Consider the following 142,328-nt stretch of genomic DNA (forward strand, 5'->3'; position numbering starts at 1 on the left):
ATTATCTTTTAAAAAGGTGATGTCACTACAATCAAATTAAAATAGCAATTTCCATTATGAAAAATGACCATCCAATTGCCTGAAAAACTAACCATCTGACATGTAATTGATCTCATCATGTGTACATCGAGTTAGTAGCAAATACAAAAAAAAAACATACATCTAATACCAATGCAACAACATAGATGCAAGTACTAATTAATTAAGGAAAAAGAAATAAAATAAAATCCCCTCGTTTCTAACACTCAACTCTCATTCTACCCTCAATTTCAGCAACAATCCAAGATGCTCTCAAAATCAATTCCAGGAGCATTTAAGAATAAAAAATGATCTCATAATATATATAGTGGCATAAAAAATTCAAAAACGATCACTCAATTATTTTATGGACTAATTGATCTTAAACATTCAACCTGTTTTATAAAAAAAAGGTCAACAATTGATAGAAATTCATTAGAAAAAATTATAACAAAGTCGTCATGTAATAAGATCACACATGAATGTTCATCCAAAGTGAGTTAGAAGGTGAGCCACATTAATTTTAATTTAATGTCAATGGTGTAAGAAAACTAAAATTTTGTAAATGGCATTCCCAATTGCTAAAACCAAGCCAACATAAAAAATGAATAAAAAAAATCTGCATCAAACACTCTTATCCCTTTTCAGTTTCTATGCTGAAGATGAAAAATAATGCAAAGGCTTTGGTGAACCTGCAAAAAGATCTAATACATAATTCTCTATATCATTCACAGTTGTACTTTTTTCACTTCTCATCAATGCTTGATCAATTTTCCCAAGTGAATTGTCGGTAAACATGAACAACTTTTTGAAAAACTGAATTTTAACACTATCACACTAATTCTAAAAGTAATAAGTTAGGAATTTACTTATACTCTAATATGAAATTAATAAAAATTTCACACATTAACATTCATTTATATAGCCAATGACATAAGCAATACCATTTAATCAGTAGAAACAATTTGTATCATTCATTACAAATTTTTTTTCTCTAAATGAAACTCTGCGGTCCGGGTTTAAAAATCCTAACGGTCCAGGCCAGAGATGAAAATTATTTTAAATTTATTACAAACCAATAACAACAACCTAAACTAACTACAAAAATGGCTCCTGCTGCTATTTTACCATGGTTAATCACGTATTTCATCAACAAAATCTATCTACAATCAAACATGCAACAGCGATTACCGATCAAAAAATGAACAACTTCACCCACTTACCTTGGATGGTTAGGATTCTTCCGGTGATGATGTTCGTTGTGTTTCCGGTGAACCGTTGACTAGCAGGCGGCTATTTATTCAAGGTCGACTGCTCCGCTGCTCGGAGACAACGGGCCCGCGCGCCAAGTACTCTACAGATGCTCGGTTCAGTGTTGAGATCTCCTTGGCGGCAGTTATGGTCGGCGGCGTCTCGCCCAGCGGCTCGGTTGCAGCGACGGCCAGATGTTCAGCGACGGCGCCGTACTTGCGGGCAAAGAAGAAGTTGCTTGCTTTTAGCTGTGACCTTCTTCGGTTGCAGGTTGCAGGGGTTCAGGGTTCTATCGCCGTCACAGGTCTCTGCAACGAATTGGGAGGGTTTTAGTGGGGGAGGAGAAACGGCGAAACAACAGAGATTGGGAATTTGGGGAAAAAGTGGAAATAGCAGAAATTTGGTGGTGTGTTAAAGTAAACAGCTATAATAGGATTAGGGTTAATTTTATCCTTTAATTTCAATTGGGCCTAATAAAGAGCCCATTGTAGGCATTATATACATATTTCATTGTCTCCCTAGCGGAACTCTTCTAAAATTTATTCTCAACAAATCAATGCTACTGATTTATGTTTACAAACCCCAATAACATTGATGAATATATTATATTCCTGAAAATTGTTGGCGGGCAAGCGCCTATGTTTGCTTAGTCATGCCTCCACCGTCCAACTCTGCTTGTAGGTTTCATTCAATTCTTTGAAGTTTGAACATCCATGTAGAAGAAGTACATCAAACCACCAATCATGAAACTCAGATTTAAGGGAGTGCACGCATGTTTCAATCTAGGCTTCCTCCTCACCGTCAATAACTCTAGCCGTCAACTTCTTTTTTGCCGTCAGCTTCTTTTATGCAATCAGAAGCTGGTTTTGAATTGGTGAGTTCCAACAAATTATCTCGTTCTTTGTTTTTCTATTTATTGTTGTCTTTGATTTTGGTATTGAAAATATCATTAAACTAGTCTTTTGATTGTTGAAAATAATCGCCTACGTGAATTTGTTATTGATTATCACTGAAAATAATTTGTTGAAAATATATACAATGCTAAATTTTTTGTTGCTGAAAATTTGTTCTATGCCAATGAATATAGTACTGATTATAGAATTTTTATAGGATAATTTTTTCACTTTTCCATATATAGAATTAAAAAGAGAAAGAAAACAAGTCTGCCCGTGAATACATTATTGATATTGAATCTTATTTTCCAAAGCTCCATCCTATGTATACAAATAAGAAGACAAATGGCGTTATACTGGGGGTTTTAAAATGGAAAAATTGGGATTTCACCTGGTCTTTTTTCTCTGGTGTTGATAGATTAGAAAATGTGTAATAGGATTTGTAATGAATTTGTATAATAGGGGAGAAAGTATATTGAATTAGTGTTGTATTACTAGTGAATAGCATGAATGAAAAGAAGTACGAACACAAACGTTTTCCTGCTTCGAGTGAGGGTTATACTCCAGAGCCAATTTTCTAATGGCCAAATGATAATTCTCTACTCTCTCCTGATGCTACTTTTACCTTATATCAATCATTCTCATACTCAAAACGTAACTAACTTTGCCACGTAGGCATTCTAGAAGCAATTTGTTACATCACATAATCTTGGTGCCAAGTTGGGTGTTTCTTTCTTCTAGGACCCAACATCTCTGGCCCATGACTCTCTTCTTTTTCATCTTCAATTAGTTCCTCTTCAGCTGGGCCTTGTTGATTTGGATTTGGGTTTGCATCAATTATCCCCCTCTCCACTATGACCTTGTCCTCAAGGTCCACATCTAGAAACTCCCTGCTAAGTTCAACCATATCTACCCATGTGGTCTCATGGCGAGGAACTCCTTCCCAATCAACAAGGTGTTCAGTTCGAGGTCCTGTCGGAGTGGAGACAACATGACTTGCTATGATGGCGGCTGGGTGTGGCTGCAGGGAAGACGGTAATTTAGCTGCAGATGGCACTGACACTGGCGGAGGACCGTGGAAGGGTTTCAGCACTGAAACATGGAAGACCAGATGAAGGGCACACGACTTCGGCAGCTCCAACCGGTAAGCCACCTTCCTTATCTTCTGAATGACTTTGTAGGGACAATAATATCTCTTCCGCAGTTTATTATGTGGCTCCAAGGATAGGGAGCGCTGCCTATATGGTTTAATCTTGAGTAAAACCCAATCCCCAATGTTAAATTTCATGTCCCTTCCATGTGAATAAGCTTGCTACTTCATTTTATTTTGAGCCCTTTGAATAAAGTAAGTCAGTTCCTTATTCAAAACTTCCCTCACCTTTAACATCTCATCCACCTCTATAACACTCGTAGTACCTGATGAGTACCCAGGGAGTACATTCATGGGAAATCCAAATAAAGCTTCGTGTGGAGTCATGTTAATAGTAGAATGGTAGGAGCCATTGTAACAGAACTCTGCCCATGTTAAATAGGAGGTCCACTGTTTCGGATAGGTGTGTGTGAATACGCGTAGGTACTGCTCAAGTGTTTTGATTAACCACCTCTGTTTGGCCATCACTCTGAGGGTGATATGCAGAGCTATAAAGTAACTTAGTCCCACTTAATTCAAACAAACTCTTCCAAAACCGACTTAAGAAAATCGGATCTCGATCCGAAACAATAGTAACAGGAAAGCCATGTAACCATACTACTAAATTAATGAATACCTGTGCCACATCCTTGGCTGTAAACCCAGGTTTCAGAGCACTGAAATGGCCCACTTTGCTGAAACGGTCCACCACCACTAAGATCCCTGTAAACCCAGCCGACTTAGGAAGTTGCACAATAAAATTCATAGAAATATCGGTCCATGGTCTAACCGGAATTGACAAGGGCTGTAGCAAACCTTGGGACTTGGCAGGAATGTACTTAGTAACTTGGCACTCTTGACAGTGCTCAACAAACCTGTGAACTTGGCCTCGCATTCCAGGCCAAAAAATGACTCCCCAAGGGCCTTGTAAGTCTATAGAATTCCCCCATGACCGCCCCTAAGTGATGAGTGAAACTCTTGCAACAATAATTCCCTTAACCCTTTGAAATCGGGAACCCAAACTCGCCCTTGATACATCAAAAGACCCTCCTTGACTGTATAATCTGGGCCCAATTCCCCTGTTTTCAACTTATCATGGAGGCGCAGCATGGCTGGATTAGTCTGATTCTCTTCCAATAAATCCTCCATCAGTGTGAGATGGATTGAGGTGAAGGCCCTGAATTCATGAGCTATAGTTGTCTCTGGATGCCTGGACAGTGCGTCTGCCACCTGGTTTTGTTTTCCCGGTCGGTATTCTATGTCAAAATCATATCCCAGTAATTTATGCAAATAAAATTGTTGTTCAAGGGTCAACACCACCTGTGTCAGTAGCTCTTTTAAACCCTGATGATCAGTTTTTACGGTGAATTTTCTGCCTAGTAGATGATGACGCCATTTGACAACCGCCTGAGTAATGGCATACAACTCTCGAATATAGGCAGAAGACATAGCCAACTTCGGGTTTAGTTTCTTGCTAAAGTAGGCTAAAGGGTGCCCATTCTGGGATAGGACAGCACCTATCCCGGTGTTAGATGCATCGGTCTCAACAGTAAACCTCTAAGAAAAATCCGAAAGGGATAGCACAGGTGTGTAAGTCATGGCTGTCTTCAATTTGTCAAATGCCATGTCCGCTTCAACACCCCAATGAAAATTGTTTTTCTTCAGCAATTCAGTGAGTGAATGAGCTAGTTGGGCATACCCCAAAACAAATTTTTAATAATAGCCTGTTAACCTAAGGAAACCCCTCAATTGCTTAAGGGAAGTTGGCTTCGGCCAAGCTTGTATTGCCTCAATTTTAGAAGGGTCAACCTTGATTCCCATAGAGCACACAACATGTCCCAAATAATCAACCTGATTTTGACCAAAAGAACATTTATAAGCTTTAGCATATAGATCATGAGTACGTAGGACAGCAAGAGTAGTTTTGAGATGCTCCAAATGATCCGCCCATGTGCGGCTGTAAATGAGAATGTCATCAAAGAAAACTGCGATGAATTTTCGTAGGTAAAGTTGAAAAATCCGATTCATGGTAGCTTGGAATGTAGAAGGGGCATTAGTAAGGCCGAATGGCATTACCACAAACTCATAGTGACCCAAATGAGTTCGAAAGGCTGTCATGTGCACTGAATTTTCATTCATTCTGATTTGGTGGTAGCCCGACCGCAGATCAATCTTAGAAAAATATTCAGCACCAAAGAGTTCATCAAGTATCTCTTCTATAGTTGGTATAGAAAATTTGTCCTTAACTGTAATTGCATTGAGAGCCCTATAATCAACGCAAAAGCGCCAACCACCATCCTTCTTTCTTACCAAAAGCACCGGGCTAGAGAATGCACTATGGCTTTCTCTAATCACACCGGTTTCAAGCATCTCCGCGATCAAACGCTCCATTCCTTTTTCTGAAATTGAGGATATTTGTAGGGTCGTACCTTAACCGGCTGGGCACCCGGTATGAGCTCAATTTTATGGTCAATCACCCTAGTGGGAGGAAGCCGTGTAGGTTCCTCAAAAACCTGTTAGAATTCTTTCAAAAGCTGCTGAATATCTACAGGGGCTGTTGGTTTGCTGTTGGTCTCTCCCTCAATCATTCTCAGGTGATAGAATGTAGTAATGACCTCATTTGTCACCAATTTCTGCAGCATTCTATTACTGAGCCCTTCTGATTGCAATAGCCTTTCTCCTTGTAACTTCACCTTCAAATCATACACTACAAACTCCATAGTCAACAACCCATAATGAGTAGTGACATAACCAAGACCCATAAGCCATTGGACACCTAGAACCAAATCTGCACCTTGTAAGTCCAACACATACATGTTGATGTTAAAGTTGTAGTCTTGGAGAATCAAGACAATTTCCTCACACTGTGTCTGACAGCCAATACTATCTCCATTTTCCACTATACACCGCCAATATAAAAATTTATTTTATGCACTTAAAGGTAACTATTTTAAGTTATGAATTTAAAAATCAACCATATTATATATGTAAAAAAACTTAATCACCAATCAATGATATATATAATTAGTTTTTGCTACATATACGCAATTACGCATAAAAACTAAATCTTGAAAGGTTAAATAAAATCTCATATTTTTAAAATTCTTAGCTTATTATCTTTGTATATTAAGATAATACTATTGGATTACTGATTTTTCTATATCCAAACTTTGAGTTGAAAATCAATTTAAGAAAAAAATACAAGTAAAATTATAAATTGATATCTGACCATTTTGTATTAGATGAATTAAAAAATTTTGATAAATTAGTCTTTATTTCATAAAGAAATTGCACAAAATAATTTCTAACAATGAATAGATTAGTTATTATTTTTTAAAATTTAAACAATTTAATACTTCAACCATACTATCTTTTAGAAAAAAAAAAATTGAAGATTGAAGGAGTAATTTGTCTAAAAAAAACAGATAAATTTATTAATTTTTTGTTAAAAAAATGAATTTTCTAATAAGAAAAATATTATAGACCAATTTAAATTATCAATCTGCAACTTTAACAGACTATATATTAATTTTTGAAATCTTATTTTATATTAAACAACTGTTTATTTTTAAGAAACATTTTTAATTGCTGCCCTCCTAAACTCAAGTCAATTACGCCAATAGAATAGTCAACTTCACACGAACTTGGAAATAAATGGTTTTCAACAAGAATAAAATGAAAATTTACGTACAGCTTTACATAAAACTAATAATTAAAAATTTTTAAACGATAATTTAATTAAATATATTAAATTATTTAATCATTTTCAATTATCAATATTACTATTATTACATGAAATTAATTGTATCGAATTTTTTTTGTTTACGGTATCTTTCAATCTAACCAGTCAAGAACTAAGATTTAGTTTGGTAAACAGTTTAATTAAGTTCTTTTAAAAAAAAGATTAATTTCTACGTACAAGTATTTTGCGCTTACAAGCTTTACAAGTCTGAAGAGAACGAAACCCCATAAACGTGCTGCTTATGTTATGGGCCTCTTTAACAGACTTTTAAATCAATCCAAATTAATTAACACGTGAATATATAACTTTCATTTTTCAAAAGATTCCGTTTCCTTTTTCGAGTTTCTTGCTAAATTTGTTCGATCTTCTTCGTGCGCTCTCTCTTTGCCTTCGATCTCTTTCTGTTTTTTTCGATTTTCATGGTTTTTGAAATCAAGTTTTGAAATTGTTTTGAAGATAATGGAACTTCAGAAATACACCCAAACGATTACAGAAATATACCCAAAAGATTATAAAAATACATCCAAACGGTTACGGAAATAAACCAAATGATTACAGAAATACACCCAAAGGATTTAAGAAATACACCCAATATCAGGAGGAGACAATATATTTCTTCTTGAAATCTTTTAATATTTTGTTGGTTAAGGATGAGGCATATGACAGAGACAATCTAGAAAAAAAAACTTAGAAGAACAGTAAAACAGTACCTTGAATAATGTTTTTTCGTTTTTTCTGGTGATTTTTTATGAAGATTTGTATCTTTTCTTCTTGATTTCTTCTACTATTCGCAGAATCGTAGTTTGTTTTGAATGTCGCTTGAATCTTGACGGTTTGCGTTTTGATTAAGGAAGAAGAGAAAATGAGAGAGCGAGAGAGGGAGAGAGCGCGTTGGGAAACCACCGGACGGGGAGGGTCGAGGCAACAATTTTTAGGTAAAGATCCGAGGGTTTGGAACCGAGATGAGTATCTTCGATTGGAACAGGACTCGTTCACTGTGTTTGTAGACAGACTACCGGTAGACATATCGAAACAAGAATTGTTTGGTTTGTTTTCATGGACAGGGAGGATTAATGATATTTACCTCTCCAGGAAGATGAGGAGTGGCATGGTGTATCTCTTTGCATTCATCCGATATACCACAAAGGGTGGAGCTTTAAAAGCAATTTCAGAGATGAATCGCTTGTGCTTAAGGGGGAAGGAGATCTTTGTAGGGGAGGCAAAGTATAGAAGGGATGTTTCTAAGGGAAAGCGGACTCTGGAAAATGCAGATACAAGGAGAGAACCAGACAAAAAGAAGATTGAAGGGGGGAAATCTCAGATCGAGCTTGATTATTCTCTGGTAGATAGTGTGGCTGCCAGAGGGATAAGAATAGATCCGACTGATAGCCAACCGGGGGGAAGCAAAGCATTGGAAAATACAAATGATCCGCACGCAAGTAACTTGCTGAAGGACGGAGAGGGCTTGGGGGTAAGGACAATCAAGGCCTCAGTGGAGGAGAATAATTGGAATTGGTTGAAGCGGAGCATTGTTGGAAGTACTGTGCAGGCTATTGATTTCCGGTTATTAAGCGTCGTAGCTCGAACGGAATGGCCTAAAGTCGTAAAGGTTTATGCATTGGGAGCATACAAAGCCTTGTTAGTCTTTGATAGCACAAACAGTGCGGATGAGGCGCTCACTATCCACATGACTGATTTCTTGAAGTTTTTTTATCGAGTAGGACGCTGGAGCGAGTATGATCGTTGTGACAGTAGACGAGTATGGATTGAGTGTATCGGAGTTCCGCTACACACGTGGTCTGAAGCTACATTTCGTGCGATTGGTGAACAATGGGGAGAGGTCGTGGTGTGCGAGAACGCAACAGTGTCATGCTTGTCGTTTAGCGCTGGTCGGGTGTTAATTGATACGCCAAGGTTTGATGTTATTCACGAAAAGATATGCATGCACGTTGGCAAAAATAGGTTTGATGTTTTTGTATCGGAAGTGAGGAGTGGAACTTGTGACTCATTGAGCGGTGCAGAGGGGGGCGCTGTCGCACGGAACCAGGGGTGGTCTCTTGGCGAAGGCTCCGCTGGCATGGGCATTACAAGAGTTTATGAGGCTAACTGTCATGGGAGTCAGGCCACAGGGGACATATCGGCAGATGTGATACTGCCGACGGTGAGGGAGGAAGATCAGGTGAAGGGTAAAGTAGTAATCTCATCAGAAGATCTGAATGAGTGGAATAACGAATTTTTTGTTTCCAAAACAGTAACGCCTACATTTAAGGGATTTGATCTCAATTTATCACAAGAGGATATTGGGGGATTACGCACTAATTATGGGGAAACAGTTTCAGATAGAACTAAGTCATGGGACGTTCCTGGTGGGCAAATATGTGCTGAGGTAGAGGCTGCTATTAGTGCTAAGGGGATTGGTTTGAGGCCCACTGAAGATGGAACCCAAAACTGTTCCTCCAATGTTAAGGGACTTACTTTGGGCTTCCAACACACAGGCCCAAAAATTGGAATTGAAGGGAAAACTGGGCTGACTGGCGCTGGTTGCTTGCTGGATCGGGTGTCACATATGACCCGGACCGAAACCTGTGCTGGTGAGGACTCGGGGCGTGCCTTCGATGGAGTTTACGAGGGCGGTGCGGCGGTCTTCGGCGGGGGACGGACCCAGTCTTCTTGTGCCGATCCTTTGTCGAAAGAAGGGGAAGCTCATGAAGGCGAGGTAGTGCGCCGGGGGCAGGGATGGCTGGAAACTCAAGCCGAACCGGGAAGCCCGAGCCTTGACCATGACAGGACTGGGGAGCTGAGGTCACCGGCGATGAATGCGGTGATCCTTGAGGGGCGACCGGATTTGTGGGTAGGGACGGATCGAAGGAGCGGTGGGGATCGAGAAATGGGTTTTGCTGGAACAGACCGAGTTGGGGGAAAGGCGGGGAATGGTGGGACTGACGACTTGGGGGTGGCGGACTTGCAGCCCGATGGCAGTGGTCTGGGACTGGTAAAGTCACTGGTGGTGGAAGGCACGAAGGCTGGTGAATCAATGGATGCAGTGGGTGATGAAGTACGGGCTGCAGCTATGAATGGTGGTGAGTCAGAGACATCTGAAACTACACGACTAGAAGAGATGGAAGAAAATCGGAAGGCGTGGAACTTAGCTCTGGAGTGTGGAGCTGTGCAATATGACGAGGAAGACGATATTATGCTGATACTCCAGGAGCAGAATGAGGCACTAGCACTGAAGAAAAAGCAGGCCAAACAGAAAGAAAAGGCTAGAAGAAGTCGTCCAAAAAATCGGAATAAGGTGTGTAAAACTATTTTAAAATGAATTTTTCATCCTGGAATGTTAGGGGGTTGGCGGGAATTGGTAAACTGAGTATGGTGAAGAATTTTAGGAGGAGATTTAATTTGCATATGTTAGGCTTGATAGAGACAAAAAAAGAGGTTTTGACTAAATTTGATGTAGTACAACTGTGGGGTAATGATGTAGTAGGATGGGAGTTTGTGGGATCGGAAGGTGCCTCTGGTGGTCTACTGTTGATGTGGGATGAAACGGTTTTTAATATGAGAAATTGTCATAAAGGAGCTAGATGGTTATGTGTGGATGGAGTGCTGGTTAAAAATAATTTTCGGTGTGCCTTCTGTCTAGTGTATGGTGAGCATATTAGGGAGGAAAAACTTATTGTGTGGGAGGAGCTGAGTTTCATATCAGGCTTATGTCAATTACCTTTCTGCTTTATGGGAGATTTTAATGAGATTACTCAAGTAGAGGAGAGAAAGGGGGCTACTTCTATGCTGGTATCCGCAGTTGAGTTTAAAGATTGGATTCAAGATATGGAGCTTGTGGATCTCGTTTTGTCTGATTGTAGGTTCACATGGTTCAGGGGCCAGTCATGTAGTCGTATTGATAGGGTACTGGTTAGCTTGGAGTGGCTGGAAGAGTTTCCTGAAACAAGATTACGAGGAGGGCCACGAGGGTTGTCAGACCATTGTCCGTTGGTCATGGATGTCACACGGATGGGAGGGGGACCTAAGCCTTTTCGAAGTCTGGATTCTTGGTTTACTCATGATGGGTTTTTGAGGATGGTGAAGGAGGAGTGGAGGAGCATAGGGGAGAGACAATTCTTGGACAAGCTCAAGGCTATGACGACCCCACTGCGCAGATGGCATAGAGAAAATTTTGGAGATATGGATAGGAGGATTGATAGGTTTGAAGAGGAGATCAGGAAGGTTGATGAAATGGTGAGCAATGGAGTGCATGATGGAACAGCGGAATCAAGGAGGAAGGCACTGGTGAGCTCATGTAAAAAATGGTATATCAGGAAGGAGATCCATTGGAAGCAGATGTCTCGATCCAGACATGCTAAGGAGATGGACAGAAACACTAGATACTTCCACAACATAGCATCGGCAAGGAGGAGAAACAATCGAATTGATGCCTTGAGAATCCATGGAAGACTAGTTAGGAATCAACCCCGAATTAAAGTTGCTATAAGAGAGTTCTACAAGGATTTGTACCATCAGGAGACCTCACCTAATATAGGGTTTCGGGATGGGCTGGTAAGGCAGATATCTGAGGAAGAAGCAACAGGGCTGGAGTTGTTGCCAACTGCTGAAGAAATAAAGAATGCCGTGTGGGATTGTGAGTCAACAAAGGCACCAGGGTGTGACGGGTATAACATGAATTTTATTAAGAAGTGCTGGGATGAAATAGGGAAGGAATTCATTGAAGCAGTCATGGGGTTCTTTCGGTCGGCTAGGCTGCCTAGGGATTCGAATGTCACTTGGGTGGCTTTGGCACCAAAGTTTGTTGGAGCTACAGAAATCAAAGACCTTAGGCCAATTAGTATGGTGGGTTGTGTGTATAAGGTTATCTCTAAGGTGTTAGTGAGGCGAATGCGAAATGTGATGCCAGGCTTAGTAGGTGAGACCCAAAGTGCGTTTGTGCAAGGCAGAAAAATTCATGATGGGGCTTTGATAGCCTGTGAAACTGTACAGTGGATTAAGGCTAGAAGAAGAAGCTCAGCGATAATTAAACTGGACTTTCAGAAGGCATATGACAGGGTCAAATGGAGCTTTTTGGATATAGTTCTGCAGAAGATGGGTTTTGGCCAGAAGTGGCGGGGCTGGATTAAGGAATGTGTTTGCTCTGCGTCCATGTCGGTGCTTATAAATGGATCCCCTTCTAAGCCTTTCAAAATGGAAAGGGGTCTACGACAAGGAGATCCGTTATCGCCCTTTCTGTTTGTACTAGTTGTTGATGTCCTTCATCGGATGATCGGAGAGGCGGTAACAAATGGGCGCATTTCCCCACTGCTGGTTGGACGAGATCACATTGAGCTGTCGCACTTACAGTTTGCGGATGATACTATACTGTTCTGCCCTCCAGAGGAAGAGACTATAAGGAATTATAAGCGCTTACTGCGTTGCTTTGAACTGATGTCCGGGTTGAGTATCAATTTTGAGAAGTCCAGTTTCATTCCAGTTAATTGTGAACAGCATTGGACGGGCCAGATGTGTCAGCTATTGGGATGTAAGGAAGCCTCTCTACCAGTCCGATACCTTGGAATTTCTCTGGGAGCGAATCCAAGGTTAGTTAAGACCTGGAAACCGGTGATTGATAAGGTGGAAGAAAAGTTGAGCTTGTGGAAGGCGAAGACGCTCAATAAAGCGGGCAAACTAGTTCTCATCAAATCCGTCCTCAATAGTTTGCCTATATACTATCTCAGCCTATACAAGATGCCAAAGGCAGTTGCAGAAAAGTTGATCTCGTTGCAAAGACGGTTCTTATGGAGTAAGGAGGATGGGAAGATAGGGATGCCACTAGTGAGATGGGAGATAGTGATGGCTCCTAGAAAGGCAGGTGGTTTAGGAGTGGGAGACGCAGTAATTAGGAATACAGCCCTTTTGTTCAAGTGGTGGTGGAGATTTTCGAAAGAAGATTACCCTTTATGGAAGAGAGTAGTGTGCTCTTGTAACAACATGAACCCCTCTGCGATGCTGTGTGGTCAGCCTGTTCCTGCAAGAGGGGGCCCTTGGAGAGATATCTGTCAGCTCCAGATCAGAGAGCCACAAATCAGAGAAAAGATGATCAGAGGCTTATCTATGGATGTAGGGAATGGAAGAACAATCAAATTCTGGGAGGATGTCTGGCTACCTGGTGGGAGGTTGAAAGAGATGTTTCCTAGACTTTTCTCGGTTTCAAACCTCACAGGATCTGTTATAGGGGAATGCGGGTTTTGGGATGGGCTAGAATGGATCTGGAGTCTCCAGTGGAGGAGAGAATTATTTCAGTGGGAGCTGGAGCTTCTACACCAACTCCATGAGGTCTTGCAGTCAGTAAAGATAACAACTGAGAGGGAGGACAGGGTGGTCTGGAAATATGATAAAACTGGTATTTTTACTACTAACTCCTTTGTGCAGGTGATGCAGGAAGCAGCTCCCCTGGAGGATATTACTAGCTATAGCTTTACTAGTGCTATTTGGAAGGGATTCGCTCCGCCAAGGGTTGAGCTATTTTCGTGGTTTGTTTTGGTTGAGAGGGTGAACACTAAAGAAAGACTATGCAAACTAGGTGTCATTGACCAGCACGATAATTTATGTGTTCTATGTTGTAAGTCTGTTGAGTCTGCTGCTCATCTTTTTATTAGCTGTGAGATCACTTGGCAGGTGTGGTGTGCATGGCTATTCGCCCTTGGCAGGATATGGACTATGCCGGGTACACTAAAACAACACTTTGAGAGCTGGACGAATGCTTCGTCTAGGAAGAATGAGCGGAGGCGGTGGCTGATTGGGTTCTTTGCTGTTATCTGGGCAGTTTGGCTAGAAAGGAATGGTAGAGTCTTCAACAATAAAGGCTCAGGGGTGATGGAAATAATAAACAGATCCTTTATGCTCTCCGACGAGTGGCTTGGTGGTGAATCTCTTGGTTGTTGATGGCAATGCCGAAGATGACTAGAGGGTGTTTACTTCTTGAGTTATGACTAGAGAGTTGTACGTTGAGTAGCCTGTTACTTATGTTTCTTATTGCTCCATCTTGTTGTGTTGAGCACTTTTTATTTCAAAAAAAAAGAAGAGAAAGAGTGCGATATAATGAACGTGTTGTAAGGCGCGTGCGTTAGACGCTCAATTTAAAAAAAAAAATAGTTTAAATAATAAATGTTTATATTAAAAATAACTTGTATTTGTAACAACTCCATTTAAGGGTCTGCCGCTAGCCAATGAGTTGCTGCATGCACAAGGCATGGTTTGAACTCTCGACACTTGCTTAAGCGTGGTTTAGTTTTTTAGTTTTAAAAGTACTTATTTTAAGAGAAAAAAAAAACGTTTTTATTATGAGATAAATTATTTTTTTTTTTACTTTTTTATAGGTACTAAAATAATTTTTTAAAAAATTACAATTTAATTTTAAAAATTATATCAGATATTAAAAAATAAAAAAAAATGAACCTATCCACATGGATCCTAATTTCATACATATCTAAATTTCATTTAAAAATTTACTGTTCACCAATAAATTATGAAAAAGTTTATGGGCTAGTATTTTTATTAAAATTTGGCTAACACTTAACCATAAAAAAATATAATTAATCCTACATTATTAAATATCATATTACACCATTAAAAATATTAATAATGATTAATTGATGGCTAAACATCATAAATTTTACTGCCTCTAACACTACTCATAAATTATTATATACATAATACAAAATTAGAACCCAACACTTACACATAAACTCATTGCTCGACCAACCCATATTAGTTTACTGCATCGAGCTTAACTATAGAAGAGAAGAGAGAGAGAGACACAAAGGGTTTTAGGAGGTTTTAAGCAGAGCATCCAAAACGCAACCACCAATCTCCGCCACCCACAATGTCCGCCGCCGCGAAGCAAACCCTAGCCGACCACCCTGAACCCAAACCTGAGCAGCTCCTCCCTCCGGATCTTCCAGCTCCGGAGACTCTCCCGTTGGATCAGCCTCGTTCGGACCCTTCCGAACCCGAAGCAAAGCAAAATCTCGATCACCATGAAGAAAAGGAAGGGGAAGTAGAAGAAGAGGAGGAAGAAGAAGGAGAGTGCGGGTTCTGCTTGTTCATGAAAAGTGGCGGTTGCAGGGAATCGTTCATCGAGTGGGAGAAGTGCATCGATGAAGCAGAGAAGAACAAAGCGGACATCGTTGAGAAGTGCGTCAATGTCACGGCGGCGCTGAAGCAGTGTATGGAGGCCCATTCCGATTACTACGAACCCATCCTCCGCGCAGAGAAAGCCGCCGAGAAGCAAGCCCTCGCGGAATTGGAGAAAGAAGCCATGGAGAAAGAGTCCAAGGAGCAAGATAGGGCTTCTTCTGATTCTGATAAAAAGTGAGATCTCGCAATTCGAAATTTTTTTACTTTTACTTTTAGCAATTGTTTTGCTTGTATTTTATTGTGAAAAGAAGGATTTGATTACAGTTTAGAGGCTTAAGTTATTGGAGATGGAGAGGATGGCTGACTACAGAAAGAGGCATTTTTGAACTCACAATAAATTGGAATTTCTTATGAATACGTTCTTACTTGAATTCACATATATGATATTGATAGGTAATCTATCTCTGTTCAATAATTCAATTTGTATTAGAAATAACGTTATGATGAACTGATTACAATTTTTGAACAAGTTATACAAAATTCATGTCATGTTTTGCTCTAGTGGTTCCTCCTTATGTATGTGGTAGTTGAATGTGAAAAATCTCTAATATCTAAAGTGAAGATATGGATCATCATCCTCGGACTCTGTTTAGTACAATTGAATTCAGGTGTATGGCCCTATGAAATTTTTTGATGATCCATGTGTTTGCTTATAGTTTGTTTCCATGTGCTGATATGAGTTTATATTACCAAGTGTACTTGTCTTCATTCCACTCCTTTTATTATCTTGAGACTTGAGTTTTATGCTGACTGATTTACTAATCAGTTCCCTGCTAGCTAGATAATAACCTGAATGCAAGCAACTCATTAAGGAGCTTTCCGAATCTATATCTACTTTGTGTAGTTTATTGTGCCCTAGGAGAGAAAATATTATGTTTCTCAAATGCTTGTGGTGGAGAAGATTTGTTTCTTGATGATGAGTTTAAGTGCTTGATTTAGTAGTGAGGAAGAAATGCTTAGTTTCTTGACTTCCTAAAGCTTTGATTAGATTGATACATATTCAGCATCTGTAGACTCTGCAAGTTTAGGTATCCTTTTTAATTTCGTTATTTTGTTCTTTTGCTGTCATTCAGCATTACTTACTTCCATATAAGTTTGACTAAGTAACCATTTGATCTCATAACTGGGCCTTCTTATGATCTGTTAGTCAGGGAAGACACTGTTACTAGTTATTACTTATTAATATGATTTTGCAAGAACTTTTAAGTTTGAATTAAAAAAAAAAAAAAAACTTGTGGTACCAGCAAGAAGTGGATAAAATTTTAAGGTTGGAAGCTTAGCTATTTAAATAATGGATTTGGAAAATGATATAGTGACCTTTTGTCATCGTTCTGCTTTTCTTTGCAATGCTTAGATTTCTTTTATCGTAAATTCTCGAATTAGTGAGTACTGTAATTGTGAGAAGTTATGAAACAACAATATTGAAGCGTCAATGTTTAAAAACAAAGGATTTGCTTCTACTATAATGGCACATTCTCACCCCTAGTTATTTTTCTGTCGCCCAAGAAATGCACACTTATTTTGTTAGAAAAATATAATATACTCTCAAAATCTTAGCATACGGATCATGAAAGATTCAAGGACAACAATTTATTTCCTCTCTCATGTACAAATGTAAAATACAATCATGTTGGAGCTATTGTTGATTGAGCTTAAGAACAAATCAATCATCTTTATCTTCATCCTCATCGTAGTTGAAGGGTAGTGGCACTGACTTGAAAGCACGGTACTTGCCAACATTGTTTAAATGCTCATTCTCCAATCTGGAAAAAGAAACATAAAAAATAAAGAAAATCATAACCGCAGCAATTATAACATATAAATCGAAACGAACTATGGAAATGATGTAGTCTTTGAATGAGGGCATGGAAAATTTGCATATAAAGGGTTAAGGTGGACAAGAATGTTATGTGGTTTTAGGAGACACTGTAGCATTGGATTCAAGTCTTGATTAATCTCTTGTTTACCTGAAGAAGTTCCATATGCCACGACGAATGATCTCTAGGGAAGCAACAATGGAAATCATGGCTTGGTCATGCAGGGAGGGAAACTTGAAATTCAAAACTGTCTGCAGCCAAGCAAATCTCAGCAAAACATTCAAGGCCTGCAAAGTTCTAATTTGTAAGTGATTATCCACAAAAAACTTGAATAATACATAATTTTGTCTTCTATCTTTGTACATACCATGGCTACAAAGTATATAGTTTTATGAGGGATTAGGAGTTTGTCTCTGAGCCATCGATTCTTGGAATGCCTTTGCAGAAGACCCCAATCTATCACAAGGTCCCAATATGTAGAAACAACTGCTGCAGATATTGAGAAAATCCAGGCCAGCACCCCCCATCCCACTCCATCGTTGATGCTATATGCTGTTCTTAGGCATACAGCTACAATTGTGACTAAATATTTCAACCCATTATATCCTTGCATTGGATCTTTCTCCTCGAACAGGCGCCTAAGACACTGGCAAAAGATTGTATTTGAGAAAAACGTTATGCATGTTTATGATATGCAAAATATCGTACTGACTCACATCATTTACCATTGATGGGGATGGAACAAAATTTATTACCTGAAGGAAACGAGACCAGTATGGAATAGCAGCGACAATGAATTTGAAAGTTTTGAATATGCTGCTTGAGCTGCAGGTGTTTTCTCTCTGTCTGAAGTCTCCCCAACCGTAGTAGCAAATGTAGAACTCGAAACTTCTCAAGGCTTGCACCTGATCTCAGAGTACACATAACTGAAGGATCGGGAATGTTCTAAGACTAACTATAATTGGGCAATGAGAATCAAAGGAATGAAACAGTATGATCCCATTTTCTAGTCACAAACCTGGCTGGTAAATTGATCTGCCAATACGAAATCTGGGAGTGTGACCTGAGGTACGTGAACAAAAGAATTAGCATACCAGAGAAAATCTCAGGATTGCAAAGACCTCGTGCTTGCAAAATAAGTTTCTTTACCTTGTAAAGAGGAGCACATATGCAGTGAAACAGGCATGTAAGGAAGAAAACGCGGCTCGAGCGATAGATGATGTTGAAAGGACACAGCAAAATAGCAACTACACTCTGCAGATTAATAAACAACGTAAAATATCCATCATGTTATTATAGAAAGAAAATTTTAAAGACAAATCTTTCAACCATAATTGTTGTCTTACAAGAAGCAAGATCAGTGGAACAAGCTCGGTGAGGGCTGTATAGTCTTGTGTCTCTGGATCCATCTGCATGTCAAGGTTAACAATCACGCCGACCAGCGCCAACACTGCAAGGCCAAAACTAAGAAGAAGGACTCGATTGTGGCCCAACTCAGTTCCTTGCTTGAAGCCAAATATGAATGAGTAATTTACTCTGTATCGCTTCCAGAAGTATATATCAGCTGCATACACAACCATGTGTAGAACTACGAATCCAAACAAGCTGCAACAAAACAAGGTTCAATATGGTAAATTTACTAACAATTCTGTTGTTTTCCCTGTGTAGATATTATCACTATGAGAGATGGATTTTAGAAGAACTATTTTACCTTTGAAGAGGAAACAAGGTCTCCATGTACTTGGTGGTTTCTTCATGATCCATGATGTTGCGAGTACGGATTATTAGAATAAGCGCTAGAACTAGAGATGCTATGCATCCTGCTAAGAAACCTGAAACAACATATGCGCATAGGTGATGAGTGATCTTACAGAGCCCGGATTTTTTTGCTAGAATCTTGCCAGAAATTATTGTCAGTTTCTGTGGCAATTTTATAATGGTTAGGTTAAAATTATGGATCAAGATCCTCTAAAGTGAAGTTGATAAAGTGATAAAGTGAGGAATCACTCTTAAATAAAGATAGTAGAGCACACATTTCATGAGAGTTACAAATTCAATAGTGATTAACCCCTCATTTTATCATTACCAATTTCCTCACTTTAGAGGATCTAAATTCCAAAATTATGGACAGTTATAAATTTTGAAGTCTCTCTAATAATTTACCACAAAATTCTGCTAAATATTTTTCAGGCTGTCAAGTGTTTTCTTATGTAGATAGTATAAGTTAAGAACAAATAAAAAGTTCGTCCTCTCTTTTGATCTACAAAAACAAGTACATTATTTGGATTTTACATAAATATGTTGGTGCTTACCCATGGTAAATGTAACTCTATGTGTATCTCTCTTTGCTTTTGGTCTGAGGATACTCATTGCTTTACTGCGATTTGAGTTGGCAAAGTGCTTAGTGAATGTCTTTTCAACCCTATCCATAAGCTTTGTGACCTATGCCAGGTAAAGTGACTATATAGTAAGTTGCAACAAATAAACACCGAGAAGAAATTCAAAGTGAGTAAAGGGTATGTTTGCGAGTTTGGATTTTGGAATGGAATGGAAGATGTAAAACTTAATACATTTACACTTAACACCTTTGCTCTCTTCCCTTCCTCAACCTTCAGAATCAAAACTTGCAGAACACCACTTTAATGTTTCACTGACGATTTTTGCTGACGAGTGTTATTAATAATGATGAATTTCAATCTTGGAGCTTCATTGTAACATTCTTATCTTACCTCATCGGAGCCTCCAAGGTTGGAATCGTCTACCATTTTCATGTAAGATTTACCTGCACCTCTAGATGTAATCTGCATATAGTTACTATGAAGATTAGATAGCAGAAAAGAAGAGCTTGGAAACAAACAGAAAAGGGTTATTGATTCTTACAACATCACCTTATCATATTTCTTCATTATCTTTGAAAATGCCAACACATTCAGAAAGCTGTTTCCTTCAGGAAAACCGAAAAGTTTTACTTAGATCCTTGTTCAGTTTAGACAAACATGTTTGAAATAGTTGATGAGTGCAGCATATGATGTATGCCGTTGTCACCTATAGCTTTTTAGAAGGCGAAGCTTGCGGTAGAATTCAATGAATGAACGGTGAAGTTGATCCTCAACTTTCTTCAGAGTTTTCATGTTGAAACTTATCTCTGCATTCTCAGGGTGATTGAGAACTCCTTTTATAGTTGAGCGTGGAGTTTCGAAATTGTTATTCAGCTGCACATGATTAAGCACTTCCAAAGGTGTAGGTCTAGTTCCAAATAAGTTCTTTGGCTTGTTCTGTTTCTGTACTTCAACTTCTTGTTTCACTCTCTGTTTCTTGTCATCTTCTTCTTCATCTTCTGATTGATCATGATGTGTGTTTCCTTCTTCAATCTTTTCCATGACCATGGAAACATTTCCTGTTCATTAAGCAGAAGGGAATTCAACTTTAAAGTTTCAAAATTAGCAACAATACTACATGATGAGCAAACATGATCATTTTAAACCAGCATTTGACCAATAATAATTTGTACTCACATTTACAAGAATTTACACACATAAAAGACATAGTTTGTATCTATATTTATTAGAATTTCGACACATGAGTTTACACACATAAGTTATTAAAATTTATTTGTCGAAAACAATTTAGTATTTATGTTGGCCAAATACTGACTAAAATTACTAGAAACTTCTGGCCTCTAAAATTTTCTGCAAAAGTAATGTCCCAATTTTTTTCTCTGATCTAAGTATAAATATTTCCATGCCTATATTTGGGGAATGCCAAAGCCAACACTCTTAGTATAAAAGGAAGAGAATTTATAAGTATTGATTTAAATGTAAGGCACCACTTAAATAAAGATCCCCAAAACAACTTTTTCTAAAGACGTCTATGTGGCAAAACCTAAACCATACATTCTAAAGCCACACTTTTTACTACATAACACTTAAAACCATAGCATTTTATGAGAAAAGCGTCACCTAATGGAAAAAAGTAAATTAGAAGATTTAAGAGAAGAAATAATTAAATTATCAAAATTAATAGATCAAAAACTAATGATTTTAACTAATGTTAATTGTGATGACACCGAATTCTTAAAATCAATACAAAATGATTTTTCTCAAAATCTTTATTTTACTATAAGTTTTATTGAAGGACTTCAAAAACTTATATCTCACACGGAATTTCTAAAAAATGCTACCATGGAAATGATTCCTCACATCTCTATCATACTTTTAACCCACAATTAAATTCTATAGTAGATATGCTCGAAGAAATATTAGTATCCATAAAATTTCAAAGAAATAAGGAAAAAGAGAATCCTAAAGAAGAAAAACTTCAGAATATAGCCAACATAACAAAACTAAAAGTAAAATCACCATTAAAATTATGAATATTGAAGAAGATAAAGACCATTATCTTAGTATGTATATAACAAAACTTCCATATCCTGCTAATGAATTTATAATGGGAAGATTTATAAGAGAGATAAATAGAGGGACAATTGAAAATAATTTTGGTGGAGCAACTTCTGCAATAAGAGAGGAAATAAAAGAACGTTGTATGCAAGAAGCGACTCAAAAAAGATTTGCAAATATAATTAGAATTTGCTATCACGACAATGAAGAAATACCTCAAAAATATGGTCTTAATAAAAATTTTCAAAGAAAAAGAAAATATCAATTTAGAAAAAGAAAATACTATCCAAACTGGAGAAAAAAGAGGTATTTTAGAAAAAAAAAATAACAATAAAAACAAAAGGCAAAAAAATGACTATTACCCAAATAAAAAAGAAAATTGTAAGTGTTGGTATTGCCAAGAAGAATGACACTATGCAAATGAATGTCCAAAAAAGAAGGATAAAAAGGACCTTACCAAACAAATAGAAATTGCTAAGTCTTGTTTCATGGAACCGTTAGAAAAATCAGATGATAACTTAGACTATATTTTTGAATATGTCTCAGAAACAGACTCAGAGACTGAGCAATAATGCCACATTTATTACTATAAAAATAACAGAAAAGTTTATAAATGCTTTCATAGATACTGGAGCAACACAATGCTTTGCTAGTACAAATATAAAACTTTATTGGAAAAAATTAAAGAAACCATTAAGAGTTAGGATAGCTTACAAATCAATACATAAAATTGACCAAAAAGTAGAGGTGGCTGAAATATTTATTCTAAATTATAGGTTCATTATTCCATCTATATATATTAGAGTCTGGAATGGATTTTATCATAGGAAATAACTTTTTAAAGCTATATCATCCATTCATTCAAGAATTAACATATATAGTTTTAAAAGCTCCACACGATTCTTCAATAAATCAAAAATCAAAACGTATAAAAATACCAACTACTACTATAGATAAGATTTTAAAAGATAAAATATTTTCTATTTTAGAAACATGTTATTTAAATTTATATTTTCAGATAAATATTCCAAAAAATAATCTTAAAATAAAGATAGAAGAACTTTTGGATGAAATTTGTGCTGAAAATCCTTTAGATATTAAAAATACAAATAAAGAATTAGTAAGCATTAAATTAAAAGATCCTACAAAAGAAATAAATGTTCCAAATAAAATTCCTTATTCCGTAAGAGATAGAGAAGAGTTCTCATTAGAATGTAAAGATCTTTTGGAAAAAGGAATTATAAGATTAAGTAAAAGTCCTCATGCGGCTCCAACCTTTTATGTCGAAAACAATAATGAAATTAAAAGGGGAAAAGAAGAATGGTAATTAATTATAAGAAGATGAATGAAACAACTATTGGTGATGCTCATAAACTTCCAATAAAAGATTCTATTTTAGAAAAAATCAAAGGAACAACTTGGTTTTTATCTCTTGCTGCAAAATAAGGATGTTGGCAACTTCGTTTAGACGAAGAAACAAAGAAATTAACTGCTTTTACTTGCCCAACAAAAAAATCAACAAGTGTGTTGCTCTATGAATGAAATGTATTACCATTCGGATTAAAACAAGCCCCAGGTATTTATCAAAGATTTATGGAAGAAAATCTAAAAGAGTTAAATGAATTTGTTTTAGTTTACATTGATGATATATTAATTTTTACAAAACAGGATAAAGAAGATCATCTTCAAAAATTATTAATAGTTTTAGAAAGATGTAAAGAAAAAGGATTAGTTCTTAGCAAAAAGAAAGCAAGAATAGCAAAACAAGAAATAGAGTTTCTTGGATTAATTCTATCTACTCAAGGAAAGCTAAAACTTCAACCAAATATTTTAGAAAAGGTAAATTTATTTCCTAATAAAATAGAAGATAGAAAATAATTACAAAGATTTTTAGGGTGTATAAATTATATTTCTGATCAAAGATTTTTAAAGAATATAACAGAATACACTAAAAGCTTATTTCCAAAAATAAATACTAAAAAAGAATGAAAATGGGAAGAAAAAGATAGTATGCAAATTCAAAGAGTCAAAGAATTATGTGAAAAACTTCCAGAACTTTATATTCCAGAAGAAAACAACTACTTAATAGTAGAAACAGATGCTTCAGACATAACCTGGTCAGGATGTCTAAAAGCTAAGAAAGCTATAAAAAGTTTGGAACAAGAAAAAGAATCACTAGATTCTAAATATTCCCCAAAGGAATTACTTTGCAGGTATATTTCAGGGACTTTTACTCCAACAGAACAGAAATATACTACTCATGAAAAGGAAACTCTAGCAGCAATTAAATCTCTTAAAAAATGGAAAATTGATTTACTACCCAGAGAATTTACATTAAGGACAAATTCAAGTTACCTAACAGGTTTCATACGATATAATTTAAAAGTTGATTATAATCATGGACGATTGGTAAGATGGCAATTATTTTTGTTACAATATCCAATAAAGATTGAATATATTAAGGGTGACAAAAATGTTATTGCAGATACATTAACAAGAGAATGGAGTTCGTCTACAACGCATTAGATCAAGAAATTCAAAAATATGAGCAAGAACTCGAAGAATGCAAGCATTGTCATCAAATAAGAACACAGATCCAATCTCTCAAGAAGGCCATTGAAGCAATGAAATTAACACAACAAGCGAAACCATCAGAGTTCAGCCAGCTAAGCATGGTGGACAAATCAAGTGAAGAAAAAATTTCAGAAAATATAACAATTGCTGAAATTATTAAAAAATCCATCCAAGATAAAAAATATTATGTAATTTATAATGGCCCCATGAAAGGAGTATATGATGCCTGGGAAAAAGCAGCACCATTCACACATCAATCAAGGATAATTCATAAAGGAGGATTTTTAACACTAGAAGAGGCAAAGGAATCCTTTAGGGAATATGAAGCTCTTCATCCAGAGCAAACTCTAAAAAGAGCAGATAAAGCTCCAATTCAAACCCAAAGAACAGGAATAATAAGAAACATTCCTACAAGGGCTGAAATCAAGGAAAAGAAAAGGGTCTGTAGATCAAATCTCAGAGAAACCCTTAATATAGTCCTGAATTGGACTGAAGAAAAAAGTGCAATTTTGGGATATTATCCTATTGCCAAATAACAGCTAACAAAGCTGGTTATCTTTCCAGATGCTTCTCCATCTGATACTTATTAGTTTTTTCAGTATGGATTAATTGATACAATTTTAATTTTTAATGATCTAAAAATTATTAGCGAGTTTCCTGCAGGATTCGTTGATGCAGTAAAGAGATTTAAAAATATGATTGACAATGTAAATCCAAAGGATGTATCCCTAAAATTTACAAACAGTCAACCTATTTTTAATGAAGAAGAATGCTTGGTTCCAGCACACCAAGTAATATTCATGTCTGTCTTCCCAGAAAATTTTCAACCAATTGATCGAATTCAAGATTTAACAATTTATAGTCATGAAGGAAGACTAGACAGCACATTAGCAAGGGTCTTTGAAAGAACTCAAAAAATAACGAAGGAATCTCACACAAGGATTAATTATAAAAGTAGAAATACTCTGCTTGTGTCCAGTAAAAGAAATGAAATTGAAGAAAGAGAGATGAGACTCTTGGTGGAATTTGAATCAGCATTCTATAATTTATCTGGACTTTTAAAAAAGCTCCCTAAGGGGATAAAGATGAATCTCTGCTATTTGATAAAAGATAGAGAAGACCACAAGTGCCAGCTATGTGCCTCAGAAATATCTGAAGAAAGCAATAATGAAACGGAATCAACCCACATGATAAAAGAAGAGGACAGTGCATCTGAAGCCCACATGATAAAAGAAGAGGACAGTGCATCTGAAGCATCCCTCAACATTATTGCATAATGACGTAAGCGCTTAGGTCATAAAGCACCAATAATGTAGCTGGTGCAAGATAATAAACAATGACGTAAGCAATGACGTCATAAGAAGGGTAAGGATGGAAATTGTCCATCAGACCCAACTATTATAAATAGGTTGCTTAGGCAATTGTAGAGAGCATCAGAAAACAAAAAGCAGAAGGCTAAGAGTACTCATATGCTAGGAGAGCAAGGAGGAAGCTGCCGAGGCGATTCTGTAGTCTGACAAAGAATTCCCTTAGGAAAAAAATAGTTCTAAACTCCCCTCTGGAGTTAATATCTACAATCTCTCCTCTGGAGATAAAAACACCTTATGTAAAATATACTAAATAAATGAAGTTTTTCTGCAGAAAGGTACATCTTTATCCTAGTCTCTTAGTTATGAATTATTTAGAAAGCTTAGAATTAACAGAGGAATCTGATTATTATAGATTAACTGCTTTGTAAGATAATGAAAAATAGGCTATTCTAAAAATAGAATTAAATCTCAAATCAAATGAAAACTTTAATAAACAAAGTCTTTTAAAAGAAGTTTTTAATAGAAAAAATATAATATACTATGAAAAAATTCAACTTGAAACTCCTATAAAAATAAAATATGCTAATGGAGAACTTGAAATAGCTTTGATAAATGATGAAGAATTGAGTAAATAGATTGAGAAAATTAAGGATCAACAAAAAAGATCTAAAATTGGATGGATTCATATTAGTACCGTACAAGTCTTAATTAAATCTACATATATGAAAGGAATTAATTCACCAATAAGTTTAGCAATCTGTGACAAAAGAATTACTGATGACCCAATAGATCAAATAATTGGAATTGTTCATGGAAATTTGGCAAATATAAATGTTAAATTTAATGCCCATCTTGGATATGCTGTACCTTTATCAACTGAAAATCTTGGAAGATCTTTAAGTTTAGCTTATAAATTTCATAGAAATAGTTTAATGGAACAAGATGATGAACCATTTTCAATTACATATGCAATAAATTATGCTTTAACAAATAGCCATCGTAGTATAATATTTAAAAACAGAGAAAGAATTTATGTCGATGAATTATTTCAGAAAATTGTAAAAACAGAAATACCAAAATATAAAGCTATTGAAAACCCAGTTCTATTATTAAAAGAACCATCAAAGAGATCATCAAATTTTCAAATAAGAGAATCTAAAATTAATAGTCCTTTAAGTTTATATAAGTTAAAGATTAAAGAAGAAAACTCTGAAATAAAAGAATTAACAAAAAAGGTTGAAAAATTAAATGAAACCCTAAATACTAAATTATGACAATAAATAAAGAAGAAATATATGTAACTTATCAAGATAAGAAACAAGAGCTCTTTGAAAGGGAGAATCGTTTGAATTATTTGCAGTTTTCTGAAATAAATCAAAGAGCATTTAAAGCTCCAAAAATAATCTATAACAAGTTAAAAAGAGAAGTTGAAGAGCTAGAAAAATTAATAGAATCTCTAGAAAATAGTGATGAATCGATGATAGAGTTTGCAGAAATTCTAAAATAAATAATGCTAAACCAAACTATTTTTAGGAATTATTTATGAAGTATAAAATGATTGAAAAACTAGAAAATAAAATAAAAAGGAAAAGAGCAAGAAAATTAAAAAGTAAAATAGAGGAGTATAAAAAAGAATTAAATAATCTTCAGATCGAAATTGATGATCTTATAATAAAAAGGATAGAAATAAAAATAAATATAAACAAGTTGGAATTAAATTTAAGAAATTTATAAATGCCTGGAAAACCATATTATGATTTAAAAGAATTAAAGCTATTGAAAGAAAAAATGGAGAATGAAATTGAAAAATTAGAAAGATATTTAGAAACAAGAGAAAGTGTAGAAATAAAAGAAGTTATTGAAGATTTGAGAAATTATATTAAAGAAAAAGAAAAACAGATAAAAGATTTTATATATAATAATCCATGTAAAAAAGAATATTATAATTATGATAGAAATTAGAACAGAATTAAAAAACTATAAGTACGAAATCAGGATTATAAATATACATCAAGGACTAGTAATAAATAATTATATAACAAATACAAGAGAAATTGTAGAAATGGTTAATACTTTAGATTATGAAGTTGCAAATTATTTTTATCAAAATCCTTTGGATAAAGCACCACCAATTGAATCTATACAAATTATAAACTTATTCGAAGCAAAATATGAAGAGTTAGTAGAAATTTCGAAAAAGAGATTAAAAGAAAAGTCGAAATTGAAAAATTGGTATCAGAACCAAGTTAACGATTAAGGATAACAATTTCTCTTTAAGCAACACTTTTAGTGACACGTTTTTAAAACAATAACAACCACAAAATAAAAAACGTCTTTACAAAAAGATGAAAATGACAACTTTACCGAAGCATCCCTTAAATGTAAAGCAAACATTAAAAAATATTGATTATTTAAAATTTCTCATCCATTATTTATTCTTAAATTTTAGTTGGTTCACTTAAACACATAAACTCTTATTAATCTTTAGATCTTTTCTTGATAAGATAAATATACGATGTTCAAAGAATCATTCTAATTCTTATCACACATTATTTTAGTGAAACAAGCCTGAAGTTATGGGCTTATGGTTCTGTAATTTTTTTGGTATTTTAACACACACACACATATATATTCCTCATTACCTCTAATTGGTTAGCCACCTAAAGTTTTATTTGAGCATACTTTTTGTAGATAATAAATTTTGGTATCTAAAGAATTATGTATAAATAAGAAGTTGTTTCAGCTCATTATAATTGGTGAATTTATTTGTGTAAAATAATTATAAAATTTTGTTAATTATTGAAAGAAAAAATGATTCGGTTATCTTGTAAGGAAAATTTTGTCTGTTTTTTTTGTCTCTCTAGCATACCCTTACAAAAAATACTTTGTTCATTTCAAAATAAATATAAGAACTTTTGAAAAATAAATATATCATCATTCCATTCTGAACTATCTTTCATTCTGCTACTTTGATAAATTCCTAATTCAACATATTTAATTTTGATATAACTTGTATATTTAAATATATTGAATTATTAGTAATATACTAAGTTTTAAAAGGAAGGAATGGTACTGTTGTCTGATCAGGGTTCAAGCAATTATTGCCAACTGCCAAGTGGTAGCTTCTTGCCTTTACTATTAGTAGATGGTGCTTTGCAAGTTGCAACTTTGCATATTGAATGCCATTTGTGGACCACACAAACAATACACAATTATTCTTGTTGCATTGCAAGCTAATCATAGTCATAGTCATAATACTAGCATGAAGAACGTGTTAACATGTTAGCAGAATCTATTCTCAAGTCATTTATTTATTAAAAAAGAAATTATCATCTATTTTCTCCACTCTAAGGTTTGAAAATGTCTAAATAAATAGTAACTTTTGGTTTTAAAAGAAAAAATTAGAATAAAAGAGTAAACATAAATCAACGATAGTCCAGTTGATAAAAAATTGTTTAACTTGATCAGAAACTCTTACTTTCTAGCCCTAGTTGAGTAGCCGTAATAAAATTCCAAAAAAAAAAAAGCTTTGACAAGTAGTCAAGTCATGCTTAACTCGGCAAGATTGTTTCAGATAAAAAGATAACAAATAATTAATCGCTAAATTTATAAAATATATATTAAAACTTTATAAAACAACACAAATATATATATAAGTTTTAGTATATACATATATAACATATTTTTGAAAAGAGAAAATATAAAAAACCAACATACATCAATTATTTTTTTTAAAGTCAACTTACCCTTCTTTTTACGACTAAATTTTATAGTGGGTGTTGAGATTTACACTTTTTACTATTTTAGTCCTTCAAATTTAAAATTTATTATACTGGTTTTTGAGATCTAGTTGGTCCTTGGACTCTTTCAGGCATCAAGTCAAATAAATAGAATGTTGAACTAGTTTTGACTTATTACACTAGACACGAGGCTGAATGATATTTGTTTGTTTTGACGTTTAAACAAGACAAAAACAAGGTCGTTTTGCAGAATGAGATAAGATAAAACAGTTTGCATATCATATAGACTATTCTTTGTCTTCTCGTTTTGCCTTGTTTAAGTGTCAAAATGAAACGATGTTGTTTAGCCCTATATCTAGGATAGTAAATTAGAGCTAGTTTGACACTTCATTCGCTAACTCAATACTAAAAATAATCCAAAGACTAATATAGTGCTCCAAACTGATTCTTGCGAACAGTATAGTAAATTTTAGATTTGAGGGATTAAAATAATAAAAATAATAAATTTGGAGGACTACTTTAGAAATTTAGTTTCTTTTTATCTTCTTTTTATTTAAATATTTGTTGTCTATTATGTATTAAATTTCTCGTTGTAAATATTTTTAAATATTTTTTTATAATATAATGAAATTTTCATTTTAGATTTTGAATATTTTTAAGAATTTTGGTGTATATCAGGGTTAGAATTTTTTTTAATTTTGGAATTAAAGTTTAACATAAATAAATAATGTATGCGTGTGATTTTAGATGTTACCATGATGAGTTAAAAATAAAATTCCAAAAGTAGCAGCTGATATTAATCAATAAATAGTTGGTCCTGCTAGTTAATCTGTTCTGAAAAATAATTGAGTAAATAAAAATAGCCAGAACTTGTCTTATTTAGCATTAATTAATTATCGCAACAATTAATGAATGTCAAATAAGGCAAGTTATGACTGTTTTTTGACTGATTTTCTTTGGTTACCAAAGATTTCCGATAAAAATAAAGGTAAAGATGGAAATGGTTACTTTTGATCTTGGCTCCTCTTGGAGTAGAAGCAGACAAGAGAGAGGTGGAAGAAGCAACATGAGAAGCAAGAATAGCCATCTCCACAGATCTATCAAACTTCAAATCGGGATTCTCAACCTTCATTCTCAAAGCTATAAAAGCATCCATCTGCTTGTTCAGCATTGCAGCTTCCTTCATCACTTCCTCCATCTTCGTCCTGTAGAACTTCTCCACCTTGTTGAACTCATCATCCAGTCTCTTGAAAAACACAACCTCGTACTCACCTCCTTCTTCCGACGACATCAGGAACGTGGTCTGGTAGCAATCATCGCCGGCGGAGGAGGCACAGAGTTGGACGGCGATGGGTTCTTGTTGGGCCTCAATGTCAGGAGGGGTGAGAGGGTGGTAGTACCGTCTCTGTGTGAGGCCACTGAAGGCTCTGTAGAGTGTTAGCTTTCTCTTGAGCATGGCTGATGGTGATGATGATGATGATGATGGCTTCTTGTTCCTGCTCTGTTTGAATCTTTGGATTTCTTTGAGAAGGGCTTTTAGGTAATTGTAGTCTGTGTATGCTTCCTCCCATTCTGGCACCATTTGTGATTTGTATTCCTTTCCAAACTTCATCTTGCATGCGGTGGTTAATAATAATTATGGTTGGATCTGCCAGAATCAAAGGTCATGCTCCTATTTATATGGATATCAATAGTAAATAATTACAACATTGCAAAATTTTCTAGCGCAAAAAGAAACAATAAAGGGTAAAAAAAATAGGAAATACTCAGATCCTGCAATGTATACGCTAAAAATTGTTAGACGATAATTTAATTAAATTTATTAAATTATTTAATGATGTTTAAATATTAATTTTATATAAAAATAATTATATGTAGATTTTTACACAAAAAAATTGTAATAAATATTATTATTTTTACGTTAATTTTTTTGATTATATAAGACTAAATTTAGATGGCTATTTAAATATGTTTATTTGGGGATAATAATTGAAATATTAATACGTGTTATAACAATAAATTAAATTAAATAAGTAAAAATACTTAATTATTATTTTTACATAAAAATATATAAACCAAAATCAATTTAGAATCAATTTTTTTAATAAACAATAATCCATGATATTTTTTTGTAAATTTCTCTTGAGTAAATAGTCAAATTGGTCCCCAAAAGATAGCACATTATTCAAACGAGTCCCTGTAAGAAAAAGATAATAAAATTTGTCCCCGAAAAATTTAAAATTGGTAACGTTAGTCCTTCCGTCAGTTGGATGATGACATGTCACGTTAAGTGCCACGTGGCATATGATGACGTGGAGGGCTAATGCCACGTGTCACAATATGATTGGTTGACATGTTAGATCGGTGACACGTGACATGTCACGTGTCAGGTCAGTGACACGTGGCATGCCACGTGGCACTTGACATGTAAAAAAGTTATTTATAATCAAAATAGTCTTTGAAAGTTCAGACGTAAGTCATTTTCATTCCTAAAATTTTAAAAATTAATCAAATTAGTCCTTATATAATTTTTTTTATTTTTTCTTGATAATACTAAATTTAAAATATTTTTTAATACTACTAATTTTAATAGAAATGTAATTGACAATAAAAAAATTAGTAATTGTATCTTTTCTTCTTAAAAATTTGTTCAATAAAATTATCTCTCTCCTCTAATTCTTGTCAAAATCTCTCTTATTCTTTTCTATTCTAAAACCTTTTTCTTACATTATTACATTTTGCTGGAATATATATATATATACTCAAAATTGAAATGTATGTATTTGTTACCCTAAATAAAGTTATATGCTCAAAATAAAAATTTATGTATGTTAACCTAAACAAATTTAATAAAAATTTATACATCTTTTTTTTTTCATTACGTTATTACTTTCATTTAGATTAACATACATAAATTTTGATTTTGAGCATATAACTTTGTTTAGGTTATATATATATATATATATATATATATATATATATATATATATATATATATTCCAACAAAATGTAATAATGTAAGAAAAAGGTTTTATAATAGAAAAGAATAGAGAGATTTTGACAAGAATTAAAGGAGAGATATAATTTTATTGAACAAATTTTTAAGAAGAAAAGATACAATTATAATTACATTTCTATTAAAATTAGTAGTATCAAAAAATATTTTAAATTTAATATTATCAAGAAAAAATAAAAAAAATTATATAAGGACTAATTTGATTAATTTTTAAAATTTTAGGGATGAAAATGACTTACGTCTGAACTTTCAAGGACTATTTTGATTATAAATAACTTTTTTACATGTCAAGTGCCATGTGGCATGCACGTGTCACCGATCTGACATGTCAACCAATCATATTGTGACACGTGGCATTAGCCCTCCACGTCATCATCCAACTGACGGAAGGACTAACGTTACCAATTTTAAATTTTTCGGGGACAAATTTTATTATCTTTTTCTTACGGGAACTCGTTTGAAGAATGGACTATCTTTCGGGACCAATTTGGCTATTTACTCAATTTCTCTTTCTCTCCCGTAATAATTATTCATCCACTATTTTAAAAGCTAATTGTTAGTAAATAGAAAATTAATTCTCTATAAAAATCGATTTAAAAATTTTGAGTCGATCGACTACTATCTCATCAAATTGACATACAATACACACAGTCACAAAAAAAAAAAAAAAAAAAAATTGACAATACATACACTACAAACAAAAATATAAAATTTATAGCGTATTGTACATGCGGAAATATAATAATAAGAACATGCAATTTATTAGACTCTGTCGACAACCGTATCTTTTTTTTCTTAGGTTCTATTTTTGGTCAATACAACCGTACTCGTCAATTTGCATCGTAACATGCCTATCAATCTCTCTGTTATTATCAATATTCAGTGATGAGATGAATGATACATTATTCATAGTTAATGAATTATCTTACTCCAAAAACATTTGACAGATTAATTAAATTATCTTTCACACTATGACAGTCAATTCAATAATGGGGGCCTTGGATATCCTTACCCAAAACATGTTAATTGTACCTTGTCATGTTATAGTTCATATAGTTGGATTTAGAGGGATTTTACTTATTCGTTCTTTTCATACTTTTTTCTTTTTTTACACTTAGGAATAATATTGTTTGTATCAATTTTTTAGGTTGAAATAAGATTTCTGTATTTTTTTTTATTTCTACAAAAAAAAAAACTTTTAGTCAAATAAAATTAAAATGTAAACTATTTTAATTTCTATGTACATGATACGTTAAATGCTAATGTGATGTCTTGTCATATTGGAATAAACTAATAATATAATTAAAATAGTCGAGTTTAAATTTTAATGGAATAAAACCAAAGTAAAGCTTTTATAAAAATCAGAACTATAAATTTGATACTTTGCATATTAAAAACTTGGTGAGTTCTATGATACCTTTGTTATGGTGCTTAAATTGTCTAACTTTTTTTTAAAGTAAAAAATAAAATATTTAAAATAAAAAATAAATCAAGTAAAATTTATTAAATATTATTTATTTATCATTTTTAGTAACTTAGATACAAAGTAATAGACACTGTAGCATTCACCTAAAAACTTATTTAAGCCAATTTTTTATATTAATTTCAGAGGACGTACATTATAAGATATTTTATAAATACTGGTTAAATATAAACAAGTTTGATATTCATTTCTAATTAATATTTTTTTAGAATAATTTTATGATGTAATGTTTCTTTGATAGACATTTTTTTTAAATTGTCTTCGCTGCTGCTTCCAATATCGCATTCCAATGAGCTAAGCTAGTGCCTAGTGACATTATAAAGATTGATAGATTAATTTATTATTATTATTATTATAACATAAAAGATTAAATAATTGAAATTTTTTTAAGTGTATTAGTATATTGATGTGTAGTTTCAATAATTTTTAATTATTAATTTTCATTATAAAATATATATAATTAACGATTAACAATTAAATTTATTAAAAATATTGATATATCTATATACTCAAAAAAAATTTTTTGAATAATCAACTCCTCTAAATGATTGAATATACTTTGGGTTTGGGCAAAAAATTCTAGACAATGTTTTGAGTCGTGGATACATAGAGCAAATAGGAAGGGCGAAAAAGAAGATTGAATGACAATCTTTTTTACTGTAATTTAGTCTCTGTAAAAACATAAAAATGCTGTTGTCTTCGAGAAAGAAAAGGTGAATATCTCACTGTTAGAACAAAATGTATCGTGTTTGGTGCTGGTCAAGAGACAGAAGATTTCGAATAACAGATATTAAGAATTGAGATAACTAACATTATTGGTGTCTTGTCTTTTGCTGCATGTGTGGCTGAATTTTAATTCTTTATCTTCTTGTGGTGTAATGTCTGCTGTGAGTTTTTGTCATTTTCTAGTTTAGTGAGAGTTGACTAGCCTTGTTTAATTAGGCTTAATTATCTTGTTTGTATGTAACCTTTTCTTTTAAAGGTTGTGTAAGCTTAAAAACTATCAAAAAACAAATCAACTCCTCTAACAACTATATCTGTCATCACTCATGAGACACGGAAGTGACAATATTTTTCCTATATATTTCCCTATTTATGTCAACTTGTTTCTGCATTCATTTATCCGTTGATGATCATGAAACCTACCTTTGACTAATATATAGGAAACGTTTCAACTATCCCATTATATTTTCGTGGAAATTGGATATGTCAGGTACGTAATGTTTATTTATTGTGTAGCGAGAGATTGAAAGACAACTATAACTCTTAGCAAAAGTTTAAAAAGACGATATTAGGTAGCTTTAGAAATGAAATACTACAGTGTATGTGTTGTATAAAGTATATTTTTTTGGTCAAAATTAATAAAAAAAATAATGAATTCAACAATTAAAAATTGACTATATTTAATTATATTATTAAATATGATACAAGTAAATATCTTAGTTATTATTTTTAATAAAATATTTTTATTCGAACAATTACTTAACTACTTTTTATAATTTTTTTAAATATAAAAAATATCAAGATTAATATTTTTTAACTTATTTTGTATTTTAATTAACATTAATTAATTTATACTTTTAAAATATTAATATATATTTTGAACAAATATAAAAAAATAACATATTTTATTTTACTAAATAACTATTTTAATTATTTAAAATTATTTTAAAAGTAAAATTCTCTATTTTAATGCTAAATAAAATATATTATTTTTGTCATTATTTTAAATAAAATGGTAATCAATTTTTGTAGATTAATTAAGACAATAAGACTACAACACAAAATTCAATTAGATGCCCAAAAAAAAGTTTCACAAATACAATTATTGATTTATCAAAAAGTTATAATTAAGTGATTTTTTTATAAATAAAGATCAATATCTATATATATTATCACATTAATAATAATGATCTACTTGTGACTTATCAATCTATTATATAGTCAATTATCAATTTATGATAAAAAAAGTTAACACAACTAAATTTTTTTATATAAGAATATTTGAGAATGCGTAAAAAGTGAGTTAAGCTCCACTTTAATTTTTGGAATTAGTGAGTTGTACTGATTTAGTAGTCTTTGACTTTTTAATTGCTACACTTTAATCTTTCAAATTTAAAAAAGTGCACCAATAATGTAGTTTTTCATGCATCTTCTGTCATCGGAATTTGTAATATCCTACCACACAAAACCTTACGCTATAATCGTAAATCTGAGGTGGTGAGGTATTACAACACCTAAAAACAAAAACATATACATAGTATTCGAAGGACAATGATATAACTAGGAATATGTGAAGAAAAGATAAACTAAACAACCCATTAAAGTAAGAGAAAACATCGTATACAAGCGCATAATAAAAAATATTATTTGTATACCAAAATCAGCCACTAAAATTAGCCACCAATGTATTTATATATAAACATATGTGTTGGTTTAATTTATTTTCAATATGTATTTGTATTTCAACCTGTATTCTATATTGATGGTTGATTTTGATGGTTGATTTTGGTATACAACGTAGCATAATTGAGGGGAATGAATCCTCTCAAATTTTTTTAACAATTAAGGGAGTAAAATGTGATCTCCCACCATCAATTTTATAAGTAGGACCAAAAATAAATATAAGAAAATAATAAAGAGTTAAAAATCACACTTTATACTCTCAATTTTTTTTAACAATCGAGAAAATTCATTTCCCATAATTGTAACTTGCAAAAAAGATATATATATATATAGTTAAATACATAAGATGCTACGGCCCATTGCATTGGCTTCCGTACAGCTTGCCAAGCCAGTTACATGAGAATTGGAAAGCACCATTACTTCACACCAGCTTGGACATTAACGCCATCTCGAACAACTAAAAACTTCATATCCATAGATGCGATTAGAGTCTTATCGTATTTGGAAAACTTTCACATGTGCCAAGCAACTTTATTGACATATTGCTATGCCATAATGCAGAGCCGCTGAGATATATATTAAAAAATTATAAGGGTGGAGATAGATTGGTAGAGTTATGCGGTAGAGTAAGGAGACAGAGAGTGTTGGCTGGTCTTCTAACAGGTTAAAGCGGGAAACAAATTAGAGTTGGTGAAAATTACATGATGGGCAGTTGAATACATTTTTTTGTCTTTTTGTGAAGTCATTGTTTGGAACCAAGCCGCGGGAGTGTTATGGGAGCCGATGCAAAGATTGAGTCAATGAGTAACACTATATAACAGCAAGAATATGAGATGGACCATTAAATGTATGTGGCAACAATAATATAATGTGACTATTTTAACAAATAAAATTTATATTCCAGCCAAAAAACAAATAAAATTTATATTAGGATATTTTTTTATTGTAACAAATAAAATATAAAATAAATAAATTTTATATTAATTTGCGATATATGATAGATTATTTCATATAACTATTAAAAATATGTTAAATAACTATATTTGTTAAAAATATTATTAAAATATATTTTTATTTAAAATATTACATGTATAATTATATACGGAAATTGATCCCTTTTATGAAAAAAAAACAGTAAAACTTTTTAGTTGTTTCATTTATACCTAAGATTAGTAATAGAAATAAAAAATAAATAATATTATTATTTTTTTAAATATCTAAAAAAATTAGGTACGTCAAAATTATATGTATCTAACGGTATATACATATATATCTCATAATGAATTTATAATTATGTTATTTTTTATTTGTTTATAAGAGCAGATAAAAAAAATGAATTTGACTTCATCAGGATGAATACGAATTATTTTTAATATATATAAATAAAATAATTATTTTTTACTATTATTTTATATGTTACTTATTTATTTATATTTTAATATATTCTATTATTAAGAACTTGAATAATTTTAAAAAAAAAAATATTTATATTTATTAAAATTCAATGATTTATAAAATGTGCTACCTTCAATGTGTATAAGTTATTTTGGTTCATTTAGACATTCTTTGTTTATAATTTGTCTTAATCGAATCAATTGATTATCAACTTAATTTTTTTAAGTATTTGAATTTGGTAGAAATCATACACTCTAAGTTTAACTTATTCTAAAGAATTGTTCATAAGATTAAACGCTAAATCAATGCTAAAATGAATCGAATTTGAAAATCTTTATTTACGTTAACAAAGACTTGCAAAAACATATCTGCCACATGAAGTTAATATGCTTCGTGTTGCTCATAAGTGAGTATTCAAGTCGAAATAAATGTGGTGTTAATTGTATAATATTATTGTGAAATTCAATTTATTTGAATTTATAGAAGTTTATAATAATTTGATCAGAAACAACATTAGGATAGTTCTTGTTCATACCTTGACCTAAAACATAAGTCAAACCCAATAAAATTAAAAGGGCCAATTAAGAAGAGTGACCTTATCCACTTATCCGACCTCTTAGAAGAGGTCGGAATAGACTGAAGCAGGCAGCTCATACTTATCTAAGTGAGTAACTGCTTCCGTAAATCTCTCCCCCACTTCTAGAAAGGAGACCTCAACAACCCCTAGATAAAAGGGACGGTTATCCACTAATAGTGGATCCACTTCAACGGTAGTTATTGGCACATCACCTATAAATACACTGACACTACCCCTCAGGTATCTCTAAATTCCAATACTCTAAAAACATGATTACCCCCTTGCTAACTTAGATATCGGAGTATCTTTGCAGGTACCACCCCATTCTTTCACATACATAATTCGGACGGAGGCTTCAGATCTAAAACAAGTCGGAGGCCACCATTTTTTAGCGCTTAAGCCTTACAAACAAGCCCAACCACCATCCGATTCTAGGTAAGCTCCGGAACAGTTCTCCATCTGATGATAAACATACAGATTTTTATATATTCTTAATTAAAAAAATGTTATTTATACATTTACATGAGTTATTATGTATTTTTTTATATTTTTATACTTATAAAGATCGAATACAAATCAACATCTCGTATTTAGATTTTGATCCTCTAAATTTTGAATTTTACTTTAGAGTATAAAATATGATCTATCACTATTTATTTCATAGGTGAGACCAAGAAAAAAATAAGAGAAAAAATATTCAATAATAAAAGATCTCACTTTATTTTAGAGAATCCAAATTCTTCTTATTCGATCTCTCTCTTCATCAAACACCAGTGGCGAAACCTAGAAGCCCAACATGGATCATGGTCTCCCTTCAAAAAAAAACTTTTAATTACATATGTGTGTTAAATTATTAACTATTTACTTCTAAATTTTCTTAATTTAATAAACAGTTTTAGTACAAATGTATATAGAAATTTTATCGATTATACTAATTTTTTAATGAGTGATTGAATAATTATTATATAAAATATAGAGTAAAGTATCGGTTTTTTCTCAACGTTTGGGATAAGTTCTAAAGTTGTCCCTAACGTTTCAATCGTGTCCTATTTAAGTCTCTAAGGTAGCGTTTGTTTTGAGATACTGAGACAGAGATTGGGAGACTGAGATTCAGTATCATGTTTGTTAATTCAGAGATTGGTACTAAAATTTCTATCTCTGTCTCCAAAATTTCAATATTTTAGTACCTCCAAAAAGTAGGGACACAGGGGACTAAAATTTTTAAAGATAAAAACTGAAACTTTAATAACATTTTATACCTAAAATACCTTCATTTCAATTAATTAATTCTAATTTTACCCTTTGTACAAATTAAATTAGAATTTCATTCTTGTTTCAATTTCTGTCTCCCACTTTGCACTAAACAGAATACTGAAATTTATTCCAATCTCTGTTTTTTAGTCTCTGTCTCTCAGTCTCAGTCTTTCTGTCTCTGTCTCTCCACCAAACGCTACCTAACGTTTTAAAATTGACTCAATGTTGTTCTGCCGTTAGAAATCCGTTAACAGAATTGACGGCGGGACAAAATTGAGACGATTTTGAAACATTAGGGACTTAAATTGGACGAAAACGTTGAGGACAAAAACGATACATAAAAATAAATTTTAGTTTTATCCTTCAATAATATCAATTTTTCACTATACATAGTATTCAATTATTTTTTAATCACATCTAAGTAAATTATACTTAATCATATTACTTTCATTCTAAATAAATTTGTTTTTGTTATAATTTTACACTTAAAGTTATAAGTTAATATAAAAATATAAAAAAATTTATTTGAAATGAAAGTAGTGTGATTAAATGTAATTTACTTAAATGTGATTAAAAAATAATTAAATATTATATACAGTAAAAAATTAAAATTATTGAAGGATAAAATTAAAATTTATTTCTATCTATCGTTTTTGTCCCCAACATTTTTGTTCTATTTAAGTATCTAACATTTTAAAATCGTCTCAATTTTGTCCCGCCGTCAATTCTGTTAACGGATCTCTAACGGCAGGATAACATTGAGCCAATTTTGAAATGTTAGGAAATTAAATACGACGATTGAAAACAACTTTAGGACTTACCCTAAACGTTGGAAACAAAAACAATACTTTACTCTAAAATATATTATTTTATTTTTGTCAATTTTTAAAATAAGATTAAGTACTCTTCTTTGTTTTATGTATGCAAAAAACATTTTAATTAAAATTGGATAAAAAATATATTTCATTAAAAGTTATCGAAAATATAATTTATTTTGTATTTTTAATGTGTTAAATACATAAAAAAATTTAATATTTTTATTATTATACGAATATAAAGTGCTCTTAGAATAAGTTCATTATAATAAAAAATTAAAACTAAAAATATTGTAGATTTAATATTAATTATAAGTAATACCAAAGTTTTAACTTTTTGTCATTTACTGCACCCTGGCTCTATGAAGACGCAGTCTAATAGCTTCGATCCTCCTCACCTTAGCTACCTATCCAAGCGGCTACTATTTTTAAGTATTTTTGTCTTTTCATCCACCGTTTCAAGGGTTCTTTTGTAATTCTCATGCTTGCTACAAGACAAACTATAAACCTGCTACTTAGCCGTACATGGCATAGCAATGTAACAGTAAAGTTGCCTGGCACTGTGGCACATGTGAAAGTCTTCCTATCGTATATCTTATTAAATCAGTCATCACAGTATCTATGTATCTATTTATTTGAGCCATTTAAATATTTTATAATATATTTCAATGGTGTGAATAACTGATGTACTAAACTTCCAGTACAGGAACCTGCCTCACTTAAAACGCTTCCTAATATATATTAGGGTGGTGTACCTTTTGGATAATGCAAAATGTTGCTAACAATATTAAAGAGTGGGAAGAAGTAGTCAAGCACGCACCCATTGGAAGTTGGTGCATCTGTATCTCAATATATATACATAGGCACGCATCCCTTCATTTTACAGAGAGCATAAAATAAATTTGAGGTTGCCACTACAACAACCTATGTCTACCATGTATATATCCCTAGCTCCGTGGGTCTAATTCATAATATATAGCATAGTTTATTTTTATAGTTCTTGACTTCTTGTGGCCTAATAATAAAAGTACCACCATTCGTTACCTAATTGTAACGAGATGTCAAACAAATAGATAATGGTTGATTTGAATGACAAATATTTGTTTCCCTTCGTTTTTAGTCTCAAGTTAGAAAGTAGAAGCTTAGGTAAATTTGGATAAAGGGGGCAATAGGGCTTAATTATTATGCCCCCAAGAAAAGTTGTAAAAGCATATTATGTATTCATAAATTTAGCAATATTCACGCTGTGTTTGAGTGGTTTTGGATTTGTTGGGAACAACTTTGCTTCCTTAAAACTCTAATCTCAAACGTTTTCATTGCCATTTTCAATGTGTATGTGTGTAATGTGAAGTTCTGATGTCAGATAACTTGACAAAATATTATGTCCATCACATACATATTCTAATTATGGTATTTGAAAATTATTAAATGTGTTCAATTGACATGTACAAAATGTAAACACTAATAAAAAATAGGATTAAATATGATTTTGGTCTCTAAGGTAGGGGTTGAAAATTTATTTCATCTCCAGCCTTTTTTTCGCTAAAAAATGGTCCTAAAGATTTAACTTAATTTTAAAATCGTATTTCAGATCAAAATATCCTTCTCCCTTCCCCTTCCCCCTTTCCCATAACAGCATTATCTCTTCATCTCTGCTTCTTTTTTCTTCGTCTTCATCAAAGCATCAGCAACAATAATAATAAAACAATGTAATAAACATAAAGAAAAAAAGTAGAAACAGAAGGAAAAAAAAAAACAGAAGCATCACTATCTCTTTCCAATAGGGCTGAACATGGATTGGATAATATCCACAGATCCGCGGTATTTATCTGCATCCGATCCGCAAATTGCGGATCTTATCCGATCCGCACTATAAGGGGATCGGATCGCGGATATTGCAACTGGATCCGCGGATCCAATCTGCGGATCCGCACACTTAATAAATAAATAAATAAATAATATATATAGCTAACTTAAAAAAAAAATCAAAAACCCTACTCTTAACCCTAAACATTTTAATACGGTGCTATACCCTCACTGTGATCTCTTTCACTCATCTCCCTCGCTATGCTCTTCTAACAATCGCACTTCTCAGACAAATCCATGTCTAATATGCTCATCAGTGACCATCACTGGCATTCACCTCTTCTTCATCCTCTCGCAATCACGTCGTCTCCTTGCTAGTCTCTTAGCTTTGTCACCTCGCCGTCTTCTCTTCTCTTCCTTGTCGCCCCACCTCTCCGTCTCTGTTCTCGCCTTCATCGTCTTCTGTTCTTGTCGGAGCTACCTGGTATCTTCCAACTTCTATGGTGTGAGTGGTGCTGGCTGGTGCAGCGTGGGGCTCCTCTGTCGTCGCCGCCTTCATCGTCTTCTCTTCTTGTCGGCGCTACCTAGTGCTATTGTGGAGTGCTTCGTTCATCAAGTGATTTTTTTGTTAATTTTTTATATGAAAATTGTTATATTGAAAAGAAAAAATCTTTTCTATTATGAGAATAAGGTGTTTCTGTTCATAAGTTTAATTTTTTTTGAAAAATAATTTTACTTCTTCAATTGTTAAAAGGTTTGAGTTGCTATTGTTATGATTTTATTTTTTTTATCAATTAGATATCAATGATCATATCTGACCCTTGAGTTGCTGCTGTAATGGTTTAATCTTTTGTTATTTTAAATATATATAGTTTTATTCCAAATTTGTGGATATATCCGATATCCGATATCCGATCCTATCCGCAAATATGCGGATCGGATCTGAGTGCGAAAAGTGCGGTAATTGGATTCAATCCTATTCGATGAAATTTGTGCGGATCGGATCGAAAATTTGAGCATATCCAATCCGTGTGCAGCCCTACTTTTCAAAGAACAACAACAAAAGAACCATAGAAGCAGAAGCAGAAGCATCACTGTCTCACTCCAAAGAACAACAGCAACAAAAGAAACAAAAGCAGAAACAAACAGAAACATCAACAACAACAATGAATAATAGAATCAGAATCAGAAGCAGAACTATAGAAGCAGATAGAATCAACAACAATAATAAAATCAGAATCAGAAATAATGTAATTAACAAAATCAACAAATAAAAAAATTCAACAAATCCAGGGAAAAATAACGCGAAGCAAAATGAATGCCTATCATCAGAAACAAAGCACAACAAGACACAGAGGAGAACAGTGAGGCGATGGGTAGAATGCTGGCGGCGCGACGCAAGCAGAGGAAGGCAGCTACCGCGGCGGCGCTAGCATGACCTCACGCGGCAATGACAGTGAGGCGAATCCAAGGTAACGGTGACGCCAGCGAACTGTTGTTGTACTTGTGCGACGATGGAGAGGAGCAGCAGTGGTGGTGGACGGTGGTTTCGGTGGTGATGCGAATCATAGCGGCGAGTGATTCCCCCTTCTCTTCCCCTTCCCCCTTCTTCTTCCCTACCCTCCACCCTCCGCGTTGTTTAGTTAGGGGTAATTTGGTAATAAAAATTAAAATTTTGGTAAAAATGACGATTTTAAAATTGGGACCATTTTTAAGCGAAAAAAAAGGCCGGAGACGAAATAAATTTTCAGCCCTTACCTTAGAGACCAAAATCGTACTTAACCCTAAAAAGTATTAGGGTAAGAATTACATCATATTTTAAATGAGAAATACTATCCATTTTTTAAAATGTTATCTTTACTCAACTTTTAAATCTTATAAAATAATTGAATTAGTTTTTTATGAAGTTATCTTCCTATTTTTCAGAAAACAATTTTTTCAATTTAATGTATTTAATTTTTATCTCTAAAATCTCTTTATTGAGTATAACTTCCTTCTTTTAAAATAAAGCTCATATCTTTTTTCTCTCTTTTTATTTTCTTTGTTATCTCCTCATTCTTCTCTTCATTCTCGTTAGTCTTATTTAGGGATGTCAAAATTTCCCAAAGCGCTGGAATTCCCGTGAAGACTGCCCCAAATGGACACTTGAAAGCGAAAAATTTTTTATAGGATAGAAACTAAAATTCTCTCGAGATAGGGGCGGGAATTCGAGCGGGGATTCCTGCCCCATCCCCGATAATTCCCCGAATTCTTGAATTTGCTTAAATACCCTTAATTTATTTTTAATATAGGGATTTTTTAGTAATTTCACCTATTGAAAATCCTAACCCTATCTTATTGAGTGTCTTCCCTTCTCTACTACTTCTCCATATTTACTGCGCCATCCCCAAGCCCTAACTCTCCAATCCCAAAAGTTCAAAATTCTCAGAGCTGTTTCCACAATCACAGCCATAGCACCATACCCCCTCGCCAGTCGCCACTGGCCACTACTCCTCCTCCTGTTCAGTGCTTAATGTTACCGCGTTGTCACCCTCACAGTTTCACCACGTCGTTCTCTCTCTTCAGGTGCGACGTCCTTCCCCTCTCCATTCTTGCGTCTGCGTGATTGCGTCCATTCTCGTCATTGTCACCGCATCCATTCTCCCCTCTCCGCCGTCACATCCCACTACTCTGCCCTCTCTTCGTTGCTCGTCGTCTACTGGAGCGCATCACTGTTGACGCTGTAGCAGTCACCGGTTGCCCTTCTTCCAATCCTCTTCCTCCTTCTCATCCACTTGACTTCAGGTTTTATTCTCTCTCCTTCTATGTATCTGAAGCAATTAGACATATAGGGTTTATAATTATGAAATAGTTAGGGTTTGATACTACTCTTCAGTATAATCTTTGTTATGTGTTTTTTGAATTCTGAATATTGAATAATATGCTCTATTATGTGTTCTTTTGTTGATTTATTGCAGTTTATAATTTATTTTTTTTTTTGTGTTTTTTGCCCTTTTTACTGATTTATTGTAGTTTAAAATCTTAATTTGCATATTCTCTGTTATTTATTCTTTTTATTGTTTTTTTTAAGAATGGAAGTTGTATTTTAAGATTTTGTTTAATGGACTATGATTTATTATGTTGTATTTCTAGACTTATAATCTTAGATAAAATATGTTTGTGTGTTTGTAATAATGTTTTGTAGTTTGTTTTTTGTTTCTTTTTTATTTTTTACTATCATTTTTATATAAATGTTTAATATAGAGAGACAGATAATGAAATCCTATAGAAAACACAAAAAACACGAAAAATAAAAATAGGAATAGGAATAATTATTTTTCTATAGCAGAGATCAAGACGGAGATAAAAATTAATTTTAGAAATGGGACGGAAAGCTGTTGAAACTGCTGTGTTCTGCGTCCATGATTGAATCAATTGTTGATTAGAAGAAGGGGATTGTAGAAGGTGAGAGAGACAGTTCAAGAGAGAGAGAAAAAATTGGGGGCAAAAATTGCCTTCAGTATTTTTCATTTTCTTTTCTTAACTCTTACAAATCTTGCTGTCTATATACATACATGTAAGTGAGAATAACTAATTTTACTAACCTAACTATGACAAACTAATCTCTATAATTAACAAGCTAATTATCCAACTAACATTCCTCCTTAAGTTGATAGTTATGCATATTGTCATAATATCAACTTGGAGTAAAAAAAAAACTACAATCTAACTATGACACCATCTAACTAACTAACATTCCCCTTCAAGTTGGAGAAATGGAGAATTCCATATCACTAACTTGCAATAAAGGAAGATGTCAATCATCAAGTAACAAAATCACTGGTACCATTCCCCCTCAATTGAGGAGCATACAAATCGAACAGGCCTAGCTTGCTAAAACAATTCTGAAAAGGACCAGGTGCTAAGGCCTTGGTGAAGATATCCGCTGTTTGATTTTTGCTTGAGAAATGTAGCAACTTAACTAACCCAGACACAGCTCTTTCTCGCACCACATGACAATCTACCTCAATGTGCTTAGTCCTTTCATGAAACACAGGATTCGCTGCAATATAAAGGGCAGACTGGTTATCACAATAAAAGGGAATGGGCTGAGTAATAGGAATATTAAGATCATGTAGAAGATAGGACAACCATTGAACCTCACACACACCACCTGCCATGGCTATATACTCGGCTTCTGAGGATGACCTCGCTACAGTAGGTTGCTTTTTACTCTTCCAAGAAACCAAAGCATCACCCAAAAAAAAGCAATACCCAGAAATTGACCTCCTGGTATCTGGACAAGATGCCCAGTCAGCATCAGTAAAGCCTTTCAGACAGAGGTCGGAAGAGGTAGGGAATATGAGGCCAGTAGCGGGGGCATTCTTGAGGTATTTCAACACACGAATCGCTGCTTGATAGTGGGATGTTGTGGGGCAGTCCAAACACTGACTTAACTTGCCAACTGCATAACAAATGTCTGGCCTTGTCGTGGTCAAATACACCAATCTCCCAACCAATCTGCAATATGCTGAAATGTCGTCATATGGAGGTGTAGCTGATCTGGATAGTTTTGATGTATACTCCATGGGAGTACTAACTGGTTTGGCATCACTCAAGCCATAGTCCTTCAACAAATAAGTGACATATTTTCTTTGACAAACAGAGATATCTTTGTTGCTCCTAGCTATTTCCAAGCCTAAGAAATATTTGAGATCACCTATGTCCTTGATGCTGAATGCTTTGTCTAGAGCCATCTTTGTTTTTCTTATTTCATCTTGGTCATCCCCTGTCAGTATTAAATCATCCACATAAACCAAAACAGCAGTAAACGACTTGGCAGATTGTTTAGTAAAGAGAGAGTAATCATTGATGGATTGTTTGTACCCCAAACTAACTAACATTGAAGTCAGTTTCACGTTCCATTGCCTGCTGGCTTGTTTTAAGCCATAGAGAGACTTTTTGAGTTTGCAGACTAGGTCCGGTCTTGGTAGATGAAGGCCTTTAGGGGGTCTCATATAAACCTCCTCATCCAGATCGCCATGTAAAAATGCCGTATTGACAATCTATTGATGGAACTTGGCAATCTATTGATCAAATGGATAGCATGGGCAACGGCAAAGTCCCAATAGCAATTAGGGACAGCAGAGTGGAATAGAATGGATCGAGCTACCTGCAGTATGTGCTGGTGCTTACGTTCTACTATTCCATTCTGTTGTAGAGTTGCCACGCATGACCTTTGATGCAATATGCCTTTGGCTTCATAAAAGTCATGCATTAAGAACTCCTTGCCATTGTCAGACCGAATGCACTTTATAGTCTTGTGAATTTGATTTTCAATGAGGGTTACAAGGTTTTTAATCAGTCTTTCTGTCTCAGATTTTAATTTCATAAAAAATATCCAAGTGTATCTGCTGTAGTTATCTACTATAGTGAGAAAATACTTGTTACCATCAGTAGAAAGAATATTCAAAGGACCCTAGATATCAATGTGTATAATGTCAAACACTGCATTAGATTTGCTATGACTAGTAGAAAAAGAGAGCCTCTTTTGTTTGGCAAATTGACAAGAATCACACGGCTTTGCAGCCACAATTTTATTAAAGTTTGAACTAGAAATTGAAGGAAACGAATCATGTAAGAGTTGCAATTTATTAAAAGGAACATGGCCCAATCTGAGGTGCCACAGTTCAGTGTTGTGCATCGTGGTGTCATGTGAGCTGCATTGAAGTGTATTATGTATGGTGGTGCTAGTGTTCAGTGTATACAAGCCATTAGAGTAATCAGTTGCTCCAATCATCTTCCATGTTGGAAGGTCCTGTATCTCACAACCAAATTTGTTGAAAACAAATTGGCAGTCAAGTGATGCAATGAGTTGTGAAACAGAAATTAAATTGTATACAAAAGATGGAATGTATAAGACATTTGTAAGGTATAAAGATTTTGAGAAAATGACATGACCCACAATAGATGCAATGATGATTTGGTTGTTTGGTAATCTAACTTTATTGGTTTGATTTTATGGTACGAATCAAATGCATCTAACTTATATGTCACATGTATGGTGGCTCCAGTGTCGATGACCCAGGAGTCATTGTACTGTGAACAAATGGACATGACAGCATAGTGATGCTCACCAGGAGTGGTGTTATTGGCTGAAGCAACTTGATTCATATTATGATTGACCTTGGCTCCATGATGCTGCAAAAGGGCCAGTAGTGCATCTTTTTGCTCTGAAGTAAACTTCGCATGTGAAGATTCCCCCTGATTCTCATACAAGCTAATTGGTTCACCGTAATCATCATCCTCAGCAGTGAGATTATTGATTTGGTTCTGTTTCTTAAGATGTGGAGGCATTCCATGCTTGCGGTAGCAAGTGTCGATGAGATGTCCAGTTTTACCACATTAGGCACAGAGCTTAGAACTTCCTCTGCCACCTAGACTGCGTCCTCGACCGCCTCTCCCGCGTCCTCTGCCTCGAGACTGAAAAGTGTGTGATGAAGCAGTGCTCAACAAAGGGCTCAGCTCAGCAATGTCAGTGCCCAAGAGTTGCCGTTCCTATTGCAGCATCATTGAATAGGCAGAATCAATGGAGAAAAGAGGGTTCATGAGCATAATGTTTGATCGAGCACTTCCAAATTGTTCATTGAGGCCCCTCAAGAATCGTACCACAAAAGTATCCTTTTGATAATTGCTAACCGTGTCAAAGACACAGGTGCATTTCGGTGTGCAGTTGCACTGTGGGAGGGGTCTGAAAGTTTTCAAATCTTTCCAAATTCCTTTGAGTTTGGTGAAATAATGAGTGACAGACAGATCACCTTGCTTGATTGAGAATAACTTCTCTTGGAGCCCAGCAATCTTGAAGACATCCCCTTGATAAAATCGATTCTTGAGTTCTTGCCATAAATCCTTGGCTATACTATTTTCCATTACACTTTGAGCAATGTCACTGCTTAGAGAAAGTATTGCAACGATCCTAAGCCTCAAACAACGGGTCATCTATGGGTGGCTTCAGGAGAGTACCATCAATAAAGGCCAATTTGTTCTTTGATTTAAGCACTAACAACATATAGTGCGACCAACTGTGATAATTCTGATGATCAAGAACCCTAGAAATCAAGGGGTTACCTGGACTGTCCGCTGGATGCAAATAATAGGGACTAGCCAAATCGAGATAAGGGCTCACAGTTGATTTCGTCGACGTGGATTGCATACTAGTGATTTGTGCCATAATTTGGGCCAAAAGTTGGAGATCGATGCTTCCAAGATTCGGGGTGTGGTTGGAATCCATTGGAGTAGGAATTGAAATCTTTGATCAATGAATCTAGTAAATGACCGATTCAGAATCTTCTTCCCTTAATCCCGTTGATCGGAGTTCTCACCACAGTAATATCACAAGATCGTGGAGTGAGAAACTCTCATCAAACTCTATAGTGTAGGTTTAAGGAAAGAGAAGAAATCAAGAGGTGGGAGTACAAAAGGGAGAAGAAATGAAGGATTCAATCCATGGAACGCTCACCGCACCATGTTAAAACTGCTGTGTTCTGCGTCCATGATTAAATCAATTGTTGATTAGAAGAAGAAGGGGATTATAGAAGGTGAGATAGACAGTTCGAGAAAGAGAAAAAATTGAAAGCAAAAAGTGCCTTCAGTATTTTTTATTTTCTTTTCTTAACTCTTACAAATCTTACTGTCACATATATATACATACATGTAAGTAGGGGTGCACAAGACCCGGTCCGGCCCGAAGACCCGGACCGGACCCGATGATTTCGGGGTTAATTTGGCCCGGTTTCGTTATGGTCTGGTCAGACCCGAGGTTTCAATAGATGGCTCCGGTTATTTATTAAATCGGGTTCGGGCCAAGCCTCGGGTCACCCGGGTCCGGCCCGTTGGACCCGTGTAGTTGTTTGCTACTTAATATTTTGTTGTTATAGGTTGATATGACACTATAAATTATTATTATTATGTTAATCTTGTGTTGGTTGTTAACTTTGTTTTAATTGTCTTTTGAACTTTGAATGTTTAATGTGTAATTGATATAATTATTATTATGAAACTTTAAATTATTATTATTAGATTCTAAATTATTATTATGCGAATGTTGCATTGTTATGAAATAATTATTTTTCAAAATTTAGAGGTTCAAAAGATGTAGAATCTAATTTTTGGTGATGTCGTGATATAGTTGATCAAGACCCGGGTTTCACCCGGTTTAGACCCGGCTTAAGTGTGGCCCGAAAGTAACACGATTTCATCGGGTAAAGGTCTCATAAATAGACCCGGTCATTATTTAGAGTCGGGTTCGGGTCACGGCGAACCCGGCTTCACCCGGCCCCATGTGCACCCCTACATGTAAGTGAGAATAACTAATTTTACTAATCTGACTATGACAAACTAATATCTATAATTAACAAGCTAATTATCCAACTAACAAAAGCAAAAAAGTATCCCCATCCCAAACCCACCCTATTGACATCCCTAGTCTTGCTCTTGCTCATTGAAAATTCAAAAACATGTACATAGAAGTTGGAGAGCACTTCCTAATATATAATATTAATTTTGTCACTGAATTCACGGTGATATATTTTAATTTTGTTTGTTGATGCAGGTCTTAATAGATGTGTTAAGTGGTAAGAACTCAATGCTTATATGGACGACTATTTGAGGCCTGATATCAAGAGGGGCAAGTTTTTTTAAGAGAAGCAATCGATTCTTCGTCTTCATTTCATTTTTGGAATTGGATGTATTTATAATTTATTTTATGTGTTATTATATAATTTTAGATGTGTAGTTAAAATAGTCACAAAAAAAAAAAAAAAGATGTGTGGTTAAAATTTGATGTAATATTTTAATTGTGTTTAAAGCCGTTCAAAATAACAAAAATACGATTTGTACATTAAAATTAGTCGCTAAAATTAATCACTAATATATTTGTGTATAAATATATATGTAATTTAATTTATTTTTAATATATATTTATATTCTAACATATATTTTATACCAGTAACTAACTTTGATGACTGATTTTAATATACCATAAATATAATAATTTCAAAACACATAAAAAAATAAATAAATATAAAGCCCATCTAAAACAATATAATAATACACAAATTTTTTTTAAAATACATCCGAAATCGTCTAAAAATTTATCTAAAATAAATATCATTAAACATCTAATCCACATAAAAAAGTTCTTTATTTAAAAAAATTATTTGCTTTTTGTTTTTGTTTTTCTTCCTTCCCAATTCGCAGATTTAAAGACGTCATATACCTTTTACAAAACTCTTCCTTGTTTTTGTTTTCCCTGCTTTCCAGATTAAATGATTTAGAATTTTTTTAATTTTTAAAAGTTATAATTTTATAAATTTTAAATTTAATTTAAAATGATTGTTTTTTTAAATTTTGAAATTGATTTTTTTTTTAAATACTAGAGAAAGAAAGAACATCAAATTTATATGCAGTTATTGTGATATATATTTGAAAATTTTGCAAAAAAAAAAAGACTGAAAAATGAAAGGGTTTAATGGATTCATAATTGTATTGATTTTTTTTTTTTTTTGGGTAATTGAGGGAAATTGTATTGATTTTAAATATAATAAAATGAGTTCAGTGTGTGTTGGTAAGACGACATATAGAATGTTTTTAGAAACATTTTCCATTAATGATTAGCTAATCCTATATTCTTTTCCCCTTTTGTTTAGATAATTTACGTGTTTTTTTTTTTTTTCGGATTGCGCTCATGTGTAGTAGACAGAAACAAATATAAAGAATTAATCCCAGTATTTCTAGAAAACAAAATTGTGTTTTGTTAAGAATAATTTGAATTTTGGTAGGAGAGAATACAAATAGCGATTATGACAAGTTTTTAATTCGTAATTAAGAAATATTATGTAAATAAATTATTTTTTTAATAAGTTAACTAAGTTTTTTTTTATGTCTCTCCTTTTTTTTAACTAAAAATTTCGAGTTATTAATTTTTATAATCTTAGACAAAGTCTAACTTAATTGAACTTAGTTATTAAAATGAGTTTTTTTTTTGTGACTGAGTTATCAAAATGAGTTGATTGCGTGGTATCACGAGTTAAATCTCAATTTAGTCCCTGAAATTTAGTTTGATGTTCAGAATGACCCTCAAAATTTTGTTGGCCCCAATTAGAACCCCCAAATTTACAATTGTGGCTCCAGCTTGCCCCTGCGATCATCTCCGTCACGGGAATGCTGATCTAGCGCAATTGCATGACATGACGGACAGTACTTAAACGACGACGTATTGGTTTCACGCCCAAACCCTTTGAAAACCAATGCACCGTGGTTTAAGTAGTGTCCACTGTGTCATGCAATTGCATCAAATAGCATTCTGGTGACGGAGATGATCGAAGGGGCAAGTTGGAGCCACAAATTCTAATTTGGGCCAACGAAATTATGGAAGTCATTTTAAGCATCGGGCTAAATTTCAGAGACCAAATTGAGATTTAACTCTGGTATCACCGTTTTGAATTTATCCCTAATTTAATTTTCAATAAACCACTATAAATATCTTTAAAAATTAATTAAAAAGTATAAAAATGAAAATGATAAGAATGTTGAAAGAAATTAATAAACGTAACAAAAATTCTATTACTTAAAGCATATATAAATGAAATTAAAATCTGATCAAACCTACCATTTGAAAGAATTTGAAAATAAAAAAATTTTAAAAGATTAACAAAAACTTAAGAAATCTTATTTTTCAAGTAATAAAATTCATAATTGAAATCTAACTATATAAAGTCTTTCTCTCGCTCCAAAACTAGTGAACACATGTTTATTTTCAACTTTCTGCTCAAATGAAAACTAATTTTACCATGAAAAATTAGCTTTGAATTAACATGTACATTTTTGCATTCAACATTCACTTTATCATCTTTGAATTTTAGTGGTACCACCTATTTTAATATCTAAATTCTTCTAACATGAAGAAGAGAAGAGAACCAGTAAGAAGAGAGAGAATCTTATCCACAACCACCAAAACCAACAAATATAATTAAATCCTTACCTTTAAAGTTTGAACCATAACACAACACAATCAGAAACCATAATATCATCATGGCTACTTTGTTCTCAGTGTGTTCGGGTTCATCTGCTTTTCTGTCTCCATGCACTTCACACACCAGGTGCTTGTCTCTTTTACCCAAAGGATCACCACTTCTTCACCACATCAAGAAACCTTTTTCTGTGAAATCCCTTTCTTCTTTGGAAACTCAAGAAGTATCATCAGTATCAGTGTCACCAGCAGTTACCACCTTCTGGCAATGGCTTAAGGAAGAAGGTGTTATCTCTTCAAAGACACCAGTGAAACCTGGTGTGGTCCCTGAAGGCCTTGGACTTGTTGCAACCAAAGACATATCAAGAAACGAGGTTGTTCTTCAGGTTCCAAAGAGGTTTTGGATTAACCCAGATGCAGTTGCTGCTTCTGAGATTGGGAATGTGTGTAGTGGTCTCAAGCCATGGCTTTCTGTTGCTTTGTTCCTCATTAGGGAGAGGTCAAGGGATGATTCACTTTGGAAGCACTACTTCCCTGTTCTGCCAAAAGAAACTGATTCTACTATATACTGGTGGGTTTCTTTTGTTTTGTTTTGTTTTTTTTTTTTTTAATTTCTAGTGATACAATGGTTGGTGAGAATTTGGTAAATATGGACATTGGTTGATTGAGTTGTTAATTGGTTATTCCAGTGCAGGTCAGAGGAGGAGCTCTCAGAGATTCAAGGTTGGTGATCTTATTTTGACACACACATCATTTAATGGTTAACAATAGATAGTTTTGATATTAAATAAATGTGATAATACATTGTTTAATGCAAGTGCATAGAACTTTTTGATATGTATGTGTGCAATGTTATATTATATGCCTGTGTGTGTAAATGTTATTAGATAGGCTGTAATCAGGATTAGGCCTATTGGGAGTTATTCATGGGTTAGTTATTTGTTAGGTCTATAAACTAATGAATTTCCCCCAATGTAAACAACAAGTGTTGAATAATGAATTTGTGTATATAAACTTATAAAGTAATAGGTCTATCACAGACCTAATTGAAGTAATATGCATGTGTAGGTACTCAACTTCTGAACACAACATTGGGTGTGAAAGAGTATGTGCAGAATGAAATTATGAGACTGCAAGAAGAAATCATACTCCCTAACAAGAAGCTTTTTCCTTTTCCTATAACACTGGATGACTTCTTCTGGGCATTTGGAATTCTCAGATCAAGGGCATTTTCTAGACTTCGCAATGAAAATTTGGTTGTTATTCCACTAGCAGACTTGGTAAGGTTCATTTCCTCTCATGCATCCTGCAGTAGTATGCACCATTCACTTCTTCTACTGCAATAACTGTAGATCATAGAGGAGACTAATATAGACATATAAACTGCATGGTATTCCTATGAAGATATTACAATCTTGTGCAGAAAAAATTGATATTTTCCAAATTAAATTTCTGGATCAGATAAACCACAGTGCAAGAGTAACTACAGAAGATCATGCTTATGAAGTTAAAGGAGCTGCAGGCCTTTTCTCTTGGGATTACTTATTTTCCCTAAGAAGCCCCCTTTCTGTCAAGGCTGGGGAACAGGTGAAGGCTTTTACCTTCTGTTTCTTCTTGTTTTTTGGTCTAATTATACACAACATTATATTAAAATGATGAACATTAACTCCATCATAGGGGTTTCCACCAAGAGTTATCCAGCTCTGCATGTCAAATTGCTGTGAACTATACGCATTAGTGCTAATTTTTTGGTGCCAATTCCAATTTCATCTCCATTCTTGATAATGTGAATTGCAATCATACTATAGTTAAACATAACAATGGAAGAAACTCCTCACTGCAGATATATATCCAATATGATTTGAACAAAAGCAACGCCGAGTTGGCTCTGGACTATGGCTTCATCGAACCAAATTCTGACCGTAATGCATATACCTTGACACTTGGAATACCCGAGTCCGACCCTTTCTATGATGACAAACTAGACATTGCAGAGACCAATGGTTTTGGTGAGACAGCATACTTTGACATATTCTACAACCAACCACTTCCACCAGGGATGATTCCATACCTGAGACTTGTAGCTCTAGGAGGTACTGATGCTTTCCTACTGGAAGCGCTATTCAGAAACACTGTCTGGAGTCATCTAGAATTGCCAGTGAGCCGTGACAATGAGGAACTTTTATGCAGGGTTGTTAGAGAGGCCTGCAAATCTGCTCTTGCTGGTTATCATACAACCATTGAAGAGGTATATGATTTTATATTCTAATTTGAGATAAACTCATACACATTAAAGGGTTTCACTTTAGTTTATAGGTAGGTATTCATCAAAACAAAAATGAGGTTCAGTAAATATAAGCATATAAACAAATCTCTACTGAGCAGGTTCATTATTAAATTGGTATATATATATATATACACATTTTTTTTTAATTTTGGAGCTTTTGAGCTCAAGAAATAACTAAAAGTCTAAAACACAAGCATTTGAATGGCAGGATAACAAGTTAAAGGAAGCAAAATTAGATTCAAGACTTGCAATAGCAGTCGGAATAAGAGAAGGGGAGAAGAAAGTTCTGCAACAAATTGATGAGGTCTTCAAGGAGAAAGAATCGGAACTGGACCAGTTAGAGTATTACCAAGAAAGGAGGCTCAAGGACCTTGGCCTCTGCGGCGAAAGTGGTGATATACTAGGGGACCTTGAGAAGTTCATGTAATCTTGCAGGAAGCGCCCCCTTAGGGACACTACTATACATTTCCAGAGGACAATGAAACAGAACATTTGGTAGATGGAATCTTTCAAGACAAGTCCATGCCATGCACTCAATCAATCTTTAAAGGGTCTTAATCAATTTTTTTACTAGGTTTATTACATTTACAACCCATTACTTGAATGCTGCTTGCAAAGAGGATAATGTAACGCTTGAATTACACTTCTATACCGGTTATAAATATAGTCAAGATGGTAATGAGAATGAACTTTACAATGCTTGATGTGAGTCTGTGGTTGGAGTAAAAAAATGAAGGGAAAAGATCAAGATACAGCTTTTGCAAAACCTCAATAGAATTAGAAGCTAATACTTTCTTCCTTTTTTTTCTCCTCTTTCTTTTCCGTGCTTTCCTACAAAATCATGTGTACATAATAAAATTTCTAAGACAGTATGCCAGTGATATGGATTCTTCAACACAGAACTTGAGGAACTTGTGTGAATGTGCAAATTTTTTAAATTCATTTGTCAAAGTTCAAATTCATAGTTGTGCAGCTGGCATTCCTACATCTGGCGGCCTGTACTCATCTGACTTCACTGGAGTTGCGTGGGCCAAACAGGTCATTGCATTTTGTCCCCTCACAGAGGCACTCTTGAGGGTTGGCATAGAAGTAATCTTCCTCCTTTGGCTTGTCTGACACCCGACGACGAAATGGCTGCCCCATTCTGTTTTCATGAACCTGTCTCACTGCATCTGAAAACTCATCAAATGGAAGGGTTCCATTTTGATGCAAATCAAGCAACTCTACAAGCTTCTTCCGATCCAATAAGATGGATTTTTTAAAACCCAAATACCTGAAGGATAATTTAATAGTGAGTTTTCTGTAGATATTCATCAAGGTTGTGCTTTTGCCTTCTATATGAAATCAAATTGTGATTAGCAAAAATATGTGCACATACCTGCGATGGCCTTCAACAAGTTTTGCCATGTTCCCATCATAGGTAGGAATGAAGGCGTTACTGGCTACTGAAACCATAAAATCCAAAGCTGCCATCTGTGATGAATGATTTTGGAACTGCCACAACTCATCATGGGCCAGCATCATTTCTTTTTTTAACTAAAATGAAGCAGAAAATCATACCACAAACAGAAATTATGATTACCACATGAAAACAAGTCATTGTGCATTGCTGAAAATGAAATTTTACTTCAAAAATATGTTGTTGAATCTGCCATATAAATATCAGCGATATAACTTGTAAATGGACAGTTTTACATAACCCCACATATCCACCTAGCCCCGGCAAGAATCATTCAGCACTCTTCAGAATGTTATTTTACTAAATACATAAAATGTGGAAAATCCAGCAAATAAACAGAAAAGAGGGGGGGGGGGGGTATATGGTGATGAACTCACAATTTTTGGAAATGCAGCTCTCAGTTGTGCAAGTCTATGCTCGCCACCATAGATCTCACCAGCAGCAATGTAGATCTGCATGTCTCTATCAAAACCTAAGGCTTGGAGAACTAAGGCTGTCTCCTCTGGTGTTAAGGGACATTGACCCTGCAATCTCCTCTCTTCAGACACTATCTCCTTTTCTCTCCACCAAGGGAATGCATACCTGAATTACACGAGCAAGATAATTTTATATTGAATCGATATCTAATTTGACAAGTGGGATAAAGCTTTGTAGTTGTTGCTGGATCTTTAATTTGACAAATTATCAGCTCTAGAGTAGTAGCTTTCATTGCTGTTTCCTTAATGCTTTATTTGGTCAAAGGTGAAGGTACCTAGGGTACAAAAGTGAATACACAAAATCCACTATATAATTCTAGAACCAAAGAATCAAACTCTCCTCAAACTGGGCAGTGCCTTCACCAGCTCATTGACTAGCAATTAGGATTCTCTAACCCAATAAAACATTATTTCTCATTTTCGCATAATTAACTAATTAGAATTTTACAAGACTGAAAAAGGAAAAGAATTTGATTGTAGTTTAGCTACAATAGAGGAAAACTAAAAGTTTTCTTGATCCATAACTTCCCTAGTAAATGTCAGATATAAAGCACCTATATCCTCTGTCAAAAACTAGACATAATAAAGTATATTTCCAGCCAAACACCAAACATAAGATACCTCATCCTCTTGAGCTCCTCGGCTTCCTCATGACTGCAACCATGAGTACAGCCTGAGAAAGCCAACATGTCCATCTCATATCTCAGATGCAATGCCACAAAAGGTCCCTTCTCACGAAGAATCCGAATCAATTTCTGCCCCAAAGTCTCAATTTCAGGAGTGAATTTAAGAGCCTGGAAATTAACACGACACCTAAGTTTTTGTAGATCCAATGGCAGACCATTGTTTGCTAGGCGTGCGTCTGTTTTGTTGAAGTGTACCACCTTATGCTTGCTAAAGTGTGGCAGAATCTGCAGTGTGGTGTTGGTAGCATTGAACCCGATTCAATATATCTACTAGAAAGTAAGGAGATACGATAATGTATAAAGAACATTAATTATTTTACTTCCACCAATATCATTAATACATGTACTTTTAGCTTAAATGCAGCTAAATAGAATATGCAGACCATGACCCGAAAAAAAAAATGCAGACCTGCTCCAAGTAATATTTTTCATTGGACCAGCTAATAGGAGCCATCTTAAGGGTGGAATATCCATTTTTAGTATTAAACTTCTTCGGCACTCTTTTCACTATTCGAACTTCATCTCTAAGAGACCCGATGAAATGTGTGACATCAAATATGTCTTCAAAATTACTGCAAAAAGAAAACTACAAAACTTTAAAATGTCAATCGTCAAGGTACCCAACTTAAATGATACTCACAATTTTATTAAAGAAAGGACATACCTAGGGTCTGCCCAAAAAGATTTCTTATCTAGCTCTGGAACAACCAATGTGAGATTCAAAAGTCGAGCAATTGTTACCATGTCACAAATCTGAAATGGAAAACTTTCTAATGAAGATTTAATGTTGTTATAGAAGGAACAAAAAAAAAATGGAAGAATGGAAATACAAACCGCTGCACGCATTTGATTTAAGCCCCCATTGCAGGACACTCTTAGAAATCCATTACTTGTATAATTTCCTACATGATTTCAGGTTATACAGCTTCAATATGTACCAAAATTTGAAAGTTAAACAGAAGAAAGACACAAACAACGAAGTATATCCTATCCACCAAACCTACCTATTTACAAGTGTTGTTTCAGACTACTTACATTCATTGACATGATTCTTTTAACAACTAACAGTATAATATTAAAAATCAAAACATGGAGCAACATCATGTTTCATTCAAGCCCATCTGTAATAATTAGTAAAAATTGGGGTCTGGCAAACAAAACTCATAAGTCAAAAGCACTTAACATAAAGCATAATAATAATAATAATAAACTAAAACTACTAACTTGCAGGTGGATAAGGTGGAGGGGCTTGAGCAACAGTGGTTTCTGCTAAGAAAGGACGCTGATTAGTGTGATATATTCGACTTGTAATTCCAGAAATGAAATTGGAACGCCACAGTTCAGTGACTGTAAGTAGCTGAATGAGGCATGTCCAAATCACAATGCTTGAACACACTCGAATGAACCAAACCCGCAAACGTGTCCTCGCTATCACAGGTGCTTGAAGCTTATCGCACCTCACCTGAACACCCTCCGATCTAACCTCCATTTCTCTGCCACAAACCACCTCATTGCCGCTCCTTCATCACCATAACCTTCACACACTTTTTACCACAGAGGAAAAAAAAATCTTTTTAATTAAAAAAAAACTCAATTAAAGCACAGTGCATTGAAAAGTAGTGACCTAATGAATTACCTCGGAGGAAAACACCTTTGGAGGAATCAAAATCGACCCAGAGAGGGATTTGAAATGGATGACGATGGGTGAGGGTCAAAATTGGATCTTGGTTTCAGCTGAGTGTGAAGCTCTTTGAGGGAACAAAGCAGCGAAAAGGGTGTTATGGAGAAAGCTGACAGAAAGAGGGCGGAAAAGGACGCAGATCCAAGGTGTGAAGAGAGTGAAGAGAAAGAATCAAATCTGAACAACCAAACACAGAAGCCTCATGCATTTGGATTCACTTTTTCTGGGAGAAAAGGAAAAATAAATATTTATTTTTTAAATCTCTTTTGTTTTTGTTTTTGTTTTTTATATTGATAGTTTAAAAGCAAATTATGGTTATATATTTTTAGAACTAGGAAAAAAAAACGGTCGTTAATAATAACGCCAATAAAAATTTCTTTCATGATTTGAAGATAAGTTGAATAATTTTTAAAAAAAAAATAAAGATACATGTAATTAAGTCCAATAGTCCATATGTTAAAAATTAGGAATAAAAAAAATCTATAAGAGAAACCGATAGAATTAATACTCATCCTAATTCCTAAAATTTGAAATCATATTTAAATTTACTCTTAAAATTATAATTAATTCAATTTAAACCCTAAAATTTATCATAATAACTCGTATTAGTCCCTAAACTAATTTTAATGAATTAATTTGGACTATTTATTTAAATTTCATATAACTGAAATATATTAAATTTTTTATAAATTTAATTGGCTTCTCAATATTTTCATAAAAATAATAATAATAAGTTTAATTTAAAAATTTTAAAACTTTAATAACAGTATAACCAAATTTTTAAAAATTTTAATTGGTCTCAATCACATAAAATCTGATAAAAATTTGAAATTATAGCAAGTAAATGTACCAAATTATTATATTATTAATAAAAATTAACTTAAAATTTAATATAAATTATGATTACAAATTTTAAATTTAATTGAAGCCTATTAAAATTTTAAAAATCAAATTAAATTTAAACTCAAATTTCAGTATCAAATTAAATATTATCCGGATAACATGGATTATGATCCATTTTATGATTAGTGGGCGAACTTTTCTGATTTTTAATTATTAGTTTAGTTATTATAGTCACCGGACTACAAGAATGAAATAGTTACTCGCATTACAGACAGAAATGAGAAAACAATAGATTAAATCCATCTCACAAGCTATAATTACCCTTTTTGGCTTCAACCACAGAGAATGACTGCGTGAAAGTATATTTGAACTGTACAAAATAACCTGAATTAGACCAATTTCTTTTACGGAGTACATCTGAAATTTAAGAAATCAACAACTGCATTATTAGTTTATTATTAATTTTCATATTATATAATATGGTACGAAATTTCTACCATGATAGAGACAAGAATTTGTTTTATTTTTCTTAGAAAATTCTGCAGGACAAGTCTTCAATTTAGAAATTTAGATAAACAACAATTTTTATATGTATTCAAACTTCCAAAGACATGAACTATATCCCTACTTTAAAAAAATAAAAAATAAAAAACCTGCTTAATGTCTACATATGCAATAAATTTATTCAAAGAGAAAAACTTAGTCAACTAACTTAATCTAAGACGAAACACGGACGGCGAATAAAAGCTAAAAGGTCGTCTTGCTTTTAAATATTAGGGGTGAGAATGGTTAGCGGGTATCCGATTATCCGTTCGAACTCGAACCGAATCAATTAAATTGGTTATGGAATTAACGGGTAATTGATTTAATCCGAACCAAATCGATGATCTTTGTTATTGATCAGTTCGGATATCGGTTCTAGGAGTGCAGAACCCAAACCAACTCATGAACCCGATCATATATTAATTAAATAAAAAAAATAAAAAAAATATGGCTTTTAGTGAATTTTGCAACTCGCCTAACACTTTAAAACTAGATAAATATTTCTATTGTCTTTTTGTATTTAGCTTCTAATGTTTGGATTTTAATGTGTTTTGATTTCAACTTCTTTGAAAGATTATTCATTAGACTTTTGTATTTAGTTTCTAATATTTTTATTGCACTTTTCTATTTTCATTAGACAAAGATTATTCACTATTAATATGTTTGGATTTTAATGAATTTAATTTTTAATATATTTGGTATTTAACATGTTTGGATTATTTCTATTGATGTTACACATTTATTCTGTTTGTTGAATTTTTAAGATAAAAATTTAATTTTTTTTATGAATTTTAAAATCATTGGATACCTAATTACCCAAACCGAACCAATTATATTTTGATCGATTCAATTCTAATTTTATTTTGAACTCAAACCAAACCGACCGGTGCTCAGCCTGTTAAATATCCTTTGTGTTTTCTTAGTTCTTATTACTTTACTATTAATTTCTTCCCACTTCAAAACTACGTTACCTCCACCGAATGAAGCTTACATAGCCAGAAACTTTGTTCAGCTTACTGAATGCCATTCAAGCTTCATCATTCCCAAACATTGAAAAAGCTGACAATTCGTAATTGGCGAATTCATTTCTTTCAAAAATATAAGAGTCTAATATAAATTTCATATATAGAGAAATTTATTTTTTAAAAAATATTTTAAAAAAATACATTTTGTCAGCAAATTCAATAAAAAATTTAATTTTTTCATTTGTACTATTCGACGAAAATGAATTTTTTATGAATTTCATATTCTGGTTAATTATTAATGTAGTTTATTTTTTATATGAATTTCGTTAGATAACCAACACTTAATTAATTAATTATCAGGCAACTTATCATCAATTGATAACTTTATTTTTTAAATTGTCATTAATTAATAATTATTTAAATTTTATTTTTTTAAATATAAAATTAATAATTATTAATTATAATTATTTAAAATTGATTTATTAAAAATTGTTTACCAAATTTTTTTCTTTTTCTATTTCAAAATTTTACCCACCATATGTAAATCTTATAGCAATGTGACAACTACTCTAGCTATATAATTATGTTGACAAAATATATTCATATCGTGTTGAAAAGTATGCAAGTATAGTACAGTGACAATATTATTGAAAATTAGAATGGTGAATTGATAGGTTGTCGGATTAAGTTTTTAATTCTCCATTAAAAAAAATATTATATTATTAAATTTTAAAAATATATAATTTTATAAATATTTTAATAAATTTATAATTTTAATGATATAAAAAAATTACAATTTTTAAATTTAAAGATACTAAAGTCTTTATAATTTTAAATATCTAATAAATATAATTATTAATCAAAATTTTTTAAACAAAATAATAAAACTAATATTATTCAAAACAAAATAAATATTGTCCAAAACATATAATAATTAAATATTTTCGAAGTTTTTAATCAATCAAACATAATCCATATTATAACTTAAAGTAAAACGAACAAACATTTTAAATATCAGTACAAAAATAACGTTCCAAATTCAATTATTATCTTTATCCTCTTGTAAATCAATAACATCATTTAAATCAACTCCTAAAGAATAACTTTCTTTTTTAGCAATATCTTCCTCATCTAAATCTTCCTCTACAAAAAAGTAGAATAGGAGACCACCGGACAAGCCCGCCACTCTTACGACAAAATTCGCCAAATCCATCGATTAGACGATACAAGTTAAACGGGTTATTTTTATTACACCTGTCTCAAATTTTTAATCCAACCCGCGCAGATATCGATCGGTTTGTCACCTCAACTACCACTACTAATATCATTAACACTATCATCAATGCACAAAAATTATTATGTTTGAGCTCTTCTTCTCTTCTTCAATCTCCTTCGTACCTTCCTCTTTACCTTATGCCACATCAATACCACAGCTTTGCAATTCATCAGGCTCGCTCTAATGTCACACCACCAACTCACCATGGTCCTATGCCTTCTTGTAGTGATTCTCTACTTCTATGTTCATCGATATTATGGTGCTTTTTATCGTGCTCCTTTACTACTCGCGCCACTTGTGCTCTGTCCATCTTTGTTCGAATCTTCTCTTTGCCTTGTTGTTCTATGAATCTACTTTAAGATAGGTTTTTTTTTTTCTTAAATTTGTCATTTTGATATATCTAATTATTGCTCGTAATCTTTATTCATAATTCTTTTTATTCAAAGGAGATACTTGAAATTTATAGTTTTAATATTTTTCTCCTTTTAATATGAGAGGTATGGAAGTTTGCGATTTGAGAAAAAAGATATGGTGGTTATTTAATATTTATTGAAGTTAAAGATAAGGAATAATGGCGATTAGGAATTCGAACTAAATTTTTAAAGTATTTTGTTGACATGTGTCATAAGGATACACAATAAAATTATTATTATTAGAAGAAGGTTTTGAATTTTTTAGTCTAATAAATGTATAACAAAGACTTTGGAAACTTAAAGGTGATTTTGGTTTGTATTTTTATTTTTTGTTTTTATTTTTAGTGGTTTTTGTTTTTTAAATTTTATGAAAAAATAGTAAAAATAATAAAAATTTATTTTCTGTTTCACCTATTGTTTTTATTTTTTTTTTCATAAAATTTAGAAAATAAAAAATAATGAAATAAAAATAAAAAATAAAAACGCAAATCAAACGCACTCTAAATTTTATATTTTTTCTATAAAACTATTTTAAGCACATATTAATTAAACCAATTTCGTTAGATAATCAATTAAGGTACCAACCAACTTGAATAACTTTTTAAAATTATTAAAAAAATAAATTTTTAAATTTTTAAAAATAGAATTTTAAATTTGTAACTGCTTTTAAAAAATAACAACAACAACAACAATAACAACAAAGCTTTATCCCACTAAGTGGGATCGGCTACATGAATCAAACGACGCCATTGTGTTCTGTCATGTATCATGTCTACAGAGAGGCCGTTTATATGTAGATCTCGTTTGACCACCTCATGGATGGTCTTCTTAGGTCTTCCTCTGCTTTTAAAAAACAAAATTTTGAATTTTTAAAATAGAATTTTAAATTTGCAACTGATCCGTCAACGTAAAGCCCCATCTCAATCCCTTTTTTCGTGTTGCCAGTATTTCGTCTTCAACCGCCTGTCACGTTGCCGCTGTACCTTTCGCCGCAACTCATTTGTAAGTGTGCGGTGCGGGGCGACCTACACCAAAATATCCAAAGTGTAAGAAAAAGAAACATCTAAAATTTAACAAAAGAAATATTTCATTTTAATATTGAAAACATTTCAAGTTTTATAAAAGAAACATCCCAAGTATAACAAAAAAAATTTCAAATTAAACAGAAAAAAACATCTCACTCTTAGTTTAATAAAAAAAACATTCTAAATTTTACACATACAAAAATCACAAGTGTAACAAAAAATATGAAATTTAATAAAAGAAACATTCCAATTTAAATAGAAAGAAACTTTCTTATGTTGAAGGTCCGATGGAATCTCATGAGACCTAAGAGAATTGAAAACGAAAAGAACAGCAATGCCGTCTAGGATGATTGGCAACGATCGGCAGTGAACTCTGATATGGGACTCACAGCAACCGGAGCACGACATCGATGATCCAATCTCGCCGCAAGATATGTTGCATGGAGATTAGCACGTCGCAGCAAGAGGTTTCGATGCAGAGGGGACCGACGCCGCGCCGCGATCAATTATGATGGATGAGGCGACGATGCGCAACGGTTGCTGGAGCTTCAGGAAATGGCGATGCAAGGAGATGACATTCACGTTATGGGAGCAGTTACGCAAGGATAGTACGTAAAGGGTGTTTTGCATTAGACATATATGACGCATTTTTAATATCCTAATCATATTTTCTCAAAATCATAATTTTAAAATGTTTTTTTTTTCCAGTATACCAACGGGATAAAAGCCCAACACAAAAGGACTAGCAGCTACTGCTCATAGGGGTTACAATATTTCCCTTTACATCTTAAGTCACTAGGCTAAGAAGGTCTAGATGTGGAATATCTATGAATAAAACACCATACTGTTTCTTATGGCTAAGCTTTGCCAACCAATCTGCAAATAGGTTTCCTTCTCTTGGCGTTTATTGAAACTTGATATCCCACGGTCATTTGTGAAATTCTCGAATATCTCTGATCAAGGAATTATGGCTTATGGAATCCTCTTAATTTTTGTTCAGCTCTTCAGCTACTTCCATCAAATCAACCTCGGCAATCACCTTTCTCATACTCAGCTCCTAGGAAACCTTCAAGCCATGATACACTCCCCAAAATTCAGCATGGATAACTGAGCAGCTTCTTAATTTTGCTGTGAAGTCTCCCATCCATTTTTTTCTACGGGTTCTAATGAGCCCCCCACACCCAGCTCTCAATCATTCATTGCAAACAAATCCGTCTGTATTTAATTTGACCCAACTTAGTGGAGGTAGCTTCCACTTGTTGCTGGTTATTTCTTTATTTATTCTCCCTTTTTATTTCAAATTTCTCTCCAAAGTCTCTTCATAATTTTTCACCGAGCTCCTTATGACTAGGTTCGCATTCTTCGACCTCACAAAAAGATGATTAAAAAGCTCTTAGTTTCTCCAACTCCACATCCACCAACAGGCAACCATAAATTCACCCTTCCATTTATCTTCAGTAGACTTGCCCATATTATTGTATAAATTAAGTTCTAGCCAATCTTGTAAGCCAATACCAAAAAATATTGCTACCGCTGCAGGATTAATAAAACGCATCCATATTTGTGCTGCTCTTGGATAATCTCTTAGAACATATAAAATAGTCTCCTGAATACTCGTGCAGAAATGGAAACCTGGGCTAGTTCCCATTATCTTTGCTTTTCTACTCGCTGTTAGAATTATTTCATGTGCCACCTGCCACATAAAAAGTTTTACCCTTTCAAGACCCTTCCACTTCCATATGGCCCTTCAAAAATTGTTATTCCCTTCTATATTCCAGCCAGCCAGCCAACTTCTTGTAGGTGGAGGAGATAGAAAATTCTCCATTTGAGGTTAAGCTCCAGCTAACCTTATCCTCCATATTTTTTATCGGTGGAGGAATGACTCTAATTTTATCTAAAATTGATTCTGGCAACAGTTCCTTCATGCTTTCAAAATTCTAGCATCCGTTTTCATCCACATATGCTGAGACCATGTCATTCCCACTATTTATGGGAACTGGATTGATGACAGCTCTATCTAGTCTTTCTATGCTTTTAGTTTACTTTCCATGCGCTCCAAGACATTTTTGAATTTCTCCTTTCCTCTTCTTTGGTTGCTTATTATGGCTCCAAGATATCTTTCCATAAAAGATTTCTCTTGAAATTGGCCGTCCTTCAATATTTCATTTTGAGCTTCTCTTTTCACATTGTTAGAAAAGATGATGGCGAATTTTGCATTGCTAACCTTCAAATCCGATGTCGTGCAAAACACTTCTATGCAATCATTAATTTTGCCCATTTGCTCTTTTGTTGCTTCTCCAAAAATCAATAAGTCATCCATAAATAATAGATGTGAAAATGATTGGGCCTTCTCTTCTAACCCTCATAGTTTTCCATTCTCCTTTCTCCACTCTCTCTTCAATAACATGAGACAAGTTGTCCATCGCTATCACGAATAGGTACGGTGACAACGGATCGCCTTGTCTAAGGCCTCTCGAAGGTTGGAATTCTTCGGTCTTTTCCCATTCCATATCACATTGTATTTCACTGATGTGACACAAGCCATAATTAGGTTTGTAAATTGTTCCCCAATCCCACATTCCAGTAAGCAATCTTTCAAAAATTTTCACCTAAGTCAATTATAGGCCTTCTCAAAATCATACTTTATTGCCATGAACCCTCTTTTTCCTTTTATCTTTTTCATTGAATGCGACAACTCTTTTGCTATCAATATATTATCATGTATGTATTATCATCCCGGCACGAAATTGGATTAGAATTGTGCAATTTTGTCCTTTAACGTTGGTTTCAACCTATCAACAATGATTTTGGAGAGACGTTTGTAGCTAACATTGCAAAGAGAGATGGGTCTGAACTGCATGATTGATTCCGGGACCTTGACTTTAGGAATAAGAGTAATCAAGGTTGCATTAGAGTCCTTAATAAACTTCGGGTTCATCCAAAACTGCCTCACTAGTCTAATCAGGCTTTCCCCCACCACATCCCAATGTTCTTTATAAAAAAATAGCAGGGAACTCATCCGTTTCAGGGGCTTTAAATGACCCAATATTAAAAACAGGATCTCTAATATTCTCAGCATTGGACAGAAGATTTAACTTGTTTTTAATATCATCTTCTAGGCCCGGTTAGGTTCAGTCGCCTTCTATAGAGGGACTGCTTGGGTTTCCTTCTTTGTACAAAGCCTTAAAGAAATTTACCGCATGCTCTACTAGCTTGTTTGAGTCTTCAATCCATTCCCCATTATGGTCTTTTAGCTTGACCACCTTATTTCTTCTTCTCTGAATTATTGTGCGCGCATGATAATACTTGGTATTCCTATCCCCTTCTACCACCCACTGGTCTCTAGCCTTCTGCATCCACATGATCTCCTCTTTATCAAGAATATCTTCCAACTCCTTTCTTAACTTCATCTCTAGGTTCTCTAGAAAAGGATTACTCCCACAGCTTACTGATCTTTGAATCCCACCAATTCTGCTCATGAGCTTCCTCTTTTGCTTCCTTATGTGCCCAAAAATCTCCTTATTCCACTTAGTATGCTTTTCTATCAAGAGGTTAAGAGAGTTGTTCATACTCAAATTGTTATTCCATTGGATTTTGATGACCTCCTTGAACCCCGGATGCAAATTTCACATTGTTTCATATCTAAAAGGCTTGTCCTTGATTTTGCTAATATAGGGATTCACGATAACAAGGAGTGGACAGTGGTCAGAGACTCAGAGTTCAACCTTAGGAGGACATCCACCCTTGCTTCTTAGAACTTGATTCTCCAATCCACTTTGGCCAAAGCACAATTTAATCTCTTGAAAACTCTGTCGAGATCATTCCATTTGGGGCCTCTCCAAGTGAAGTGCATTCCAACAGCTCCCAGGTCAATTAACGAATAATCCTCTATCCATTTCTTAAACCTCCTACAGGCTTCAGTATCTACTTTGTCTCCTCCTTTTTTCTCTAATGGGTCTACTATCTCATTGAAATCACCCACTACAAGCCACTTTTTGATATGCTATTTTTGAATCTTTTCAATTCTTCCCATGAACCCCTTCTAATAGCCTATTGAGGACTAGCATACACCGCTGTTAAAAACCATTCATCTTCAAGTCTCCTCTGAACCTTCATGTGAACATATTGCATTTTGGAATGCACTATATTTATGGAAAGGTCCTGATCTCTCCACAAAACTCAGATACCTCCACTATATCTATTTGCCTCCTCTATATGAAACAACGAAAATCTCAATCTTCTGATCATTGTTCTCGCCTTATAACCACTACATCTTGTCTCTAATAAAATAATAATATCAAGTCTATTGACTCTCATCATTTCCAATAGAGTACGGCTGAACACTTTACTCGCCGCCCCTCTGCAATTCCAAACCAGAATATTCATAGAAAATAGAGAGCAACGAAAGGGTTACCTAATCTTCCATCTGCATGGCTTCTTCATCCTCATGCATGTCAACTACTTCTTCTTCATTCATCGAAACATTTTCCTCCCCCTTTTGCACTAGAGTTGCATGTGGTGGGTTAGAAGTCATTCTTTGTTCTTCATAATGTCTCATTGTTTCAATCAACACTTTAGTATTGATGGAATTTAGATCAGGAGGCTTTGGGTCTGGTTGTTGTTGTTCGTCCATGACCTCATCTGGTTCCACTATTTCAGGAATGGTTTCGTCTTCCATGTTAGAGGAAATGTAAAGGTTTAAGGGTTGGCTTTTGGGTGAAGAGTCAAAAGAAAGGTTAGGGCCAAGGTTGGTGATAAAAAGGGTTATTCCTGATGTTGAAGGTTGAGTCAAGGTGGTTATTGAGCTGTGTCTAGTTAGAGTTGTACTCTTGGTTTGGTTTCTGGATTAAAACAGGTGTGGGGTCACTCTTGTGGGATTGGTTGTTGTCCAGGTTTTAGAAATGAGAAGAAGAACTTGGTTTTGGTTTTAGGTCAGGTTATTAGAGCTTGGCTTGGCAGAAGTAGATCTATTAAAGGGCTGTGTTTTTTGGGTTGGTTGATAGCTTTAATGTTGGCATTAGAGGATCTGTTCAAGGGCTGGGTTTGTTGGCCTTGAGAGGAAACAACTACTAAGGTTCCTTGTAATGGGTCCTTCTCTTTACTCTTTGTGGAAATATTAGGGATGGGTTGTGTAACATTCTTATTGCGATCGGCTTTGTCTGATGGTTGTTTATTCACATTAGGACCTTCTTCAATAATAGGGGATTCCCCTATCTCACTCAAAATAGCAAGTCTAGTACCTCCTTCCATATTCTGATTCCTTCTAGATGCTCCATTCGCACCTCCACTACCTTCACCCGCAGCTTTTGCTTTTTTCCCTCCACGATTCGTCCTTTGTACTACCATCCATGGTCCGTACACACTGTCTTCTTCTACATTTACTTTCTTACCCTTCTCATATTTTGTGTTTTCATTTCTGCCCTCCTCACATGGACTCTGAGGCCTCTCTTGTCTTCTATGGCTTCCCTCTCCTTCAATCATCACCTCTTCTCCTTTTTTACTCTTTTCTGTCTAAGCTTTCTGTGGACAGTTTATTTTCTCATGGCCTACCATTCCATATTGGAAGTGTATGTTATAGAGTTCTTCATATTCAACCTTGTATCTTTCCCCATTAATAGCATATTGTGACACTAGCGGGGGAGTCAGGTCTAACTCTACACATAGTCTTGCAAACTTTTCTTTACTCTTCTTTGCTGTATTTGTATCGACTTTTAATGTTCTTTCCAGAATATTCCCTATTTTCTTCAGAACTTCTTTTTCATAATACTCTATAGCCAAGCCTGGAAGTCTTACTGATGCTGTTATATTGTTTATTGTAACTTCAATAGGGTTGAAGTTTGGTTTCCATAACTTTATAGCTAGATAATGATCAAAGATTCTCCAGGGTCCTTCAGTTAATGCATAGTCCAAGTCTTTTTGGGAATAAAATTTCACAATAAAATAGTCATTCCCAATATCTATCACTTCAATGCTCTCTTGTTTGCTCCACATTGCTTCAAGTCTTCTGGTGAGCACTGGCAAGGAAATTTTCCTCCCAAAAAGCTTGACAATCAAAGTTTTCCACTAGGGATTCCTCAGTTGCTTCAGTCCCGTATCATTTATCATTACATTAAAGATTCCATCTATCTTCTCAATTATGATATATGGGCTTTGTGATTTTTTCGTTGATCTTTGACTTCTTTGTTTGGTCTGACCATCCTCCATGTTTTGCTCACAATCCATAACCCGATCCTTCTATGAGTCTTCTTCTCCTGACTTTGAGAAAGAGTCATCTTTTTCAAACTCCATTACTAGCTTACAACCTCCTTACTGAAGGACTTATTGAGAAGCATTTTATTCTGCTTCTCCTTTGTATTCCCATGCATCCATTCTTCGTCCCTTGGAACCATCGAGGATTCCCCTGAAAAACGTCTCCCTTTATTATTCTTTCTCACTTTTTTTTTGCTCTAATCAGCTGGTCATCCTCTCTTCTTGAATCATGCAATCTTGAATGTGCTCTTCGGACAAATTCACCTCTCATGGTGGTGGCTTTAAACAGTGAGTGATTCAGAGAGACATTGAGAGAAATTAGCGTGAAGGTTGTTTCTTAGTTTCGATTATACAATTTTTTTTGTTTAATTACTCTGTTGGTCCCTATAGTTTCGTGAAATTTTTAATTAGGTCCCTATACTTTTTTACTTTTTAATTGGGTCTCTGCACCAATTTTTTTTTCAATTAAGTCCTTCTTAGTAGTAATTGGCTTAATTTTATAGGGATCCAACTAAAAAAAAAAGAATTGGTACAAGGACCCAAATAAAAGGAAAAAAATTGTAAAGACCCAATTAAAAAAAAATTAGTATAAAGACTCAATTAAAAGAAAAAAAAAGTATAGAAACCTAATTGAAAATTTTACGAAATTATAGGAACCAACAAAGTAATTAAACCTCTTTTTTTAAGAGTGAAGTTGGCTCTCTATACTTTCTCTAACTAAATACATTTTTTAAAGAGTTAATAAAAATTTAAAATTTTAGTATTTTTGTCTAATAAAATTTATATTTCATGCGAATATTAATTTTATTTTTTAGATAATTTTGTTAATATTTTACATTTTCGAGAATAAAAATTGTAATTTTTTTATTGATCGCAAGAATCTCAAAATATTTTTACTTATATAGCAATAAGTGATATATATATATATATATATATATATATAATTGAATATTTATATAAAGTATATTTACACAAATAATCGATTAATATTAAAGTCATGAATATAACAATTCTCATCAAAATAAATAGTATACACAAAAAGAAAAGAGTTATGTCATAAATGATAAATTAGAGAAGTCAAAGGAACTGAGCATTAATTACAAATTTTATCGAATAAAATAAAATAAACAAAATGATACGTGTGTCTTCCAATGAAAGGCGACCACGTAGGCACCAGAGTTTGACGAGCCTCGTTGCTGGTTTAGTTGGAAACTTGAATTGAATGCCCCGTTTTTAATTCTCGCAACTCTCCACACTTCACCTCTTTTGATCTTCATCCGAATCTTCAATCTTCCACCGCATCTTTTCTTTTACGACGACGATGATTTGTTCGAACCCTAAGCCTCTTTTGCACCTCTCTCTCCTTCTCCTTTCGTTGCTCTTCTCTTCTCCGAGGATCGAATCCCTCAGATTCGACCTCCAATCCAGTCACACCAAATGCATCTCCGAGGAAATCAAGAGCAATTCCATGACCGTCGGAAAGTACTCCGTCGTCAACCACAACGACGGTTACCCTTTGCCTGATTCACACAGAGTCACCGTTAGGGTAATATAAAAATCCAATCTTTTTCATGCCCAGTATTGGGTTCTTGTGATTTGGATCAATTTGAGCTGTTTTTAGTTAATGGGGTGATTTTTTTAAATATTTTTTTTTTCTTTTATTGGGGTTAGGTAACATCGTCTTATGGGAACAACTATCACTATGGAGAAAAAGTTCAGCAGGGGGGTTTTGCGTTTGTGGCAGTTGAAGCTGGAGATTACATGACATGTTTTTGGGCTGCGGATGCTAACCCTTCCACAACTATGACAGTTGATTTTGAATGGAAGACCGGTGTGGCTGCCAAGGATTGGTCCAATGTTGCTAAGAAAGGCCAAGTTGATGTGAGTTACTATTTTCTATGATACTGTGTATCACTTAACCCTCTGTATGATAAATATGTTCCTAACATTAATCGATTATTGAGTTGAGTGTTGTTTCTTTTTAATATCCTTTATGTCTAGGATGATTTCTGCCCCCTATACTGTTTATGTTCCATCTAGTTTCCAGCTGAATGTCATACAAGAAATGATTTTCTTAGGGGAGCTGATTTCAGCTAATCTATGTTCTGTTATGTGAAAGTGGCATATTTGGCTATGTTAAGATTATGAGGATAGGTTGCCTTGTAGTGTACTTGTGTTAGTTCCAGATGATTTTGTTGGAAGCATGCTTGGTTCTTTGTGTGTGCTCTATAGATAAACTCAGTTGACTGAACAAGTAACTGAAGTAGTTTTGGATATCAATTTGTGCTTCTAATTTAGTGTTTATGATTGTGTTGCTCATATTAGCCAAAGGAAATGCAAGGTTGTTCTCTCTTTTTTTAGTCATTCTATTACTTACGTATACTGGTGTGAGAATGCATGCTATCTGAGCTGAAGCTCAACTTGCTTAGGTATTTTATCCAAAAAAAGAAAATGGAAAAGAAGGTATATGTATCTGTATTTGGGACAAGAGATACAGATTTAGAACTGCACTTTTGAGCTTATAATCATGTAAACTTTTGACTAATGGTATATCAAATGGTGACAATAAATCATCTTTGCAAATATCCTCTTATATTATTCTATAACTCATCTTTTGTTTTTTCTTGTAAACTTTTAGTGTCCTTAGCAAAACCCATATTCGTTTGTTAAGTGCCAATGGTGTCTTTCTTCTGGGCTTAAATTTATCGACATGACTGGCTTTCCTAGATGATGATTGCTAAACTCCAGCTCCATATCATAAATATTCAACAATGCTTTGCGTTGGCTGTTGAAGGCTTAACACAACCTTCCTCTTTTTATTTTTTAACAGTATATCTGGCTATGTAAAATGTTTGCAACAAGCCCAATCAATATCGGGAGAGTTGATTGCTGAACTCCAAATATTTATGTGCTTTTCCTTGTATATTTTGCCCTATACTTGAGTTAATCCAGACGTGCGCAAACCCTCCTCGTTTCACCCACTTGTCATTTGATTTGAAACATATACCAACCGATGAAAACACCGATCTTCTATTAGTTTTTAAAACTAGTCTTTTGCTTCTTTTGTTTCCCCTTATGTTCGATACAAGTAAAATTTCTTATATTGATTTCATTCACATTTACCAGGTGATGGAGCTGGAGCTAAAAAAGCTGTATGAAACTGTTAGTTCCATTCATGACGAGATGTTCTATCTTCGCGGAAGGTTAAAAACCATGACAATTTTCTGTAAATTCTTAATTCAATTCACATTGGCAGTATATTTTAACAAGCATTGTTCATGCTCTCTTATTTATTTACATTATATATCTTTTCCAGGGAAGAAGAAATGCAGGAGCTGAACAGAACAACGAATACAAGAATGTTCTGGTTGAGTTTGCTTTCGCTCATAGTGTGCCTATCAGTAGCAGGATTGCAGCTATGGCACTTGAAGTCCTTCTTTGAGAAAAAGAAACTCATCTAAAATTTTGCTAATAGCTGTTACATGTTTCTAGTGTACTCTTGTAACATATACCGGCTTAATTTATCCAGAGCATAAGCATAATGTTATTCTGTAAAGTCTTTCAGAATGTTACCTTTGATAAATGCAAATCAAATTTACGTCAACTTGAATTTTTTTTTATAAAACCCAAACGAAGCTTATGCTCTTCAATCCGAGAACCTTTCTCAATAAAATATCTGCTTTATTATTTTGGTTTTTATTTTAAATTTCTTTTTTTTTAGTTTTGCTCTAAAATTTAAAGTCTATTTTAGATTTTGCAGTCAATGTGCTCTGTTAAGTGTGGAGGTGGCAAATTCAAATGCTAATGTAACATCAGCAAATAGGATTAAACATATATTTAAATCATTATTATTTTCTTTTCCAAATACTTATAGGTGATAATATTGTTTAAATTGAAATGTAATATGTCGGCTATGTAATTTTTTAACAAAAGATAAAACGAGAATAACTTTTTTATTTGATATTTTACGGGGTAGAGTACAAATTAACCTTTAAAATTAGCATATTTGCCGAGCTTATCTGAATCCGAATTTAAAAATTACGAATATCGATCTGATATGTACACTAATAAAATTAGATTACATTTCATGTAGGCATTCACATATTTACAAATCTAAAAAAATACATAAATATTTTTTTATGTTTTATTTGAACTAATAATTATTATATATATTTTATTATTATTAAAAAAAATGTATGTTTAATAATATTTTAGAAATAAATACCAATTTAGAAGGTAATAATGTTGGTCATTACGGAAACGAGGTTCATGGCAAACGTGGCGGAGGAAGGAGGGAAGGAAGAAGCGAGAACCGCTATGCTGTGCGGCGTTGTGACCTTAATCTTGCGGTCGAGGCCGTTGGCGTCGAGGTGGTCATCATTGTTGTCAACGGTGGTGGTGAGGTACTCGTTGCCGATGGCGATGGCGACGACGGAGATGGCGGATTGGAAGGGGAGGATGCGGGTGGAGAACCAGGAATGTACAGCGAAGATGTCGGAACTGATGTGGGCGACACAGGAGTTCTCAAGGGAGACAATGAAGTCAATGGCGGTGTTGGAGAAAGCTTGGAGGATTTCAGGGTTAGAGTCATAGATCTTAACCTTGTCGATGAGTGTTGACTGAAGAAGCCGTGCTACTTTAAGTTAATACTCAAAATGACCCCTGAAATTTGGGACAGACTCAATTTGACTCCTAAAATTTTAATGGACTCAATTTGAACTCCTAATTTTTAATAAGTGACTCACGTTAGCCCTTCTATTAATCTCCATAAACGACATGCTTACCTAGAACGTTAAGTGACACGTGGCCTGATAAAACTTTGCTGACATGGAAAAAATTTTTTTAGACTCAATTTAGCCCCCCTTTTAATGAATATAAAATCCTAACAAGTGTCAAATTTCCAAATTGATATCGTTGTTTGGGTGTTGGAGAAGATGATGAGGAGCACCAGCTAAGGTTCTGGAAGCTGCAACAGGTCTCATTCATGGAAGTTTGGGAAGGAATCCAAATCGAGTTAGAGCTGGAAAGGTTCTACACTGGTGTGGTTGTGGAATGCGTCCCGTTCTTTGGTCTAGAACAGAAGCAAATCCAGAGAGACCATTTTTTGGATGTCCAAACTATAATGTAAGTTCTTGAATTTGCATTAGCTCCATCTTGGAATTTGGATTTAGCTACAACAGTTGCTGCTGCTGCAGTAAGAGCACATGCAATATCATCAGCATTTCTATGAGTACAACTTCTTTTAATGTGTCCTTTAACACTACAGTAGATACAAGTAAATTCTTTGTAGACCCTCTTTAACTTTGTTGCAGTTTTAGACTTTTTACTGTTTGAAGGCTCTTGTTAGTTGAGACATCATTTGAGCTTTCTGTTGAATTTGGTGTGGTGATAGGTGCATTCTTGTCTTCTTCAGGAGAAATGGGAGTAAACTCTATTAATTCAGGTACTTAATCATCACGAGGTTGGAAAATTCCATGCTCAAAATATAAGTGGACTTTTCCTTGGTTCATTCTTGCAAGATAGCACATTTCTAACAATTTCTTGTCATGTGAAAGTGCTCTTAGTCTACTCTTTAAAGGTCTCCCAGGAATAAGCCACCAACATTCAACAATGTCAGCATAACCGAATTCTTTGTAGTAATCCCTCAGTGAAAATACATCCAATCTATCTTCATCTAGTTCAGTTAATTCATCCGTATTGTCTGTTTCGTAAACTACACTGCCATCATTCTTTGTAACAAAGCTGCCTCCGTGATGATAGACAATGGTTATCAAATCACCCATCTACAAATATAATTCAAACAATTAACAATTTAACTTTAACATCCAAGGCTTTTTATATCATGCATCAGATGACTCTACATTAACATGCCAAGCAATCTTTTTTCAGAACAAAAAATATAAAAATTCATATACAAAAGTTATTCCTGTAACAATAGCTACACAATTTTACGTATTATCACATTGACAAGCATAATCTATTTACTCATTCATGATGAATTTTTCATTTTATATTTTAAAAAAAATATCATTACAAAAAACTTAACCAAGTAATTTGTCAAAAAAAAAAAAAAAACAGTTAACACTAATCACAGTAAAAGCTCAGCTATTGAAATCATCTATAAGGAGAAACTGGTACATAAAGAAGTGGTAGAATTCATTAACTTGGATGTGCTTTTTTCTCTGTAACACAGTTAACATTAATCATAACTTTTTAAAAAAAAAAAAAAACCCTAACAGAAGAGAATCAATAACTAAAACTATCTTCTTTCACAATTCACCAAATCCATTTGAACATCAAATAGAGCACAAATCAATGGCTTGTAAACCCCAACCAAGAGAAGACACAAAACATAACATTGAACCCAAACATAGAATGCTTGCGTTACTAACCTTTTTCGGAGAAACAGTGGTGCGCAGCTTCTTCTTCCTTGTGCTAGCAAACGGAAACGCGTGCGACGAGCTTTGCCGGCTACCTACACTAGCAGCGACATTAATCTTCCACAGTATGGTGCATGCGAGAGAATGAAGAAGAAGAAAAAGAGTTTCTCTGTTTTGAGTGGTTTGATCATTGGTAATGAAGTGTTGTTGAATTTTAAACTCAAAATGGCTAAAACGATGTCGCTTGAAGAGAGATTACGAGCCAAGGAGGAAACGACGTCGTTTAATAAGGCTAGGTGTCAGGCCCACGTGTCACTTAACATTCTTGGTAAGCGTGCCGTTAATGGCTATTAACAGAAGGGATAACGTGAGTCACTTATTAAAAATTGGAGGTTCAAATTGAGTCAATTAAAATTTCGGGAGGTCAAATTGAGTATGTCCCCAAATTTTAGGGGTCATTTTGAGTATTAATTCGTGCTACTTTCTTTGGTGATGGAAGGATACCTAGCGTGCCGTAGTTATTGCCCACTCCCGAAACTGAAACTAAAACCATGAGAAGCGTCAAAAGCAGCAACACGGTGGGGAGGGCGTTGGGGTGGGGAGGGGAGGGATTAGGGTTGGGATTTTTTTGCTAGGTCATTAGTGGCCAGGTCAGCATTGTACTCGTCGAAGATGTACTCCAGCGAATTCAAGGGTATACTTGTCAAATTTTAAAATTTTTCGACGACCATTTTGTCCATAATAAAAATCAGATACAATTTTGTCAATATTATAATTTTTCGAGTACCAATTTGATATTTAGTTCAATATTTTAAAAGTAAACATGTTTAAATAAATTAAAAAAAAATTATTAATCTTTTTAACAAAAATAAACTTTTAAATATTAATATATTTTATAGATATATTCAAGATCTGATTCATATAGTTAAACTTAAAAAACACGGATATTGAATCCAATCCAAAGATCATACGGGTTCGCCCTATTTAAAATATCAAAATGATGATAATTTCGAGGTAGTAATAAACTAATAATAAAGGATCGAATTTGCGACATGCATTTTGTGGCTTAACTATTATAAGAATGGAGCTGCGTTTTGGGGATACTTGCTCATAAGTCATAATCTTCCTAATCCATTGTTTGCATTATTTTACTTTACATGAAATATCACGTGAAACCAGCGAAATAGAACTTCTACAAAGACAATCTGAGACATGATGCTGGTATCTATACCACATGATTTTGTAACTGGTAAAAAATATCCAAGGATGGAAACAGTAGATTTTAAACAAAAGATATAACATCGAATAGTGGATAGTATGATTTGGCCTAATTCCTCGAACAGTTTGTATACAACTTATTACACTTATCATATGCTAACCTGAATGGAACGGGAGCATCAATGAGATAAAAATGAAAAAAGGTACAAAAAAAAAAAAAAAAGCAATAGGGAAACAAATCACAGGAAAAAAAAAAATATCAACATCGCCTGTTCCCGCTCATTACAATACAAAACAGTTGATATTGTTTGGTTAACCACCGGTGACTTTTTAGGTTTTCCCGTTGGCTCCACCAATCCATAAATCCAATAACAGAGAAGCCAAACCACAGGAATGGTATTGGCCAATAAACCAATCTGAATTTCTGGACATATCATTGCTATTAGACAATTATGAAGTAAACAAATGCCAGTGATGATCTGAAGGTAAATTTTCCTTGATCTTTTCAAGCCGTTTAAGGATATCTATAAATGAAGGTCTTTGATTCATGTCAGCAGCCCAACTCTGTTGCGTTAACCTAAGAACAATCAAATCAGAGACCATGGATTACTTATTAGAGGCCAAAAGTGGTTTATGTAAACAAAACAAATATATGCTGATTGCAACTTCTAGAACCTCTAATTGTACGGATGCAAAAAATGAGCTGGTTCATATTTGATGAAAATGGAAGTTCTAAGCAGCAAGAATATGCGTGTAGTTTCTTAATGATCTCCATGTATGAAAGGAGGGTAAGAATACAGAAGTTGATTATTAAGTTGATCAGTTCATGTGAAAAGTTCAATAGTAACTTTAATAAGCGTATAGTTTCTGAGTGTTCTCCATGTGTCAGGAAGGATGAATAGGCAAAAATGCAGGATCAGCTCACTGAATAATGGTAACAGAAATGCTTGACCCCTTGGTCAAAGAGTCTGATATCATGTCCAGAACTGAGTCTCTACTTTGGGTGCTAGGAAATTGGATTGAAGAAATATATGACTTACTCTTGCAGTTCGGGGGTATAACCCTTTGCCCGAAAAGTAGGTCTGTGTCCTTCTGCTGCACGTTTGGCTGCATCGTAAGGTTCATAACTTGCAAAAGGGGGTTCACCTTCAAGCATCTAAATGAGACAAGGATAACTGAATCAAAACTAGCTTCAAATTTATATCACAAGAAACTCCTATGTTTAAGCAAGCTGAATTACCTCATACAAAATCATTGCAAAGGAGTACACATCAACCTTCTTATCATATCTTCGGTGTTTGAAAACTTCAGGAGCCATGTAACGGTCTTTATATATCCAAGAAAAAAGAAATTATATTAAATTTTGCATATGAATGACTATTAATTTAAAATAATTTCTAAGAATACTCACAGCTCCCTGTTTCACCGGTCATCTTGTATACATCATGAGCATTTTTGACCTTGATAATTTTACTCAATCCAAAATCCCCGACTTTTAAATGATCGGCACTAGAATTGACCAAAAGAACATTCCTGAAATTTTAGCATGTAACAAAATTCAAATTTCAGCATAAAGAAATCCATATTCCAGCTGCATGCTCTTTGTGACAAAAATTTAGTCAATCTAGGAAGAAAACCAAATTCTGTTTCAATTTGTTAAAACTTAAAATTAATACATAAATAAAGATTATACTGTCTGTGGCAGGTCATCCATGCTAAAATAACATTCATATATAGGAGGCAATTGACCAACGTACCTTGGCTTTAGGTCTCGATGAATTATAACGTTTGGTTCATTGTGAAGATAGGCCATGCCTCTGCAGAAAACATCCACAAATATAGATTATTGAAACGATTTGATTAAGGGAAGCGGACTTCTGCAAATGCTTATACATTTTTTATTGCCATGATCTCAGCATGATAAATACATGATGCTTTGCTCTGAAATTGGCAAAGCTATACATCAGCAGTTTCTGGTGGACATCTTCCTAAACAAGATTTGCTCAGATTACTTAACTGAGGCATCGGTAATAAAAAAATCTCAATCTCTCAAAGTCAACTTGTGAAATAATCTTCCGCACGCAGCTGTTTACTTGCTTAATTCCTTGCAAGCCCTGAACTACTAACACAAAAGCAAGTCCACTTGCTTGACATTCACTTGCAATTTCTCAGTGGAGGTCTTAACACCTCCCACTTCAGCTTCCCACTCCCACTCCCTAACTCCCTTGGTAAAATAAAGGTTGACTAGAATTAAAAGATAAGTTCCATATCTCTTAACAGGAAAACAGCCATGTAATATCTGTTGGAAACCAGTCTTTGAATGTTTGCTTTGTAGCATATCCTAATCCTTAGGATGAAGGTTTGGTTGATAGTCAGAAATCATGGTAAGGTAAACAGCTCACTGCATACTGATAGCAGTGAGATGTAAGGAGCGTAAGCATTAGGTTTGACAATATCCATTTACGGGGAATCCCAAACTTTCACGGGATTGGGATTTGATTAGTAGCATTCAAAATACTCTTGATAAGTAGGTTTAGACATCTTTGAAGGTGCCAATCCCTGCATTTGAGCAGCATTAAAAGAAATAAAAGAGAAAGGTTCTTTCAGAAATGTGGTGAAGTAGCATCCACAGTTGAAGCACAATGTCATAGTTCTTGACCAAAATTGTTCAGCCAAGTAGTTCTCATTCTGTTTCCTTTTTCAGTTATTTTTAAATTATTAAAAGATAAGATGATTTCTTATCCTTCATTTATGAATTTATCTTTTGTGAAATGGTATTAAGAATAGCACCATAGCAGAAATAAAAAGGAAAAGGAAGGCAAGGCATCATACCTGGCAATATCCATGGAAAAGTTGACAGCTGTTGAAGGACTCAATGAACCTTTGTCTTTGAGGTACTGATGAAGATCACCCTATCAATGAATGAAACAGAAGTTCAACATTTAGGCCAGAAACTGGATGCAGAGTCAACAATTGGAACATATTATAGTCATTCACGTACCCCTCTTAGATACTCAGTAATTAACATAAGGGGGGTCCTGTCAGTAACAGCTCCGAGAAACTGAACTATATTAGGGTGTCGAAGCTTCACCAACAAATTGACCTCATGCCTGAAGTCCTGACTGCATGAAAAATCAACACACACAAAATAAACACAGACAAAGAATGAAAGATAAAGAGACAAATAAGTCATTGATAAATAAGATGATAAAAAAGATGGGGCAGAGAGATATTATGGTTTATTAGTTATTACTGCATGAGTACCAGATTAAGCACAACTCACAAGTATGTGTGTGTGTGCCTCCCTCCCCCAGCCTTCCCTTTCTTTAGTTTTGATTATTCATCATTAACAGGCATAACATCCAAATACCAAAAGGGTTTCGAATGAAATCATTTGGCCCTAAATAGGAAGTAAATTTAACCAGACAAAATGCACTCAGCGAAAACAGTTCAATTACTTGTTGAGATGTTCACTATAGCCTCATGTAAGACTTGATATAGGATAGATAACAGTTCAGCAAATCCTTAGACATTAGTTTTAACTGGTTTACCAACCACATGGCATCACAAAACCTTCACATAATAAATAACCAGAAACTAGCAGCAACCAAATTGGAGAAATTGCTAGAAATGCGAGAAAGAGACTCACATCACCAATCGATCATCTGAAAGAGATGGAAGAATGCGTTTAACAGCAACTGGAGTCCCACGCCAATAGGCTTTTAAAATCTCACCAAAAGATCCCTGCATGAGATATCATATGCCAACATAGTTTATTGGTAGCTAAATTTTAAAAATACAAGTGAAGTGATATCCCCTACAAAGAAACAGCAAGAAACAATACATGCATACAACAGAAGAAAACATGCAGCTACTAACAAAGCTACCATCAAGAAACATGGTGCATAGAAGGGAAAAAGGATGAACATAAGCTAGCAAAAAGACAGAAATAATACCAAGAAACACTTCATGCATACAAGAATACAAGTTCAGCAACTGAAATAAACAAAGTATCTATCTCCTCTCTCTTTCCATAACTCAGTCCTAAATAATTCAACACAAAAAACTTCCCTTTGGTGATCAGTTACTCAAACAACAACGAAATGCCAAGAGCACAGAGACAACCTGAAATTAAAGCGAGTTCATGTGTTTTCTGATCTTCACCCAAGCTACTGAAGCATCACAGGAATTTAATGCCAATTCTCAATGAATAAACTATTATCTAGGGTATTAGAACAAAACAACCAAAAATACAACTGACCAAAAGCCAGAAACATAGCTTAAGTTTTATATGATGCAGGGACAATTGAACACTGGCACTAAAACAAAGAGAAGGCAGTAGCTGGAGTGAAGTGAAGGGAGAAACCTTTCCAATACGCGAGGAGTTAGAGAAGTCAATCTCGTTAGGGTCAACTTCCCAATCACACTTGTTCGGCAACGGCGGCGGTACTGGCCTCGCCTCAAAATGGCTACCATTTTGCCCCTGCATCATCATCATCAAAAAACCACATCCACATTCACGCATTCAAGTTTTCCATCAATCATTGCACAAAAATCAAGAAAGTAACGGAAGTTATGGAACTCACATAAGACAATCCACCGTGAGTTTTCAAGAGCTCGATCACCGAAGTCCTGTTAGCTCCTTCCGCATCAGCAAGAGGCTGCGCACCAAAAGAAAAACCTAAATCTCATAATTCTCACAAATCATAATCAAGGAGGGCGGAGAACTGAATTGAATTGAATTACGGTGTTTTTCCAGCGATCCTGAGCGTTGACGTCGGCACCGTACTCGATGAGGCAGTTAGCGACGTCGAGCCATCCGTGGAGTGCGGCGACGTGGAGAGGAGTACGGTTATCGTAGTCCCTTGCCTTGACGAGTGAAGGATCCTCCTGGAGAAGCTTACGCACCGCAGCGGCGTCGTTTTGGTGCGCGTGCCACAGTATCAAGGAGGTGCGACTCACCCTAGCCTTCTCCTTCTGCTTGTCCTTCTCCTTGTTGTCGGCGTTGGCAGAGCTGCTGCTTCCTCCGCCGGAAGAATCGCCGCCGGAGCTCATGATGGCGGAATCGAAGTGACGGCTTGTGTTAAAATTTGTGTGTACTATTCTTATTTATTAATATTAATGAACTGAAACAGGGAAATTGGGGTTTATATATTATATAGTGAGATCAAGTGTGAAGCAAGGAAACGAGAATTTTGCCCTGCATTGTGGGGTTCAATTGTTTATATATGCAGATCCTGTAACCTTTTTCAAATGAGATCTTTCATAAAGGAAGGGATCAACTTGCAGTAGAATCAACTCATTCCAGATAGCAGATAAACCATCTCTATTTTTATTTTTTAATTCCAGTAAGTAAAGTGTTTTTTCCTTTAATTTTTTTTTCTTATCCTAGTTGTCAAAAACATAAAAGAATAAAAGGTGACGTTGACTTTTCTCGCTATGTATTATAATTCACGCGTCATAGGAATTAGGATAGAATTTCGCAGAAATAAACTTTGGAAAAGTCTAGGGGCCAACAGTTTTGTTGAATTTTGACCAGCATGTAGCCAGCAGAGAAAGGTGAGTCATTGGATGAAATCTCACATTAATCTCATACTATTAGATCATCATTGATGGCTATTTGATGGCTACCAATCACAAAAGTTGCTGGCCCCCTAGCATTGCTCATAAACTTTTTGTTCATACAATTACTTATTTTCATGCATTATCACGTCAGCGAGTAACTAAACTTTAAATTAATTTTAATCAGATAATAATATACATTTATTTATACTGTCAGACACCAAAAAATATTTATTTATACTGTCAGAATATTAAAATTAATTTAAGAAAATATATAAATATTAAAAAATAATTACATTTATATATAATTACCCCTTTACAAGTGCGAAAGCTGATAAATCGTTTTTTTAATTGACGGGAAGAAGTTGATAAATCTAAAATAGTGAAGGTAATTCCATGGTGCTTTTAATATTATGTCTATTTTATTAAAATAAATAAATCAATAATATTTGATAAATCTTAAATATTTAACTTTTTACTTAAAAAAAAGGTCAAATAATTTAGACATTAAAATAAGATACCATAAAATTGACCAATAGTGAATGAGATCTGACTTCAATTAACGGACATTACATGATATATCTAATGCCATATATAATAGTAAACTGTTATGGGTTGCCGTTATTTAATAATAAAGCCCACAAATAAGAAAAAGTGCGATAGGAAATTCTGCAGATTGGTGACACCAACTGAAGTTTTGGCACATGGTATTGGTAGCAGGAGCAGCTAGCGGATATTCCTCATTCGAAACGTTCCAATAGTAGGGCGTTCCTTCTTTGGTGAGCCACGACACGACCCACAGCTATTATATAACAAATTCACAAATTTATTTGTGCACAAATTTTGGATTCTAATAAGAATGGTGGTTTCTAGAATAGCTTTCAAATTTCACGTGAAAGCCAAATTTTAAACGTAACCATTAAGCAACAATAGTATACATATGCCTCTCTTATCAATATACTAATGGATGAATTAATAGAAAAACATAAACTCTGAAGGAAAAAAAAAAAAAAAAACTGGAGCCATTCATGTCATGCGATTGAATGTATGACAATATCCACGACCCCCAAAAAAAGCAGTTCGATCAACACAAAAAATGGAAAACGTAATAAATGGTTAGATATATTGACTATTGATTCTTATAGATTGTGCAGGGAAAAAAATAACTACCAAATTAATGATAACAAATAGAACTATATTTATATAAGAATATAAGATTCTTAAAATGTAACGTTGACATGCGGCCAAGTTTCAAGCCATAACATACAGTTTTTCATATAAAAAGAAGAAAACTAAAGTGTAAAGTCCAAAGTAGCACTACAAAACTCATCAGGCTGGTTGGCCTTGCAATGTATATTCAGCTGCTGATTCGGAGCACTGGAACCTTGCGACGTGAGGACAATGCTTCATTCAATTGTGCAATTTGAATCAAGAGTTGCCCAATTTTCTGCACCAGATATATAATTAGGGTAATGTCTTCCACATTAACCGTATATCTTTTAAAGTAAGAGCAGATCACAATAAATCATCTGTTAAAATGGATCGTCGTTATCTATTTCTGACAAACAATTGTGCCAAAATGAGATGAACTAACTAAGCAAAAATTTCCATTTGAAGCACTTAAGAATTAGTCCAACTAACTTTATCAGTGGTGTAACTTAGTGCTAGAAAAAAAAAAAGTCAATACAAACACAAAATTAAAATGTTAAGCATCTAAAAGTTAAAAAATACACACATCTAAAGTTTATATTATTTAATTAGATCAAAGGATAAAAGTGTTGTACACTTGTACTCTACATTTAAAGATTTTACTTTTAATTTGATGTCTTGATAATATATTTTTTTACACAATTACCTAATCAAATTTAAATTTTTAAATGATCACTCATAAAATAATTGTAAAAACAAATATTTTCACTAATACGAAAATAAATAATTCAATACACCTATGAAATTTATGGTATTACTAGGTGTACAAGTATTTCTAGTAAAATAGAGAAGACATTAAAAGTAGTACATGCAAAATTATTAATATTTTCTGATCAATAACAGTTTAATCTACTTGTATTTCTTCATCTATTGACATGCTTAAATTTGGTAAATATCCTTAGATATGAATTTAATTGTGCAAATAATACTATTTTTCTCTCTTTGCCGTAGAAATGTTTACACTTACCTCGTCTTTCTCCCTCAAAAGATCAACCAGTTCCTCTACGCTCCGTCGACGGTCAACCCTTCTCCTCCTCCGCCGCCGAAACCCCACGGAAACCACCGCAACCAGAACCGCCGCAGCCACTCCAAACACGCACGTGACTGACCAAAACGTACCCACACACACCACACATTCACGAACCATGGAAGCCACACGAACGACGCCGTTTCTCGCAGCCTCTAACCGCAGCTTCAATAGCTTCCTTCCTTCATTCGCAACCCTAATCCTCCAATCCGACGGTGCAGGCGCCTCCGCCGTCACTGCCGTATCACCTTCAACGGACGACGGCGACGAAGCTCCGTTGTCGTCCTCCGACGCCGCCGTCGAAACAGTTTCTGACGACGATGCTTGTTGATGGTGAATTGGAGGGTCGTCAGTTGAAGAGGATTGGTCAACGGGAACCTGAAGGTAGTCATCGTTGACCGTCACCATGCCCCATCTGAGACCTGGTTCTATTTCTTGCCATTCGTTGATGTCCTCTGAATCTCTGTTATCCATGCTATGATGAGTTCAATTTTGTGCAAAGCTTCATTCACTTCTTATTAGAGCTGAAACTGAATACAAAGATCTTCTTTCAATTTTCTGCATGTCTTAATCCCTATTTGATGATCATAAATATCTGCATCAACCTTGTGGATAAATATCTTGGTAATTTTGGTGTTTTTCATTTTTGGATGGCTTGAACTTTTGTAGGATTGTTCTAGTAGGGGAAAATTCACTACCTTACACTGAAGGATATGGTGGGCCAGATATTTTTCTATCACATCCATCTCAAAAGTATCCAAAGGACACACAAGGTATTCCATTAATATAAATAATATTTCCTATAATATTATAATTATCAATAATAGTATGAAGATGAAACCATGATTGAATTTGAATTTTGAAGCCGAAAGAATTGAACTATTGGACCCTTCTGGGATCACAATTTTGCAGCAGTATCATCAATCAATTGCAAGTTAAACTGTCAAGCGGCCCATCTCTTCCCTCCATTGTAGTTATGGGAAGGCGTGGTGACCATGTGTCCTTAATCTGTGGAAGTGGGACCAAATCTTGCGAATTATTTGAAATACGCCTAAATCGTTGGCTAACACCTGTACACGCTGAGTGACCACAATAAAATTAAAAAAATATCAAAATTTATTAATTTTTATCGTCAATTAATCATAAATATTTATAAGTGTGAAATAAAATATATTATTTAATTATTAAATTAAAAAAATATATTAATAATATAAAATATTTTACATAAAATCATATAAATTTTTTTAAATAATTATTTATGTAATTAATAAAAAATATAATTATTTTTATTAATATAACATTATGTAATTAAATATACGTATAAAATAAATTTTAATAACCCACCTCTCACATTTCTCTTCAAATTATGTCACTTGCTTCTTGCATGTTAGGCCATTTTCTTCCTTTCCCACAAGAATGTTTTCATACTTCCCCCTTCTTTTTTTATTAGTGTTTTTTTAAGGGTATTTAACTAACTCTATAAATTATTTTATTCTATACATTATACATAAATGATTAGTATGATTTTTTTTTTTTTACTTTTTTATGTTTCTAAAATTAAATAAATTTTACCTATTCAAAAATTATAAAATAATTTCTACTTATTTAAAAATTCAGAAAGAGAAACTAAAAATCTAATTGCTATTTTTTTTCAATATGATTGCTTGGTCGTTAATTATATTCTATTAAAAAAGCCAACCAGCGTTATAAGTCAATAATAAAACAAACAATTGTAAGGTCTTATTTTGAATATTTTATTGATTCCAGGGGTACATAACATAGCATGATCTTAGACTCTTACCATACCTACCCAACTCCAAGAACTTGAAGACTGCTTTTTAAGTGTTGTGATATTCTCTTTCTAGTTCCGAGATTCCCTTGAAGAACATGATTATCTCTGCACTCTTGACATCCGTTGGGATAAACACTGGTCTCTGTGTAGTGTTCTTCGCATGTTACTCCATATTGAGGAAGCAACCAAGTAACTATGCAGTCTATATACCGCGCCTACTTGCTGAGGGAACATCCAAGAGGATACCACGTTTCAATCTAGAGAGAATACTACCTTTCTCCAACTGGGTTGCAAGAGCATGGAGGCTCTCTGAAGATGAACTTTTATCATTGTCAGGGTTAGATGCTGTTGTGTTTATGCGCATGATAACGTTCAGGTATTAGATTATTCTTTAGCTTCCGGCGTGTTTGCGAGTTGGGATCTTGGAGGGAAGGGAATGCCTTGATGAGTTTACTCTTCTAGGCCTTCTCTTCTTATCCAAAATTCCAACTGGCAGGCACATCCTCTGTTGCAGGATGGTTCCAATTCCATGGCTTGCCTTCATGAATAGAAAAGAATAAATTGAACAGTTTGTGTAATTTGTTGAATGTGCAGTTTGAAAATATTTACTTTTGCTGGGATTATAGGGATCTTTGTGCTTCTTCCAGTCAATTGCTGGGGAAATCAGCTGCAAGATTTTGATGTTGTTGACTTCGCCAACAACTCATTGGATGTGTTCACAATATCAAATGTAAACAGTGGTTCTAATTGGTGAATACTGCTTCGTGATTCTAGTTTGAATTCAGTAGATTTTTAAATTCAGGTTTTATCTCTGTTTCCGCTTTGCCTTGTATTGAGGTCCTTGGTGCTTTTTTTTTTTTTTATTTCAGGTTGTGGGTTCATTTCTTTGCTGTATATATTCTCACTGGATTTATATGCTTACTACTTCACCATGTAAGCACATCTATACTATATCTATAATTCTGAAGAGCTTTATAAGGTTTTTCCTTTCCCTCTCCCTATTTGGGTGTAGTGGCTGGTACAAGATTCAGTAATTCAACTGCTTACTCTTTACTCATTTATATTTGAATCTTCAGGAATATAAGTACATAGCTTTGAAAAGACTCTCTTATTTTTATTCATCGGATCCTCGGCCACATCAGTTCACCATTTTGGTTCGCAGCATTCCAAGCTCCTCAAGTTACGGTATCAGTGACAGTGTTGAGAGCTTCTTTAGGGAGTTTTACCCATCTACATATGTGTCGCATGTGGTCATTCGTCGCACAAACAAAATCAGAAGTCTCCTAGTAAGCTTTCTGTTGAATTTTGTTTCCATTTTCTGTTCACTACTCTTTTCTCTATGTTTACAATTTCTTGGAAATTTTTAAGTGTGTGTGAACCCATCCATCTATCTTTTGGCTTTCCATATCAAATGATTTTAAATCATACAAAACCTTTGTTTACTATTTCCCCTTATTTTCTCCACTTCTCAATCACTTAATAATGTTTAAGCTCCATATTCCAGCAATTGAGATTCATGTTGCAGAAGGTCTAAAACATTAATGAGATATCCCAGGTGATTATTATTGTTCCAAAAGGGAAACTCTCTGAGACAATTTTAGTGACCAAAATGGCAAAATCTTCGAGTAATATCTTGTTATTCTATTAACTTCAGTGATTTTAGCATCTTTTCTGGTAACCTGTTATTTGTCATTGTATGTAAAAGATGGAAGCAATGCTGTTGACTTTGATTTGTTGTACTTATTTTATTTGCAGTAATTATATAGCTCATTATATGAGTTTCCCCTTAAATACAGATTGAAGCAAAGAATTTGTATAAAAAGATTACTCAATTACGAAAACACAATCGCCAAAAGAATAAACAAGGTGATTATTTTCGACTTTTTGGACAAGACGATGGTCTTATAGATCAATATGGAAAGAAGTTGGGCGAAATTGAACAGAATGTAAGATTGCATCAGTCAGAGAATTCACTGGCAACAGAAGTATGTGCCACCCATCTGATTCTTAATATACTATATAATATTAGAACTATTTCAATCTTTTGTTATCTCATTTCCCTTTCCTTATGTCTGATCGAATCCACATTCTTCTTTAATGTTCAAGGAGGCTCGAGCTGCGTTTGTGTTCTTCAAGTCTCGTTATGCCGCTGCAACTGCCTTCCATATGCAGCAATCAGTCAATCCCACCCAGTGGATTGCTGAGCCAGCTCCAGAACCTCGGGATGTTTACTGGCCTTTCTTTTCTGAATCATTCATGCGAAGATGGATTTCTAAATTGGTGGTTTTAGTTGCAACTACTCTATTCACACTTTTGTTCCTTATACCAGTTGTGATTGTACAGGGCCTAACCAACCTCAAACAACTGGAAGTTTTGTTTCCGTTCTTGACAAGTATTCTAACCATGTAAGTGAAGTTGGTTTGCTGATATATTTTTGTAATTGTTTATGCTCATCTCTTCTTTGTCATGCTAAGTTGCTAACTCTGCTATCTTGTTTCCCCACATCTTAAGGTTCCATTGTCCTAGAATAGGATTATATGATAACTAGATCAAAGTTATAGTTGATTATCTCTCGAGTATACACTTTACAAGCATAATGTAAATCAGCATGTGTTCCAGTTTGCGCTGAAAGAAAAATTTTAATGAATTGATACTTGCATTATAACTTGATTGCTTGTGAATTGCCTGTCACACGTAGGAACTGCTTGCCAAAGCATCATTTGAAGTACATTTTGGTTGTGCTTGTAACTTGGATTTTTCAATTGATAAAGATGATATCTGATTGTATATTATTCACCATGAATTGTTCGAAGGCTTTCTGCCAGGTTTCCTTGATGCTGTTGTGATTTCAATTATTGCTAATAGGACAGTCGATACCATTTTCTGTAAACTCAATAATCTGCATCTGTGATTAATCCTTTCTAGTCAGATTCATTGTAACTACCTTAATTTTGTATGCTATATCTTAATTAGGAAGGCATGCTAGCTTTACATTAAATTCTCTTTTAATCTGTTAATGGATAATTCCTGAACCTTTCATGAATCTGCTTGCAGAAAATTTGTTACCCAAATAATCACAGGATATCTTCCCAGTCTTATTCTTCAATTGTCTCTGAAAGCGGTACCTCCTATCATGGGGTTCCTTACCTCCATGCAAGGTTACATCTCACATAGTGATATAGAAAGTAGTGCATGCAACAAAGTGATATGGTTCACAGTATGGAACGTCTTTCTTGCAACTGTTTTTTCTGGGTCATTTTTATCCTTGCTATCTGTCATCCTTGATCCAAAGCACATTCCTGAGAGGTTGGCAGTTGCTGTTCCAGCACAGGTTAGACAATATCTATTGAGTTATAGCCAGAATTAAACAATGCTTTGTGTCAGGTAAAGCAATCTAGTGTTAGGATAACTATGTCTTTCGGCATCATGTAATGAAACATCATGATGAATTATGTCTCAAACGTTATACTTCTTTTCTCATCCTGAGTGAGTGAGTGAATCAGAAAATTTAATTTTTTAATAAATTGAAAACTTAATAATCTACTTAATCAGGCAAACGCTTTGAAATAGAAATCTTTAATCTAACAGACCAAGATGCCTAAACCTGACTGCCAAGTGACCTCTTCAAATATTAAAATCACTCTTTATAAATCTTAGTATTGTTGATCTATAAATTGCATACCAAGTTACCAACTTTCATTATTTTTTTTCTATTTCTTTGTTTCTAATGCCATAAATCTTTGTTTTATTGTAGGCATCTTTTTTCATTACTTATGTTGTCACATCAGGATGGACAAGTGTGACATCAGAGCTCTTTCGGATAATTCCTCTACTTGGCAGTTTGATTACAAGGCCCTTCTCAAGTCCTGATGATGAATTTGAAGTACCATCTCTTCCTTTCCACAGGGATGTTCCAAGGGTCCTTTTCTTTGGACTTCTTGGTATCACATATTTCTTCCTAGCTCCACTAATTTTACCATTCCTATTGGCCTATCTCTGTCTCGCATACATCATTTATCGAAACCAGGTCAGCATTTCTTTGTATGCTTATATTATCTATCTACTTCTGGAAGGAAGGTTCTTTTATCTTTATTTTCTATTATACATGACAATTATCAATTGTCTTGCTTTGGATAGTAAGTAGGCATAGTTATGATTTTTGAAATATTGAGTAGCCTACTTCCAATGTACGAAGAGTTAGATATAAAACCATTATTAAGACTCCGCCTAACAATTTAACCATTAGGGGTGGGGTGGTTTTTAAATTAATAAGAACATTGTCTCCATGATATCATTGCCATTCTGGAATCTAACATCATTAAAGTAGCTTTTTTGTTGAGAATACAACTCTCCAAAATTCACTATGATATAGCTTGTGCTGATCCTCTACCTTTTGTATTGTGCAGTTTATAAATGTATATGCACCAAAGTATGAAACCGGTGGGAAATTATGGCCTACAGTGCACAATACAATGATTTTCTCTCTGATACTCATGCACATGATTGCACTGGGAATTTTTGCATTGAAAAAACTTTCTCCAGCATCCTCCTGGATGCTTCCTCTACCAGTTCTCACTCTTCTCTTTAACGAGTACTGCCGAAAGCGATTCTTGCCCATATTTATCGCATACTCTACAGAGGTAAGAGTCAAGTGTTGTAGCCTATGTTTTTCGAAGAGTAATTGCATTGCTGCATTTAGTCCTCAGTTCTAAGCAGATTATATTAATTTGTGATTATGTTTCCAGAGTTTGATTAAGAAGGACAGAGAAGACCAAAATGATCCAAGAATGGCTGAATTTTACAAGAAGTTGGTAATTGCTTATAAAGACCCTGCTTTGCTGCCATTTCAATACACATCAAACACTGATGATCTATTCGATCCCCTATTATCTTAAGTTCAACACTGAGGCACAATATTCATTCATTTATGTCCAGTTGTATAGGCTGTTCCTCTATGTGATGCGAAATTAATTACTATTTCTTAGAACAGTGGAATGCAGGTGTGCCATTGTGTGCAAAACTGCAAATAGAGTTGTTGTGAATTAGAGTTAACAATATTTGTCCAATCTTCATTTGTTACGTTCAGAAATATGCAGAATCTGTATGGTTGATGAGTTCCTTGCTCAAAAGGATTCAGATTCACAAATTTTTAACTCATAATAGGTTCACCAATGTGATTTTTTAGCTTTAACAAGATAAATCTTATAAAAACTGCATAACTTAGTGTTTTAAGCGAGAAAGTGCATTAAGAAAAAGAAGAAAGGAAATCGAAAAGAAAAAAACATGATAAAATTTTGAACATAGAAAGGTAATGAATATTCAGATTAAAAAAAAGCCAAAATGCAAAAACAGATACAACATAGCTATCCAGGCATGCAAATTATGGTGTTTGCTGATGTCTAAAAATTATTGTCTAATTGTTAAAAAAAGTTAAATAATTAATTTTAAATTTAAAAGTATAAAAGTTAAAAAAATTTAAATATTTAATAGTTACTATAAAAGATAAGTTTGACAAAAATTAAATACCAAATGAAAGACACCATCGAATCGAATGATTAATTGATGGCTACAAATTACAAAATCTGTTGATCCTCTAGCACTTTTCTTAGCCAAAAATCAAAACCAAGTTGCATTGCTAGAAAGACCGTTCCCTTTTGACTCTCAATTACGATGTGAACGAAAGTATATCCAAATACATTTTATAAAGTTATACCTTGTCTAAACATAAAAGCATATGTGTGACGCAACAATTTTTTTTTTCTTGAGCCAGTTTTGGAGATTGATTTAAGTCTACTTAATTTTTCATATAGTATCAGAATCAGGTTACAACTGCTATTAGATTGCCCTCACACTGTGCACATTAATGCAAACACTAGTTCATTAAAGTTATTTTCAGACTTTTTATTTTCTTGGCCAAGGTGGAGACTAGGGGTGGCAATATGTACCCTATCTGCGGGTACCTAATCCGATCCCATTCGATCGGGTAGGGTTGCCAACCCAATTCGCAGCGGGTAGGGTAGGGTGCGGGTAGAATTTTCGTGCGGGTCGGATAGGGTGTGGGTTGAGTCTCAACCCTACCCGACCAATCTGCGGAAATGGATCCTCTCCATTTTTTTTGTCACGGGAGAGAATAAAGTGTAATCTCCCACCTTTAATTCTACAAGTGGGACCAGAAATAAATATGAGAGAGAATGCAATGAAAGGTGAGATCTTCTACTGGATACCATCCAGTTTTTCTTCCACTGGAGAGGATCCACTCCCACCAATCTGCACCCTATATATGTATATGTTATATACTTATATAAAAATATGTTCTAAGTGGATGTTGAACCAAAGACCTCTCACTAAATGCAAAAGATCCTTAGTTATTAAAAGAAAATCATTAATTGATAATTTAAAAAACTTTTTTTTACATAAAAGTCAGTTCTATTTTAAATTATCATCAAGTTATCTAATAATGTTGCATATTTTTTGTAACTCGCGAGTAGGGTTGGGTACCCGCGGGTTAAGAGCGGGTAGGGTTAGGGTTGAGATATTCTCAACCCGCGGGTAGGATAGGATTGAGTTTATATAAAAATTTCAACCCGCGGGTAGAGTTAGGGTTAACTCCAAATCCTACCCTATCCTACTCATTGCCACCCCTAGTGGAGACATTATATATCTTGAAAAAAAAAATAAAAAAATCTTAATTCATCTTTTTAATTTTTTTTAATTTTTAAATATTTTAAAAAGTAACATATATAATTTAAAAAATAAATTAAAACTCGCTATTATCACTCTATGCAATAATCTGTAACGCTTAAGCAAACAACAAATGAAAAACACCAAAATAGGGAATATTTTGAGACACTTGGGGTATCCTTGTCGCTTCTTTACGCCTTTTTCTTCCGGGTCTATTATGCAGTGTCAGCATATTACATAACGTAAGTGAGTGTTATGATTTGAATTTTATTTTGTGTATGTAACTTATTAGCAAGCGGTAAATCGTTAAATATAACTCCAGTCCATAATGGCAATGGATTAGTCTTTGCCGCCAGGTTGAAAAATACCGTGAAAAACAAAATCGCAAAGGAAAATGATTTTGAAATGAAATTATTTGTGATGCGCTAATGCTTTAGGCCAAATCTTAAGACTTAAAGCATGCACCAACTATAAACTAAGCTCTTAAGCACGAGTTAAGCTCCATTTCGGTTTATGAGATTGGCGAGTTGTATTGATTTGGTCCTTAACTTTTTAATTGCTGCAATTTGATTCTCTAGATTCAAAAAAGTACACAATATAGTCTCTCGTGTATCTTCCGTTACCGAAGCTCAACGTCATTAGTGACGTGGCTCAAGTCTTGTCACGCTGTACATATTAAAATGACGTCGTACAAAGGACTAGTCCCGCCAAGAGTGGAGTTGCTTGTTTGGTTCGTTTTGACCGGTAGGGTCAGTACAAAGGAGAGACCGAGTCGATTTGGAGTCATTAACCAACAAGATACCTTATGTGATCTATGTAACAAAGATGTGGAGCTAAATCACCACTTGTTTCTTGGCTGTAGTTTTTCTTGGCAGGTTTGGTGTGCATAGCTATCATATGTTGGTAGACAATGGTCTTGCTCGGGTACATTGAAGGAGCATTTCTTAAGTTGGACAGAGACGTCACAAAGGAAGGAGGTGTGCAAAGAATGGATGGTGTGCTTTTGTGCGATTACTTGGAACTTATGGCTGGAAAAGAACAGGAGGATCTTCCAGAATAAAGGAAAAGGAGTTGATGAGATTATCAACATGTCCTTTCTAAGCTATAAGGAATGGTTAGGTGGGGATTTCTTTAGTTGTTGATGGCAATGCCGGAGATAACAAAATGATATATCATACTTTTCATTACTGGGTGGTTTGGTCTGGTTTGTATTCAGATGTCTGTACTCTTTGCTCCACTTTATGTGTTGAGCTCTTCTTTTAAAAAAAAATGACGTCGTACACGTTTTAGCACTAAACTATGCCGTTTGAAGGTTTAAATAATACTAAAACGTTACACCCCTCTTTTTAGTATTGTTCAAACCCTCAAATGACATGATTTAGTACTTTTTTAGCGCTAAAACGCATACGACGTTGTTTTAATATGTTCAGCGTGGCAAGGCTTGAGCCACATCACTAACGGTGTTGAGCTCCGATAACGAAAGATACACGAGGAACTATATTGGTGCACTTTTTTAAATTTAGAGAACTAAATCGTAACAATTAAAAAATCAAAAACTAAATCAATACAACTCGTCAATCTCAATTACTAAAATGGGGCTTAACTCTCTGAAGCACCCATATTATTATTACACAACTTTTTTCTCTTTCTCCTAAACTTGTTTTTATGCGTCTTTTACATTGGATAAAACTTGTCTTTCTAAAGCTAATTACCACAACGTAAAAAAATGCGCACTACATGTTGGTAAAAACGACAAACAAGAAAATAAATATGTACAAATAATAATATTTACTATAAAAGTTGTGCTATTCTGGAAACTTCAATGAATCTCGTCATAAAAGCTAATGCTATTGATTTGATACGGTATATTCTTTTTATGACTGTGATTAAGATTGATTTCTACAAGGTTTATTTGACAATGACAAATAGTCCTCATATGCCGGAAATTAATCCAATTTTATTTATCAAAGGAAAATCCAGTGAAAAAATCTGTCATAACTCAAGAATAGTGGCTTCTATCATTGAGAAGCACATATGAAAGAATATGACTATACGGTATCTGTATTATAGTGGCTAAGTACTGAACAATCGTATCAAAGTGACCAACAATAAGAAATAAATTCACCTAATATTTGGTAACCAATAAAATTTAGTTCAAAACGGCCTAAACTTTCTATTTTTTTTATATTATTTATTTGATTGAACCCCAGTTAATGACTATATTCCAGGCACTTCTTTTTTTTTTTGTTGAGCCACATTTAACTGATTTTGATCATGAGAATTAATGTGTAACTGATATAGATATTTATGGGATACATTTATTGTATTTCCTTATAATAAAAATATATCCGTGAGTATCAGGGAGAAAAAAACATATGATATTATTTTGAAAGTAAGATTTTTGGGATTTGATTCCCATCAAATTTGAATTGACTTAGTATAATTAAATAAAAAGATATATTTATAATTAAGGAGAGTGATTCACACTCTCTTAAAAATAAGAATGTTATTAAATATACATTTTTATTTATTATTTGTGATTTTTTGCTACATAGCATTACTCTTTTTTTTATTTTGTTAATGTCTGTTTAGAGAGAAGGGGAATGAATATTTTGAAATGTTTTAACTGGTGCAAAATTTTGGAATCCTACACTCATTTTGTTTATGGTCTCTGCTATTTCCTCAATCAAAAAGCAGACACAACATGAGATTTCTATTAAAGAATTTTCCTTTTGTTTTTGGGTTCTTAGTGCAAAATCTTCCATTTGAAGTGATTTGGACACTTTTTTAAGGAACTAAATCACATATAGGCCTAATTAGTGGCTGCATAAGCTGCATGCACACATCAAATGTGAAATGTCTATTTTTTTTTTTTGAAATACAAAATTCGACACAACAAAGTGGAACAACAAGAATAAAAGACTATTTATGACCTCTATTCCTTTGTCATCTCCGGCATTGTCATCAATAATTAAAGGAATCAACACAATTCCATTCTCTATAGCTTTTAAATAAAGATTGAATAACATCAGCAACTTCTGACGCCTTATTCTGAAAGATCCTTTGATTTCTTTCCCACCAAATATTCCAAACAATAGCCAAAAAGGCTATCAAGTATCAACCACTATGAGATGTCTAATTGTTATATTTACATAGACATTCTCAATATTGTAATTAACATGGCACTGATACAATGTTATCTAACAAATGAGATTCGTATCAAATGGAGAGAATGAGACTATATCGACATAATGTTCATACAAATAACATTTTTTTATTTCTGCCATGAAACGTTTAAGTTATAATTGAAAAATGTTACATGAACAACTAAAATTGATTATCAACTTAGAGAACCATTTCTATCACGATTGGATGTGATGGGGGAACTTCTTAGAATGGTCATGACTATGGCATCAAATCCAATAGTGAAGAAGTGTTTCTGAAAAGAGACAATCACTTTTGGTTGTTTAAACAAACAACTCTTTAATAAATACAACTATACAAGCTTGTAATTTTAAGCAGTTACCAACTAAGTGTCAGTTAAAGAAAAGTCTCTTACTGAAAGACATACCTTGAAATCTCCTCCAAGATGAAAGGGAAAGCTCTGTACGGTTCTTGAGTTTGTTTTCATAGAGAATAAAAAAAGTACATATGTAAACAAAGCCGTATTGGACATAGAACAAAAGGGTAATTACAATTTACAAAGCATTAGATTGGAGGTCTCCATTCTCCAAATATCTCACTTTCAACTTAAGATATTTTACTTAAAACCACTACCATATAAATGTGAAAGCACCCCATATGCTACCATGCACCAACAAGCCACATACCAACCATTTTTGAATGGGAATATGGTGAATAAAAGAAAAGAGAGGGAAGGTGAAGAAGGAGTGGGAACTAAGAACAATGAAGAATTGAGCAATGAATGGGAGCAGATAAGGGAGGAGGCTGCATCAGTGGCAGCTGCACTACTTGGGGCAAGAAGAGCAAAGAAGCGCTACATTGGCGTGCGCCAACGTCCTTCAGGGCGATGGGTGGCTGAGATCAAAGACACCATACAGAATATTAGGCTGTGGTTAGGCACCTACGACACTGCCGAAGATGCTGCTAGAGCTTATGATGAGGCTGCTCGCTTGCTTCGCGGCGCTAATACCCGCACTAATTTCTTTCCATCACAAGATCCTAATTCTGTTCCAGCTCTTCCTCCAAAGATCGCGAAACTCCTCCTTCTTAGGCTCAAAGCTAGAAGCATTTCCTCTTCTTGCATGGTTACTACTTTTCCTAGTAATCATTTTGAGCAAGAAAAAAAGGCCGAACCAGAACCAGAACCAGAGCTAGAACTAGAACCAAAACCAGAACCACTTTTTTCTAAACTAATAGAAGAACAAACATACCAATTAGAAAATTTTCTAGATATTGAGGGATATGGGGCTGTTGGAGAGAATTATGATGGTGCTAGTTATGGTTCCGCTGCCACAACTAGTTGTGACTGTAGTACCATTACTTGTGACTATGGTGGAACTAACAATGTAGCAAATTTTGACCAAGAGGTTTGCATGGAGAATTTCAAGATGGAGGATGGTTGTGCTAACAATGTTGATGATGGAAGAAATAATCAAATTGTTAGGCCTAAAGGAGAATTTGAAGACTGCAATGCTGGTTTCATAGACTTCCACTTTTTGGACACTGTTGGATCATTGGTTTGCTCTTCTTCTCCTTTTGAAATAACTGAGGAAATGGTAGGGCCAATGGTGGAAGAGAATTATGATGTGGATGATTCACCATTGCTTAGGATGAAGTATGAAAGAAAATTCTCAGCATGTCTTTATACATTCATTGGTGTTGGTGAGTGTTTGAAGCTGCAAGATCGACCTGAATAGTTTTGACTTTGCAGTTGCACTAACAGGATTAGCATCTTATTCAATTGATTTGGATCTATCTTATTGGTTTTCATTCTACTTAGGTAGCCAATAAATTTGGAATAGCATAGATTATTCTTTTTTGTAATTGAGGATGGCATATTAGCTTATATTCTTTAATTTGATTAATGGTTATGAATAAAGCTGCTCTAGTTTTGCTATGTGATCAGTGGTTTATTATATTTATATATATAAGCCCTTCAAAAGATTTTGCAATCTCTTTGGGGAAAAAAGAAAAGGTAAAAATGACAAATGACTCTGAAGAAGGCTTATATATAAAAATCAGATGAATCATGACTCATTTTAGCTGAAGAAAACTGTAAAACAAAAAGCATAGATGAAGTTGATCAAGATAAACATGTGTTTTGTTGTATAATAAAGAAAATGTTTCCATTAAAATTTGAAGATATAAAACATTAAACAAGCGCTGGATGTTGGACCATCACTATAATATGATAGTAACCCTGAATTCAGCATATTGCATATGGCCTAACCTAGGAATGAATTATCCACTAAACTTCTACCTAAGAAAAAGGAAAAAAAAGTAACATAAACCACTACCAGTGATGAATGTATTAGTCTACATAAAGCAACTATAGTTCATTAGTTTTTTTCAAATTGAAGATCAATTCGCCAAAAACATTTCCAAATGCTACCCTATACAGTGTTCAAAGATTGGAAGTAACTATGTATCACCTAGAAACAATAAATTGAATGCTCGTGCTCATTTTGAAACAATTTCTTCATTTCTTTTTTCTACAAAAGTATTAACTTTTCCATTGACATTACGGAAAACAAAACATTGGGTACCCTGTTTTAAGCCTCTCAGTGTTGGTAAAATCACTAAAAGAAGCCATTACCAAGTTCTGAAATAAGCTATCTCGTGAAGTTGAACGCCATCTGATGTAATACACTCTATAAGCTCCTATATGCAATGTTCTGAAGAAGTATTGCTGCAAGGTTCCTCAATGGCAACATAACCTGCTGGGAACAATCTCTTGCACCTTCCCTCTTCATCTTATTAATTCAATTGGTATTGGTATATCAAAATCACAACAACAATGTCATTGAATGGCCATTGTTTCAGCAGACATGGCCATTTCTAAAATTGAGCTGCTTTCCCCATCTGCAGCCTCCATGCGACACGATCTACAACTGAAGTAGAAAACTACACTCATCATGGAATCTATAAGCACCATGAACGAGTACATCACTACCAAGAGTGGCCCTTCCCACAATCTTGAAGATCCATCACCATAGCTCAGTGTCTTCACCCTATGCTCAAACAATCCTTCCACAAAAGCCATTCCCATTGTCGATCCGAGAAATATGAGCAGACCAACCTGAGTTTGTCCCTTAATCAACATATTTGACCGCATCATTGCCTGCGCACCCGAAACATCCTCCAACACAGATATAACAATTGCAATGTCACAAATTATAATGGCATTGGCAAATACAACAGAGAAAACGAGCCCCACCATCACAGCAGCATACACCATAACATCCGGCGAGAATCCAAGAACAGACAATGCGGAACAGAGCGCAACAAGGAAAACACAGAACAATGTGATGCAACCAACTATAACTGTACAAGACCACATGTAAGTGGAAACGATCTTCCTCCAGAACTTAGCAATGATCATACAAAATTTTGAAGCATCACACTTCTTCCTGGAGTAAGTACAATCTACAGAGTACACCACAGCAGCTTTAGAACACAACACCAATGTGGGATATAGGGGGAAGCTAACAGCTGATGAAATCGCCATCTCCGCGAAACGGTGGCAAGACTGTTTGATTAAAGGCCTCAATGGGAGGCCACTGGTTTTTGCAACAAGCATAAGCCTAATGCTAAGGCTCTTGACAATGGACTCATCAACTAACACATTTGAAAGTATAACTGCAGAAACAGGGCAAATTAGAACAACAGTGATTGCCATGAAACCCCAAGAATTGAACCTGAGGATCCTCACGGTTTCTCTGAGGATATCCAATGCATTCATTGATTGGACTTGGCTATTCAAATTGAAATCAACATGCTCATGGACACGATGAGAGAGTTCCTGTAGCTGCAAATTGGTTGTTTCCTCAGATCCCTCTTTCTTCGAAATCCCCCTTGGAGAACAACCTCCACTTGAAATCTCCATTTTTTAGTGCTAAAACGAGAATTATATAAAAAATAGAAAATTATATATGAACAAGAAAGGAAAAGAGATTGATTATTTCATTGGAATCCAAGATTGGGAGGAAACAAGATCTGGACGAGGTGGATTAAGGTGAGAGAGGGTGAATCAGGAAGTGAGGGTGGGGGCATTATGGGGAATTTGAGAGGGAGGGAGGTGAAGTTGTTTGAATTAAGAAGAAGAAGAAGGGAATGATGAATGTATGCGTGATTATCTGAGATCAGAAAAAGAGTGTGTCCCATTCACATCAACAGTCACATTTGGAGGAAGCAAGGCATCTGCATTCAGATTTGCATTCGACCTGTCTAAAGCTCCAAATTATTTACTACTAAATAATAATAATTAATTTCTTAATTGATGATATTTTTATTATTCACGTGATTAATATAAAATATATTATTAATGTAACATTATAAAATTACATATACGTAAAAAAATATTTTAAAACATAAAAATTAAATTAATATATATTTATATAAATAGATGTTCTTAAAATTTGTAGTACTCATTAAAATAATTTTTTATTTTTAAAAATATTTAAATTGACCTTTAAGTAAATTTCTATTTGTCTTTAATTTAATTGTCATTAACATAAAACATTATTATGTCACCATAATATTTCTAATAATACAATAAAAAATTAACAAGTTAATATTTAATTTGGCTCTTAAAATTTTAATGAATTCAAATTGAATCTCAAAATTTGCAATCATAATTTATATTAACTTTTAAACTGATTCTTGTAATTAGATTTTAAAATTTGTAATCGTAACTCTTTAACTCTTGAATTGATTTCTGTTAATCACGTGTTAATTTAATATACTAACTTGTTGTGATTTAGATTTCTTGTTTAGATTTTATGTGATTAAAATTTAGTAGAACATTCAAATATTTGATTCCTCTTTTTAAAACTCTAAATTTTTTAAATTAAATTTGTTATTATTGTCTTTATGAAAATGTTAAAGAGACAGACAAACTTATACAAAATCTAATAAATTTCAGTGACATTAAATAAATTTTAGCATATTAACATATAAAATCAACACGTTATACATACAAATTAAAAAATTAATTATTATTATAAATTTTAATTTTTAAATTGAGTTAATTGTAATTTTAATAATTAATTTGAATGGAGTCAAATTAAATATTAGTTCCATGACAAAGATTTCAATATAATTAGACAAATATCTCAAATGAATTAATTAGATTCATTTTAATCTATATTAATATAAAATTAATTAACTAAAATAAGTTAAAATATTCATTTAATTATAGTAAAATCTTACAGCAATTAAACAAAAAGTAATTTGTAAAGTGATCAACAATTTGAACCTAGACAGCGGTGTATAAATAGAAAAGCGAGACGAAATAGATCCTTCGCGATCCCAAAGCAAGAAAGAAGCAAGCAGACGGCAGCAGCAGCCATGGGTACCCTGAGCCTCTGGGCGGTGCTATGCGAATCCAAGAGAATCATAAACGCCCACTCTCGCCACTTTTTAGCCCTCTCCGTCATCTTCCTCCTCCCTCTCTCTTTCTCTCTCATCGTCTCCCCGACCCTCCTCCTTCTCTTTGACCCCTCTGCCACCAAATCCACCTCCTCCCGCCTCCACGTCCTCCTCCGCCTCACCACCACCACCTCCCACCACACCCACCACCAACCCCATCCCCAAGTCACCCTCACCTCCCTCCTCTTCCCCCTCTGTTTCTCCATCTTCCTCTTCCTCACCTCCATCGGCGCACTCTCCTCCATAACCCACAGCGTCCTCCACGGCTTCTTCGGCCGCCCCGTCAAGCTCCACTCCGCCCTCCTTTCAATCCTCTCCTCCTTCCTCCCTCTCCTGTCCACCCACTTCTTCTCCCATCTCCTCCTCCTCCTCCCCCTACTTCCCCTTCTCTTCATCCCACCCCCTTCTTCTTCCTCTCCTCTCATCCAAACCATCCTCTACTTCTTCCTTCTCATTCTCCTCACCATCCTCCTCGTCAACCTCCGCGTCTCATGGACCCTCGCCCCCGTCATCGCCGTCGCCGAATCCTCTTACGCCCTCCGCCCCCTCCGCCGTAGCGCCGCCCTCGTCAGAACCATGAAACCCCTCGCCGCCTCCACCATCCTCTTCTTCGGCCTCCTCGAGGGACTCTTGCTATGGAGCAGCTCCGTGCTCGTCACCAGCGGCGGCGTTGGCGCCTGGTGGAAGGACTGGGCCGTTGTGTTACAGATCGTGCTGACGTCAACGACTCTGATGGTGCTGATGCTTTACCACACGGCCGCAGACACCGTGCTGTACATGTACTGCAAGGCGGTGCACGGCGAGCTGGCGGTGGAGATCGCGGAGGAGTTCGCCAGGGAGTATGTTAGCCTCCCTTTCGATGAAGAGAAAGTACCTCATGTCGTCTCTGTTGTTCCTCGTGTTTCAGTTTAAATCACGTTTTGGTTTCGATGGCAACGAGGTTAGTTTGTAACATAACGACGCTATCATCATCACTATCTCTATGATCATGATATAGGGTTGAATTAATACTTACTAGCAATGACTTGCTTAAATGCTTATTATGAAATGTTATAGACTTTTGTGTATACTGTAAATTATTGAATGATTTGATATTTAGTTGTTCGTGTTGGAAATTGAAAGGAGAAAACAAAAATCTGAATCTTGTGGATACCAATCAATAGTTTTGTGAAATAAATTGCATGTCTTTGTTTCCTTTTTCGAATTAATACGAATACGATGATGCTGCTTCAATGGCTGAACCTGCGCGGTAACGCGTATCTTACGAGTGAATCTTCGAGTTGAGGGAGCCCAAAAGTAAGTAGCCCAAGCTTTAGAAGCGTTGAATCACCTATTTTTGCGACTTCCATTGATTTTTCTGTTATTGCTGTAGTAACTATTTATGTATTTGTAATTTTGTATTACGAAAAATGCTCGAAGTTATAAATTTGGTCAGAATTTGATGTGTAAACTAAAAACAATGCGTCGGCAATGAGCTATATCTTCTCATATTCGCATATAAATAGCGAGATAAGTCTCACTCTTTACTTTAGAAAAAAAAAACTAAAAAGAATGCGTCTTGATGAATAACGATTCGTTATTGGATATTGCACGCGCTAATTTGATTTAATATTTGTCAAATAAAGTAGATTTGGCCTGTAATTAATTACTTGTCTTCTGTGAATTCGAAAGGACTGTATATGAAATAGAATTATTGCAAGTTGATTTGTTATTCCCCTTTTCAAATGCTCGCAAAAATTCAGGAGAAATACATAAAATAAATTTTAACGAAAAAAGCAGAGTCAACAAATAAATATCCCTTTGTTTTGAGAGAAATCAAAGATGAGAGATACATCTCTAAATCATGAACACGATATTGAAGAGTCTAAGGACAATTGGTCATAACTCCTAAATCTAATACGAATATAGCCAGCTGAACTCTTGATAAATGCAACCTATTTGGCATTCTGCATTGTTTAGACACAAAAAAATGAAAAATGCACAAAAACAAAGCAAAGAAAAGCAGAGCACAAAACAAAGCATAAATAAAAATGCACTAGGATGCTAAACCTCACCAGTTACCGTTGTTAACCTACAACTTTGTACATTGGTTCCAAAAATATCTCCATCACGCTTGAATGCTTGATCCTCCCTCCAAAACTCAATAGAGGACATCATCTTAACATCAACAAGGTTCACAGCTAAGGAATGCTTAAGAAAATCCTATAGCTCACAAATCAAGGAATCAACAATTCCCCAACATAAGTCAAAATCAGATATTGTTAGAATTTTCTGCTATAAACCACGTTGGACGAAGATTTGTGCCTAAAAGCTCTCTCATCTTGATCAGGGTTGAAAAGAAGATTAGTCCAATTTGTGGATCTCTCAACAATTCTACTAGGAAGTTGATCGCTATCTTCCCCGCCTGAGGCTTCATACCCGTCGCTAGTTGACCTTGACAGTGGAATTCCGTTCAAATTTGCAACACTGCCACCAGCAGCCGAAGGACCAGCAAGCTGTCTAGCCTCTTCGATTCTTGACGAAGACACCCGGAAAGGGTGGATATCGGGAGACTCTATACTGCTTTCAGAAGAAGTCACAACATTCGCAGCTGAGCTTGACATTGCTTGACTCATATGAAATGCGCTGCGTGGTTCAAGTTGAAGAGGGGCTAAGCTAGACACTCCACTGAATCCTTTACCAATATTATTTGCAGAAACATTTGTCATGGAAGCCATAGCTATGTCAGCAGGAAGGAAACCCTGCTTGCTGGCAGCGCGCCGTTTGTTGTCGATTCTGGGGACTTGTCGACCCCGGCTACCAAAACTGCTCTCTGGCTCTAGTCTGAAAGCATCATTGTGTCTCACCACAGGCTTCAGAATTTTGGACCTTTTTCTTGCTTCAGCAGCAGCCTTGGAAACCTCTTCTGCATTTAATCGCGCCAATGTCCAAGGACTAATTTTGACTGCTCCAGGATTCTTTCTCTTAGATGGTTCTTCTCTAATACTCTTCTTTCCAAGTGAGCTTACGGAACCGGTTTCTGGTGGGATTACGTCAAACTGCAGCCAATGAAAGCAACATATGGTGCCATATAAGAAAATGGAACACAAAAGCACCAGGGATGTCATGTCTGACAAAGAAAGCACATTAATACCAAAAGCAAGTTGAATTTTTTTTTAAAAAAATGTTACCTGATCTTCAACGAACAGGCGTGGTGGTGTGCACCACGAACCACGCTGGAACGTAGTGAAGGAGCTCGCACTGCTGAATCCAGTAAGTGAGCTGACAGTTGACATTTGAGGACTTTGTTGACCACCAACTCCTTGCTGCTCCTGCTCTTGCTCCCTCAGAGCTATGATGTAATCATAAGTGCTGATTCCCTGAGTAACTCAGCAATAACCATAACATTTGGCACCAAAAACGTACACTTAATGAGAATTACTAGAAAGATGAACTTGCAGAGGATTCAGAAAAGGGTACACAAATATCAGAATATTTTCAATTGGCCTCCATCATTTTCTCTTTGCTTTCTTTTTTCCTCTTAATGCCTAATGTTTTACAAATGAAATAAAACATTGCACCAGATTAATGATGTAGCAAGCAACTGCCAAGTTACCTTTTCAACAAGGAGGATGTGAAAGAAGAAAAGCTGTGCAACAGGCAAGGTAGCAATCATAGCCAGAATGGTGCAAACAGACTGAAAACAAAAGAAATGAAATATATTCCGATTTCCGAACACGTAATAAAATAATATGTTATAGCAGTATAGTAGCCATGTACTAAGATAAGAGAAAGACAAGGCAGAATGCTTACCACCACAATGACAAAGGGAACAATAGAGAAACTACTTCCCAACTTGGAGGAGATGTCAGCAGAAAATTGCTTTCTCTCAACAAAACCATAGATAAGCACAAATATCCCAGTCAACCATTGAAGAATAAGCTGCAATCTCAAGCCCAAGATTTAAAAAACCATGTATAGACCTTTTAGTAGTTAATCTAAATTTAAATTAAATAGGAAATAAAAATGAATACTGGTGTTGCTCTTTAGTAGTTTGGCGCTTGGAAGGGAAATCAGAGAATCATGGAAAAGACACACAATATTTTGGGTAATACATGGGCCTGTTTAGTTTCTCTTTTTTTTTATGATAAAAAAGGGATTTTATAACTTTACAACAACAACAAAGCCTTATCCCACTAGATAGAGTCGGCTACATGGATCAAACGATGCCATTATGCCTTATCATGTATCATAACTTTGTGAAGGAAAAAGTAAAAATAGTTAAAATAGTATCATATTTTCTATTTCATTTACCATTTTCATATTATCCTTCACAAAATTCTGAAAATCGTAAACAGTAAAAATAAAAACAGAAAGCAAACAAGCCCAAGGATTTCCACAAAACAGAAGCATATTTGAATGGATGGGTAAAGAAGTTCTTCCTACATAGTTGAAGAGATTATGTAATGACTGGCAGGTTTGATCATGCGAATGATATGGTGGTAGGCATAGGTAGATATCTTGCTTACCAAGAGGATAGCAACAACCATGAGAGCAAAAAATTGCCGGTAGTTTCTTTTCCCTATACAATTGTTAAGCCACTGCAAAAACCAAGGAGCAAAAGTCCTTCAGATCTTGTCTTAAAATGGTTAGGAAATAAATGAGCAATCAGATTATTATATCATACTCTGCAATGATGATCGAAGTGATCTACACACTTGTCGCAAACTCTACAGTGCTTGCTGTACTTGAAGACCTACAACATTATGTTCTTCAATGGTATAAACTTTTTATATAATGCATAAGCATAATAAATTGTAACCAAAGATAATATGTTGAAAAATAGATTCCAAAAATGCATTTCTTCGTTGGAATGCTTATAATGTTTCTACCCACCTCAACTTCACACAAGCTGCAATAGAACATGCCATCTTCGCTTATTTGCTTATCACAAGATTCCTTGCTTGAGCTAGAGCAGCTGCAGACATATGCACAAGGAGAGCATACCAAGAGAAGACATGACGATGCATTCTTCTTCTCTACTGAATCAGAAGCATCTTTCATAGTTCCTTCTGTTCCAGGTGCCTCCTTGTCCACAGACATTGCTCCAACCGTTGAAGCATTTGCACCGTGTATCGAAGAGGTTGATTCTCCTCCTAATTTAGAATTCTTTGGTTCACTATGTTTCTCACTGTATGGGATTTTGAGATACTTCTTGGATTTGAAAACCCCTGGATCTGCTGGATCTGTTGCTGCACACCAAATGTACAATCCAAAGACACAAGTAATCTGCCAAAAGAGGTGAGCTAGAGATATCAACAGATGTACAGTCCAAAGACACAAGTAAATTTATGATTCTTTCCTAATAATTTTGTTACAGGCATGTACAAAATCACATCAAATAATTCAACAAAAAAAATATACATTTGAAAGTCATGTATAGATGTGGAAGCCAAAACAACTGTGAAAAGAGAAGGAAAGGAAAAATTTCAGAGCTTAGAAGTGCATATCAGCCTATGTGTGAACAGTCAAACATTTGTTATTCCACTGAAGAAGAAAAAACCTGACTAACTTAACAACACCAACTCTTTTCATATCCGGCTCACAATCAATATAAACAACTAAGCTACTAAGCCAGAGCAAATCCCAAATTCACAACAAAGACCTAAGAAACATTCCAGAAGCTTTATCATATATACTCTCTCCGTTATCAACTAAGTGCCCGCTTTAAATTTCTACTTGGAGTATGAAAACGATTGTAATGTATTGGAGTTTCAATATTTAGAAGTGAATTAACAAAATTACCTATTAGATTATTACAGTAATAATTCTCTCTCTAATTAGTTTATCCATTTATCTCTGTCACCACTTATTCCGAGATTGACTAAAGTAGTACTAATAGGGGTATGACTAAAACAAATAATAATCTTACAGTGATTTGCCAAGTAGACAGCTATTTGTGGAAAAAATAAAATTTTATAAATGGGCACTTATTTGAAAACAGAGGAAGTACTGAAATAACTCAAATGTATCAATTATTGTAGTACTACTAGCAAATTTGCCCCTATTTTGGAATTCTTCAAATTTGTTGTCTTCAACTTTAGAAGATGAAGTTAAGGAAACAGAACTCAAGAAATCACATAATGGAATAGAAGAAAATGCCACTCTCTTGTTTGGATGTATAATATCTTTTATGATGGAAAAGAATGGCAATGTATGAGATTTTTTAGTGTGTCGCTCCTTGACCTTCCAATTTGGAGGTTCTAAACTAAAAATAGGGATCTTGGATGGCAAGCAATAGACATTTTTTCGCTCCTTGACCACGGGACACTCCTCCCTCTAAAAATTCTTTCAAACAAGAAGGTTTACTTACATTTGTCCATTCCACCCTAAGCCACTCATCCCCTTTTTCATTAAACTATTAAAGATAGTGGTGAGGTGTGGTGGCAACTAGCAAGGTCATTACAGAAAACCAGCATCTGGAAGTATCCATTGGGAGGGGAAGGTGTCAAAGGGCATGCAGTAGCTGAGGGAAGCCGGCCCTCGGTCTCATAGGCACATGGTTTCTTTCTGAACCCCCAATCAGTGTGTCAGCCATCAGAGAAGGGCAAGCCAGTGTCCCTCCGTGGATCCAACCAACCCCCCCCCCCTCCTCTTCACAAAAAAAAAAAACCATAAAGGCTCCCAAATGGTGGTATCAACCCTTGTCACTACCTACTACACCATTAATGACACTCCCTTTAGAAGCACACTTTCTCTAAAACCTCAAGCCACATTACTATCTAAACTGAGTGGTAAATTATGAGAAGGAATCAGGGTCAGAAACACAAATGAAATCAAACACTTGAATGTAAAATAAAATTAAAAAAAAAAAGCATAGATCTCATTCCTTTTCAAAACACCAAAAAAAAAAAAAAAATTCAAAGATGGGTTACCAGCGGCGTGTAGAGTCCCATGACAGCATACTGATACATCTTCTTACCAACAAAAGGAGCGAAGAAGACATAGAAGGCAAACCCCAGAGACAAATACACTGCAATAGCCACCACCTACACAAGCATTTTACCAGGAAATAAATTAAATTGAAGGAAAAAACAACACTCAAAAGAAGCGAAAGAAAAAAAGAAATGAACCTTAAAATTGACACCTACCTGGAGTGGATGATAAGGTAACTGCCATCCATGCTTCCTCATATTTTACAAGTTGAAATGCAAACGTTTCTGAAGAAGCAGAACCAAAAAGGCATACAAAAGCAATGCAGAAGAGAACACTAATCAGAGAACACAACCACTGCTTTTTGCTGCTTTTTTCACAACACTCAACACTGTTATCTCATTTTCTTCTTTTGTTACAATGGGATAAATGGGGTGGGAAAAAAATCCCAGATTTAAGTTAACCAAACACGAAAGAAAGCAGCTTGGAATGACATATTGAGATGGAACCAAAACAAAAGGATGAGAATTGAGGTGGTGGTAGTTGTGGTGGTGGGTGTGAAGAAACAAGTAATGAGAGGTTTTGTGTGGTTCAGTGCTTGACGAGAAAGCAAACCCCAGATTATGAAATAGGTAGAGAAATAATCTTTCCTGGATAATGATTCTTGGGTTGTGTGTGAGATGTTTTTTTTTTTTTCTTTTTCTCTTTTTTTTTTATGTGGTGGGTGCAGACACTTTATTTGTAGTTGTTCTTGAAGACTCAAGAGTCAAGAGATCTGTGACTACTGTGGCGTATGTTCTCTTTCTCTCTCTGTCTTTCTCTTTCCATGCTCATAATTACATTGGGGCACACCTTTTCACTTTTTGGGTTTCTCTCCTTCTGTATATGTATGTTTGTGGTGCGTTTCTGTTTGGAAAAAAAAAAAGATTTTTTACTGTTTCATGGAGTAACGTGCTATATTAATAAGAGTATTTAATAATCATGCTATCTTTTAAGTTTTATCTATAAAATTATCATGTAAATCTTATTTTAATATATAAACTCATATTTATTTACTACTGTATTGTATTATTTAGTGTGATATTTAAATGGAGATAATTTAACAGAGTAGTTGTGTTATTGAGTAGGGGTAAGGCTATTCCGGCAGCTGCAACCTGCTAGTGTTACCTTTTTAAGGAGAAGTGGGACAAATCATGTTTCGGTGTTTGTATGTATGTATGTATGTATGTGCCAGCAAGCATGACTTTGTTTCAATTTAAAGCCATCTCTCTCATATTTAATCTCTCAGTACTCTATCATTCTCTATTAATTACTCATTACTGCTCAACTGGTAATTTAGTCATAAAACTAGTTATTATTTAGTCAAACAAATATAAAAAAAAATCATATTAATTAAGTGGACTAACTATTTATTAAATACCATAAAAATTTATAATTAACAAATACAATTAATGGTTAATGAGTAATAGCTCAAATGGTATAGTCTCTTCATACTCAATTAAGAGGTTGTGGGTTCGAGTCTCCTATCTTTAGTTAAAAGAAAAAAAAAAAAAACAAATACAATTAATGTTTCTTAACTTAGCAAAACTTTAGTTTTAATTAAATTATGGATTTAACTATTTTATATCTTAAGAGTATATGTTAAGATTATAAATCAAAAATTTTTTTATTAAAAATATAAAAATATTAAATTTTTAATATATTTATTAATTTATTTTATATTCATTAAAAATAACATCTAAAATATCTACTAATAATAATTTTATTATGTATTTTTTGGATATATATTAACTAAATTCTTAAATTATATATGGATTTAACGTGTGTTTTTAGAACATAAAATAAGTTCACTGCTATTAAAAAATTTTAAATTTTTTATTTTAATAAATACAAAATAAATATATTAAAAACTTAAATTTTTATATTTCTAATAAAAAAATTCAGTTTGTAATTTTAATATGTACCTTGCAGCATCACAACATTGATCAACCCATTATGTATATACTTAGCGACACAGTTAATGTAACCAATACACTCGTAGTTATAAACATTCTCAACCTTATTAAATGAGAAGTTGACTCCAAGTTAAAGCAAAGAAAAGACTAAAATTTGAGGTAGAAGACAAATAACTTAAAGACAGAGTATTGGGAGGCCAACTTCACGTTTTTTTTTTTTTTTTTATTAGAAAAAATTTTACTCAACTGAAATGCTAAAATAATACTTCTCTCTTCTTTATTTATAAAATGTATATTTTTTTTTATAATTATTAAAAAATCTCTTCTTTAATCTATTTTAAATTTTTTGTATTAATTAATATTAACTTTATCTATTTTTCAAGAAAAAATAAATTATTTTTTACAAAAATACTCCTTAAAAAAAATTTTTTTGTCACTCAATTTTTTACTAAAATTCCTTTTAAATTATTTTTTATTGATCAAATTGTATTTTTATCAAAATATTTTTAAAAATTTAATAATTAAATTATTTTTTTAAGATATCCTTTAATAATTTTTTAATTATTAAATTGTGATTTTATCAAAAATTTTGTTAACAATTATTTTTATATTTTACTATTAATTTTCTGATATCAATATATATTATTTTAATATTAAATAAAAAAATCTTACCACTATTAATATGTATAACAATTAATATATATTGATATCAGAAAATAATCTTATCAATATTTTTTATTTAATATTAAAATAATATATATTGATATCAAAAAATTAATAATAAAATATAACTATAATTGTTAACGAAAATTTTGGTAAAATTATAATTTAATAATTAAAAAATTATTAAAGGGTATCTTAGAAAAAATAATTTAATCAATAAAAAGTAATTTATTAAAGGATATTTTGGTAACAAAAATTTAATGACAAAAAAATCAATTTTTTACTAAAGAGTATTTTTATAAAAAATGATTTCGTTTTTTCTTGAAAAATGAATAAAGTTAACATTAGTTAACACAAAAAATTTAAATGGATTATTGAGAAAAATTTTTAAAAGTTATAAGGGAGGGGAATATACATTTTACAAATAGAAAGAAAAAAAGTATCATTTTAGCATATTTCAGAAGAGAGGAGTAAAATTTTTTCTTGTTCTTATCATTATTATTATTATTATTATTGTTGTTGTTGTTGTTGTTGTTGTTGTTGTTGTTTAGTTAATTTATATTCTAAAAACACAAGTTAAATTATTAATTAATAAATTTATTATAAAAAATTGTGTAAACTTTAGTTTTAAATCCAATTATTGTGTATTAAACAAAATACAATATTTAAATTTTTTTACTAATAATAATTTTAACTTGTATTTTAAGAATATATGGTAGTTAAATCTATTATTATTATTATTATTATTATTATTATTATTATTAAATTTTATTTTTTATACAATATAAAATTCAATCATGTATTATGATATCAGTAAAAAAAATTCATTTTTAGGTCTATTATTTAAAGAATCATCCAAACACATTAATTTAATTAAATAATTATACACTATCAATACATCAAAATTAAATTATTATTATGTCTTAATAATATATTTTAAGAGTATTATAAAAGATATTTCATTAAAATGATAATTAAAAAGATACATTTAATTTATATTTGTAGTATATGAAATAATAAAAAATTTAAAAAGTATATTATTATACTCTTAAAATATACTATTAAGACATATTTTAACTATTATTATTATTATTAATTATATTTTCTACTTGTAATCGCAAAATTTAATTGGCTTCTGATCTTCCAAAGACTATAATTGAGATCCAAACTCACAACAATATATAAAGCCTTTTTTATAATTTGCATCCCTCAATTAATCTAATTATTGTTGTAGATATCCAAAAAAAATAATAATAATAGTTTTACTTATTTTCTTTAAAGTAGTGATTAATTTTTCTTTTTTTTAGATTAAGACAGAATGAGCTAAACAACATTTTGTCATCCCTTTGCACCAAAAATAAATAAATAAAGTGAGTAAAATATCTTTCCTTTAAAAAATGACACCAAGCAAACCAAATATTATAATTCCCTTTTTTTCCATATTAATGTTATTTATTCTAGTTTTAAATGGTTGAATTTTTTATTTAAATTAAATAAATATAATATTTACGAAAATAAATAAACAGTGAAGTAATTACAAAAATACATCTTCGGTCATATTTTAGATGTTGAAGGTATTTTTAAAAAATGAGCATATTTCGAATGCACAGACCCGTTCTGTGATACCGTGACTACGTATCATATCTCGAATGCACCCATGATATAAATATGCGCTGATATCGGACACTGAGCATCCAAGATACGCGCGTTTCATGATGGGATCTCAACATTTGAGATAAGAACGATTGCGTATATAAATCACAGCACCCGAGAATAACGTGCATTACAACTCTTTATTCCATTTTTTTGAGCTTTTGGACGTGTGAAATTGAGTTCCTTCAGAAAATATGGCCCCCTCAACAATATGTCCGCGAATAAGACATCAATAGACTGAATGATACTTGGCACGTAATTGAAGCGTTAGACTTTGAAGTTAGTAGTTTAACATTTTTTATTGTTAGTTAATAATAAGTTTAGATGTTTAGTCTTTAGTGACTTAGTTAGTGGAGTAGGTATTGTGAGTTGCTGAAGTTAGAAGAGTTACATTAGTTTGTTTGGTCTACTTAGGATCGTTGTATACTTTGTATAATTAATTATAATTGTTTAAATTAAATAAATAAAATAGGTACCTAATTGTGAGTTAAACTAAAGAAATAAAATAAGTAATTCTCATTGAACCTATTAGTACAATAAATAGATATTTGTTACATTTAATGTAAATGCTTATCTAGGTGGATTATACGTTTTAGTAATGTTTAACAAAAATTAATGATTTAGAAGTAATTAATATGCGCTAGTAAGTATTTTGGGAATTATAGAAATCACGGTTATTATTTCATGCCGTGTGACCCTAGGTCTCCCGCTGTCATCATCTTGTTGCCCTATATAAGGGAGGCGGAATTTGGACATATAGTAGAGTTGAAAGATTTTATATTTGACAATTCATTGATATCTGCATTTGTCGAGCTGTAGAGGCCGAAGACCCACATGTTCCACCTACCTTCTGTGGGGTGAGGCCAACATTACGCTCCAAGATGTTGCCTACCACATTGGACTGCGCACTGCTAGTGAGCCTGTTAAGAGTTGTACCAAAGACTTCCAACAGTGGTATGGACACCCAACATGGAAGTGGGTTGAAGATTTACTAGAGGCCAGGCCGCCACCACAACCGGAAGGAGGGAAGCAGGTTTTTATTGGGTCAAGATGACATGGCTCATGGACCGGGTGGCACACACTCCTGATGGGGCAGTCCCAGATACACTCCGTCCGTATGTTCAATGCTAGTTGATGATGCTGATTGGGGTGTTTCTGTTTACGGACAAGTCGGCTACACTTGTCCCTTAGAGATGGTTGTCGCTGCTGGAAGATTTCGATCGTTGCAGTCGGTTGTCATAGGGATCTGCACTGCTCTGTCATACCTACTACTCATTGTGCATCGCGGTATCGTGTGATGTGATGGACACTGCGGGGTGTACGCCGCTTCTTGTATGGTGGATCTACCATAGGTTCCCGTCTTTTAGTCTGACGGGTTACGACGTCGTCAGGTTTCCACTTCCTTCCAGGTACGCATATATTGGAAGCTGCGTTTATCTCGGATGCTAAAACCCCATTACAAAACATGCATATCTCAGATATTTAATGTCCAATATCAGCGCATGTTTATATCACGGGTGTATGTGAGATATGATTCGCAGTCACTGTATCATAAAACGGAGTCTGTGCATTCGAAATATGCTCATATTTTAAAAACACCCTCAACATCTGAGATATGACCAAAGATGCATTTTTATAGTCACTTCATCGTTTATTTATTTTCATAAATATTATATTTATTTAATTTAAATGAAAAAAATCCTAAATTATTGATTTAACTTAAACACGTTTCGTAGCATATATATTATCCAAAAAATAAAAGTGATGAACACTATTCGATCAAATATAATTGTAAGAATAAAGAGTAACAGAAATAATACATATATAGGGAAATAATAAACAAATAATGCAGTTATAATTAGAGCTCATCATTAGAAGTTATATTTAAAAAAAAAACAGTTTTATCAATTTGTTGGTTCAATATTTTTTTTGGTGATTGAATATAACACAAAGAAAAAGGATTTAAGAGAAAGAGTAGCACTCCTCTTTAATAATGTCTAAATTATTAGGGGGTAGTAACCACTTTAGATACACCTGCTTGTTTAAAGCAGCAGTCTTAGCCATTAAATTAGTCGCTCTGTTTGCTGTGCACTGGATGAGCACTAAAGTAGCTGTCCAATTACGCTGAAACATCTCTTTGATTTTGTCAAGTAGATCAGAGTCATTCCTAATCATGCTAGTTATGCCTCGCGAAACAAGAAGAAACGCATCAAGATTATCAGTTTCACATATGACATTTTTGCACTCACAATCTCAAGCCATAACAAGGCCTCTCCAGATAGCATGAAACTCACAACAGAGAACACTAGAAAGAGGCATACTGACAGAACAACCTTTCATTCAAATTCTCATGCTGTCTCTAATAATACATCTAAAGCCAGCTAATTGCTTATTTTCAACCATAATATTAAGTATATATAAAAAAATAAGCTTTTCAATCATAGAAAATATAGGTTAAAATATAAAATATATATTAAAATAATTTAACTAATATATATATATATATATATATATATATATATATAAATAAATATATATAATAATTAATTTAATAGTTAACATTTAATATATACATAATATTTTTGTATAATTCTTTTGTGTCGGTTTCTTTTTACTTCACTGTTCTAGGTTAGTTTTTTTTAAAATAGATAAACATGATAAAATTATGAAAGATTAGGAGAAGAATAGATGAAGAAATTTTATTGATTGTTGATTGATTCAATTGAATTGTAAACTATGAGGGTAAAATTAAATATATATAGAGCATTGTCCTATGAAAGATAAAAACAAATAAAGATAAGATAAGAACAACTAAAGATAAGATAAAGAAAAGATGAGATAAGATAATAAAGACTAAAATTGTAATTGAATTTATATATTCTGTTGGACTGAATTTGTGGGCCACGAGACTTCTTTATTGTTGTCATGGGTTAAGGTGGAAGAGTAGTTGCATATGCCCCCGCAAGCTGGTAGATGGAAAATGTCAATAATTCATAGCTTAGATAAGTTCCGATGAAATTGTTGAGCGTCTGACGTGGTGACGCGGAGGAAGATACGTGCGGCGGAGCTTGAGCTGCCGGCGGCAAAAATATAAAAGGAGATGCTGTGCTTGAGCAGCGGTCTTCAAAAAATGCGTGCGACGGAACTTGAGCTGCCGGCGGCAAAAATATAAAAGAAGATGCTGTGCTGGAGCAGCGATCTTCAAAAAATGCGTGCGGCGGAACTTGAGCTGCCGGTGGCAAAAATATAAAAGGAGATGTTGTGCTTGAGCAGCGATCTTCAAAAAAAATGAAAAAATAAGCGCGTAGAGCGCAATAAGATTGATCTTTAGAGGGCGTGTATGGCGCAATAAGAGTGGTCTTCAGAGGGCGCATAGAGCGCAATAAAAGAGGACCCGTAGAGTGCAATAAGAGAGGACGCGTAGAGCGCGATAAGAAAGAGGGCGCATAGAGCGCGATGAGAATGCAGATGGAACTGCTAAAACAGAATGCATATTAAACTGCTGAAACAAAATGCAGACGGAACTGCCAGAAAAAGACGCAGATGAAACTGTCGGAAGAAGGCGCAGACAGGTCATAGTAACTATTCCATGAATGATAGTTATTTCCTGTTAGAACAGGGATAACCAAGATTGATGTTGGATTTTTACTTGGATGGATGTAATAGAGATTGGTTAAATTTTGAGCTAAATTAGAAGATTGATTATTCATTGTGGGAGGAGGTTGAAAAAGAAGTAGAGTGGTTTTTTACCAGGAAGATGATAGCTTATATATCCTTTTCAAGGAGGATACCAAGGCAAGGCTCTGATACCATGATAAAATTGTGAAAGAATAGGAAAAAAATAGATGAAGAAATTTTATTGATTGTTGATTGATTAAATTGAATTGTAAATTATGAGGGTAAAACTAAAGAAAATATAAAAAAAAAAAAAGATAAGATAAGATAATAAAGACTAAAATTGTAATTGAATTTATGTATTCTGTTGGGCTGAATTTGTGGGCTACGAGACTTCTTTATTATTGTCATGGGCTAAGGTGGAAGGGCTTTTTTACCTAAATGCGCGTGTAAAATACTTTAATTCCCAAAATGCGCATGGTTTGAAATTTTTCTAAAAATACGCACTGCCAACTCGCAAGGATCACACACGAAATGGAAAAAGGAGGCATATCATGGGGGTGTCCGCGAAATGGGTTCTGGCGACTGACACAAACTATTTCATTTGGATCAGCCACGAAATGGATCATCTCAGCCATGACACACACGAAATGCTTCATTTCACCTATGGCACACACGAAATGGCCCATATCACATATGACAGCCACGAATTGGGCAAGTTATGGGAGGCACACACGAAATGGCACTCCTCACGTGTGGCAGACACGAAATGGTTAGGCGGTCAGTGAAGGCAGCAACTCCCAGTGTTACAGTTTCCGTACGAGCATGCATTGGATTGATTGGGAGGCAATTTATTGTACTCTTGTGAGTGAAGCAATATAAAAAGGAGTGAAGGGAGGGGACCAATTCGAAGGTTAAACAACAGAAGAGAAGTAGTGGGGTGTAGGGGATAGTTGTGTTTGTTGGTGGGGTGAACAAAAGTTTTTGTACTGGAGGAATATTTTTTAATTCATAAAAATGAGTAGAAATGGAATTAATGTGGAAGAAAATCTTAATAGGTTGAATGAATTTCACATTTCTGCTCATTTACATGTGAAGGTGAGTTTTTTTTTATAAATAAATAAAAATTTGTTAATGATTAAAAAAATTGTTGTAAACTGAATAATTGTGTTTTGATGTATTAAAATTTCAGCCGGCACGTGTGTTGACTTCGCATGGCACACTAGTCGATGTTTTCTCTGTAGACGAAGCAGATCCGAGTATGGAGATTAAGAGGCAGATGCTTGAGCCATATCTAAGAAGACCCGGCTTTTATTATGCGTCTTTGATAAAGCGTTTTGAGTACGACAACCCATTGATTAGCGCTCTTGTGAAAAGATGGCGTCTTGAGACCCATACATTCCACCTCCCATGGGGTGAGTATACTGTCACTTTAGAGGATGTTGCCATGCAGGTAGGGTTACCAATCGACGGTGAGCCGGTGAGCAGCACTCTAAGGTCATGGAGTAAGTTCCACCAGAGGGATATTTGGCAATGGTGTGAGGAACTTCTCGGTGAAATTCCTTATAGACATGTTAGGACCACGAAGTATAACATAAAATTGAAGTGGCTCAGGAGTAGACTACAATAGATGCCTCTTGACTCTCTCGAGGAGGCCCTCGCACGATATATACGTTGTTACATTATGTATTTATTGGGTGGCGTTTTACTTTCTGACAAAGCGAATAACACGGTTCACATACGTTATCTTCCTCTCCTGGCCAACTATGACACCATTAGTACATATAGTTGGGGCAGTGCCGCGCTCTGTTGGTTGTATAGAGGCATGTGCCTAACGACTGATTATAACATCGAGGGAATGTCCGACTGTCATACATTGCTGATGTCTTGGATATACTTCAGGCTTCCTTTCTGGGCACCGGACATGAGGAGCCCTTACATGTTTCCATTAGCTACATCGTAATATATTAAGTTACATATCTTCTGTATTTATGACTTGTGTTGTTATTTCATTTGCATTTTTATTTAAATGTGGTTATGATGATGGTGTTCTTTCATAGGTGGGCGGGCAAGAGAGGAAAGAATGACTACGCCGAGCAACGCTTACAAAGGCACCGTCTGAGGTTGGACAATTTGAAGGTGGACGAGGTAATTATTCTTGTTGTATGTTCTAGCATGAATTTGTTGTCCCTGAAAGTTCGTCTACCTGTGTAAATGACACTTGGCTTTGGTAGTTTGTGTGGATGCCGTACAGGGATGCATGTATTCTCTCGAGGGTGCCTGCTGAATTTCTTGGAGCTCCACATGGGGATTTCTATACGGCGGTCGTGCCACTGATTTTGTTCCGCTGGATCGAGATTGTGAACATCGATAGAGTCATGCGGCAATTTGGCGGCAAACAAGGTCCACTGAACCCTCCGTTAAATATAGACACCTTCCATCGCCAATCGGCGCGCAACGAAGATGGATGGTGGCCCATCCGCTTGCAGACATGGGTTGAAGTGTTGGCAAACCGACGGACTGTATCATATCGGCTACATATTGATAGGGCAGATACCTTGCAGCCCAGTCGTGATTATTATAGGTGGTATTGCTCGAGGACAAAGAGGTTTTTGTCATCCTCGGATGCCTTCCACGATCCCCGAGGAGATGACATTCTGCGAGGTGCCCCGACAGAGTACGGTAGAGGCCCAGTTGTTCAGCTACCAGCAGTTCCACAGGACAGGAGACGCCATCGTGCACGCCGTAGAAGACATCAAGCTGTCGAAGATGAGGAGATGCAGGTCCCAGACTTTCCAGCACAGGATCCACCTCAGGTTAATGCTTGGGATCAGCCAGAACGTCCACCGGCGGAGATGCATTTGCCAGGAGATGTTTACTGCCCGCAACCGTTCGTCGCAGATGACCCCTTTCAGTCATCCACAGTCTATCAGTATATGCCTTATAATAGTACATACGAGGAGGGTGGTTCATCGCAGGGGGCGGTACACAGGACCTGATTGACTATATGGATCGAGTTGGTTGGACAAACTTTTCATCTTTATTTGATGGCTTAGATCAATTCATTCCTACGCAAGCATCACCACACACACCCACCGATTTAGGACTTGCACTTCGACGCTTTGATTCAGGTAGTCACCCCCTGTCGGAGGGAGGAGATCTGCTTCTGTAGGTGACACGGCCGGATCTCATATGCGCTCGTTTTAGCCATCATTGTTAGAGGGTCCTCACTTATCGTATGCGGGGGCTAATGATGTAGGGGAGGAGGCACAGCCGGGACGTCCCCGTCGCAACATTCGAGCACCTTCTTGTGGTACAGGTTGGAGGTTGGGACATGGTGGACACCAGCACTAGTTCACGTTATGGCTTTCTCCTTGTTGTATAAGCGTCGTATTGTAGTATTTTCTTGTTGTTCGCAATGTATTATGTTTTAGTGTTCGTACATGGTGCTTGTATCTTTTTATTGTTTTCTTTGTTGTAATGCTTTGAATTCAGTATTGTTAAGGTTCATGTTCTAATGGTTGCAAACGTGTGTGTTCATTTGCCAATAAACGGAAACATTGCATTCATCTCGTTAAGCCCAAACATATTACATCACACCGATTAAATTGGGGAATTTAATTAAAGCGAAAATAAAAGAACATTTAATCACCGGCTCAGCCACCATGCTAAGTGCCAGCAATATGAGGACAATGTCTCCTAGTATGCCCTGGTTGCCTGCAAATATCGCATCGCTTTCCAGGTCCAGGCTCGACGTCGTCCATCTCGTTCCAAATTCTTGTCGACACAGGTCGGCCGTCCATCGATCGGCGCAAATGGGGATTGGGACGGAGACGTTTTCCATCGTGCAGTGGCCACACTTCCTCGTTAGGCAATGGCGGAAACTCCATCTGATAGACCCGGACTACATTTTCAACCCGATAAACATCGTCAACATAAGACTGCCAGTCAAGCCTGGCATGGGCACATGCAGCAAGCACATGGGCACACGGGTAGTGCAATGCTTGGAAGTATCCACAATCACACCGTCGTTGCTGGAGGAAAACTCTGAATCTGGATTGTTACCTTACACCGGCTATCTCATCGACGGTGAAGATCGATGTCGCCCTGTCGTATGATATCACAAGCATTTGTGTGATTCCCTCCCTGTTGGCAAGTATTGCCTTTTGCAAGAACTGTGAAAATATCTGGCCACATGCAACATGTGCTTCTGCCTGCCGACCCTTGTTGACAAACAATGCATTTAGACGGTAGTAGGTGGACTTGACAATTGCACATACCGGAAGGTTACGAGTCCCCTTGAGCACAGAGTTGATGCACTCAGAAAGATTTGTTGTCATGTGACCATATCGGCGACTCTCATCGCGGTGTTGGAGCCATTTCGGTGGCTCTAACCCTCTTATCCAAGCCATCATTGCCGGGGATGTGGCGGGATCCTCAGCGCTGATTAACTCAAGGTAGTATTGTGCCTGCTCTTGCGTCTTTGAGTATGCCGCGTTAACAAGATGTCTTTTGGCTTCCTTACTCTTGAAGTTTGTTGCAAAGTTTGACGCAATGTGTTGGACATAGTAAACATTGTGTTCCCAGACACAACTGTCTCGTTCGAGCGTAGTCTTTATAGCCACATGTCTCCTTAAGTTAGTCAGAAAGAAGTACCACACATCTGTGTTCTCCCGCTCCATAAGCGTGAAAGCTATCGGAAGAATGTTGTTGTTTCTGTCCTGTGCTATTCCCATCAACAAGGTCCCCGTGTATTTACCATACAGGTGTGTTCCATCAACCGAGACTAGGGGCTTGCAGTGCTGGAATGCCTCGACACACGATGGGAATGACCAGAATACTTGATGAAACATGACACTTTCGCGGTCGAGCATGTTGCCGACATAGTATGGTCGGATTTGAAGGTCGACAATTGTACCTACGACGAAAGTGCAAATTCATATGAACATAATAATTATTACAAAACAAGTATGCAATCCGAAATAAGGCTTACCTGGAACGAAAGTTTACAACGCGTTGAAGTATCTCTGTAGCTGGTTATAAGAATCATTCCAGTCTCCATAGATTCTTGCTATTGCCTTTTGCTTCGCTAGCCAAACCTTTTTGTAAGACACCTTATATCCGTATGCCGACTCCACAGATCCCTGCAACACCTTTATGCAAATGGTCGCGTCTGCCTGAACCATAGGGAATATGTGCTGGCATATGACATTTGAATCAAATTGAGCATAATATTGCGACGTCGTAGACGCCAAACAACTGTGAGGCCCTTGATATTTTCGAACTTCCCAAAATCTGGACGCCCTCGTCTTCGCAACTCTCACCATCCAGCAACATTGGTCACCAAAAAGTTTGCATCGACATACATACCGAGTATGATCTGACTCCACTACTTTGAATTCTACACTTCGACGGATGTTGTAGTTCTTAATGGCAAGCATTGCTGCATCTTTATTCAAGAATTTCAAGCCAACCTCTAGCTCCATTTCACCGGTCAAACCATAGTTACTGGGTATGTCCTTCGCATTTGTCGAGTTCATTGGACCAAGACTCAGGTGCAAGTAGTGGTCGGGGGTGCTGCTGGAAAGACCTCCAACCCTTGCGACATTTATCGATTCAACACGAGTTAGGATGACCCTTTCGCCCTCAAGCGGTTGTGTTTCCGGAACAACTTATGTTTCATCTCCGCTATCATCCTCAATCTCGTCTTCCTCAGAGGAGTTAGCCAACCCGTCGGCCATTCCTTCCGGATATGCGACATGGACAGTGGGGGAGGGACGTCGGTCAGGAATTTCTGCATTCTGGGCGGGGGCCACGAAGGCATTAAAGGACGGACTGCGAGCCCTACCAATCTCCAAAAAACGGAATGCCTTCACCAGCACCAGAATTTCGCATTTCCTCCACGTTATTCGAACTAGATGAGCTGCCCCCCACATCTTGGAGCTTCACACAGAGTTCCATCGAATAGATGCTTCCAATGCTACGATGATAAGAAAACATCATCGACACGTGCTGGTCAGATTTAATCTGTATTTTCTGATATGTAAACGAACTTGCTACTGCAACCGGTATCCTGTAAATCAGCGTACTGATCTCCTTTTTCCCAATCAACCCAGTGTTCATCAGAATCATATTTTTAAGTTGTTGCAGACATGATTGTAGGAGAATCATTATCCAAAGTGGGTCATCACACATAAAGGTCACTCCCTCAGCTGTATACGAAATTTCTCTGTTGGGATATATGACCACATAAATGTGTTCAGATGCCATTATCACACCAAAAAATTGGTGAAAGCAGCTTCTATGAAAATGGAATTTTCGGAGAGGAAGGAAAGGTAGAAGAAGTGAGAATTGGAAATGTGGCTTTAGTTATGTAGGAGAAGTGTTTTTATAGCCTAGACGTTGTTCCCATTCGTGTGCAGTACACACAGATTTGTCACATTTCATATGCGGTACAAGAGACATGGAGTGTCCAACTCACCTCCGCAGTGCTCCCATTTCGCGCCTGGCGCCCGTGAGTTGTTCCTCCCATTTCGCAGCTGCCACCAAGGAAATGGGCTGGTCATTTCGTGGGAGCTGAATCTGATATGGTTTGCCCATTTCGTGGGCACTTGGGGTGAAATGAACATTTCACGGACGCCGGTCAAGAAATGGAAGTGCGCATTTTCAAAAAATTTCCAACCATACGCATTTTAGGAATTAAAGAATTTTACATGCGCATTTAGGTAAAAAAAACCAAGTAGAAGAGTAGTTTAATAAAACATGATGTGTTATCCACTAAAATAGATAAATTGAGTTTTTCTTTTAATTTTTAGTATAAAAATAAAAAAAATCTGATAGTCAAATTTTATAATAGAATTTTTTAAATATATAAATTTGAGCGTTAAATTTATAACTTAAAAAAAATAAAAAAAAATTATATACACAAATTTGACCATTAAATTTTTGGTATAAACACAAATGTAATCTTCAAATTTTTTACCTCAAATCTAACTTTTAAATTTCTTCTAATTATCCTTTATAATTTGGTAATACACCTCTCGTTTTCATAAAACAACAAACCACACTATCTTCTCCAATATTAAGTATAAAAAACCACTATTCTCCAAAGATTTATCTACTATGTTCCTATCGTATATTATTTGTCATTTTTTGGGGTCTACCCTAACCTACCTTGTTTTGTTGAACACTTGAACCATTATCAAGTGTGGGGCAGGGCAGTTGATGCTATATATTGGTAGGGAAAAATATCAGGTCTAATGGCGTAGCACCATGCACATGTTATAGCAGCTACATATGTATACCTAACCACATTTTGGTTTAATCTACAACAATTATATTAAATGTATATTAAAATATAAAATATATATTAAAACAAATTAAACAATATATATTTATACGTAAATACATAATAACTTCTTTTGATTTATAAATATCATTTTTAAAGAATAAAGTATTATTTTTATTTTTAATATTTGGAGTAAATTTTATTTATATTTTTAATATTTAAATCATTCTATTTGTATCTCTAATATTTATAAAAGTGATTTAATATTATTCTGCCATTAATTATACGAACAAATCAAATTATATTTTTTAATTATTCTCACTTAGATGTATTCATTTTAAATTATATCTCACTTAAATGTGTTCGATTTTAATATTATACCCACTATTTGTGTTTAGGTTCAATTATGTCTCTAAAAAAGTGAAATATGTAAATATTAATCAGTTTCAACTTTTGATGAGTTATTTTTCGGAGTGAATCATCGATTCTGTCCCAGGTATTTATATTCTTATTTCAAGAAGAGATTTTCAAAACTCAAACTAAAATTCATGATGTGTAATTGACAACACAATAACATTAAATCACTTTTATAAACGTTAAAAATACAAATAAAACAATTTAAACATTAAAAATACAAATAAAATTTATCCCCAAACGTTAAAAACAAAAACGATACTTTATTTTATTTTTGAATCTCCAATTTGTCTCATGCTTACTAAGTAATAATTAACTTAGCTTTTGCCGGAACCTTTTTTCTTCCCCAGTTTCCTGATCTCTATCTTCATAATAAATTTCATCCTCATTATAACCTCACTTCAATAATATTAATGTTCCTCCTTCGATAATATGCTATGGAGTTAGCTAAAATTTGTGGCATACTGGCATATGTTACGAATAAAATATTTTTTTAAAAGTTTTTGATATATTAAATATCTTAGAAATATAATTTTTTTAAATTAGTCAAATATATTTTTATTATATATTTAAAATGTGTCTTTATATTACAATATTTTTTAGTCACAACAAAAAAAATAAGTTACCAAAAAAATATTGTAATACTTTAAATAAAATTAGTTTGCATTGAAAAAAAATAATTTGTGATATATTAAACACTGAAAAACTTAAAAATTTAATTTTAATTTGTTGAAATGTTAAATTATTAACAAAACCATGAAAGTAGTACTATGCAAGATAGAAACCAAGCATAATTCACAACCGATATGGTTGATGTTGATTAGTTGCGATGTCAGCTTAGCTTACATCAAGGTTTGAAAAATTCCATTGAAGTATGCTTAGCTTAATGGCTATTGACATTTGGCTCAATATGTTTTTTAATCCATATATAAAACCAGCATTTTCTTTTTCTAACGCCGGGTATATTATCATTATTCCCTGACCACTGATTTATAAATGGCGAATACAATACATGGTCAATTTTAGAATCTGTATCAATCACAAATTTCAAGCGAAAAAGCCAATTCATGCAACGTAACATTCCCAAATTTCAAAGAATGAAAATGACGAGAATTAAAAATAACATATTAAAGGATGCAAAGTGGTAAGAGAGCGACTTTAGAGAAAGCACACATCGTGTATGTGCTGTTGGAATATGGTAATATACAAATATATAAAGGCATTTAAATTTTTAGACCAACATTTTTATTAAAATTTAGTTAATATTTAATTATTAAAAAAATATAATTTTATATTATTAAATATAATTTTATATTATTAAAAATTATTAATAATAATTAATTAATAATTACAAATCATAAAATATACTAATTCCTAATATTATTATTATACAATTACAATCATAACTAAGAACTCAGTGCCTTTTTAGACTTGCTTCCGTTTCGTCTAAACGCATTGCATTTGTCTTTTAATTTTGGGTCCAGAGTTTAGGAGTGACAATATGTATTCTACTTGTGAGTATTTAATCCCATCTTACTCGCTTAAGTAGAATTACCAATTTAATTCACAACGGATGGGATGGGATGCGGGTAGGATTCTCGTACGGATTGTGTAAGATGCGGGTTGATCTTTAATATTACTCGATTAATCCGTACTCGATATATATTTATATTATATATTTATATAAAAATATATTTTAAGTGGATGTTGAATCAAAAACCTCTCACTAAATGCAAAAGATCTTTAGCCACTAAAAAAAATTACTAATTGATAATTTAATATTTTTTTTACATAAAAATCAGTTCTATTTTAAATTATCATCAAGTTATATAATAATGTAGTATATTTTTTGTAACCCGCGGATAGGATCGAGTACCCGCAGATTAAGAGCGAGTAGGATTAGGGTTGGGATATTCTCAACCTGCAGGTAAGATAGAGTTGAGTTTATATAAAAATCTCAACCCGCGAATAGAGTTAGGGTTGGATCCAAACCATATCTTATTCTACTCATTGCTACCCCTATACGAGTCCCACTTAAGTGGAACCCAATAAATTTAATATAATTTTTTTAAAAATAAAATAAAATACAAACTTTTTCAATAATGAAGGTTATTAATATAATACGAGAAAAAAATACTCATAAATAAAAAGATAAAAATTAAAATAAAAAATAAAAAGATAAATTAAAAATAAATATAAAAAGAATTATTCAATTTTTTATTAAAAATTTTTATACAATAAAAAAATGACAAATTTAATCTATCTTGTTCACACTAAAAATTAAATTAAAAAAATCACTCAATTTTCTATTTAATTATCTAATATACCAAGAGAGATACTTATTCAATTTTATTTGTCCGTATATGATTTTATCATAGATGGTTACAATAGTTTAAAAAAAATTTTACAATCTCTTATTAAGTTAAAATAAAAAAATCTTAATAATTAAATAAATAAAATTAAAATATATAAAATTAAATTTAACATTCTAATTTTAAAAATATAAACCAATAATTATTTAAATAATATTTAAATTCTTCGTATTACAAACATTTAAAATATGAAGACCACTTTAATAAAGACACTACAAATATCTTTTTTTAAAGAAGTTTACATGTGTTATGTTATTATTAGACATTTTTATTAAACTAGTTAATAATTTATTTTTTAATAAATTATTAGAACAAAATCAGTTTATTATAGCAACAATAATAAACTCAATTGTCTGCATTATAATTATTAGATCCGGTTATCCGACCGAAATTACACAATTTAAACTGAATATCTTTAAATTCTTTGATAAAGAGACAAATATATCTCTGACTTTTTGTTTTACGAATATTTAAATTCCTAAAAATTAAAAAATACAGTTAGATTCCTAAAAAATTAAATTTATTGTTATTGTTATAAAAAAAATCAATTTTATTCTAATTTATTAAAAAATTTAAAATAATCGATTCATTAATACGTCCAATAATAATACTACACGTAAACATCTTTACAAAAACATGTTTTACGCGTCTTTATGGAACATATCTTTAAAATATTTATTGGATATGCAATTGAAAAAAATAGAATTGGATAATATATTGTTATGTTACCGTGGATGCAGCAGCTCATTGAATTTGTTTGGATCTACGGTGTCGTCTACGGAAAAAACTCGTACAAGTCTCTGCTATAGCATTGAGCTGAGCACAAAGTATCGAATTCCAAACACCACCAATATATATATATATATATATGTATGAAAATTTCTATTCAAGTGTAATTGATTTTATTTTATTACATAATCACATTCTTATTATGATTATATCTACTGTTTTTTACAATAACTGTGAATCCCGAATGGAAAGTTGTTTTCACTTTTGTATAGTCTATATATATATATATATATACTTAATAGTACTTATTAGGGTTGAATAGTGTGTATATATATGTACCAAATAATACAAAACTTGAAGCCTATAGGGGAATATTAAACTTGTGGAGTAAAACAAAAACATGGAACAAAAATAGTTTAAGAACATAACAGAACAAGGCACAAATTGACTTTTTAATATTTGTATGTATTTTACACAGTTATATAATTAGATCCGTTTTTTTAGATGATTATTCACGCAGTTAATGTTAAAAATAATTATTTTTACTGATATGATTTTATTTAATTAAATAACATATAAAATTACTTTATAATAACAGTATATTAAAATTAAATTCATAAATTAATTAATTTTAAGATAGTTGGATTTGGCACATGTTGTCAAGATCTATCTCATCCAATCCCTAGTTTTATTTATTAATTATTTATATTAGTAACCGTATAATATATATTAAAAAAGAAATAAATAAAAGAAGGCATGCAAAGCCAAGGGAGTCGTGGTGTACGCAGAAGACAAAAGATTATGGTTTTGGTTTGATCCCGTGATGAGTGGTGACTTATACCCGTGACATTGTTGAAAGTGTGGCTAAATGCGAAAAAGAGATCATGTATTATCTCACTGTTATGTTTCTATTTATATATTAATTATATCTTATTAATTACAACGGGATATATATTTATTACCAATTTAATAAATTTAATTTTAAAACATGTCCAGCTCTTATTAATACAATGTCAATACAAAAATAATTAATCAATAATTTTTATTTTTATTTTATACTGAAATGACACACGTGATTTGAATAGACGGATAACTGGCCACCACGCCGTATGACAACCATAGCTATTCAGAGGGTCAATGGCGTATGTGCCAAATAGATTCTCTCAAATTTTTTTTTTATTTTTTGATAAAGTATGATTTATTATTATTATACAAGATAATATTTTATTAAATAATTAAAAAAATTAAAAAGATTCACTCTTATCTGAGACTATTTTGTATTTGTCAAATATTATTTTTTTTTAAATCTAATAAAAATTAAACTACTATAAATTTTTGGTTATAGACATTTTAATATTCTATTATATTAAATTTTGATATTATATCCTGTTATTATTTTTTTGTTAAATTTTAAGTTAATAAAAAAATAAAAAATAATTATATTTTTAACTGTAAGTATTATTCTTTTCTTCCTAAAATAGTGGATGTCACTGTGAATTACAATAAGATGGATATTTTAATAAAGATTTTATATTTGTCATCATGTAAAAATATTTTATTTAAATTATTAGATAATAGATTATAAGACTTGATTTTCATATGGTATAAAAATATTATCTTTATTTAAAATGTGACAAAATAAATAAGTCACTCTTTTTAAATTAAAATCATCATAAAAAGATATTTTTGACATTTTTATTGGAATAATTGTCTTACAATAAAATTATAATTATAAATATGCTTTTTGATGATATAATATGGCTCAATACAGATTTTATTGTTCACTCAAAAGATGATTCATTCATTTTTTTTTATTTGATAAGTAAAACTAAATTTAATTAAACACTGAAACTTTTTTTATATTATATGTTTATTTATCAATTATACTATTTTATTAAAAATTTTTTTCTTTATTTCATCAAAGAAATTGCTTTTTATAATACAATATTGTAAAACTGGAGGTCAATACGGTAAATGCCCTGTTGTTATAATTATTGGATGTGCGTTTGAGTTTTAAAGTGACAAAAACAAAAGAATACAGACACTGAGACACAATGATATAGGTACAATTTATTTGTTTAAAGTAAGAGTGGTCAAGGATTGGATGAGATCAAATATGATGAAAATTTTAATTTGATCTGTATTGAAATTATTGAATTGAGTTCGATATCCGCAATTTTTTTTTTGTCTTGGGTATCACTATCAGATAATTTTAAAAGAACATTAAAAATTCAAAAAATAAAAAATTTAAAAAATTCAAAAAATTAATTAATCAATTAGAATTTAAAAGAAAAATTTAATATCTAACGATAATATCAAATTAAATTAACCAAAACCAAAATCTAAAACAAAAATAGAGAAAAACAATTAACTAGAACTAAAATAGGACCGAATGAGAAGTAAAATTGTAGAAGTAGAACGCTAGAAAAGAGGTGTAAATAGTCTGGCTCAGGCCTGCCAGTGCAAAGGATGGGCAGCAGTAGTGGGTCACTTATGAGAAGTGAGAAGAGGAAATAAAATAGTTCAAAGCAATAATTTCATTAAAATCAAATTTTATTCTATAAAAATAAAATAGTTCAATATCATATTTTTAAAGAAAACATTAGGAGACTAATATTTTAGATAAATGTAAAGACTTGACCAGTATTGATTTAAGAATGAGATAAAAATAAAAAATATATTAATTATTTAATATTTTTATTTCAAACTAAAAGAATTTGATCCTAATATAATTTAGTTTTATGCAAATAATAACAACAAATACCGTGGTTAGATAATTTTAAATATGAAAAAGTACAAAAAACCTATATTAATATAGAGTTTAATTTTAGTGTATATGTGATATAAAATATTTTATTTATTTATTTAATTATATTTATTTTTTTAAATAATTATTCACATATTTAATATAAAAAATAATTATTTTATACTGTGAATACATCACAACTAAATTTGATACAGCCGACTAAAAGTATTTGAGTATTGCTAGGGAGCCAATGGTTTTGGCTAAATATTTGGTCGATGAATAAGCTAATTTTGGGTTCACCAAGAATCGAACTCTTGACCTTTCGGATCTAGAACTCTAATATCATGTCATGAAATCACTCATCTCAAAAGCGTAACCTGATAGAACAATGTAACACTAATGGTCATATCTCTGATACTTTCTAAACCTCCATTGTACACATTGTACGCTTAGGCCTATACTTACTCAAAGTATTTTAGACATTCTCATATATTTAGACCAAGAAAACACAGAATCGTTAATAAGCCGAAAAAATTATTTGCTTCATTATTGTTGCGGCAAAGAGCAGTTACACCCGAAGAAAAGAAAAAGGAATTTGCTTGTCGCCATCTTATTGGAAGGGAAAGATAAAGACAGATTCCAATATAATGGCTTCTGATTGGAAATGGAATTGGAATGCAGAATACGAAGCCCTGTTTTGATTTTTGAACATTTGAGAAATTGGTCAAAATAAAGTCCTGGAATAATTATAGATAATGATGGGTGGGGGTATCCTTAACATGGTTACAAATAATTAAAGTTATTTATGCCTAAACAATTAATTAAGCATGTGAAGATTTAAAAGAAAGGGCACTTTATAAATAAACAAATACAATAAAAATGGGGCCAAATATATAAATTTTGATGGTGTGTTGAAATGAATTAATACTTCACTATATATAGAAGATTTAAAATTACCTGTAAAAACAATTGATGACTAAGATTAGGAGCATTCCTTGCCAACCACTTGTATGTAGCATTCTTTTCACATGATTTGTTGTTTCTAATATTTTTATTTGAAGTTTGAACAGGTCAAGGCAATGCATGATCAAAAGTTCATGTCAAACAACAATAGATACATAAATCCAGATTGTGAGAGTTATGAATTAAAATGTTAAATCAGTTATGGGTAGGAGGAGCACCTGAAAGATTTGCTCGTCGTCCTAAAGCAGGGCTTCAAGTTCTTGGTTCAACCAAAGATAAGCCTCCCCCTGGTTCTTGGTCACAAATTTCACCTTCAGTCTTCCATCTTCGCGGAGAAAATTTTTTCAGGCATGTTAACAAATTGAATGTTGGACTTAACCTAACAACATAAACTTTTATAATAAGTAGTTTTATGATATGGTATCAGAAAATTTATAAAAAAAAAATTAGAGTAATATTTGAATATGGCAATAATTAATTAAGAATTATATATGCAGAAATAAGGAGAAATGTCCTGCTCCAGATTTCAGCCCTTATGTACCAATGGGTGTAGATTTATTTTTGTGTCCAAGGAAGGTAAATCACATTGCTCAACATCTTGAACTTCCCTTTGTAAAAGAACATCAGAATGTACCTTCTCTCCTTATTGTTAATATACAGGTTTACTCTCCATCTCAAGCTATATACATTTACTTCATTCTTTGCATTTTGATCAAAATTATTAATAATAACGAGCCTTAAAGTGTTCTATTTTATTTTTATCTTTAATTTATCTTTTTCAGTTGCCAACATACACACCATCCATGTTTCTTAATGATGGTGATGGAGAAGGAATGAGCCTTGTATTATATTTTAAATTGTCCGAAAATTTCGACACTCAGATTTCTCCACACTTTAAGGAGAGCATCCGGGTATTATATTATTGTCTCTTATACATGCTTCATCTTTTGAATTTTCAGAGTATTTATTTGTTTGCAAAATTTATAGTATTAAGTATACTATTAATATAACATTATTTTTGTATTAAGAAAGCAATGGTTGTTTTTGTAGAAATTGGTGAATGATGATATGGACAAGGTGCAAGGGTTTACGAAAGACAACTTGGTTCCATTTAGGGAGAGGCTAAAAATTTTGGCTGGGGTGGTTAATCCAGACGATCTTACTCTTACTGCTGCTGAGAAGAAGTGTATAGATGCCTACAATGGCAAGCCAGTGCTTTCACGCCCTCATCACAATTTCTTTAAGGTATAGCAAAATTAATTACTATTTATTATTATAAAATATTATTTTCGTCTTTTAACGACTAAGCCAAATCATCATTTGGTTTTTAACATTTTAAACATCTTATTTCTATCTTAACAAGTTTTAGACGAGTTTAATATGTACACATTGTACACATTGTATAAAGCAAGTAATGTAAATGTTAACAACATCATTAGTTAAATCATATCTTCTTATTCTTGCATTTTAACTAAATATAACCAAAACTTTTTTATAACATTTTTTCTTCTTGTTCTCTTTCTTGTATAAAATTTTAAATATTAACAATCAATTATCAACGCCCTAAAATAAAATGAAAAACTTTTATATTAGAGATTATTGATGAATCGATTTTACTTACGTATTAAAATTAAATATTATTAATTTTTTAATATACTAATTTTTCATGTTAAATTTAACAACGGATAACATTGATTCACATTTAAAATTTTTTGAAATTAAAATAGGACATTGAAAATATTAAAAAATAAATTAAAATTTGACCAAATCTTAAAAATTTAAATAATAACTCACCCTTTTGCTATTCTTCAAAATAGTTAGGTCGATAAAACTATTCAAAATATTTAATTGTTTAGTAATTTTGTCGAATTAATCTAATCTATAATAATAAGTGTCGAGTCAATTTAGAAGTACCGACGCTTTTAAATCTATTATGATAAAAATAATTTGTAATTTACTCTTGTATAGTTTTTGCATGTAGGCAGTGCATTCTCTCTCAATAATCCACACTTCTATAGTTTTATAATAACTTCAATTTGTTGAAATATTATAGTACAAAGCATTTACTTTAGTAGCATAGGTGAACCTCAATTTAAAATAGTAAATTGCTAATGGGCATGCATCACATTCTTGTAAATTTTAATTAATATATATATATATTGTTTTGTTTTTAAATTGTGCAGGGACCTAATTATCTAGAAATTGATCTGGATATACATCGCTTTAGCTATGTATGTAGGAAAGGGCTTCTTGCAATTCGAGACCATTCAAAAAATGTAATACTCGATGTAGGTTTAACTATTGAGGTATATATATTACGACCTTGACACTACTCCTGAATAATTTTGTGCATGGCAAATGCTCACTTTTTAATACCTTTATTATTATTATTATTATTATTATTATTATTATTATTATTATTATTATTATTCCACAGGCACATAAACAGGAGGAACTTCCAGAGCAAGTGTTGTGCAGCTTACGCTTGAATAAGATTGATTTTGCTAACCATGGCCAAATTCCTACCATTGTAGCTAAGAATGGAAATTGATTTACGCAGGCATGGTCAAAAAAGGTTAGAATAACGTGTGAATTTGGTGCTAGATCGGTTCACTTAACAACTGAAGGGAAAAAAAAAAGAGAAAAAATAAATAAAAAAAAGGACAGAAAAAGGACGAAGCAAAGCTAATTTCTTCCACAAGTTTGAATTTTGTTTATACAAATATCTTGTTATGTAATTATGGTATTAAAATTTTAAATGTATAAATGTGTATTTTTTGGAGTAGACGTGTTATTGCTCCCATAATGTGTTTCAAAAATATTAGTGTTTTATATATTTTAATTATTGATTTTAATTTATTGCAAATTAACGTTAAAACAACTAAAATATTAATATTTCTGTAATACTTGAAAACCTTACAGAAGTCCCAACGTTTTCCTCACATTCCTGAGCATAACAATATTGGAAAGCAAGGAATAATAATATGAAATGATCAACAACACCATATTTACTGGTGCGAAATGATTGGGAAAGTATAGAGAGCCAATGAAATATTTGTATAACGTGCATAATGGAGGTTTAGGGAGTATTAAAGATATAATTATTAGTATTATTTTTTTTTATTAGTGTAAGCTTCTGGGATGAGTAGTATCATGACATGATATTAAAGATTTAGATCCAAAAGATCAAGAATTCGATCTTTGGTGAACCCCAAAATTAGTTTAAATTTTTGGGATGAGTAGTTTTATGATATGAGATGTTTATTATTCCTAGTATTCAGATAGTTATTCTGAATATTATGGGTGATGTTCATTTTCTAACTCATATAGTTCATTGTACACATTGTACAAATAAGCCATTGACTCCCTAGCAGTACTCGAAATCATTACATTGAATTTTTTGTTAGGCCTAACCGAGTTGCAAAGGCCCAAAACACAATATGGCCCGGGCTTTCGTTGACGAATCAATCGGTGCCAGTCCAAAATACATTTTCCGAAAATTCATCAAATACAAACAAAATTAATAGTTAATTTTCTAATCAGGGATGCCAGATTTTTTGTTTTCGGTCAAACAAAGTGCTAGATATCTCAATTCTGTATTCAGCATTTTGGTTGGAATTGGATTTGTAGTTCATGAACCTTCCTCATACGCTGAAATATAAGCACAAAACTCCAAAATCATCAAGACCTTTTCTCATTTTCCATCGCCTTTAAATAATAGCCACAGACACAATCAATATATGTTCAACATGACATGGCGGTTGCATACTTGCATTGCCACCCTACCACATCAGAAAAATACAAGGAAGTGCCCTATTATATAATTAATTAATTATTTTATGTAAAAACAACATTAATATAAATTTAATTTTAATATACTCTCAGTAAAAAGTAATTTTACACATACATTTAATTACGTAAAAATAACTACTTTATATATTAATCATGTGAATAATTATTCAAAAAATGAATGTAATTGTAAGATTATGTATAATGTTTTAGAGTATATCAAAAATAAATTCTAATAATTTTTAATTATTAAATTTATATAAAATATTTAAATTAAAAGAGAAATTGTTGGGAAATGGGAAAATTAAAGGGCCCACACGCTTTAGAAAAACCCAAGCCGAATTTGTCACGTGAGAGTTACATGTGTGTCCAAACTCACCTATAATATGCCTCGAATCTTCATTCTTCATTCTCTTTTGTTGATGCATGCATGCATATATTTGTGGTATATATATGTCGAAAGCATAAATAATAATAATATTATTACTTGGACCAAATTAAAGTTGTTGATTCAATTGTGAATCAATGGCAAGATTGTTGCGCACTAGTACTAATTATTATAGGCCTATTCGATTTCTTCATTCTTCTTCTTCTTCTTCTTCTTCCTGCTTTGTCAAATGTGTGAGCACGCACCAAAGCAGCAAGGCCACTTCATTGAACAGCAACAATGGAGATAATAAGGGACAAAGAAAACCAGTGGTGGCTGTGAAGGCGCCATCCGTGGCTGCCAAAATCAATAAGCCATGGAATAATATTTTACACCCCGAGATGCTCATTGAAAGGGTAATAATTCTGTACTTAACATAATATAAAGGAATTAATATAATAATTAAGAATATATAATCTTAGGTTTCTTCACTACTTGTGGTTGCAGGCAATAATTGATTGCAGATTTTTTACACTGCTTGCCGTAGCAGGATCTTTACTTGGCTCGGTACTCTGCTTTGTTGAGGTAATAACAATAATAATATTATTTAATTTATTTTTCTTTCTTTTTTTTTATGTAATAATAACATCTGGGTTCGTTGGTATTAATTAATTTAATGAAGGGGTGTGTTCTTGTTGTGGAGTGTTACGGCCATTATTTCCATACTTTGGGTCAAAGGCTAGATCAGCATCACCTCGTTCAACTACTTATTGAAGCCATAGGTTTGTTTCACAAATTACAATCAACAAATATATATGAATAAGACTTGTATATACGGTAAAAATTTATGTGCAGTCAATTTTGCGTAAAGTTAATAATTAAAAGTAGTTAAATAATTTGACTAATTTGACTAAATTTTTATCTAACGACTCTTAACTATTAACTTCACGTAAAATTAACTACATCTGAATTTCTAGTTGTATGTATTTAAATTTATACTCTTTTTTCTTTAGACATGTTCCTTGTAGGAACTGCCTTGCTGGTTTTTGGGGCGGGTTTATACACAATGTTCGTGGGGTCAAGGACTACTAATAATAATAATAAGAAGAAGAAAGAAAAAGATGCAACATCCATGCATAGTGAATCAAACATACTTGATCTCTTCTATACAAAGGTACCACAAATTAAATAACTTTAATGATTATCATTATTATGAAATGAATAAATATACGGTGGAATCTCAGTTAACTTCATGTGAAGTTGATAGTTGAGAGCCTATAAATATCAAATTATTTAACAACTCTCAACTATCAAATTTATTTGATCAGATAGGTGGTGGTCCTGGGTGGGCAGGGATGCAATCAGTTGAGGAAGCAAAATCGAAAATAGGGCATGCGGTGATGATGATTGTTCAAGTGGGAATATTAGAAAAGTTGAAGGATATTCCCTTAGTCACTGCCATTGATCTCGCTTCTTTTGCTGCGGTTCTGTTAACTTCCTCTGCCTCCATTTTTGTCCTCTCTAAGCTTTATTCCTAGACGTTATATTCTTGACTGGAATAATAATTAATATTCCAACCTTATACGTTCATATTTCATGATATTTCTTTTGTAATAATCCAAATGCGCAAAAGCTTCGTCAAGCTCAATTCATTCTTTGTACCTTCATAAATTATAGTCTCTTTTTTTGTTTTTAACACTTTCTTCTATTAGATGATATTCATGAATGACGATTGTGATGATAGTGATACCGTTTACTATTATATTGTTTAGCTGAGTCTTCCTTTTTCGTCTAATTTTCTTGCTTATTGGTGTAGAAGTTATCAATAATAAAATATTAGTAAATGGCTCGAATAAAATTAAGGGGAGTGCTAGGGAACAATAAAAATTTTGAACAACATGAACAACTATCAATAAAATGAAAATACACTACATCCTAATGTAATGCTACTAATTGAATTTACTCTTTTAACCCTATTAATTCACATTGTTTACACATTGTTCAAAAATCTTGTTGGTTACCTATACTTTTCCTAAAATTAATTCTAGATTTTGGAAAACTTTCTTAGATTGATTTATGTAGTGAGATTTTTAAATTTAATGGTTATATTGATGGAATTCATCGCATATAAATAAAGGACTTAAATAAGGTATAATTAAAAGTCTTCTCAAAATATATTATTTTGATTAAGGTTCTGAAAATTGAATGTGTCTTTGAATCGGCGATAGAGTTAAAAATTTTAAGGTTTAAAAGTTTTGATAGGAGCACGTGTATATTGTGTAGTTATGATCAGCTGCAATTAGTTAGTATCAGTTGCAATTAGTTAGTGTAGTTAGTGTTTCAGTTAGTCAGTTACTTCTAGCTAACTAGCTGTTACTGAAGCTTCTAGAAGAACCACCCCCAGCTACAAATAGCTGCTGCACTTCCCTTGTATCTCAACTCTTGATTTGATTGATCACTCTGTTCAATAATAGAACCTTCTTCTCTCTATCTCTCACTCTTCACCATTCTTCATGTCTCTCATTCTACTCTTCAGCTAAGCTGCTTCTGTTTCCTACAGCCTTAGTTGTTGATACCTTCATGGTATCAGAGCTCTTGGCTCCATAACTTTCGTGAACAACCAAATCAGAATCAAGATCAGTCAAGAATCATAGATCAGGCAAGAATCATGGCTCAAAACTTTGTAGCGACTCCCATATCCATGAAGCTAGATGAAAACAACTACTTGCAGTGGAAGGATCAAGCAGAGTCAACAATTGAAGGAAACAACATGCTGAGCCATCTCACTGGAGAAGATATTCCCCAAATTCATCTTCCCAATGGTGCTATAAATCCAGAATTTCAGAAGTGGAAGCGGCACGATGCGCTTCTGAAATCATGGCTGCTGGCTTCCATGTCAACACCATTCACCACAAGAATGGTTGGGTGTACACTCACACATCAGATCTGGAGAAGGTTAGAAGATCATTTCTCATCCCAAATCAAGGCCAAAGTAATGCAATTGAAGAACCAGTTAAGCACGATTCATATTGGTAGCTCTGTCACTGAGTATGTTTTAGCAATAAAGAGCACTATGGATGCATTGGCTTCTGTAGGAGAGTCAATGAAAGAGAGCGATCATGTCAATGCAATTCTACACGGTCTAACTGAAGAATATGGAAACGTGATGACCTCAGTTCTAGCAAGATCAACCAGCATAACAGTAGGAGAATTAGAAGCTCTATTGCTAGCTCATGAAAGCATGTTAGCAAAATTCAGAAAGTCAGAACCCTTTGTACAAGCCAATATAGCTCAGCACTCACAATTCAACCAGAACCAACTCTATCCCCAAAATTCAACTGCAAGAGGAAACTTTAGAGGCAATTTTCGAGGCAGATCAGGAAGAACATTCAGAGGAAACGGCAGAGGCACATATGACTCAGAAAGAATGACTCAAGATGCAGGAAGGTTCACACAAGAATACAATAATCATGGTGACTACAATAGAGGACAGTACAATCGAGGAAGAATGATGCAGGGAAGTGGAAGACCACAATGCCAAGTATGCGATAGAATTGGCCACACAGCAAGATTCTGCTGGTATAGGTATGACAAGGATGATGTGCAGGGAAGCAGCAGTCAGATCACTCAACCAAAGGCTAACTACACTAACGTTCTGGCAACACCCTCCATTGTACAAGATCCAAATTGGTATCCTGACTCTGGAGCCACACATCACATTACTCATGATGCACAAAATCTCATGGAAAAAGAAGCATACATTGGGAATGAGCAAGTTGTCATTGGAGATGGATCAGGTTTGCATATTCATAATGTTGGTAAAATGTGCTTTAAAACTGATTTGAGCTCCAGGTTACTTACATTAACTAAACTGCTTCATGTTCCAGAAATCACAAAGAATTTGATGAGTGTTAATCAATTCTGTTGTGACAATAGAGTCTTTTTTGAATTCTATGCTGACAAATGCTGCATCAAATCACAGGGAACTAGAGAATTGTTGCTTCAAGGGAATGTTGATAGAGGCCTCTATAAATTTGGAAACATCACAGCTGCAAACACACCTCCTTCTGCTTATACTTCTTCCTTAATGCAGTCTAATAATTTTCTGATTTGGCATGCAAGATTAGGACATGCAAATCAAAATGTAGTGTCAAAAGTATTAAAGTCCTGTAATCTCTCTTTTCCATCTAATAAAGAAACATGTGAAGCTTGTTGTATTGGAAAGTCACACCAATTACCCTTCTCCCCTTCATATACAATATACAACTCACCCTTAGAACTTGTCTACTCTGATATTTGGGGACCTGCACCCCAGGCAGATAGCTCTGGAAATTGGTATTTTATAATTTTCATTGATGCATTTTCAAGGTTTACCTGGCTATATCTCATTAAATCTCGAGCTCAACTAAAATCAGTTTTTGATCACTTCCAACAAATGATTGAATTGCAATTAAACACAAAACTAAAGATGTTACAATCTGACAATGCTGCTGAATATGTTAGCTTAGCAAAGGTCCTAAGAGAAAGAGGGGTTCAACACAGATTCTCCTGTCCCCATGTACATCAACAAAATGGATCTGCAGAAAGAAAGCACAGACATATAGTTGAAATGGGCCTCACACTCTTGGCTGGTGCCTCCATGCCAACCAAATTCTGGGGAGAAGCATTCAGTACAGCTGCAAAATTAATCAATGTGTTGCCAACACCAGTGCTTGATGGAATGTCCCCAACAGAAAAGCTGTTTGGCAAAAAGCCACCTTATACAGACCTCAAAGTCTTTGGATGCCTTTGTTTTCCTCATCAAAGGCCTTATAACAAACACAAATTGGAGTTCAGATCCTCACCTTGCACTTTCATTGGCTACAGCACCACTCACAAGGGCTACAAATGCCTAACTCAGGCTGGAAAGACAATAATCACTAGAGATGTGGTATTCATTGAAAACAGATTCCCTTTCAAAGAGCTCAATCAACAAAGACAGTCATCAGTAGAGTCAGCTAATCAAACAACATCACAGCTACCAATCATTCCAAAACTCCCAGTCTCAGCCTCAATAATTCAGCCAACACCAGTATCCACACCAACAACTGTGCCACCAATCTCAACACCTCAATTAAGTCCAACCAACTCATCAAGATCATTGCCCTTAAGTGTTCAGCAATCAACAGTGGCAGCTGCTACACAGCAGCCAACAATTCCTCAACCACAACCAGTAAGCAGTCCTCAAATGCCAGTAGCAGTGTCCTCAACCCGAACTATAATTCCAATCAATGACATAGAAACTGTACTCACAAGTTCTGAACCACCTCCTCCAATACTAGCAACAACAAATACTCATTATGTCTCTCATTCTACTCTTCAGCTAAGCTGCTTCTGTTTCCTACAGCCTTAGTTGCTGATACCTTCATGGTATCAGAGCTCTTGGCTCCATAGCTTCCGTGAACAACCAAATCAGAATCAAGATCAGTCAAGAATCATAGATCAGGCAAGAATCATGGCTCAAAACTTTGTAGCGACTCCCATATCCATGAAGCTAGATGAAAACAACTACTTGCAGTGGAAGGATCAAGCAGAGTCAACAATTGAAGGAAACAACATGCTGAGCCATCTCACTGGAGAAGACATTCCCCAAATTCATCTTCCCAATGGTGCTATAAATCCAGAA

General features: G+C 33.9%; 17 protein-coding genes across 22 annotated transcripts; 8 read left to right on the forward strand and 9 right to left on the reverse strand.

Moving 5' to 3' along the window:
- The first annotated feature begins 14,771 nt into the window (after positions 1-14,771).
- On the forward strand, positions 14,772-17,612 carry LOC107631858 (uncharacterized). 3 transcript variants are annotated; one of them, XR_015907614.1, is made up of 3 exons: positions 14,772-15,388; positions 17,191-17,335; positions 17,477-17,612. XR_015907614.1 is itself a non-coding variant. In XM_016335427.3 (2 exons), exons 1-2 carry the CDS (start codon positions 14,901-14,903, stop codon positions 15,489-15,491), a joined length of 501 nt encoding a protein of 166 aa, XP_016190913.1. In that variant the 5' UTR covers positions 14,772-14,900; the 3' UTR covers positions 15,492-15,878. The 3 variants fall into 3 exon arrangements, 2 of the variants coding, with proteins under 2 accessions (XP_016190913.1, XP_088365914.1); XM_016335427.3 differs by lacking the exons at positions 17,191-17,335; positions 17,477-17,612 and adding an exon at positions 15,479-15,878; XM_088509788.1 differs by lacking the exons at positions 17,191-17,335; positions 17,477-17,612 and having other exon boundaries at positions 14,772-15,878.
- Positions 16,734-30,764, reverse strand: LOC107631857 (EXS (ERD1/XPR1/SYG1) family protein). Its single transcript, XM_016335426.3, has 13 exons — positions 30,061-30,764; positions 20,077-20,428; positions 19,920-19,968; positions 19,761-19,832; positions 19,344-19,473; positions 18,743-18,863; positions 18,378-18,636; positions 18,181-18,285; positions 18,050-18,094; positions 17,787-17,936; positions 17,399-17,677; positions 17,182-17,318; positions 16,734-16,977 (listed from the first exon to the last, which is right to left on the reverse strand). Exons 1-13 carry the CDS (start codon positions 30,662-30,664, stop codon positions 16,878-16,880), a joined length of 2,403 nt encoding a protein of 800 aa, XP_016190912.1. The 5' UTR covers positions 30,665-30,764; the 3' UTR covers positions 16,734-16,877.
- Positions 30,765-48,341: 17,577 nt separating this feature from the next.
- LOC148572619 (uncharacterized) lies at positions 48,342-48,782 on the reverse strand. Its single transcript, XM_088507657.1, has one exon. The coding sequence runs from the start codon at positions 48,780-48,782 to the stop codon at positions 48,342-48,344; it is 441 nt and encodes a 146-aa protein (XP_088363783.1).
- A 3,974-nt stretch (positions 48,783-52,756) lies between these two features.
- Positions 52,757-55,796, forward strand: LSMT-L (Rubisco methyltransferase family protein). The gene is made up of 6 exons (XM_016335424.3): positions 52,757-53,383; positions 53,507-53,535; positions 53,881-54,092; positions 54,274-54,399; positions 54,656-55,060; positions 55,308-55,796. The coding sequence occupies exons 1-6, from the start codon at positions 52,875-52,877 to the stop codon at positions 55,524-55,526; spliced, it is 1,500 nt and encodes a 499-aa protein (XP_016190910.1). The 5' UTR covers positions 52,757-52,874; the 3' UTR covers positions 55,527-55,796.
- Positions 55,724-59,701, reverse strand: LOC107631856 (O-fucosyltransferase family protein). Of its 2 annotated transcripts, XM_088508166.1 has the most exons (9): positions 59,357-59,701; positions 58,945-59,264; positions 58,555-58,622; positions 58,385-58,473; positions 58,130-58,292; positions 57,656-57,945; positions 56,936-57,140; positions 56,478-56,635; positions 55,724-56,372 (listed from the first exon to the last, which is right to left on the reverse strand). In XM_088508166.1, exons 2-9 carry the CDS (start codon positions 59,207-59,209, stop codon positions 56,102-56,104), a joined length of 1,509 nt encoding a protein of 502 aa, XP_088364292.1. In that variant the 5' UTR covers positions 59,210-59,264; positions 59,357-59,701; the 3' UTR covers positions 55,724-56,101. The 2 variants fall into 2 exon arrangements, with proteins under 2 accessions (XP_088364292.1, XP_088364291.1); XM_088508165.1 differs by having other exon boundaries at positions 58,385-58,622; positions 59,357-59,690.
- Positions 59,702-69,977: 10,276 nt separating this feature from the next.
- Positions 69,978-70,457, reverse strand: LOC148572620 (uncharacterized). The gene has a single exon (XM_088507658.1). The coding sequence runs from the start codon at positions 70,455-70,457 to the stop codon at positions 69,978-69,980; it is 480 nt and encodes a 159-aa protein (XP_088363784.1).
- A 1,440-nt stretch (positions 70,458-71,897) lies between these two features.
- LOC107631854 (transmembrane emp24 domain-containing protein p24delta9-like) lies at positions 71,898-74,340 on the forward strand. Its single transcript, XM_088510033.1, has 4 exons — positions 71,898-72,261; positions 72,387-72,596; positions 73,842-73,918; positions 74,032-74,340. Exons 1-4 carry the CDS (start codon positions 72,037-72,039, stop codon positions 74,174-74,176), a joined length of 657 nt encoding a protein of 218 aa, XP_088366159.1. The 5' UTR covers positions 71,898-72,036; the 3' UTR covers positions 74,177-74,340.
- A 4,035-nt stretch (positions 74,341-78,375) lies between these two features.
- On the reverse strand, positions 78,376-83,752 carry VIK (VH1-interacting kinase). The gene is made up of 11 exons (XM_016335423.3): positions 83,060-83,752; positions 82,900-82,974; positions 82,680-82,796; positions 81,963-82,057; positions 81,315-81,435; positions 81,146-81,225; positions 80,071-80,130; positions 79,725-79,846; positions 79,554-79,639; positions 79,354-79,469; positions 78,376-78,890 (listed from the first exon to the last, which is right to left on the reverse strand). The coding sequence occupies exons 1-11, from the start codon at positions 83,366-83,368 to the stop codon at positions 78,764-78,766; spliced, it is 1,308 nt and encodes a 435-aa protein (XP_016190909.1). The 5' UTR covers positions 83,369-83,752; the 3' UTR covers positions 78,376-78,763.
- A 1,297-nt stretch (positions 83,753-85,049) lies between these two features.
- LOC107631851 (uncharacterized) lies at positions 85,050-86,792 on the reverse strand. The gene is made up of 2 exons (XM_016335422.3): positions 86,052-86,792; positions 85,050-85,322 (listed from the first exon to the last, which is right to left on the reverse strand). Exons 1-2 carry the CDS (start codon positions 86,583-86,585, stop codon positions 85,233-85,235), a joined length of 624 nt encoding a protein of 207 aa, XP_016190908.1. The 5' UTR covers positions 86,586-86,792; the 3' UTR covers positions 85,050-85,232.
- Positions 86,793-87,845: 1,053 nt separating this feature from the next.
- LOC107631850 (hyperosmolality-gated Ca2+ permeable channel 2.4) lies at positions 87,846-93,032 on the forward strand. Of its 3 annotated transcripts, none has more exons than XM_016335420.3 (10): positions 87,846-88,279; positions 88,498-88,653; positions 88,773-88,836; positions 88,980-89,189; positions 89,700-89,888; positions 90,010-90,308; positions 90,958-91,234; positions 91,658-91,930; positions 92,310-92,543; positions 92,649-93,032. In XM_016335420.3, the coding sequence occupies exons 1-10, from the start codon at positions 87,999-88,001 to the stop codon at positions 92,796-92,798; spliced, it is 2,133 nt and encodes a 710-aa protein (XP_016190906.1). In that variant the 5' UTR covers positions 87,846-87,998; the 3' UTR covers positions 92,799-93,032. The 3 variants fall into 3 exon arrangements, with proteins under 3 accessions (XP_016190906.1, XP_020975406.1, XP_016190907.1); XM_021119747.2 differs by having other exon boundaries at positions 87,878-88,279; positions 88,498-88,633; XM_016335421.3 differs by having other exon boundaries at positions 87,916-88,279; positions 88,530-88,633.
- A 5,361-nt stretch (positions 93,033-98,393) lies between these two features.
- LOC107633945 (uncharacterized) lies at positions 98,394-99,464 on the forward strand. Its single transcript, XM_016337533.1, has one exon. It carries the CDS (start codon positions 98,394-98,396, stop codon positions 99,462-99,464), a length of 1,071 nt encoding a protein of 356 aa, XP_016193019.1.
- A 606-nt stretch (positions 99,465-100,070) lies between these two features.
- On the reverse strand, positions 100,071-101,978 carry LOC107631847 (uncharacterized). The gene has a single exon (XM_016335417.3). It carries the CDS (start codon positions 101,651-101,653, stop codon positions 100,568-100,570), a length of 1,086 nt encoding a protein of 361 aa, XP_016190903.1. The 5' UTR covers positions 101,654-101,978; the 3' UTR covers positions 100,071-100,567.
- A 1,079-nt stretch (positions 101,979-103,057) lies between these two features.
- Positions 103,058-104,374, forward strand: LOC107631848 (uncharacterized). The gene has a single exon (XM_016335418.3). The coding sequence runs from the start codon at positions 103,117-103,119 to the stop codon at positions 104,107-104,109; it is 993 nt and encodes a 330-aa protein (XP_016190904.2). The 5' UTR covers positions 103,058-103,116; the 3' UTR covers positions 104,110-104,374.
- Positions 104,375-104,978: 604 nt separating this feature from the next.
- Positions 104,979-110,978, reverse strand: LOC107631849 (putative protein S-acyltransferase 22). The gene is made up of 9 exons (XM_016335419.3): positions 110,328-110,978; positions 110,112-110,225; positions 108,073-108,465; positions 107,864-107,932; positions 107,706-107,777; positions 106,990-107,118; positions 106,793-106,873; positions 106,368-106,556; positions 104,979-106,235 (listed from the first exon to the last, which is right to left on the reverse strand). Exons 1-9 carry the CDS (start codon positions 110,367-110,369, stop codon positions 105,459-105,461), a joined length of 1,866 nt encoding a protein of 621 aa, XP_016190905.3. The 5' UTR covers positions 110,370-110,978; the 3' UTR covers positions 104,979-105,458.
- Positions 110,979-121,663: 10,685 nt separating this feature from the next.
- LOC107633944 (uncharacterized) lies at positions 121,664-122,869 on the reverse strand. Its single transcript, XM_016337532.1, has 2 exons — positions 122,061-122,869; positions 121,664-121,949 (listed from the first exon to the last, which is right to left on the reverse strand). The coding sequence occupies exons 1-2, from the start codon at positions 122,867-122,869 to the stop codon at positions 121,664-121,666; spliced, it is 1,095 nt and encodes a 364-aa protein (XP_016193018.1).
- Positions 122,870-132,511: 9,642 nt separating this feature from the next.
- Positions 132,512-135,292, forward strand: LOC107634773 (protein ENHANCED DISEASE RESISTANCE 2-like). The gene is made up of 6 exons (XM_016338196.3): positions 132,512-132,855; positions 133,005-133,167; positions 133,290-133,418; positions 133,558-133,752; positions 134,691-134,813; positions 134,945-135,292. Exons 1-6 carry the CDS (start codon positions 132,695-132,697, stop codon positions 135,056-135,058), a joined length of 885 nt encoding a protein of 294 aa, XP_016193682.2. The 5' UTR covers positions 132,512-132,694; the 3' UTR covers positions 135,059-135,292.
- A 1,434-nt stretch (positions 135,293-136,726) lies between these two features.
- LOC107633943 (uncharacterized) lies at positions 136,727-138,387 on the forward strand. Its single transcript, XM_088509702.1, has 5 exons — positions 136,727-137,079; positions 137,171-137,248; positions 137,346-137,445; positions 137,677-137,837; positions 137,992-138,387. Exons 1-5 carry the CDS (start codon positions 136,822-136,824, stop codon positions 138,199-138,201), a joined length of 807 nt encoding a protein of 268 aa, XP_088365828.1. The 5' UTR covers positions 136,727-136,821; the 3' UTR covers positions 138,202-138,387.
- Positions 138,388-142,328: the final 3,941 nt, after the last annotated feature.

The sequence above is a fragment of the Arachis ipaensis genome, chromosome B3, assembly GCF_059453495.1.
Source record: "Arachis ipaensis isolate K30076 ecotype BB chromosome B3, ASM5945349v1, whole genome shotgun sequence".
Taxonomy (NCBI): Eukaryota; Viridiplantae; Streptophyta; class Magnoliopsida; order Fabales; family Fabaceae; genus Arachis; species Arachis ipaensis.

Excerpts from the sequence above, each read along its gene's own strand:
- LOC107633943 (XM_088509702.1), top strand. The coding sequence starts at position 136,822 with ATGGCAAGATTGTTGCGCACTAGTACTAATTATTATAGGCCTATTCGA. Across the intron at positions 137,080-137,170 it reads CCGAGATGCTCATTGAAAGG|GCAATAATTGATTGCAGATT; the intron begins GTAATAATTCTG and ends TTGTGGTTGCAG. Across the intron at positions 137,249-137,345 it reads CGGTACTCTGCTTTGTTGAG|GGGTGTGTTCTTGTTGTGGA; the intron begins GTAATAACAATA and ends AATTTAATGAAG.
- LOC148572619 (XM_088507657.1), bottom strand. The coding sequence starts at position 48,782 with ATGACCCGTTGTTTGAGGCTTAGGATCGTTGCAATACTTTCTCTAAGC.
- LSMT-L (XM_016335424.3), top strand. The coding sequence starts at position 52,875 with ATGGCTACTTTGTTCTCAGTGTGTTCGGGTTCATCTGCTTTTCTGTCT. Across the intron at positions 53,384-53,506 it reads ACTGATTCTACTATATACTG|GTCAGAGGAGGAGCTCTCAG; the intron begins GTGGGTTTCTTT and ends ATTCCAGTGCAG. Across the intron at positions 55,061-55,307 it reads ATCATACAACCATTGAAGAG|GATAACAAGTTAAAGGAAGC; the intron begins GTATATGATTTT and ends TTTGAATGGCAG.
- LOC107631858 (XM_016335427.3), top strand. The coding sequence starts at position 14,901 with ATGTCCGCCGCCGCGAAGCAAACCCTAGCCGACCACCCTGAACCCAAA.
- LOC107633944 (XM_016337532.1), bottom strand. The coding sequence starts at position 122,869 with ATGCTCGACCGCGAAAGTGTCATGTTTCATCAAGTATTCTGGTCATTC. Across the intron at positions 121,950-122,060 it reads GATGAGATAGCCGGTGTAAG|GCTTGACTGGCAGTCTTATG; the intron begins GTAACAATCCAG and ends TGCCCATGCCAG.
- LOC107633945 (XM_016337533.1), top strand. The coding sequence starts at position 98,394 with ATGCACCAACAAGCCACATACCAACCATTTTTGAATGGGAATATGGTG.
- LOC107631848 (XM_016335418.3), top strand. The coding sequence starts at position 103,117 with ATGGGTACCCTGAGCCTCTGGGCGGTGCTATGCGAATCCAAGAGAATC.
- LOC107631857 (XM_016335426.3), bottom strand. The coding sequence starts at position 30,664 with ATGAAGTTTGGAAAGGAATACAAATCACAAATGGTGCCAGAATGGGAG. Across the intron at positions 19,833-19,919 it reads TAATGAAGAAATATGATAAG|ATTACATCTAGAGGTGCAGG; the intron begins GTGATGTTGTAA and ends AACTATATGCAG. Across the intron at positions 18,095-18,180 it reads TATGTGCTCCTCTTTACAAG|GTCACACTCCCAGATTTCGT; the intron begins GTAAAGAAACTT and ends CACGTACCTCAG.
- LOC107634773 (XM_016338196.3), top strand. The coding sequence starts at position 132,695 with ATGTTAAATCAGTTATGGGTAGGAGGAGCACCTGAAAGATTTGCTCGT. Across the intron at positions 132,856-133,004 it reads CGCGGAGAAAATTTTTTCAG|AAATAAGGAGAAATGTCCTG; the intron begins GCATGTTAACAA and ends TTATATATGCAG. Across the intron at positions 133,419-133,557 it reads ACTTTAAGGAGAGCATCCGG|AAATTGGTGAATGATGATAT; the intron begins GTATTATATTAT and ends TTGTTTTTGTAG.
- LOC107631854 (XM_088510033.1), top strand. The coding sequence starts at position 72,037 with ATGATTTGTTCGAACCCTAAGCCTCTTTTGCACCTCTCTCTCCTTCTC. Across the intron at positions 72,597-73,841 it reads CTAAGAAAGGCCAAGTTGAT|GTGATGGAGCTGGAGCTAAA; the intron begins GTGAGTTACTAT and ends CACATTTACCAG. Across the intron at positions 73,919-74,031 it reads ATGTTCTATCTTCGCGGAAG|GGAAGAAGAAATGCAGGAGC; the intron begins GTTAAAAACCAT and ends TATCTTTTCCAG.
- VIK (XM_016335423.3), bottom strand. The coding sequence starts at position 83,368 with ATGAGCTCCGGCGGCGATTCTTCCGGCGGAGGAAGCAGCAGCTCTGCC. Across the intron at positions 82,797-82,899 it reads CTCACGGTGGATTGTCTTAT|GGGCAAAATGGTAGCCATTT; the intron begins GTGAGTTCCATA and ends ATGATGATGCAG. Across the intron at positions 81,436-81,962 it reads TCAGATGATCGATTGGTGAT|TCAGGACTTCAGGCATGAGG; the intron begins GTGAGTCTCTTT and ends TTTTTCATGCAG.
- LOC148572620 (XM_088507658.1), bottom strand. The coding sequence starts at position 70,457 with ATGTGGAGCAAACAAGAGAGCATTGAAGTGATAGATATTGGGAATGAC.
- LOC107631851 (XM_016335422.3), bottom strand. The coding sequence starts at position 86,585 with ATGGATAACAGAGATTCAGAGGACATCAACGAATGGCAAGAAATAGAA. Across the intron at positions 85,323-86,051 it reads TTTTGAGGGAGAAAGACGAG|AAAATTGGGCAACTCTTGAT; the intron begins GTAAGTGTAAAC and ends TATCTGGTGCAG.
- LOC107631850 (XM_016335420.3), top strand. The coding sequence starts at position 87,999 with ATGATTATCTCTGCACTCTTGACATCCGTTGGGATAAACACTGGTCTC. Across the intron at positions 88,837-88,979 it reads TATGCTTACTACTTCACCAT|GAATATAAGTACATAGCTTT; the intron begins GTAAGCACATCT and ends TTGAATCTTCAG. Across the intron at positions 90,309-90,957 it reads TTGACAAGTATTCTAACCAT|AAAATTTGTTACCCAAATAA; the intron begins GTAAGTGAAGTT and ends ATCTGCTTGCAG.
- LOC107631847 (XM_016335417.3), bottom strand. The coding sequence starts at position 101,653 with ATGGAGATTTCAAGTGGAGGTTGTTCTCCAAGGGGGATTTCGAAGAAA.
- LOC107631856 (XM_088508165.1), bottom strand. The coding sequence starts at position 59,209 with ATGGAGGTTAGATCGGAGGGTGTTCAGGTGAGGTGCGATAAGCTTCAA. Across the intron at positions 58,293-58,384 it reads TCTTTTTGGGCAGACCCTAG|TAATTTTGAAGACATATTTG; the intron begins GTATGTCCTTTC and ends TTCTTTTTGCAG. Across the intron at positions 56,373-56,477 it reads CTTGTTGAAGGCCATCGCAG|GTATTTGGGTTTTAAAAAAT; the intron begins GTATGTGCACAT and ends ATTATCCTTCAG.
- LOC107631849 (XM_016335419.3), bottom strand. The coding sequence starts at position 110,369 with ATGAGGAAGCATGGATGGCAGTTACCTTATCATCCACTCCAG. Across the intron at positions 107,933-108,072 it reads GCAGCTTGTGTGAAGTTGAG|GTCTTCAAGTACAGCAAGCA; the intron begins GTGGGTAGAAAC and ends ATAATGTTGTAG. Across the intron at positions 106,874-106,989 it reads TTCCCTTTGTCATTGTGGTG|TCTGTTTGCACCATTCTGGC; the intron begins GTAAGCATTCTG and ends TTTTGTTTTCAG.